Source organism: Perognathus longimembris, chromosome 28, assembly GCF_023159225.1.
Source record: "Perognathus longimembris pacificus isolate PPM17 chromosome 28, ASM2315922v1, whole genome shotgun sequence".
NCBI lineage: Eukaryota > Metazoa > Chordata > Mammalia > Rodentia > Heteromyidae > Perognathus > Perognathus longimembris.
Window position 1 is genome coordinate 4,851,943 of NC_063188.1, and position 144,179 is coordinate 4,996,121.

Here is a 144,179-nt window from a genome sequence, read left to right on the forward strand (position 1 = left end):
TCTTCTTGAAGTATGTAATTATAAATGTAGGATGAGTTTCAACCTAGAGTAGCCAAGACAGTGAAAACTGAGGAGACTCAGGCATATCGATGAGATATCAGTGTGCAAATTCTAGTATGCATCATGCAAAGTCATTTAATCTCCTGATTCTAAAAGGAATATGTTCTCTTATTCTCCTCATTTCACCCACATGAAAAGGTGTGGGATCTAAGACCCGTATCTTTGTCACTGTGATTCACTTTACCCCCACTTTGTACACTTGCTTAAGATCCATTGCCTTTGCCATATGTTCTTTTTTTTTTTGCCAGTTCTTTTTTTTTTTTAAGCTCGTCCTGGGCCTTGGACTCAGGGCCTGAGCACTGTCCCTGGCTTCTTTTTGCTCAAAGCTAGCACTCTGCCACTTGAGCCACAGCGCCCCTTCTGCTTTTTTTTCTACATATGTGGTGCTGAGGAATCAAACCCAGGGCTTTATGTATGCAAGGCAAGCACTCTACCACTAGGCCATATTCCCAGCCCTTGCCATGTTTTTTATGTGGAAGTTGTGAAGTGCAAAATATCATACAGAGACCAGAAATATGTTACAACTGTAGGCAAACAACAAGATGAGCAATATGAGGAAGAAGCTAGATTTCAGCTGGTACTGGACAAGAAACAAAGAATTAAAACAGAAAGAAGCTAGGCAGGAACTGCGAGGGTCAGGCAAAAGAACACGAGGTAGAGAATGTGTGAGTGACCATTTCTCCATTCAGAAGAAATGTTTGAGAGCCCACAGAAGACATCAGGGTGGATATCTTATTCCATTTTCTGTTACGTATAACACAAAGCCTAAAAAGAGGGAGATTATAAAGAAAAGAAGTTTATTTGAATTTATAGTTCTAGTCTAATCTATGTCTCACAGTTGGTGATACTATCTCTGCTGACATTGTCCCAAGAAGACAGGGCTTCACATGGTGAGAGAGTGTACACATATGGGTCTATATCCTTTGGTCTTTTTCTTTCTATCTAGTCATGATCCCATCATGAATCTCTCCTAATGATTGTGTCTAATCCTAATCATTTTGGAAAGACCCTGCATTTGAAATCTATAGTGGGATTAATTTTTCACCTGCTTAATACCTCACTGTGGGAAATAGTTTCAATACATAGAGCCTTAGGGGAGGGGGGGCAGCTCAAACCAAATCCAGACTGTAGAATGGAAATAAGACAAGTAGTAAATGGGAACCTGTTAAGAGATCACTGGAGAAGAAGACAAGAAAGAAAGGCAGAGCAAAGCCAAGGGACATGGGCTCAATTCCAAAGATAACTGATCAGAAATATGCAGAAGTAGGAGCTGGTATGGGCAGGAGTAGGGATCAATGAGGGAGGCCAAAGGAAACCTGGTAGAAATCACTAAAATCACAGCAATAGGTGAAAGTCTATCACAGAATAGATAATACAAATAATACAAGAATCCAAGTAGTTATACTTCCAGCCCCTAAGACTCAGAGAAAAGAACAGAATGCGATTTTAATATAAGACATGGCTGAATTCAAAGAAGTAAATGCATTATGTCTGAAGTGACATGGCTTGCAAGGTCTTCGCAGAGGTCAGCATATGAGAAGTCCTATAGGAGAACACATTTGCTAGTATTCTGTCATGTACAATGTGAGGCTTGAGCTCAGAAATATATGTACATACAGAGGCTGAAAAAGTACCCTTGAATGTATATCCTATGCATGGACTTCTTTATTGGTACAGTGCAGTGAGCCTTAACTAGGAACAATTTGGCTTCCTTACGAGAGAGGTAGCTAGAACTGAGGAGTGTGTGTGTGTGTGTGTGTGTGTGTGTGTGTGTGTGTGTTTGTGTGTGTGTGTAGAACATTTACTTGTCCATTTACTATTTATAGGCATTTGAACTGCCTCCAGTTGTGTTTATTGTGAATCGATTTCTATGAACATTCATGTACAGCATTTTGTATGCACGTGTCATAGTTATCGTATGGGTTACATTGCTAGGTCATATGGGATTGTTACATTTGACATTTTTAGGAACTTTCGAACTTCTCCAACATGGTGGGATCATCTTATATTCCCATCAGCATTGTAACTGTACTTACACTTGACTGGTCAGTATGTAGTTACTATTATTATTGCTGCTACTGTTGTTGTTATAGCCATCTTAGTATGACTTGTCCCTGAACATTAAAAAGGAATCAGGGAGTAGTGAAGATGGAGCTCAGTAATAGAGCACTTGCCTAGCATACCCAGACTCCTGTGTTCCATCCCCATCACTACAAGGAAATGTATAAACACAATTGAAAGAAATTTGGTAACTAAGGTTCTATAGCTTCAAAGTCAATTGTCACCCTGAGTACTTAAAAATCTAACTGTATTATTAAAGCCCAATAAGAATTATTAAAAATAAAACAATATCTACTTTGTCTTGAAGCACTTAAAACTCACTGGTTTTTATGGTTGGGGGTACTAGAAGGACTATGAAGAAGAAAAGAAAATGTTTTAACACACACACACACACACACACACACACACCCTTAGAATGAGAAGGATCAACTTTAGTAATGTACATGGCCATATGAACATGAAAATACATACAAGGAGAATGTATATCATGGGGTATCTTATTAGAGGTGATTGTAGGAAATAATAATAGCTGTATCAAAAGACAACATGATATCAATGTCAAAGACAGAAAAACATTCCAGATATCTAGAATTTAAATGAGCCTATTTTCTCTTCTGAGGAAAAATAAGTCATCAAAAAGAAATAGATTGACAGAATTGCTAGAAAGTAAATGTTAGAAGAATGGGCTGTGTAATCAAATGGGAAAGATATTGACTTTTCTGATTATGTTCTGGTAATAACTAAAATTAATTTCTCAAAAGACAGAACATTTGATGGGTATGCAGGAAGGATATATAAATTGTTATTAGTGGAGAACAAAATTCAATTTCTAGCCATGAGAGGATGGAGGAAGTGAGGCTCCTGGGCAGTCTCCGATGTCAGGTTCTTGTAGGAGCTGCCATAAGAAGAGAAGCTGTAAAATCTCGAGGGATTTGTCTTAATGAGCTAGTCTCGAGGTTGAAATCTCTGAACCTGCATTGTGGGATACTGATGGAAGGATCTCAGCAGTCTTGTGTGAGGAAAGTAGGAGCTTTTGATGCAGATGAGGTTTGAAGTTGATAGTATTTGCATTCAGTACCCTTCAGAGGTAATTAGTGTTAGGTGAGGTGCTAAGGCTACGGCCCTTGGGATGACATTGGTGTCCTTAAAAAAGTTACTAGAGAGTATGACATGTTACTGTCTCTCTCTTCATAGGTGCTCTCAGAGGCAAGTCATTTGAGTAGAAAAGAAAGTAGCCATGGGAAAGCCAAGAAGAAAAATCCCAAGAACCTGATCATGCTGGCAGTCTGATTTCTGACTTCTGGACTCCAGAACAGTAAGAAATAAATCTTGCTTAAGCTACCAGTGTTTGGTATTCTCTCATGACAGTCAGAATAGAGTAAAACAATTTGTACTTCGTAGCCAGGCACAATTTAAACTCTACATAGTATAATATTTAAGAAGTTACATTATCTGAGTCAAGTGCCTATGCTCCTTAAAAACCTCAAAGTTTTGTTTTGCTGAACTTAATGAGTCAATCTCCAATTTTCTACAGCTGTACTAAAAGGCATAGGTGTGTTCCACTTCAGCCCATGTTGTGGCTTCTTCTGATCAGATCTAATTTAGCCCACCACTCCAATCACAGCTCATATAGCTGATGGTTCATATCACATGCACAGAATAGTGGATAGAAGGCAGTCTGGATTAAAACTAAAAATTAACAAGAGCTAAAATTGATGAAACAAACGATAGAGCCATAAACAGATGAAAATATCATATTCTTAATGAGGCACAGTTATGTCCCTGAATCAATGAACCAGTGTCAGTAAAGAGCACTTTACCCAACTGCTAGCCCTTACACTGAATGACTCAATATTACAGTAATATTCTCAGCATGCTTCTTGGTCTAGTGGAAGGGATGGCAATGTAAATACAGAAAGATAAGGGTTTCATCCCTGCTTCTATCTACTATAGTGCAGCTTTGAATAGATCATTTAACTTTTTGGAACTTGTAGACTGAAGATAACCAAATCATCCCAGTCTAACACCCAAGATCATATGAAATGCCCAAACGTATTTTAGATTTATGAAGCATTTTTGTTACAGGTTCTACTCATGGTCATGGAAGTCAGTACTGTATCTAGGGTACCTCAAAGTGTGCGTTGGGGATCATTTTCGCCTCAATGAGCCTTTCTAAAAATTCAGATTCTGTGGCCCTGCACTAGAGCCTTTGATTCTAGTGATGAGTTACAGATCTGTTTTTAACAAGTACTCAGTCCATGCAGAGGGGTCACAAAGGTTTGGAAGTGCTGACCGACTGCCTTTTGAGTTTGTGAGGTGCCACTTCTATTCTGTATTGCTGTAGCTCTGCTATTTTTGCCACCTTCTCTTTGTTCTTTGTTTTATTCATGTTTCTTAATCATTCATGTTTGCTCCTGTGGTGTTTCTGTAGTTACCACTCCTAGCAAATGAAAAAGCTCTTCTCTATTACAATCATATTCTAAATGATCAGGTAGCAGGAGGCAAAGAAGCCCTAGAGCATTGTCACCTGGTATGCTAAGGATTTGTAGTCAGTAATTTGATACTTCAGCCTTGTCATCTAAATGTCAAACTATGAAACATGAACTGAGGCTGTACTTCCAACTTACATCAGATTTCTTAAATCTTTGCTTCACTGAGTTGCCATTTTCTGTTACAAAATAAAAATCCCTATCAAAATTAAAGGGCTTTTGGTATCTTTCTTTTAGCATTTTCAAGTTGTTTTAAAATCGAAAAAGTGGAGTCTAAGATTTAATATTTTCCCTTTGCTAAACTGCAATGATTGTGCATACCTAGTCTCTTGCCAGTTATGGCTCAATAAGAAAGAGACTTCAAAAACTCATGTAGTCATACAGTGAGTAATCTGTGATCCAATGCCAGTCAAACCATATGAGATCCCCTTGCAAAGTTGCCAAATTTATACTACTTTAGAATCAGAATATCTATTTAAGCAGAGTAAATGTTGACTGCTTAAATGTGGAGTAATAGCATCCCACACACAGTATTTGAAAGCTGGAAAGTTCCCCTGCCTAGCCACCTTGAAACCATATTAACAATAGTGTTAAGATAGTCTATTGTCTAAAAACAATAGATGGAGGCTTAGTAATAAAATTTTGATAAGCGAGCAATTACAATCTGTTTCAAATCAAGTCTTTGACATTTCTGTGACAGTCCAGATGACTCCTATATTCTTTGATCCCATCTCCCGCAACTACAAACCTTTTCCAATGTACCTAACTTGCTTACTGCTCCCACCCTTCTCTAAGCTCCATCACTGGTTACTTCCAAGATTCACAGTACAAATTCTAAAACCTTCAAAGATCCACTTTATAGCTCAGACCCATTAAATCCAAAACTTTAGGATTGAGAACCAGGCATCAATATATTTTCTAACATTTTTCTGCAAATACTATCATTATACCATTCAATAATGTCATTTAATATATACAGTTGATATTCCAGTATAGACAAGGTTACAGAACTATCATAACTATCAAATTCTATTTTTGTTAACCCCCAAAGAAACCTCACACCTATTAAGTCATTCTCCATTATTTATCATTTCCCATACCTTAGCCTCTGAGAATTATTCTGCTTTCAGCATCTATGTATTGGCTGATATTGAATATTTCAACCAAGTAAAATTATATAATATGTGGCCTTTTGTGTCTGCTTTCTTTGCAACACTTTCTTTCCAGTACTTAAAAATATTCCTGGATGGCTTCAATGAAGCCAGGGATAGGAAAAGAAATGATTTATATAGACTTCTAATATAGTACTTTTACTCCATGTCTCCATTTTTGTTTACTTGACATGAAGATGGGAGCCCCGTATTATGTACTTTAAACTCCAAGCCCAATGCACAGCCCATCCTAGTATTGCCATTCAAATTTGTGCTAAAAATGAATAAATAAACATATAACCACTCTATTACAAAGATTCTATTTGATGAGTTTATTATTTATGTATTACAAATTCTCACCTTTGGGAATGCCCAGGTATTAAATTTTTACAGATTGTGTGGACTTATTCAAGGACTACTATGCTTGAGGGTGTTCAGAACTTAGAATATAGTTCAAGTATCAGAACAAAGCAATTTCATATTCTCTTGGGGCTTAAATCTAGCAGGGTATTCAGTTAGGTCATAAACAAGTAAGAAGTCAAATTGGATAATTTAAAATGACACTGGAAGTATCCTGAGATGGTAAACCTGAATAACAAAAGTAATGTGGATGCAGAAATGGGAGAAGAACACTATTTTAGACATCTGGGAAATGACAACCTATTCCTTCACATTAATTTCCCATACAGAAACCAGGTCCAAATCCACCTGGCAGACAGAATGTCCTAGGTACTGAGAGATTGTTAATCAGCAATTTAAAATAATGAGAATAATTTTTAAATACATTATATTCTGATCCTCGGTTAGGACAATCCTAGACATATATAATTATTACCATTGAGGGAAACTATGGAATCCATGTTTCTTTGGGTCTGACTCACTTAACTTAATATGATTTTTTTCCAAGTCTTTCCATTCCCTTACAAGTGAGGTAATGCCATTCTAGCTCAATAGCTATGTATTATATATGATCACATAAGATCAAGCTAAGCAAAAAGAACTGCAAGATATGGAAACAAGAGATTTTTCATTGCTGTTAATTTTAATGTACTACATGAAACTATTTCTTTTTTGTTTCATTTTTCTTTCCTATGGCTTAGCCCCTGTTGTCACTATATTTCATTTTAGTACCCTGGATATTATATAAATGTTTATCTGAATTAGGACAGGGAAGGGGAACATCAAAATGGTAAGACAGAGGATAAAGGGTGAAGCAATGCAAAAGCAATACACACAAAACAATCTGTTGGAAATTAACTGTACAACTCGGGGGGAGAAGACTGGGTGGGAAAAGGTAGGAGAAAAATGAGGGAGGGGTAACAATTAACAAGTATGACAAGAAATGCACTCACTGCCTTACATGTGTAACTGTAACCCCTCTATACATCACCTTGACAATAAAATAAAATTAAAAATAAATACACTATATTCAACAACAACAATATAATGTGGATAAATATTAGGCAGGGAATCCAGGCCTATTGATTCTTACATGTGTCACTGCCAAGCAGTAGAGATATGATATCCTATCATAAACCTAAATAGTTAAGAGATCAATATAGGGCTCAACTTACCAACAGAATCCAGGCTAGGGAACATTCAAATGGCAAAATTTTCACAGAAATGTTGCACAATAATCATACTTTTTGGCTAGTAATATTATGTATGAATTATTCTTATTGTCACTGTGTTATGAATTTAACACTATTGATCTTTCTTTCCTTTATTTCAATACAATCTAATTTGCGGATTCTATCTCACCAGCAGTGTTTTCCATTCTTCTAAATTCTGTTAGGATCTCAAATGCTTCTTTCATATTGCTAGAATTTTCAGCACAAGAGATATACATGTAATAGTAATGAAAATTTGCAAAAAAAAAAGTCTTGTAGTGATAAATTCAAATGTGAGAATACGAAGTTCTGTTCTCTGCACTTAAAAAAAATGGAAAAGACTGCATGTTCCCTGGTCATCCTTCAGGCAGTGAACAGGAAGCACCAGTAATGATTTAAAACTACTTAGCTCAGTGAGAACACTTTCAAATTTGGGAGGCATTGCTACTTTTGCATTGTCCTGAGCTTCCTCTGTAATTTCCCATGAGTCAGAGTTGCTGAAAGAGAAGCCTTGTTAAGTGGGTGTCCAAGTTCCTTCATGCAAAGGAGATCTTGATATAAAGTTCGACTCCCGCATGGCACATGGAAGCAAATAACTTAGTAATTATCACAGGGCTCCTTATACTCAATAAGGCTGAGCAAACCTCCACAAACAAATGCCTTATGATGTGGAGTATTGAATAGTATCTTATATTTTAGAGAATACATGTACCACCATTTGTATTTTCTTTATATTTCAACATATTTAAGTCCATTGTTTTCTGTTAATTTTTGTTGCCTTACTTCTTGATATTTATAATAACAATGCTTAATAGACTTATTTAGAATATTTTTATCTAGGGTACCAATTTGGAAAGGTGAGACATGTACTGAAAGACAGGACATTTCAAATGGTCACTAGACTAAGTGCTCAGAGCAGGAAAGATTGACAAGACAGACAGACAGATAGATTGATTGATTGTGATCAGATGGGATGGAGAAACAAATGCATAGTTAGATGGATGCATGGATGGTTAGACAAAAAGACAGGCACACGGATCTTTGATGGATGGATGAATAGATGCATTAACCGGCCAGAGGACAATAGATCAGCACTTCTTGGTAATAAATTAACATTAGAGCTCTCAGTAGAAGAAAGGATTAAAATCTGGAACTTTAACATGTGTAGAATGAAAGCAACAGAGCCAGAGATGGAGAATCAGCCCCTGATTAGGTACCAGTGCCTCAGACCTGTAATTCCTAGCTACTGTGGAGACTGAAACCTGGAGGATGGTGGTTTAATGCCAGCCTTTGCAGAAAAGCCCATGAGAACCCATTTCCAATTTCCGGGCAAAATAGAGGACTCTTGTGCTGTGGTTCCAATTGTAGAGTGCCAATTGTAAACAAGAAACCTGACTGAAAGAATAAGGCCTTGAGTTTAAGTCCTGGTACTGGGGCACGCGTGCACACACACACACACACACACACACACACACACACACACACACACACAGAATCAGCCCCTAAAAAAAGAGAAATACTAAAAATAAAGCTAAGTGTTCAATTGTTATCATTTTACTCAAACAGAAGGCTTATCATCTTATTGGTAACTAATTTTCCCAATAGCCTTCCAATTAAACAACAATCTCGTAAAATGTAAAATCCTCTTTCTTTGTTTCTCTTTAATAAATGCAAATAATTCCAATGTTTGCAGAAATAAAATCCTCTTATAAAGCATATAATCTACCATAATCTATGTATACATTTTTCCTTTGTGGGCTCCAAACCTTAATTTATTAACATATCAAGTCATTAAAAACATGGTTGATTGGCTTAAACAATTAAGAAAATGCAGGAGGGAACAATTTTACATTGATGGAGACTGTACAAGGAATCCAATATGTCATTTCCATTTTCAACTCAATGATATATTTACAGTGACATTCCTAACATTTGTAGTAATATGTAAACTACACTAAATTAACTATGAGTAGTTAGGTCTTTATTTCTAGCTATTGCCAATTCCACATTCCTTAGGAAAATCTTTAATCATCCACATTGAAAATTGTCAACTCATTTTTGCACACAAAGCTACTGGTTGGTCTCTAGTGAAATATACATGGATATCTGCACACCGTGATGATGTCTTTCTTCTGAAAGCAAACAATCTTTACAATCCTCAGCCACTAATCAGCTTTCCCCTGAACTTGAAAGCTTTGCACACTATTTTAAAGGCCTTAAACTGAGCCAAGATTATTTTGTCTTCATCTCTATCACCAAGGCCTACCCAGAGCAAGCAATTGTGAATGGCTTCACTATAGTCACTTTTATAGTGACTATTGTCACTTTTCTACCATCGTCATTCCTATGAGAACTACTTTCTGAATCATATATATCGTCTACCAAATAAGAAGAATGTTGTTGCAAATCTAGTGAATTCAATTAGAGATAAAACATAGAATTCTGAGAATTATTATCTGAAGATTCTGTTCAACTTTTATTGTTTTTGTCTTTTGAATTGATGCACAAATGACTACAAGTCTGAACACAACTGCCTGGTTCGATTACTTAATTATATTTAAACATTGATTATCATAAAGGTAGAGGGGATCACAAAACTTAGGTTGCAACACACAAAATTTAGAGTTCACTGTTGTATATATTTTAGAGAAAGTACTAACATGTCTACAAATATGTTAATACCACAGACTCATGAAGAAATATTTGCATGAAATTACAAGATGGATTTGCATACAGCCACAACAAACCATCTCTTTGTTTTATTTTTGTCAGTAGAAATGTGTGCTTGAATATATATATATATATATATATAATGTGATCTTGTTGATTCAATTTTTACTAGATTTTTATGTTTTTATAACCTGGAAGGAACTATATAGAAATATAGTTCTTAAAATATCATTTGTTCAAAATCATGTAACCTATAGATAACTTGGAAGTCTATGTCTCTGTCATTGAAATAGGAAGGTTATGATTTTCAAAGGTGTTTTTTTAGTCTCTGTCCTCAAGAAATGAAAGCAACAACCAAAGTGTGATTGGCATGAGTATGAACTCATCATGATAGAGTTCTTTACTATGTAACAATCCCATAACATTTTAGTCTCTGGGTCTTAAAGAAATTAAAAAGGTGACAAAATTTCTGTTCCTGCTCTTCAATAGATAACATGTCAAACTAAGGAAAAGTCATCTTACGTCGTTCCCTAGAAGTGATATTTTTGGTAGTGCACATGAACAAATATTTTTTTCTATTTACTCTTATTATTACTACTACTACAATTAATTATTATGATTTTGCTAGTCCTGGGCCTTGAACTCTGGACCTGTGTGTGGTCCTGGGCTCCTTTTGCCACTTGAGCCACAGCACCACTTGCAGTTTTTAAGTGGTTATTTGGAGATAAGAGTCTGATGGGGACTTTTCTGCCCATCTGGCTTTGAAGTGATCCTCAGATCTCAGCCTCCTGAGTAGCTACAATTACAGGCGTGAGTCACTGACACCCAGCAAATATTTCATTTTTATATCCTTTCTTGAATGATGATCTCCTTTGAGCTGGAAACTAGTATCAAAGATGAAGCATATGAAGTTGCTGCTATTATGGGATGGCCCCTAATTCGCCTTGACTCAGGCATGCAAATCTATAAATTACAATGAGTTTATAAACTAGCAAATTGATTAAGACATTGAAGTTATTTCTTAAATATCAATCAAGAGGATATTATAACTGTTTAGTTTTAATACAGGGATCAAAGAAGTGGAAAACTATAAATACTATTTCCCTCTTCTTTATATTGTACCCAAGGTATACATTATGAACATAATCCTGAATGTGTAACAATTAAATTATAGGTTTGGCATACTGTGAAAGTTAAGACTATTCTGAGGTAGACTACCTGAAGCAAATCCCATGTCTAAAATAGTCAAGCCACTCCTCTTCACAATGCTTCCATTTCCTCATTGGAAAAATGAAGTAGTATATACCACAGAGTGTTTCATGAGAATCTTGTCAGTGTAGAAGGGCAAAACACAATCTGTTGATTCAGTTTTCACTACAATTTTAATGTTTTTATTAACTGGAAGGAATAATGTGATAGTATTTCAAAAAGCATTCAGAACCATTATGTCAGATACGGGCTAAATACTTCACGCGGTTTGTTCCTATCACCATCAACTATGTGTACCTAGTCTATCAGTATTCTCACCTGTAGCTCATACTTTCTCTTTCTGTTCACAAATCACCTATCATATCTTCATAAATATTTTCTTCAGCACTTTCTCTAGTCTGTCTGTACCATAACTCTGCTATATGTGAGAACTTAAAAAATATAAGACATATGACATTAAAAGGAATCCCCAACCCTTTCTCTTATCATTGACTGAACCTCAGATATTGGAGCCCATAAATTACAAAGAAATGTATGGGACCAAGTGCTAAAATATCAGCAGGAATCATCTGCCTTGGTGCTCTTAGTTTCTCCACTGTGACATTCACTGGTATCCTTTTGAACTCTAACCTTCCATAGTCTGTAAACACAATGTCTTAAACCACAGGCAATGTTTGTGACAGACAATATTTTAAGGCATGATGCCATACCACCAAGAAAAACAGATTATGCCAGGCTATTAGAAAAAGTTGGGGGAAAGTTTAGACATGGAAATGTAGGTTGAAAAACTGCTGAACAGGTGGTGTCTGAGAAGCTAAAATGGCCCATTGGAGCAAGAGGTAGGGAAGATGAGAATTTCAGTTTAGAACTTGGTACATTAACAATGTCTCTTTTTAATCCCAGGGTAGACACCAGGTAGCCACTGCGTAGATGAGTATGGAGTTCTGAGGAGTCTGTCTTGGATATGCCAGTGGTTCAGTACATAATTAAAGTCAAGGAAAATCAAAGAACAAGTGTAGACCGAGAAGACTTAGTTCCAATCATTTCTCCCACAGCCATCATGAAAGAAAAAGAACATTATTTCAAACCTGTTGACTTATCTAGCAATGAGGTATGTATGGGGTATGATGGAAAACAATACTTATGATAAGAAAGGTTGGTACTAGGTCCTTGATTATTGCATGCAAAAACAAATCTCTTCAACTTTTTGGGTCTCAGTTTGTCTACCCATAAAAATTAATACAGGTCTGGGAATGTGGCTTAGTGGTAGAGTGCTTGCCTAGCATGCATAAAGCCCTGGGTTCGATTCCTCAGCACCACATATATAGGAAAAGCCGACAGTGGTGTCGGGTGGCTGGAATGGCAGAGTGCTAGCCTTGAGCAAAAAGAAGCCAGGGACAGTGCTCAGGCCCTGAGTTCAAGCCCCAGGACTGGAAAAAAAATTGTACAGTAACATCTTCCAATGTACCTCACACAATGGTTTGCTTACAAGAGATCATATGTGGGAAATGCCTTATTAATTCAAAAGTACCATATTCAAATAAAAAATACCATGCTCCCTACAAAGTCTGTGTTCACTTGTGTTCTAGCCAATAGATATGGAGAATGTTCAAGAGTTCCAAAGAGCTTAATTAGAAAGAAATTACCAGGCTCTTGTCCTTGCCTATTGATTCTACCTTTCTTATTACCTGGAGACAGCATCCAGATAATACTGCGTAATGAGTGGACTGTCCATCTCACCAGAAGATGAATAAGGATCAACACTAGCAGAAATAAAAAAGTACCATTCCCCTCATTTACAAGTGTGAAGTCTGTGGTTCAGAGAGCTCAAGTGACTTGCTGGTGATCCCAAGGCAGTTAACTGGCAAAGCCTTAGGGTTGGCTTTCATTTTATAGATAAAGTCATTGCAGGGTTTGCCCACAGGAAATATTCCATTCCCTTTAATGTGGTAAACATCTGGTGATACATCTCTGAGCATTCATCAGCAAAAAATGTATGAATCTGCAGGGTGTTTATTTGCTAGCAGTAAGTAATAAGAATTGATTCTTAGGAAAAACACTGTTCTTGTACTTGAATTTGGATACTGAGTGAGGGGCAGATTGGGAGATGGAAGGGAAGCATGACTACTCCACACACAGAATGAAGCTTCAAAAGTGGGCCCATCTCCCAGCCAGAGAACAACAGACATAACTGTCTTTGGGCTGAGCTATTATAACAAGATTTCAGATGGCAGCACAGGAAGTGGCTTCTGAAGCAATAGAAAGCCTATAAATATAGTTGCAGCCTTTCCTGTGTGTAAATATATGTGTGGTTGTGGGTGCACCAGCATGAACATACATTCAGGTGAGCAAGATGGCAAAGAAGGGAAATAGCAAGGAATGGAATGGACTTAATCCAATTTGTTTTGAAGAAATGATTTCTGCTTTCTGTGTTACCTCAGTTTTCCAAAGTGATGCACTTTTTAATCCTGCAAAAGCTGCTTTTCTTTTTAGCTATTCACTTGTGTTACCAAGACATAGAGGGCACTGTATACTATTGGGAAAGTTGCAGCAAGCTCCATAAGCAGATGGGAATACTCTTCTAACAGGTGGCAAGCCAGAGGTTTCACTTTGTCATTTCAGCCAAGGCCCTAAGACAGCCTCAGGCACAGAAAACTCAGAGATGTGTATGGGGAAGCTTGACCTGTTCTTTCTCAGCTGATGGAATTTCTTGAATTGCTGACAAAGAAACGTAAACAGGAGTTTGTTTCCAAAAGCTAGGAAAAGCTGGCCAGGAGTTGAGACAGACTTCTTTTATCATTGGCCAGAGAAACGTCTGGTGAAACCAGACCAAGTTTCCCATCTTAGGACCTTATACTTCTGATGTTACTTTCTAGCTTTTCAAAGTAAATGATGCTTCTGATGCACTAATACGCTACTTGGTCCTTTCTCTTTTGTTCTTTCCTTTTCTTTCCATTTCTCTTTTAGTGTTTGGGGTAGAACCTAGGCCTTATGCGTACTAGGCAAATGCTGTAGCACTTAGTTACATCCCATGCTATTTCAGTGTTTTCTTGATAGAGGGTTTCACAATGAGGCCCAGGCTGACCATGAACTCTTTGTGTCAAGTAATGTTCTTTCTTTAATTTCACATGATACAATGATATGTTACATAGTTTAAAGTCATTTGAATATTTTTATTGTGCTACTGTGGTTAGGAGAAGAGTAGCATCATGAATTTATAGACTTAAGCTTGAATCCTGATTCTGCCATTATTTCGTGCATGACACTAACTCAGTGGTGTAACCTCTGTGAGCCTCTTTCCTTCTGTGAGCATGGTAAAGCTTTTCTTGCTAGGAATTTGATGAGGATCTGATGAGACTAGACCATGGGAAGCCATTATGTAAGTTCCTGGAGAAGCATAGGTCTTCAATTGGCACTGTTGCTCATTCTTTCTTTTATATTACTTATATAATTTTTATTATCTTTAAGTAGTTATATAAGTTGTTTCAATTCAATATGTCTGCTTATCAGTATAATGTATCTTGATCATTCTTATTGCTGATTCTTTGAAGAGCATTCAAGCCAGTATTGCTGTCAGTAGTTAAATGTTCATTTGGGTTACAAAGCAGTGTGAAACAAATCAGTCTATCCCCCTGAATCTCTGTCTCATGCCTAAGAACTCCTGCTGTCTCCAGAATACTCGTGTAAACGTGCACAGCTCACCTTCCTGTCCTAGTAATCCTGTCATGAAACTAAATGAAATCTCCCACCAAACCAGCCAGCTAACTCCCACTCCCCTGCTGTTCGATTCTCTTTACCTCATAGTCTCCTCCTGGCTAGTGTCCAAAGTAGCTAGGCAGACATCTGCCCCCCCCCCCCAGGACCTTTGCACCTTCTGTTCCCTCAGCTGGGATTCTCTTTCCTCAGTCAGGCACATAGTGTCCTATCCTGTTTCCCTGAGGGCACTGGATATGAACCACATTACCTGAGTCCCCTTCTGTAAGCACTCTACAGGAAATAGCAAATTCCACCCACAGCACTCTCTGGCCTTCTGCCTGGATTTACTTGTTCCACTGTAAATTATCCAAAGCCATTTCTCAGTGCTCTCACTCATTTGTTACTTTCTGTTCCCTCAGCAGGACATATACTCCCTGCCTGAGGTGATGTTGCATATATTGTAGGATGAATGGTTAAGAAAAGAAATGAAGATATTTTATATGACTTTTCAGGAAAATAAAAATGTAATAATTAACAATATGAAACTACCATCTTAGAAACAAATCTGTTATGCTCTAAAAGTAATGAACTGAAATAGCCTGAAGAATTCGGTTGAGTTTCAGGTTTTTGCAAAATCAAGTGGCATGTCTGAAAATGATGACAAGTTACAAGATAAACTAAATTGCATTCAGTGAGGCTCATTCATATCCAGGCATGAACACTCTGATTGCCAATGTTTTAAACTTGATGAATAAATAGTTGCGAAATTCAGCCAGAATTTCTGATACTCCCTACAGATGTCTGATAAACAGGTTCCTCAAAAGGGGGCCCCAGCCTCACATGGAAGCTCCTTCAAGTTGTAAACCTTCAAGCCCATTCCAGATCTGAAGATTTCAGATTTTAACTCTACTTTATAAAAAAAAAATGCAAGCTCCCTGTCTGTCTGTGTGTAGAAGGTGGAAAGGCCCTTGAGTATAAACTTTTAGAGCTATAGGACTGTGGTTCCAGGCTTTTCTAAAAAACATAACACCAGATTTTTTACAAGTCATACCAGCTTTCTGAGCCTGTTACATCACTTCTAAAATGAATAGCATAATAGGCAAAGAAGTTTCAACCAGTGTTGCCAAACGAAGTAGGGATGCTGAATCTAACCAGCGCCATCTTGGCTACATGGTGGATGAAGGGGAGTTCCACTTCCCAGGTGATGGGCATGCGTGAGTTCCTAGAGACAGAGACAGGTACTTGGACAATAGGATACTGGACTTGCCAGACCCGGCCCCTACCCCTGAGTCTATTTAGGTCAGGACCAGTTCAGGCATGGGTACATCATGACACATGGTTCCTGTCTGCTTGTGTCCTGACTCCAGGCTCTCTTTTGATCAACATGGTGTCCCACTTCAGCTTTCCATTGGAGTTTATCTCTTTTGTTGGTATTGTTTTTCTGCTCTTTCTTTCCTCTCTGGCTCCCATGTTTTATGGCAGTGGAGTATATTCACTAGGCTGTAGCTCTTTGTGAAAAGAGTCCATCTACAGACCATCAGCAACGCAATAAAAGCTCCAAATTTGACCCCTCAAAGTGTGACTTCCCTTTTTTCTCGCCATACAACACAATGGATGTGCCAAGGAATGATGTAAGCCATTTGTAAGCTTTACTTTATTTAAACTCTTACCATAAACCTGTAAGACATATTAGTATGCTCATTGTGTAGATGATGAAAAGTAGACTTGTGTGTAGAGACTCAACCAAGGCCACAAGCTGAGAAAAGAGAAGGGCAAAGATTGCAAGAACTAAGGTTAACAGGAAAGCATTTAATCTAGTGCTGGCTCATAGGAAGTGTCCAACCACTTGAAAGTGTCTTTGCTGGGGCTGGGGATATGGCCTAGTGGCAAGAGTACGTGCCTTGTATACATGAGGTCCTGGGTTCAATTCCCCAGCACCACATATACAGAAAATGGCCAGAAGTGGTGCTGTGGCTCAAGTGGTAGAGTGCTAGCCTTGAGCAAAAAGAAGCTAGGGACAGTGCTCAGGCCCTGAGTCCAAGCCCCAGCATTGGCCAAAAAAAAAAGTGTCTTTGCTCTTGGTGAGATTATTGACACAATTTTTGCTAGGCTTGTTCTTCCCACCCTGCCTTGCCTATAGCCACTTAGCCCCCTTCTCTCCCCAAACAAGCTACAGATTCAAGGGATCTGGTTATATCTCTACCTGGAGAGCCTCTTGCCTCCTGCTCCTCTGAGTCTGATCATTCCATTTCCAACATGATTTCCTTTCCAGTTGTTTTCTCAACTAGATGCTTTCTGTATTCAAGCTTATGAATCCATCAAAGGTCAGCATACCCCACCTTCCCCCTGACACTTTTCTTCTCCCAGTGGATAAACATTTGAGCCTACCACAATCTCAGTAAGAGAGTCCACATTAATGCAGCTCTTCCAAGCACGTTGGCATGATCTCCTCACGTCATCTGAGTTGGTACATGAGTATGTGAGCATGGCTACATTTCTGTGCATCCATGGATATGTGTCTGGGTTTTTGATATATCAGTACATGGTTTTAAAATACAAGGGCTCATGACAGTAAATGAACATGCCATAAAAATAGATTTCGTTTATGTGTACAAATCACTGGGTAGAATAGTTCTTCAGTTAGCAAACTGAGGTTATCAACTATGTGACTTGACTGACCCACGCTGCTTGAGAAATTAGACTAACATATAAACGTGATCTTTGTAGGGCATATCCATTATGAGCACGCAGAATCACTGGCATGCCTCCCACTCTCTGACACAATTACCTAAACAAGGCAATCTCCCCTTGCATAATTTGAGTGGTGGTTGTAAGTCAGAGTTAGGGTTATTAAACTTTTTCTGTGAAGACATAGGGACTAAATATGCTCTCAATTACATAGGCCATATGGTCTTGGTGTAAAACATCATTTCTGCAGTAGTAGCCCTAGATACCATGTACACAAATAAGAATGGCTGTGTTCCTATAAAATTGTATCTAAGAAAGCAAGTAGCTTTTATAAATGGAAGTTTATAGATTTTTTTCTGCTGATGATTTCAAAGTTATTAACTCCTGCTTTAAGGATTAATTAGTATATGTTCAATATTAAATAAATATCATTTAAATGGAAAGTTCTTACTTGGAGAGGGAAAATCTTCAAAGTCACACAAAGAGAAGTAAACAACACACACACACACAATCAATTGTATAACTTTCTTTACTAAGTGTCCCTTCTTTTTAAAATATAAACAGAGTTTATATGTGCATTATGTATGCACATATGGGGGGAGATTCACAGGATACAGACACTAAAGAGTTAACTAAGATAGCTACCTCCAGTCATATGGGATTATGAAGGATATAAGCCATTTTATCCTCTATTGATGCTAAGCTCTATGAAAACAAGGGCTGTATATTTTTGTATGCTTGTATTCCCAACACACTATGCACAATTACAAAGATACACACAAACAAAAAGAGTGCACAGTAGATGAACCAGAAAGGTATGTATAGTGTACAGTTACCTCTAGATTGGCATTAAAAGGTGTAATTTGTTTTCAAAAAGCAAAGGCCAAATAATCAGCCCTATACTACTGCACACCACTAGAAAACTCAGATTGCATTACAAATATATATGGCATTGCCAAAGTTACATTTCTATCATATCTTCTTTTTAAACAATCTTTCAGCAAGTAAACATTAAAATATGTGATAAATATCTAGATTGTTAGGGGTAGAAACAGAAATGTGTTTATTTCTAAACCAAGGTTGATATATACGTATTCATTTTCACCAACACACTTGGCATGATAGATTCTCTCTTATCTCAGTGACTCATCTTGAAAGCTGATGCACAATGTGAAGCCATGCAGCCTCAGGGAGAACTTTTCATTTCCACACTCTGTATTTCCTCCCTGGGTGAGAAAATGGATTCAAAGCAGTAATACATTTCTCAAGCATGCTTCCACAGGAGATACGCTGGATGATTTTTCCAGCACATGACACACTGAGCTCAGAAGAAAGAGCATTAAATTTAGAGTCAAGAGACCTAGACTTCAGTTCTGGGTGTCTTTGAGTTATATGTTTCTGGAAAAACAGTCGAACCTCCTTGACTTCACTTTTCCCACTACAGAATGGACAGTCCCATTTTCCTTTCTTCATAGACCACTTTACAGATAGATAATTATTCATGGCACACAGTGATGTAATAGATTTAGCTGTGATTTTCAAATACTGTGGTCCCTCCATGTTTGTAAAGAATTTAGATGTGCTTCCTCTCATTCATTCTCAAAGTGAGGTGAAGAAGTCTCTATGGTTATTAGCCCATTGTAAATGAAGAGACAGAGACTGTGAGAACTGAAAAGTTCATTAACTTACTGGGGACCTGAACCTAAAACCTGAGCTTTGTGAAGATATCCTTTCTGCTCCATGGATTCAGCTTCTGCCTATCACTATGAATGAGAAATCAAAGCCAGCCATGGACCCTGAGGGGATCAAAGTTAACTTGGAAAGAGATAACACTTTAGTGCTGTAGATTCGGAGCTAATAAGCACACAGTGAGATATCAATATATTGAAAGAACCAAGAAAGAGTCCTGAAGTAGAGGACAGTTAGCATGGCCTATCTAAGAACATTTCCTGCATAATCTAGTTATTGACACTATGACATTGATTTCTGTAAAACTTAAAAAATATTTTCAGAAATCTCTCTACAGGGAGAAACGAAGATAAAATGGCAACTTAGCTTCGGGAAAGTATTTCATCCTTCTCTATATGTGACCTGTACTATGTTCTCATCACTAAGTTTCAAAAAAAGCTATTTACCTTGATGGGTTTATAACCCATGGCCTCTATCAGTAGATCCCAGGGCATTGGACAAATATGAAGTGCGTATGACATAGGACATTTTCACAGTATATCCCTACATTAAGGTAGAGAGAAACAATGCTATGAATCAGGAGACTTCTTTCAAGTTGTGGCTCTGCCAATCAGCTTACTTCAACTGTATACATGAAGGATTTAGCTCTTCTGGGCCTCCATGGCTATACGTGTGCAAGGAAGCACATCAATTAGTTAGTCTCAGATGATCATTTTTAGTATCAATGCTCTAGAAAACCATGTTATTCAAGAATACCTCAAATATCTGTTGCTTAATATTGGGCATTTTATCTGAAGCATCATTGTTGAACTGCAGCTTGAGTATATTCTTAGGAATTTAGAGGAAGTAGAATATGATCTCGGCTCCTTACCCTTCAGTTTCTTCTTTGCATTTCAGGATACATAAAATATATTAGTTGGATTTGACTCCAAAGCTACACATAATGAAGTTTCACTTTTACAGTTGTCCATGTATAACACCTACATATTACAACTCAAAATCTGATGGGCATATTGCCCAATTAAATATATATATATATATAATTTTTCATATGTCTGTTCTGATCTCTGTCTTCTCTGTCTCTTCTTTTCCTTCTATCCTTCCATTCCCCACTGCTCTTTCTCTCCATCTCCATCCGTATGAGCAAAGCAATATGAACTTCTAGTTAAAATGCTACTAATGTTCTCAGCCATATAGATGATGACTAACAAAATAATAATGAGAAAAAACCTGTGACCTGCTCCAGCTCACACGATGCAACTGTCTGGCATTTTTTGCCCTGTGGACGTCCTCAGTGAATCATTCAGTACCATTCTGACAGACATCATCCTTAACACACATCATGTTTTACAAGGATAATGTCTAATTCTCAGGATGCCCATGGCCACCAGATCAGGCTGCTTATGTAGTAGCTCTCAGGCTGGGTAGTTAGGGCCATGGCTACATGAACATACCCTGTCTATATATGTAATTTGCTATTCCTATCATATACTTAATCTCTGGAGATTTCCTCTCCATGTACCTTGAGATTTATACCATACTCTGTTCCAGAAGAGAAAAATCTAAAAAGTTCTGCCAGCAGGGACCTTTGTTGATGCTGCTTTCTTCTCTCAATTCAACTTCTTTTTTTCTTTGAATTGTCACATTAATTTCCATAGACTGTAGCAATCTAAACATTTTAAGGGTTATTGGGGATAGAAGCCTGAATTTTGTGTATGCTTACACACATCTTATCATTGAGCTATTTCCCCAACCCTCTGGCAATTAAAACTTTCCAAAATAGGGCTGGGGATATAGCCTAGTGGCAAGAGTGCCTGCCTCGGATACACGAGGCCCTAGGTTCGATTCCCCAGCACCACATATACAGAAAATGGCCAGAAGCGGCGCTGTGGCTCAAGTGGCAGAGTGCTAGCCTTGAGCGGGAAGAAGCCAGGGACAGTGCTCAGGCCCTGAGTCCAAGGCCCAGGACTGGCCAAAAAAAAAAAAAAAAAAACTTTCCAAAATAGTCTTATTTTTAATTTTGTTCTGTATGTCCAACTACTAGTACCATCATCAGCACTGACATAATATTTCACATTTTCTGAGCACTTATTATGTTCCAAGTGTAGTGCTAAGTCTTTGCTTTCACAGCCCTGTGCATTTCTAACAAAACGTCTATGAGAATAGGAGTATGCCTGTTCTACAGCTGAAGAAGGGGATATATATTTAATTCAGAGTTCAAGTAATAAGTAACAAGACCAGAAGTCATAATCATATCTGTCTAGACATCAAATCTGTACACTTTACTCTCCTATATGGCTTCAATTGGCACCAAAGTATATGGCTTGAATGATATCCTGGTTTACATTTATCAGTAAGCTCAATGGGTACTTTCAGTCACAGAAAAGTTTTCTGAATGGAATCCAACATGCCTAGGCGTAATCTAAATTAGAACCATGTGAGGCCTATATAAATAGAACTATAACTATAACAGAGAAATATATAAAAAAATCCTTAAGTATGGAAACATAGCATCTTCCTGATTTGGAAGACTGGATGTGGGGAGGCAAAACCAACTTTTTGTAAATTATTTATAAGTTCACTTGAATTCCAATGAAAATACTAACAGTACTCCTTGGGTACATGACAAAATGATCCTAAAATTTAGTTGGCATAAAGGGAAAATGCATATAAAATTCTGAAAAAGAATTAGACATACAGATATTAAAATTTTTATTTGTACTAACTGTATGTGTTTTCAGTATGTCAATATTAAAGTATTAGGGTAGTGAAAGAAATATAATCCCTCAAATCAATGCAATCATATTTAGTACCCATGCGGATCCTTGTGTGTATATATGTATACACATATATGGATATATGTGTATGCATGTGTATATTATATATATATATATATATATGATGCAAGTATGTGGTAAGGGAAATATCTCAAGCCAGAAAGAAGGAAAAAGTAATTAATAAGTGAATTCAGAAATGCAGTTTACCCTCTAGGGAAAATAAATGAAAACTTTATCATACACCATGAAGTAAATTCTAAACAGATTATTGCAAGAAGTATTTCAAAAATGCAAACCATAAAATTAGAATAAAATAGAAATATGTATTTATCAAATCTAATGGAACTAGGAATTTCTAGACTGAATAAATAGTAATAAATATCTTAGACATTAATAAATTTGACCCCATGCAAATTAAGAACTCATATAATACGGTCAAATAATTCAACTATTTCACAATTAAACTGGAAAGGCAATTTGTGAACTGATAAAAATATTCACAACAAATAAAGGATTACATCCTTAACATACAAATCATTCATATAAATATCTATTAATACATAATGCAAATACTTCACACACACACAAAATGGGCATAGACTGAAGTTAAGGAAATGTGTTAGTAAATATAGAAGGTCATGTATAAACAATGGTTCACCTCTTGAAGACACAAAAGGAGAAAAACACAATGCTATAGTTGCTATGATCCAAGGCAGAATGAAGTAACAATTGACTCTGAGGAAGGTAGGGGGTCAACCATACCGAAATTAAGATATTTAGTTGGCATGAATTCAACAGCCAAATTTCTTAATACCTATCAGTCATAAAGTTTGTCTTTTAATGGAGTCCTAGTCCTTGAACCCATCCTTTTTGCTTTTTTTGTGCATTTTTGTGTGATCATCTTTTATCTTTCTATTATATTTACCCTATCTGCAGGACCAGATTGATTTCTTCACTGATTTATTTATGTGTGCCTTCTTTTATTTAGTGTTTTGTGTTCTCCATGAGTTCTCTTATTATTCTTTGATTATCTTCATCTTGTTCACATAACACCTTACAAAGGTTTGGTAACATTTTTAAAAGTTATTGTCCACACATACTGTTATATGCATTTTTCTACTTAGTAATATATCTTAGATAGTTTTTATTTTAGTGCATAACTGCTTTTCTATTTTTAGATTTAAATCATATTCTACCCTACAGTTGTAGCATAATTCACTTAACAAAACAATGACTAGTTATTTAATGATTTTTATTATATAAGATGTCTTTTAAAATATTTTATTATCTTTAAGTGTTTGTACAAAATAGTTGCAATTTAACAAAATATCCTATGAATATAATGCATCTTGATCAATGTGACCCATTTAAAATTTTTCACCCCTCCCTCCCAACCCACCCTTTCCCTCATTTTCCTTAAATTTGTAGGATGTACATTGAGTTCTTAGCAGCATTCTCTTCTTTCTCTTCATTCATATGCCCTCTCCTCTTTACCGTAGCCTCAAGCACTCATTTCCTTATGCTTATTTTGTTGAATTTTGACCTTCCCTGTATAAGGAATCATAATATTTGAGTTCTTCCTTGACTCTACCATATTTCAGTCAATACATTTCTATATGCTACCTAATGTATTAATTCTTGGTTTATAAAGTAATTCTAGTTTCCACATATAAGGGGAAACATGCAACTTTTGCCTCTCTGGGCCTAATTTATTTCACTTAGTGTAACTTTTTTCTAGGTATTTCCATTACTTTACAAATGCAGATAACAAATTTCCTCAACATCATTTGTTGAAGAGACTTTCTTCCAGCATATAAATTGTGTTTTTAAAAGATGAGAAGGAGGCTGGGGATGTGGATTAGTGGTAGAGTGCTTGCCTAGTATGCATGACGCCCTGGGTTTGACTCCTCACTATCACATACACGGAAAAAGCTGGAAGTGGAGCTGTGGCTCAAGTGATAAAGTGCTAGTCTTGAACAAAAAGAAGCCAGGGACAGTGCTCAGGCCCTGAGTTCAAGCCCTTAGGACTGTCAAAACACACACACACACACACACACACACACACACACTCACAAATAGATGTTGTATAGAAACTGGCTTGGAAGAGACAAGCATTATGTAGTTAAACTTAGGTAATTTAGAGTATTAGTTTGGTGCAAAGAATAGGAATTAAGACAGAAAGAAGTGAGTCAATTTAAGATGACCTAAATGGGGAGTAGAATAAGTGAGAGTTAGTTATGGATTAGATGTGAGAGGCAAGAGGAAGGTGCTCAGGAGGTGACTCCTTCACTTTTGGATTCAGCCACTCAGGGAATATGGTACTATTTGCTGAGACTGGAAAAATTTCAGGATACAGGCATGGATAGAGGAATTTAAAATCTCTGTGTATGCCTGTTCGATTTTAGAGCCTCATCAAACATTCAAGTCAACATTTTAAGTAGGAATCTGGGTTTGTGTACCTAGATCTTACATAAGAGATTAACTCTAAACAGAAATGCAGGACTCACGTACATCTTAATACTACTTAAAACTCATGATACTGAGGACCCCATCTAGAAAAAGAATGCTAAATCACAAGAGAATAGGAAATAAACATCAACTCTGAAGAATTTAAAAATTCAGAGGTCAGACTAAAGAAGCCATATTAACAGACAAAAAACATTAAGAAGAAGAAATGAGTCAGAGGTAACTAGAGACTTTGATGACTAAGAAGGCAAAGAAATAAGTGTTTCAAGGAAAGCAATACTTATAAAATCATTTGGTGTAAACTAACTGTACAACTCATGGGGGGGAGGAGAGAGGGAAAGGGGAGGCGGCGGGAGGCAGGTGGGAAAATGAGAGAGAGTAACAAGTAGGATAAGAAATGTACTCATTGCCTTACATATGAAACTGTAGCCCCTCTGTACTTCACTTTGACAATAAAGGGAAAAAAATTAAAAAATAAAAGGTAAAAGCAATTCCTGTCATGGGATGTTGCCGAGTAGTCAAAATATAACAAGAATCACATGTAAAAATCAAAGTGTAAAACAATAAATGCCTCTAGTTTTATAAATAGACATATTTGTGTCATGTGTATACATATATAAATATATGCATATTTACTTATATATGTATACAGGCACATGTGTATATATAATTATGCATAAAAATCACTATATTTATCTTGCTCAACATGCTTTCTAATTCTACCCACTTTCCTGCAAATAACATAATTTCAATTTTCTTTATGACTTAGTAGTATTCTATTGCTCAAAAAGCCAACTACCAAATGTTTTCATTCATTTTTGGAATATATACTGAGAATTAAACACAGATGTAAAAGTAGGGCCTACTAGGTGTGGTGATCAGGATAAAGGGAAAAGGAAAGGATATTAGAATGTCAATAGACAAGATAGATAGGTAGATAGATAGATAGATAGACAGATAGATAGATAGATAGATGGATGGATGATAGATGGATGGATGGGGAGGAGAAAGTGAAGCATGGGAATTATAATGGAGGGAGCGAACTTGTTCAAACTACATTCCACACATCTATGGAATTATTATAATGAAAATTCTTCATATTATTAGTATATAGTACAAAAATAAAATAATAAAGTTGTAAGGTCCTCACCCAGGAGGGCTCCATGCAGGTGTCCCACCTGTTTAAGTCTCCACCCAGTTACCTGGGTAACCTGCATACCTAGAGGCAGTTACCTCCCCCCTCCCTGAGGTCCCATCCTAATCTACCTGGCCACAACCTCCTGCCCCTGCCCTAGATAAGGCATTTCTCCCTTTCTTTCCCCCACCCCCATGCCTTGGACTTCACTGGTGGCCAGTAGTTCAGCAAAATAAAGTTCTCTCTTCTTCCTCAATGGTGGTCTTCTTGATCACAGGCTGCCTATCTAATAACTCATATATATATATATATGGTGCTGTGACTCGTTATGCATAGAAAAATAACTGAAAACAAATATGGAAGACATTATAGTTAATTCATTTTTCAGAGGTTAGATTGTGTGATTTCTCCCTTTATCTTGATTTTCAATACCTTCTTAGTTTTCCATAATCAATATTTATTTTATAATGGAAAAGTTCATTAAACATAAGAGATTTCTTAGCTGAGTATGATATAGCTTGAACTTGGGAATGGAAATGGATTGTGAATAAGGACCTGCTGGAGGACTTGAAAAAGGAGTCAGTAACAGGTGTTTGCTCTGTGAATAGGTTGTGAGGACAGGGGAGGAGACGCAGAGGTAATGTGGCCCAGAATTCCTGGCTCTTCTACAAACTTCACTTAGATTCTAAGCTTTCTATTTCTTTTCTCTGCTCCAACTTAATATTCACACTGCTCTGTTTCTTGTTGAAGAATGTTAGGACAATTTTTTTCAGTGTCAGCAAGATACACCTAGGGATCTCAACTTGCTATTATGCCTATTAGGAGATGCCTCCACAATTTGCATTATAGCACTTTGTCCATGGTAGTCCTAGGTACCTTGGTGAACCAGTCAAATTATGTCTTCCTGATGGTAAAAGCCTTGATCAACTCACAAATTTTCATCTCATTAATTTCACAGACACCACTGTGATCACTGTCTTAACCAATCAAAGAAACTATTTCCCCTGAGTACATATAGAAACTGCAATGCTAGTCATCTCTCCAGATGGACTTAGTGCTGCATTCAGCTAGCACCCTGTCAAGGTGTAGTGCGTCTATTCAAGGTCATGCTTTGATTTCCTACAGTAAAAATTGTCAAACTGTTGGGGACAGCTGTGCCTTTAAGAGTCCACAGCTGGCTTTAGCCCATCCCCTCTCCTTTCCCCTTTAACAGGAAGAGAAGAGCCCGCCCCTGGGCGTGAGCACGTGTCTAGAGGAAGTCCCATGACATCACTTGAGGGGCAGCCCTTGTGGCCAACCAGTGGCCCCTCTCCTGTGCCCGCCTTTGGGGGTATATCTGTTGGCTCCTCCTTTGAATAAACCAGAATGCCCCAGAGGCTTTCTCCGGGATTCCCACACGCCCGTGTCTTCCTTGGGCTGGCAGGCATGGGGGTCTTGCAACCACACGCAAACTGAGGCTACCTTGGGTCCCTGCTTCCGCGACTAATCCCTACTGGCCAGGGTGACGTGAGAGAGCAAGAAAGGATCCCACATGGAAGAGGCAGACAAGCCCATGACCCCCCTCCCACGTAGATGGGGGGCGGTAGAGTGAAGCCCGGCAAATCGCGCCCAATGTGGGGCTCGAACCCATGACCCTGAGATTAAGAGTCCCATGCTCTACCTGAAATGCTAGTCATCTCTCCAGATGGACTTAGTGCTGCATTCAGCTAGTACCCTGTCAAGGTGCAGTGCTTCTATTCAAGGTCATGCTTTAATTTCCTACAGTAAAAATTGTCAAACTTTATCAGTACCTAAACTATTTTGGCAAGACAAAAATATCTTACAGATCTCCATCCCAGAGTCCGTCACTGCCCACACCCCTAAACTCTATAACCATCAATTGGAGGAAAAGAACTATAATTAATTGAACATGGTGGTCTAACTTTTATCATCATCTTTCTACCTTACCCTTTCACAGGTACTGTGCCAAAAGAATGCTCATTGGTCATGTGATAGTACTTGTGTTAGGCTGAATAATTTCCTGTCCCTCAAATCTGCTGCTATGTCCCATTACATGGCAAAAGAAAGCATTTTGTCAGCATGTATTTTTATTTTTTAAATATTGCATTAAATTATTTCCTTGGCTAATGAGTTTTTGGAATGTCCTTACATTTTTACTCTGGTCAAGTACTTTAATCACAGTACTTTAGTCTGTCTTACATAAGCTATGAACATTAATCACTCATTTCTAGATCTGTTTTCTCCCTAAACTATGATCAGCTTGTGAGTACACACCACAGAAGATTCACTGTAGCACCTGGCATAGGTCCTGCCATGGGTGAAATGCTCAATAAATTTTACACAATAACATGAAAACCACTGATAAGTATTGAATTGTTATTGCACAATATACAATGAAACGTTTTGATGAAAAGTAAAGGATGCATATACATACATATGTGTACATCCATGCAAGTGTGTATGCATATAAGTATATGTATGTGTTGAGCATTCTTAATTACCCTAATTTAAAATCTGTAATTAATCACCTCTCATAAAACTTGGCATTTGGGTAGATTTTAGGTTTGGGATTTTTGATGAAGGATACTCAAACTATAAAGTCCATGCAAATATTACAACATCGAAAGCACTATTGGTCCCAGAATAAGTTACATTTAACCTGTATATGCCTTTGTACACATATATAAATATAGTATTAGTGTGTCACTTGAAGACGTTATCAAGCATTATAGATCCTTAAGTCCTGGTTTACATTTCAACCAGCCAAAGTGAATCAGAGTGTTCCACTAATATCCCCATGACTAATTGTGGAATGTGGATAACCCCTCATTGAGTGAGGCTTGAATTACCCTGACCTTGTGGGATATCCTCTGGGCCATACATATGTTATGTGTGACACACAAGCATAGAAAGCCAGCAAGGGCCAGACCCATGTAGAAAGGCATTTGTAGACCATAAAGATGAAGCTTGAGTCAGACTTTAATGGTTAGGCCCTTCCAATTGCAGATTGGTACCAGGGTTTTATATACCCAAGGCAGCAGAAAAGTTCAGGCAAGGTTTACATTAGAATAAACTGTCATGGAGAGAAATTATACTAGATTCAGGTTGCTTATACTAAAATTTTCCCATGCTAGCTTTGCTAAGCTAAATAATGACCCTTCAAAGGTAACTATGATGCAATCCCTGTAACCTACAACTATTTCATAAAAGGGGGGAAAAGTACATTGCTGATGTGGCTGAACTGAAAGATCTTCACACGGGAAGAGATTGCACTGGATCATCCAGGTGGGTTCTTCATGCACAGAGCCTTACCAAGAGGAAATTTGACACAGAGGGATGACGTCAACCCAAGAGAGACAAAGGCAGTGAGGATTCTGCTGTAAGGAATGCCAGCAGTCACCAGTATGTAGAAGAATCAAGGATCCCTCCAGAGCCACTGGAGGGACTATGGTTCTGCCAACACTTTTATTTTCTTACATTGAAACTAATGTTGGAATTGTGGCCTCTAGAACTGTCAGGTGATTGCAACTGGTGTTGTAATTGATTAGGGTAATTTGCTAGAGCAGCCATAGGAAACAAATACACTATCTTTCCAGATGTGATATGGGAACTGGGGTAGGATCTAAATTTAAATCAGAAAACCCAAGTTCAAATCCTTATTCTGTGAATTGAGCTAATCACGTCACATCCCAAGTGTCGGTTTATTAATTTGTAAATTAGAAACAATTATGCCTAATTTACAAGAGTCTTGGGTGTATTAATAACAATGACAGCATACGTTTATGTGGACTTGCTGGGTGCCAAGTGTAACACCAGGCATTAATCAGGAATTTCCTCCTACTTCTCGTAACTACTTTCAAATGTAGGTGTGATGCCCTTTGAAAATGAAAGAGATGGGGCTCAGCCAGATACTGTGATTTTTCTAAGGGTAGCCAGCTGCTAGGCAGATGCCCTATAGCCTATATCCTTTATTGTGCTGCCATTCTGTTTCTTAGGCACTATACGTAACAAAGGCAGGTCAGAGGGATTCCTGAGCCACAAATTAGTGTGAAAAATAGTGCTGATTGCAAGGACATTTGGAGTATTTCTTCTTACATTTGGATATAACAACACAGGAATGAGCAATTTGAAGAACTGATCTTAAAACTGGAATTAATAGGGGCTGGGGATATGGCCTAGTGGCAAGAGTGCTTGCCTCGTATACATGAGGCTCTGGGTTCGATTCCCCAGCACCACATATACAGAAAATGGCCAGAAGTGGCGCTGTGGCTCAAGTGGCAGAATGCTAGCCTTGAGCAAGAAGAAGCCAGGGTCAGTGCTCAGGCCCTGAGTCCAAGCCCCAGGACTGGCCAAAACAAACAAACAAACAAAAAAAACTGGAATTGATAAGAAGGCAATACTAAACAAAACGCAAGACAAAACTTAAGATTTAGCAAACACCAAACAGAATTTAACAGACTCTCCATGCTTAAATAAACATTGATAACAAGAACAAAAAAACCTTTCAAACAATGCTGATGCTAGGGCACATTAGTATATGAACTGAGAAGAAAAGGCTTGGTGGAAGAGTGAGGGCTGGCAGAACCCTTCATGTGTCCTTTATGTCTTCCTTGGTGTCAGTCTCCAAGGCCAGTAGAGAGAATCAGGAGAAGGGGAGGCTGGACAGGTTTCTAAGGAGAGGAGGCAATTGGATAGAGCTATGGGATAGGATGGAGGTGAGAGGGAGGGACAGCATCCTTGGTCTCCAAAGGACAATAGCCCTTCACCCCAGGTGGAGCATTCCACTGTGGGGCAGGTCAAGGACATCACCCTGGGACCATAACCCATTTTCTGTTTTTCTATTTCCTGTGAAGCCCTATATAATTCCACCCCCAAATTCAGTTAGCAGCACAACTCCCAAACCCGCGGGAAGGTCTGTGCCCCTCGATGTTCCTCAATAAACAGTCTTCGCCTGTTGATGATCAAGTCCAGCCTATTCCTTTTCCATTCTCCTCCATTGTCCTAACACCATCCCCCTTCATCATGTCTCACTATGCTGGCTTCCTTCCATTCCGTCAAATGTGGCATAAATGCAAACATTTAGGATGATAAAGAAATAATATACCTCTAAAAAATAACATTTCTTACTATCCAAAAATATCTTCTCATCTCTCTCCCTTCCTGCCTCCTTCTAGCCTTCTTTCCTCCCTCCTTCTTGGTTTTAAACTCTCAAGTATGTAATCGTTTGTTAGACAACATAATACTTCCTCTTCCTTCTCATCTTCCCACATTTTGCTTATTTTTTCCCACTCCATTATTACCATCTATTCTATCTAGAAGAAAACTCCACTAAAAATTTCAGCACTGTGCCTGGCAAATAATAGATTTTTTTTCACTTCTTATTTATTGTCAAACTGAAGTACAGAGGGGTTACAGTTTTCTATGTAAAGCAAGTACATTTCTTATCTAACTTGTTACTTCCTCCCTCATTTTTCCCCGTTTCCTCCCTCCCCACTTCCTTCCTCTGCCCATGAGTTCACAGTTGGTTTATACCAGTTGGTTTTGTAAGTATCCCTATTGTAATGGTTTGTCTTTTTATTCCTTGTCTCTCGATTTTGGATGTTTAATAAAAAATATTTACTAAGAAAAAACTGGAGTTGAGGTAATAAAATGTTGACTCTTCTTATCCCCTCCAGTTCTAACCAAAATAACATATTAAAAAAATGTCATGCTTCTACACACAAACTTGAGCTACTCCACTTATAGTGCAAATTTATTGTGTATCTTTAGATGACTCCCCTGAATACATTCACCAATTGTTGGGGATTCATCTTGGCCTTAAGGGGGGGAAGGGCGAGGAGAGTGCTCCCGAGATGCCGCCCTTCCCCCAGCCCTGGGGCAGTGTGGAAGTGAGCCACACCTATCTCCTTCTGGGTCTGGAACCAGAAGGGGTAGCTTTGAGACCAGCCCCCACCTTGCGCCAGCGAGCACGTGTGCTCCCCTTTCTCGAGCTTTGCCCAGAGGGCCGTACTATGGGAAGTGACGTTAGCCCATGAGGGAGGTCCTTGGGAGCTGCTCTTGGATGGACAAGCTCGCCAGCTCATGCCCAATCCTCGTCATCACTACTGTATTACTGTGAGCCCTCCTGTTAAACCGGATTGCTCTCCGAAGCTTCTCCGAGATCCGTCTGTGCCTGGCTTCCTTGGTGGGTAAGGAGGGAGGAAAAGGGGATCTCGTTCAGCCACGTGCATCTTAGGCTAGCCCGTGTCCCTTTGCTCCACCTTGGCCGCCTGCTGGTCGGGTGCCCAGGGGAGAGGGTGAAAAGGGGAGCACTGATAAGGGAGTAAGCTTAGCATCCCCGCACCAGGGGAGGTAAATCTAGCCCGGCAACCAATATAACACTGATTTCAGTTTTCTCACATTGACTTTAGATCCTTTTGCTATTTTAGTATTGTCTAGTCTATAATTTCCTAAGTTTATCTTAATTCTTTGCTATAATTTGTTCATTCACAAGAATCCAATATCTCCAGGAGCCAGGAACACCTGTATGACACTGTATTTATACAAACTTAATTCTTTCCTTTCTCTTCCTAGACTACCTGCAATGCTCTAGACCAAAAAAGTGTAGGTTATTGAATCCACTTTCACCTCTAATAAAATTAGAAGAGAATTTCAAAGCAGTTCAAGGGAGGGAGGTGCATTAAAACGTCCTAACTTGTAAATTCTAAATATTTGCCATTTTCACATAATTTTCCAATAACTACAAAAATAGGCTAGAACTGAACAGCATCTACAGTGAGCCTAATGAAGTTAAGGAAATAGGTTTATTAATGCAGCTACATTTTCTACCTCACAAGACATGATTTTTACCATCTTTCAACACTTAAATTAAAATCCATTAGGCTCTATTCGGGGGCCAAGTCTCAGAGTGTGGGGAAATCCAGAAATTCTTCCAAGTGCTTGTAAAATACAATTGTAATCTTCGTTCTCAATATGTGATTGCAAAATATTTCTCCCTAGCTGTGTCTGGGAGCTATGCACTGTGTTATCTGCTTTGTTTTAAGTAAATGGTAATTAAGAAAAGAAAGGAAGGGCTGAACGTTGTATCAAATGGTCTGTAATAGCAGACCACATTCAATTTACAATGGCATTTTGAGTATGTGTGTTGCCACCTTTCTATTTTCTGCATAGCTTCTGGGGGAATAAGTGATTCAAAGAATTTAGCAGACTTGTTTAAAATGTCAATCTAGCCAGGCAATCATTATGAGGACAAATGATAATAGTTACACAATCATATTTTCCATTTATAGCACATGTAAGATCTTTGGCAAGCCACACTTCCTTCTCATTTGAAGTAATACAAAGCAAAACAGTCCTATGTTTTTTCTTGCTTTTCTTTTAAATTTCACAAAAAAAAAAAACATTTATAAAGATTCAGCTTTGTACTTAGTTGGCTCATCTCTCCTACCTTCCTGGTCCCTACCAGCTCAGAGATACTGTCTTTAACATTGAACATTTGGTTCACACAGGTTTTACTTATTCATTTATTTTTGTCTTGCAGTCATATAAAATGAATAAACATTTGCTGGGAAAAGTACTAGTGGTTCTATAAAAGTTAAAGCTGTGTATTTGTAGCTCCCGAATGGTTATCAGATCATCATCAAGCAATTGGATACTTTCATTATAGGATAATCATGAACATACACAAAGCATCATACTTGAACTCTGCAGTAACCAATAACACAGGCCAAAATCATTGAGGAAAGGAAAGCCAGAATGGAAAACCTACTACGGTATGTTAATGGGGCTAGATACACCATCAAAGGGGAAAACACAGAAGAGAGCATTTTGTCATAAGTGTAATGTACTTTCTTCTGTTTGGTATTCCTACTGGTAGTAGTCAATGGTACTGGAACTAGCCAAGGAGGAAAGTGAGAATGTTCAACATATAGCGTCATATTTTATTCTTCCAATGTACTTCTTTTATTTAGTTCGGATGCTTGTTCATATAGTGCAGCCACAGGTCCACACTGCACAAGTGACTGTGGGACTCAGCTGGCTATAAGTTGATAGCAATATTCAACCACTTTCCAGAGAGCTGCTCCTCTATGCTATAAATCTGTCTGAGAGGAAGATATAAGCAACTACGTGAAATGCAACCTTGGGCCAGGCAAAAGAAAAAATATCAATAACACTATCACCTCCCACAATATTTTGTTAGATATTAATTCATTTTGATAAGTGACACTGAGTATCAGCATTCTCTGTTGTGAAAAACATCATTACAGTTGAAAACCAGTGTTTTTCTGATAAAGGGAATGAGAAAATAAAATACTAAGAGACCCAGATTAGCTCCAATTAAAGCCTGAAACAATATTCCTTCTCATATGTATTATGCAAAAAGTCTACGGTGATTATAGTTGAGTTGGGAAGAATGCTTTGTTACAGTTAGAGGCAATGACCAAGGGTTAAGAGGGGGTTTTCATGCAATTCAGGTTTGAAATAAAGAACACATGACTTTCATCACCAGGTCTTGTATTGATAAAACATAGAGGCAAGCTCCTATATCAGCTTCTTAACTTATAAAATAGTAATACTATTCGCCTCATAAGTCTGTTAAGAATATTAAATGAAATGTCCTATATTATACGCTGCCCATTAGTGATCTTCTCTAGCTAGTATCCATTTACCAACTAAGAGAAGCAATGGTATATATGTAGCAGGATCCACAGTGGGAGGTTGACAGTATGTTGAAAAGAATGTATCATCAACAGCTGTTTAACACAGTAAACATTTTATTAAATAAACTAGAAATCACTGTAGTTAATGTTGGAAAATAGCCTCAGGATTTCTGGTTCCAAATGACTGATGGAGCATTTCTGTTCACTTCCTCATTCTTCAAGAACCTAGTCAAATAAAAGTAAAGGTATACTGAGAAGAAGCATTGTACTGATGAGGACAAAACTACTTGGGGTCACCCAAAATACATATAATGGCAAGAGGCTCAAAGGAGGGTGAAGACACTATCATTGGCAGATCCCTGAAAATTTCCACACTCCTATTAAGCAAGTACTAAAAGTAGCAATGTGCTGTGGTATAGTAGTCAGCATGGTCATAGTTATTGGATAACAGGGAAAATTGTCCCCTAGCTATTCACTATTTGCTACAAAGTAACTACTTGCAGTATTGATTTATATGCCAAGTCTGATAACCGCTTCCTAAACAGATTATAATATTTACCTGGGAGCCAGTAGTATCAGTGTTATAAATAGGTAAAAAAGTGCGAAATACGGAGTAGACAGAAAATAGGCCTCATCTGGTAGCACAAAATCAAACCAAAGATAACTCTGTGGGTGAAAGAGATACATTAGCTAAATTCTTCCATTTGAAGAACAGAATCTAAATTATTCTTCTTGATGGAACCAAGCCCAAACACAGAGCATCATGCTTTCTTGACTTGTATGCTAAGTTGGTGCTCTACCATTTAAGCCACACTTCCAGCCTTGCTGGTTACTTTGCATAGAGTCTCAAGGATTTTCCTACCTGGGCTGACCCCAAATGATGTTACTGTGGATCCTCACCTCCTGAGCAGGCTTAAGCCACTGGTGCTGCCTTGAGTTTCTCTTTGATCAAAGTAAAGACATTCTTTAGTATCTGGACTCAGTTTGTCTAATTTCCACCAAGACATCTCAAAGAGGATTCTGCCAATTGACAGGGCTTCCCCAATTCCTGAAAGTCTACATTCAGCATTTCGAATTCCAGTATCGTGGAGGAAACATGTACATGTTAAACTATGAAAGGCCATGCCCCCAGGACACTGTAAAGACACCTACACATCCATGTTCATTGCTGCACTCTTCACAATAGCCAAGATATGCAAACAGTCCAGATGCCTCACAATAGATGAGTGAAGTAAAAAATGTAGCACCTAGACACAATGGACTTTTACACAGCCATTAGAAAGAATAATATATCATTTGCAGGGAAATGGATGGACCTAGAACAAGTCATGTTAAGTGAGGTAAACCAACCTCAGATAGGCAAATGGCTGGTGTTTTCTTTCCTATGTGGAGGCTAGATCTAAAATACAGTGGGACATGATAAAATATACAGGCCTCCAGGCATTCACACACAGTGAGATCAAGGGAAGAATACCCATTTTTTATTCTTCCTGCATTGTTTGTTCATTTATCTGTCTTTTGAATAAGAGGAATATCAAAAATGGAGGGACAAAGGGTAAACAAATGCAGCAAGTAGTACTCACTGGACAGTGTTGTAAATGAACTCTACAACTTGCAAGTGGGGATGGGAAGGAAAAACTGGGAAAGAGGGAAGGGGTAACATTGTCCCAAAAGAAATGTACTTGTTACCTGACTTATATAACTATAACCCCTCTGTATATGACCTTTATAATTACAATAAAAATTAAAAACTCATGCCAGATATTGTTCTCATCACTGTTGCTCCTCACTCAAAAACATAAATGGGTAATCAGACATTCCCAGATATTTGAGGAAATCTAAACACATGAAACTGAAGGACCAATGCAAATTAATAAATGACTCTACAGGGAAATTTGTATCTCAAAAAAATTAAGCTAAGAACTACAGAGTATAGCTCCAAAAAATTGGGTATTCACCTAATAGGAATTACAGAATAAAAGAAACAATAGAAAGGTTTTTTTGTTGTTTTGCTTTTTTTCCTCCTTTGTTGCTTTTTTTTCTATACGTTTTGTCTTATATGTATGATTTGAGGAGGGTAATGGGGGCATAGAAATGGCGGGTGAATAAATACAGCAGTGATATTCACTAGACACTATGAAGAAAATGAATTCTACAACTAGTGGGGGAGGGGTCGAAAGGGAATAACTGGGAGAAAATGAGAGAGGAAACAGGAGACGCTGATCAAAAAGAAATGCACTTAGTATCTGACTTACGTAACTGTAACCCTTCTTCACAACACTTTTTCAATAATAAATAAATAAAAAGTAAGCAAAGAAAGTAAACTATAATAGAGTAGCTTCTTCATAAAGAAAAGTGAGAATTTTAAGTTGCAAAACCAAAAAAATGTTCTACATCTATTCATGTTGAAATTTCAGCTTTCGAAGGATGAAGAGGCAAATCAGGTGATTTCCAGGATATGTCACTCAAAGTGGATTTCTCTCCTCGATCATTTGCCATTATTTTCTAGTACCATTGGCAGATTTCTCATCTCTCCACACTGTAAATATTAAAGCATCTCAGGACAGGGCTCTTGTCTTCTGTTCCCTTTCTATTCTAAGTGGAATAATTCATCATCATGAATTTAAATACAACTTTTGGGCTGATGAGTTTTCTCTTTATAGCTTCATCATGAATTTCCCTCTTGCATACAGATCAGCATATTCTACAATTTGACATTTCAAAATGAGCATACAAACCTGGGCTTCTCATACCTCATCAGTCTAACAGAATACACATTCCTACATATTTTCCTCACATATATTAACCTACACATTACCAGTTAAGCAGTACGAAACTGTCCACTGCTTTCTTTCTCCTCTACCTCATATCCCCCAAATCCTATTGGATTCATCCCAAAATGTGCCAAAATAAGACTCTATTCATGACCAATAGTTCACATCTAACTCAAAGTAAGAACGAATGTCTTTATCCTAAACTACCAGATTTTTCTTTGCTTGACCATGAACTCCTTTCAATCAGTCCATTGATCAAAGCAGCCTCTCCATTGTTAAACCAGGGCTTTTTGTGTGTGTTCATTTTCCTTGAAAAATCTTTCCTATCAGATATCTGAATGATTTATCCTCACACTCTCTTCAGATCCGTATTCAAAAGTCACCTTCCTAATGTAGCCTTCCTAATCCATCTTATCTAATAACTTAATCCTCACCCCTAGTATTTTCTATCTCTCCAGGATTTTATCTTCTCAGGATTTATCACCATGCTATAGAGCACAATTTACATACTTATCCTTCTTATTCCCTTCACCCAGCAGAAATAGGCTTCATGATGCAGAAATTTTTGCCGACACAACAATGAATAAACTTTATTCATTTCTATAAATCCTGGGCCTCAAATTATACCTGGTATATAACACATGCACCATAAATATTTGTGGAACAAATGAAGAAATAAAAATCTTGATATGAGAAACAATTAGTTAAATTAGTTATCAATAAAGGATTAAGGATCAGACTGATGCCATTCCTCTTATTAGAACTATAATGTACCATGCTTCAAGGTTTTCATGGAAAATGGTTTTGAGCCTAGAATTTAAAATGTTTTAAAAAATCATCTGAGACCCTAAGGCCATTTTCCAGCATAAAAAGACTCAGAGAATTTAATTTTAAGTTGTCTTTTTTTTAAAGAATTCAAGTGTATAGTTTTAAAGTGAGGAAGAAAAATGGATCCCAGAAGAATAAATAAAAATTTGTTCAACAGGGAGAGGAAGCGAGAGGGATACTTCCCTTTTTACAGAATTATTTGGTGCCAATCCTGGGGCTTGAACTCAGGGCCCAGGCATTGCCCCTGAGGCTTTTTTGCTAAAGATCAGTGCTATACCACTTAAGCCACAGCTCCACTTCCACCTTTTTGGTGATTAATTGGATATAAGACTCTAAAAGACTGTCTTGCCCAGGCTAACTTTGCACCATTCAGATCTCAACCTCTTGAATAGCTAGGATTACAGGCTGAGCCACCTGCATCCAGTAAAGACTTTTAATAGCACATATTAGTTGTACAAAGGGAATTCATTGTAACATTCGCATACATGCACACAATGTATCATATCAGCTCCAACTCTATCACTCTCTCTTACCCCTTATCCCTAATGAGGGGAGACTATGTACTGTTAAGTTAGAGTAATCAAGTAAGGAAATGATCTGAACTGAAATTTAAATGACAGCAACGAATCACACATGGGAAGATCTGAAAGCAAAATATTGGTAGCTGGGGAAATGGCACATTTTGAGGCCTTAAGCTAGAAAACACCATGGTACTTGACAGGAGCAAGTTTCTTCTTAATGAAAGCCATGAGTGATAGAAAACATGATTCATGTGGTTTATTGGGAGCTAGGTTATCTGAAGTCTTGAAGGCCATGTGAAGAGTTTTTTTTTTTTTTTCATTTCTCTCTGCCATTCTCAATATAATGGAAACTTAGAAGGGTTTTAGGCAAAATATGGACATGTTCTCATTTCTGTATTAAGATCACTCTGGAGAATGGGCTGTAGGTAAGAAATCAAGGGTAGAAATGATCTATGTATGTCACTGTCACTCGTGCATGATGAAAGAAACAACAATAACTTGACTTAGGGTGGTGTTAGAGTAGATGAGATTTGACTGATTGAGGGTATATTTTTCATGAAGGTGGAGTGAAAGGCAGGAATATGAGATGATCCCAGGTTCAAAGCTTGAGCAAACAAACAGTAATGCTGTTGTTCACTGGAAAGAGGCAGAGAAGTGATTTTGCAGTTTGGAAATTATGTTTTGGACAGTTTACATTTCAGATATCACACTGAACTGTTATGTCATGAGAAAGACACATACACCAAATATTGTTAATTTCTATTGTTTCTCAAGTTTTAGAATCTACCTCTAGAGAAACATAGAAAATAGAAAATTATTATACTGACGTATTTAAAATTGCTGACGTGAACGTATTGTTGACCTATAAATATAACAATTTAATTCAGTTCAAATTATGAGTTAAAGAATAAATTGTAACTGTTATGAAGTTTGACAGTATAAGATTAATGACATGAGGACAATGTAGATGCAGAAGGAGAGAAGTAAGGATATATGTGTATGTGTGAGATTCCTTCATTTACAAGGTAGGTATCAAATGAACACTGTCAAAAACTTGGTGAAACAAGAAATTGAGCTGACAATATATTATTCAAATTTGCAAATAAAATCACTGGAGATTTTAAAATAATATAGTTCTGCTATTTCACTACACAGTAGAGTGACAGCAGTTGACAAAATGTTTATTTACAAATAACTAGAAGAGAGGATTTTTTAATGGTATTGCCACAAACAATTGACAAATACATGAGCTGAACATTATTTTAATTGACCTGGGTTGATCATTATAAACTGTATGTATGTATTGAAATATCACACTGTACCTCATAGATATGTACAATTTAGCTCTAATAATTACAAGTAGATTTTATATGTTAAACACAATAAAAGTCCTGTGTACATCACCTTTATAACAGTAAGATTATAAAAATAAAATAAAATTTAAATAAAATTTAAAAAATAATAAAACTAACAAAATCAAGAAGTTAAGAAATATACATGGCAATGTATTTTGCCAAGTTTTTCATTATTTTGGTAACAAAAGAGTCAGTCAATATGTTCTGTCTAATGCTGACCAATTCAGAAAGAACATTAAATTGTTTATTATTCTGCTGCTATCTTCCAGAATCATTAGGACAGTCAAAAGTAATTTTCCTGGAAAGAATGTGTAGAGAGATCAAGGAAAAGATAACTTAGTCTTATTTTATGCCATTTAGTAGAATTTTTCTTACAGGCATTATTTTTGTAACTGTAAAAAGACAACAACAGATCTCACTCCCTATTTTTATTCTTTTTAAAATGAAATGAGGGTTGTTGACTGTCATTTCTTCGGCTAGCTGTACTATCAATCAATTAATCCCACATGGCCTGTTATTCTGTCCAATGAGCTGCACAACATCATCAGATGTGAATTGTAGTATTGATGCTATTATTTAAAAACCGTAGCTCCAAAATGCCTAGTAATCTGAGAGTGTCTTGTACTAGAGAGAACAGATAAAATATAAAGTTCTCTATGGATTTTTCAGTCCCTACCTCACAACAGATGACCAATGTTGGGAGAGCTGTGCTAAAAGAAATTGATTAAAAACAGAAAGGAAATTTATTTTCATGATTTCTAAAACCATTTCTTACAAATTTGAAAATAACTAATATTCACATTAATCTAATTAATAACAGATATATACATATCAGTAATTTTATTCTGAGGAATGGGGTTAAGATGAGTATTGAATTAAATAATAGGGTATCTCAAATATAGGATACTTGGGAATCTCTGTTTATATTGAAAATTTAATTTACATGAACTAATCAGTACCCAGAGCTACCAGTTGATTTTTCCTATGAAAATTCTCAGGAGCAGGCTAGGAATATGGCTTAGAGGTAGAGTGCTTGCCTAGCTTGCATGAAGTCCTGGGTTCGATTCCTTAGCATGACATAAACAGAAAAATCCAGGAGTGGTGCTATGGCTCAAGTGGTAGAGTGATAGCCTTGAGCAAAAAGAAGCCAGGGACAGTGCTTAGGCCATGAGTCCAAGCCCCAGGATTGGCAAAAAAATTCTCAGGAGCTGCTTTAATATATTATGTATGATTGTAAAGAGGTATTGTTTAGTCTTCCCATTGAACTTTCCATGGATATAGACTAAAAAGAAGTCAACATCAATTTTGATGGTATTGAGATTAGTTATAATATTCGATAACTCTTCCATGTTTCTCTTCAAAATAAATAGAGATGGCCCTTTCCTCTTGAGAATAACACTGTCTGCCTTGATGTTTCTTCCTGGCCCTTTATAAAGGAAAAGAAAACTTGTTGTAATGTGGAAAGTCTGGTTGTAGTCAATCTGTCATCTTAGAGCAATACTTTCCAAGTAGACTTGTCCTAGGAAGAAAAACAGATTAAACAGCAAAGCCCAACTCTTCCATGTAGATTTCAAAACCATGTTTTCTAAACTGACAAGTTGAATGGTAACCAATTTGTATAGCTGCTTAAATAAAATAAAACAGATTTTTGTCATTTCTTTATTGTCAAAGTGAAGTACAGAGGTGTTACAGTGTCATACGTAAGGCATTGAGTACACTTCTTATCGAACTTGTTACCTCCTCCCTCATTTTCCCCCACCTTCCCATTTCCCTCTCCCCCTTGAGTTGTACAGGTGTTTTACATTATATAGTTTTGTAAGTATTGCTATTGCATTGGTTTATCTTTTTATCCTTTGTCTCTTGACTTTGGTATTCCCTTCACCTTCTCTAGTTCCAGTACATGTATATACAGTATCCAGGATACTAAAATCAGTTACAGTGATATGAGGGGTAAAACCATGGGAAAGAAATACAAAATAAAAAGGGTATAATTACATATGTCATGTTGAAAATAACAGCATCAATGATATACCACTTGTTTCCATAACTTGGAGTTCATTTCAACGTACCATCATCTTATGTGTTCAGGGCTCTTGTGATCTTCTGCTAGGACTACCTAGACGTGTACTAATTATTGCCAATGAGGGAAACCATAGAGTTTATGATTCTTTGGGTATGGGTCACTTCATTTAGTATGATAGTTTTCCAAGTCCTTCCATTTCCTTACGAGTAGGGCAGTGTCATTCTTTCTGATAGAGGCATAAAATTCCAGTGTGTATATGGACCATATTTTCTTGATCCACTCATCTACTGAGGGGCCTCTGGGTTGGTTCTGTATTTTAGCAATGACAAATTGTGCTGCAATGAACACAGTTGTGCTGATAGCCTTTGTGTGGTCTTGCTTGTAATCTTTTGAGTAGATGCCAAAAAAAGTGGGGCTCCTGCGTAATAGGGGAGCTCTATGTTTAGCCTTCTGAGAAACCTCCATACTGATTTCCAGAGTGGCTGAACAAGTTAACATTCCCACCAACAATGTAGTAGGGTTCCCTTTTGGCCACATCCCCTCCAGCATTTGTTATTGTTAGTTTTCCTGATAATGGACAGTCTTACTGGGGTGAGGTGGAATCTCAGTGTTGTTTTGATTTGCATTTCTTTTATGGCCAGTGATGTTGAGCACTCCTTCATGTGTCTCTTGGCCATTTTTCACTTCTTCAGAAGAGTCTCTTTTTAGGTCTTCAGCCCATTTGTTGAGGGGCCATTGGTTCTTTGAGGATTTGTTTTGGAAGAATTTAATTTTTTTGAGTTCTACATATATTTTAGATATGAGGTCTTTGTCCATTGTATGGCCTGTAAAGATCTTCTCCCAATCTGTGGGCTTTCTGTTTATCTTGCAAGCTAAGTCCTTTGATCTACAGAAGCTCTGCAGTTTGATGCAGCCCCATTTGTCCAACCTTTCTTTGATTTGTTGTGTTTCTTGGCCTTTATTGAGAAAGTTTCATCCTGTGCCAAAGAGCTCGTGTTTCTCCAATTCCTGCTTGTATCATTTTCAGGGTATCTGATTTTACCTCGAGGTCTTTGATCCATTTGGAATTGATTTTGGTGCAGAGTGATATATAAGGATCTAGTTTTAGTTTGTTACAGGTGTTGAACCCGGTTTGCTAGCACCATTTGTTGAAGAGGCTGTCTTTCTTCTATCCTATTTTTTAGCTCTTTTATCAAAGATTAAATAGCCATAGGTCTGAGGGTTCATATCTGGGTCTTCAGTTCTATTCCCTGGGTCCTATGGGCTGTTCTGGTGCCGATACCAAGCTGTTTTTATTACTATAGCTTTGTAATACAGCTTGAAGTTTAGTATTGAAATTCCTCCAGCAATGTTCTTTCTGCTAAGGATTGATTATTGTATTCGGGGTGTTTTATTGTTCCATATGAATTTCTAGATTGCTTCCTCTATTTCATTAAAGAATGGTGTTGGGATATTGATGGGTCATTGACTTTGTAGATAGCCTTTGGCAATATTTCCGTTTTCACAATGTAATCCTTCCAATTCAGGAGCACGGGATGTTTTTTCATTTCCTTAGTTCTGCTTTAATTTCCTTTTTCAAGTTTTTAAAGTTCTCATCATAGAGGTCTTTCACTTCTTTTGTTAAAGTTATTCATATTTATTTTATGTTTTTGAGGCTTTACAAAAGGAGTTGCTTTCCTGATTTCAGCATTGCTGTTCACATTGTTGGCATTTAGAAAAACCATTGTTTTTTTGAGGATTTATTTTATATCCTGATACTTCGCCAAAGTTTTGGCTCAAGTAAGTTGGGAGTAGAGTCTATGTGATTCTTTAAATACAGGATCATATCATCTGCAAAGAGAGGGAGTTTAACTTTATCTTTTTCTATTTGGATCCCCTTTATAACTGCCTCTTGCCTTATTGCTCTGGCTAGGAATTCTAGTATGTTAAAGAGGAGTGGAGTGGACATCCTTGTCTTGCTCCTGATTTTCAAGGAAATGACTTTAACTTTTTGCCATTAAGTATAATGCTTGCTGCAGGTTTGTCATAGACAGCCTTTATTATATTCAGGAATGATTCCTGGAATCCTAGTTTCTTCAAAGCTTTCATCATAAATGGGTGCTGCAATTTATCAACTGCTTTTTCCTTGTCTAAAGAAATAACCATGTGATTCTTGACCTTGCTCCAGTTGATGTGGTAGATTACATTGATTGACTTGCATATATTGAACCAGCTTTGCATCCCTGGAATGAATCCAGTTTGATCATAGTGTATGATTTTTTTTGATGACTTGTTAAAGTCGACTGGCCAGGATTTTGTTGAGAATTTTTGCATCGATGTTCATCAAAGAAATGGACCTAAAATTCTCTTTCCTTGATAAGTCCCTGTCTGGTTTTGGGATAATTGTTGTACTAGCATCATAAAATATGTGGTTTTGGGATAACGGTTATACTAGCATCATAAAATATGTTTGGTAGCAATCTTTCACGTTCAATTTCGTTGAAGACCTTATAGAATTCTGCTGTGAATCCATCTGGATCTTGGCTTTTCTTGGATGGGAGATCTCTTATTGCAGTTTCTATTTCATTTCTGGCTATGGGTCTGTTTAGTAGGTTTAAGTCTTCTTGGTTAAGTTTGGGCATATCAATTTTTGCTAGGAATTCGTCCATTTCTTCTAGAATCTCAAATATATTCATATATAGGTTTGAAAAATATTCCCTTATTATATTCTGAATCTTTGTTGTTTTTGTGGTGATGTTTCCAGTTTCATCTCTGATTTTGTATATTTGGGTGTGCTGTCTTCGTTTGTTGGGTTTTTTTTGTCAGATTTGCTAGGGGTCTGTCAACTTTGTTAATTTTTTTCAAAGAACCAACTCTTTTAAAAAAGAATTTTAGGGCTGGGGATATGGCCTAGTGGCAAGAGTGCCTGCCTCGGATACACGAGGCCCTAGGTTCGATTCCCCAGCACCACATATACAGAAAACGGCCAGAAGCGGTGCTGTGGCTCAAGCGGCAGAGTGCTAGCCTTGAGCGAGAAGAAGCCAGGGACAGTGCTCAGGCCCTGAGTCCAAGGCCCAGGACTGGCAAAAAAAAAAAAAGAATTTTAAAAAGCATGCTCTCAATTGGAATATTAACATCTCTCTTATACTGATAAGACAATGTTTTTAATTACACTTATGCCCAGATGTTTGCCAGGAGAGGAAACTCAGTAAGTGACATGGTGGTAAACATGACAGGATCTAAACAAATTTTTCCCAATTTCTCATTTTCCAATCTTACAATACTGAAAGTCTTGTTTTTATAGATTCCCAATGCTGTTAAGTCTAGCTCCCAGAATGCTACAATAGGTTGGAAAGAACCAAAGGGGCAAGGGGGGACATTATACCCATTAGGTTTAGAGCCACATTTGCTTCTCCTACTCTCTCTTAGAGGCATCTGTTTAGCTGGTCCATGATTCTTCCAGTTTTATAGGAAGTAGATGTAATAACTCATCTCTGTAGTTTTCAATAGCAAGCTTTAAATCTGCACACTGTGATAACCAAACCCATCCACAACTTCTGAGTGGAGGGTAATGCATTTGAAGTCTTAATCACTAAAATAAGGCTTCTTGGAGCCAGTCAGGTTTTAGACTCAAGGAGCCTGAGGTAGGAGCAAGCTTTTAACTGATACCTCCTGTTATACAGGGAACCAGGCCAATGCATTAGTGAGCCGTGAGTGCCAGGCCCCTGGTGAGAAACTGAGCTCTGAAGAAACAGTGTCACTTCACAAATGCCTTTAAAAATACATGTTGGGAAAAGTCCCAAAATGCTTTACCCACTAGCTTATGGCAAAACTCAGTCATTTTTATAGCCTTAAAAGTGGAAGGAAGCAGTGCGTCAAGCAAAGATCCATTCTGGACATAGAAACAAGCAGAAAGCAAGCAGCACTGTTAGGTATCAGGAATGGGCTCTTCCAACAACACCATTAGTTATACCCAAAGAGAAGCATTGAGCCACAGACTATCATCTCCAAAACTATTCCCTGTATTAAATGCTTATGATGTTTCCACTTTGCCTATTAAATAGGGATGGCTAAGCAAGCCTCAGGAGCTCCACATTAGTGTATATGTAGATACAAAAAATAGATTAATTCAAAAGTTGCAGTGTATCCTCAGGGTTGTGGGTAGAGGAAGAGGTAGAAGAAAATAGTGTAGCTCTATTTTGTTTCTTCCCAAGACAGAATTTTAGTACAATATGTGTTCTTTACACCTTTCAACAAGGACAAACTATCTTCGGACTAAAATAAAATTCTGGGTACTTTGCTAGCCAAAGGTTTAGTCACATACAATTGTAGCAATCAATTCCAAGAAAAATCAATTTCCTGAAATTTGAACACAATGTACACACGCATGATTGTGCATATCTTCACACCCACACACATGCGTGCACACAGACACATGCACACGTGCAATGGAGCCTTATCCATTTTATGAGCTAAAACACTTCAATCTAAATTAAATCCAATTAGAGGTAATCATAGTGGATCATATTAAACTAATTCTCAGACAGGAAAGATTATAATTTTAAATGGCTCCATAAAGCACTAATGAAAAAAACCATTTATTTCAATTAAGTAGGCCAATAACTAATACCTAAAGGTCAGCAAAAATCTGCCAGGGTGGCTATTTCTCTCTTCTGCCTGAACCCCAGCTGAGCTTTAAGAGTCCAGTATTCTGAAGCAAGATCAGTGTGTGATGGGATTAAGTGCAATGTCATGTATCATGCTAGACTGAGTGATTGCAGTGCTTAGTAATGACAAGAGTGATTACCTCTCAGGATAGATATAATACTACATACATTTCAGGACTTACGTGCATAACTACTTTTCTCTTATGACATCTCCTTTTTATACTTGATATATTCTGGACAATGGTTTGGTAATTTCCCAAGCAGCGTCAGCTTCCATAAGAAGTCTTCCTAATGATTTGCCTAACTTCTTTTCCTCTATGGAATTGAAAGGTACCAAAAACTATACAAATGCTACTTTGCCTTTTACTTCTCAACTGCCTAAATATTGAGGTAAATTAACACAGCTTTCCCAGTGGTGGTAATTATACCTGAAAGTTTACACAGAATCAGAGCTGAGCCACCCTTGCCACCCAGATGGCTTTTAACATCTCCACTCTTAGCCCGAGAGTACCTGGGCTCTAGTGTTAAGTACTACCTCTGCCTTGCTGACTACATGATTCTTGCCAAGCCATTGCACTACTCTGAGCCTTGCTTTAACCATATGATACATAGATGTGTTTTCTCATCATACCTGCAATTCAGGGGCTGTTGTCAACTGCCATAACAGTAACTGCAGCAGAGATGGATGTGTACATCCAACTCTTTTCTCTGCTATTACCAGAAGATATTTGCCTTCATTTACAGACAGAATGGCATCTTACAGAACATTCTCTTTTAAAAGGAGTTCTGTGGCAAAACATTTTAAACCACTGGACTCTGAGGTCTAAATATCTATGATGTAACAAATCTGTATATTTGATTCCAGTATAGAGTTAAACTAGCCAAACCTCTTGAAAAAATACCAACTTGCACATTAAGAGAAATCCCCAACCACTGGCTCATGCCTGTAATCCTAGCTACTCAGGAGGTTGAGATCTGAAGATCATAGGTCAAAACCACCCATGGCAGGAAAGTCACTGAGACTCTTATCTCCAATGAATCACAGAAAAAGCTGCAAGTGGCAATGTGACTCAAGTGGTGGATTGCTAACTTTAAGCAAAAGGAGTCCAGGGACACTGCCCATGCCCAGAGTTCAAGCTCCAAGACCAGTAAAAATAAAAAATAAAGATATCCCATATTGTAATGGGAAATTTAATATTTGGACAATGACAATCTGTTATGTATATGTGCATGATTATATATATATATATATGTAAACACAGGTACTTCTGTTAGGTGGTTATTTTAGAGTATAGAATAAGAATATTTCTTATTATCTTTAAGTAGTTGTACAAAAGGAGTTCAAGATGTCAATTTATGAATAAAATGCATCTTAATCAATGTCATCAACTCCATCATTCTCCCCCATCTCTCCCCACCCCACCATCTTATCAAGTTATTTGGTTCCATTTTCACATTGAGGATATTTTCACTAAAAAATTGAAGCCACTGCTATAATTCCTCAAATAAATCTTCAGCTCTCCATTAATTGTTCAAATATCATCTTTATTATAGTATGATCTGATCTTGAATGCATTCCAAATGCTTGGTCTCTTGTTGATGGCAAAATTGGGAAGCAAGTAGAAAGTTTAGGCGGTAGGGTTTAGTTGGAAAGGGTTGGTCATTGGAAGCATGTATTGGAATGTATATTTTGGCCCTGGACGCCCCCTCCTCCTCCTCCTCCTCCTCCTCCTCCTCCTCCTCCTCCTCTTCCTCCTCCTCCTCCTGCTCCTCCTGCTCCTCCTGCTCCTCCTGCTCCTCCTCCTCCTCCTCCTCCTCCTCCTCCTCCTCCTCCTCCTCCTCCTCCTCCTCCTCCTCCTCCTCCTCCTTCTTCTCTGGCTCCCTTTCTCTCTCTCTCTTCTCCCTCCTCTTCCCCTCCCCTCTCTCTTTCTCTCTGCTTTCCAGCCACAATGATGTGAGCAGCTTTGCTCCATCACATCCTTCTGCCAGGATGTATGACTTCACCATAAGCACAGAAACAATAGAACCAAGTAGTTAAGTTGTGAGACTCCTGGAATCATGAGCCTAAGTGAACCTTTCCTCCTTTGAATAGTTTTCTATGAATTTTAATAACATGAAGCTAACTATCATACTATTATGAAGAAACTAAGGGTACATGCTATTTTTAGAGCACATGTCTCTTATCTCTGTCCACTTTTGGAGCCAAAGTGGTTAATCCTTGAGGATTAACAATCACAATTACCATTGGTTAGTGTTACCCCTACTGGTACTGAGGAATAACTTGAAGGAGGAAGTTTCCTCTTGATTAAAAGAATAGTTTATACCAGATGAACCATTTAATTGCTTAGAGATCCTCCATTAATTTGGAGGGAAAACTAAACTACATTCACCTTTAATAGAGCCTACCTTCTAACTGAAATAGGAATATTCACAAAGACATTCTAATTTATTCATCTCTCATAATTCATAGACAAATATTCAGAAATGTCCCTGTGCTTCTTATGTTGGCATATTATTCATTTAAATTGCTGAACACATAATAGCTCTTACATAAGCAGGATTGATTAAAGAGTTTCCTTTTCAGTGTAACTTAAATCAGCAGCTCATCCAATGATGTGATATAGAATGAAACATGTTTGTTGTGTTCCCTTTGAGAACAAGTGTTCTTTTTTCATCACCCTCTTAGTCACCTAATTTGACTGAAATCTAAGATCTTAATGCATCAGTCTTGTAAATTCTCTTGCCAGTATGTAGGAAATTGAAGCAATAAACCACAACTTGTTTGTAGTGGTGTTAACATTATTAAGCACTCAGTTAGCTGACAAGAGCCCCATTTTTTCCATTAAACTTCAATAGCAGCTTCATGCATATTTAGCTCTTTGGCACTTTTCTTATTTTCCCCCTGATGACTTGTTTGAAAAGTTGACCTCAAATTCACTACACTCCACTTCACTTTTTTGCATAATCAAAGTTATGACATATTGCCTTAGCAAATTGCTATTGTCTTTTTATTACTATTTTTTAAACACGATTCAACTGCTTGTTCTCTAGAAGGACATACATAGTCATTTTTTTCTCAGTATGCTAGTTAATGGAACTGGACCTTGAAATTGCACTGCTGAATTTCAAAGGATAGTATTTCAATGGTTAGATTTTTTTAATTCTGTAGTTTTTAAAAATATTATTATTAAGTGACTGTGGGAGTCACTTGTATTTTCCTTTGACTCAATAGTTTATTTTATGCTTTGGTTTGAAGGTGTCAGCCAAAATTCGGGTATTGGAAACAATCTCACTGCAACAGTGTACTGAATTGGGCTTTAATGCGAGATGTGTGAGAAATAAAGGTGGTGACCTTATGAATTAATGCTGCTATAAAAAGAGTTCATGGGAATAGGTTTGTTCTGTGACCTCTGACCTTCTGTCATGTGATGACTGCAGGACTCTGTGTCTTATTTTGGATGTTCTAGCATTCAGAAATGCAAGTTAATAAATCCCTGACCATTATAAATTACATATTCTTAAATATTCTATTATAGAAACACTAAACAGACTGAGAAAATTCACAGCCAAAATATTTCTCCCATGAAGGGCATAGTAGCCTTTGTGACTAGCACCATTTTATGTAGAAAATGCTATGGTCACTCCTGTAACTTATGGCTTAGACATAACTACATCATTACAGATGAACACACAAAATCAACTGCCTATATCTCGGTGTAGTCCATTAGAAGTAAGTTGAAAACCTCTAGACTGATATATTTTCATTTTACAAACCTGTGTTCATAACTTTTAGGTGAAAAACGGACTCCTTTCTAGCCTACTCCATTTTGCCAACAATTCTCTTGTGTTACATTCTCAAATTTTTGAGTAATTGTTATTTCCTCCATTTTTTTTACCCATAGCCTATCTAATTACTCAAAACTATCCACTGCCCCTTTGTTATCATTTCTTCGGTCTATGCCCAGTAATTACACCATAGCCAAAATCCTCATTACTTTACTCACAGTCATATTCCTTTTCTTGGCTCAGGCTTATCACATGTTGTTACAGAGTTATCTTTGTAAGACACTATTTTTATATGAGCTGTTGGTAAATAAATATTCATTGAGCATATACTATGGGCTGAGAATTATATTAGGCTCTAACCTGACAGTGAAACACAAGGGATTCTAAGTTCCTTCATTCCTTGAGCTTATAATTACAGCAAGAAAACTGATCATTTATGTTTATCGCCTCTTTCAAAAAAAAAACTTGACCCAGGCACCAGTGGTTCTAGCCTGTGAATCCTAGCTACTCCAGGGGCTGAGATTTGAGGATCATCATTTGAAATCACCATAGGTAGGAGAGCCCATGAGACTCTTATCTTCCATTAACTACCAAAACAGCCAGAAGTAAAGCTGTGCTCAAATGCTAGATTTGAGCATAAAAAGCTCAGGTACAGTGCACAGGTCCTGAGTTCAAAGCCTCTGTACCAGCACATACAGACAGACACATAATCTTTAATTGTCCCCCCATGAGACAAAAAAATTGAATTTAGTATGAGAATTTTGCATGTAGAACTTTTCATAATTCTTCATAATGTGGCTTTAAATTGCCTCTTCAATTTAGTTCCTACAAGAATTCTGTATACAGGAATAGATGTAGGAAAGGTGAGCAAATATAGGTATTGTATTCAATGTATGCCACGTTAACAAATGAATTATGTAATTTGTGGGTAGGTATGAGCAGGGAAATAGGATAAAGCAAAGGAAGAGGTAAAATGGCCAAGAAGTATTATACTCATAACCTAACTGATGAAATTGAAATCCCTTTATACAACTCCTTATAAATAACAACAAAAAACTAAAGCAAAAAATGCAAAAAAAAACTGTATACTAGCTCTGATCATTTACTCTCTAAACATATAAACATCCATTTCCCAATGAGTACATGTAATTTCTGGATATATAATCACATTTTGCATGAAAATCTCCTTGTGATATAAACTAAGCTCAGGTTGTTATTGATAGAACTGTATTTTACAGTCTGGCCCATCATCCTGAGGAGGTATCCTTATGTGTGCACTGGTCTCATGGATCCACTTCTATCCTTGTATTTTACATAATAAGTTGTGGTTATAAGATCAGCTAGAAGGTTATTAATGCCACATAAAGCAAAATATCTCCTCTTTTTGTATATCTAGATGCTAATAGAATAACAGTTCCTCAATAACATATGTAATTTGCATATAATGTTATATATAAACAATATGTATAGCTGAAAAAACATATGATCATGCTAACTGAGTTTTTATTGGATTGATGGCAGGGAAGAGAGGGATAAGTTTAAGAGCTCTATTGTACAGTCACTATGCCTGTAACTATTCACCATTCCTGAAAAATATTAAGAGAATGGATGTAAAGTATTATCATGACAAAGTGATAACTATGTGGAAAATTAGCTAGATTTAGGTACATTACCTTGTACACATATTTTAAAATATTATGTTGTACTTGGTATAATTTCAAGTGTTCATTTTAAATAAAGTGAAAAGACAAATTTCAAATTTTTGTAAATATGTATTATTTATAAATGCATTTATATTTATATCCATATCAGTGTGCCCATATATGTATATGTCCAAAAAAGATTTATTAATTGCCCCAAAATACTTCTTTACAGAAGTATATGGAGGCTATTGTTTCACAAAGAAATGAATATGAACCAAACCAGAAGCTTTACAAAGTGTCAAAGGGAGCTTCAAGGTGGGAGCCAGATGCTGTTACCACCACTAGATCATTCAATACAGCTTTTAAGGAGGAAACCACAACCCATAGGGATCAAGTGAAGGAATTTGCAATTCATCATCTGTTTTCTGGAGTGTGGAACTCTTGTCTGTCCAACTCCATTAAATGCTGCCTCTATCATAAACATGAAGGCATCCCAGCTAGTTAGAAACATGCACAGCATCACATGTTTAAATCTATTGTTGTACTAAATACATTTTTATGGTTACAGACCAGTATTTTCTAAATATTAAGCAGTTCCTGAGCATTAACAGACAAAAAAATTGCCTTCATTATTCTAGGACCGACATTATAGTTTGAATTTAATAATGCAAATAAAACAGTGTTTTCTGCCTATTTCTTTCCTAGACAGCAACATGGTTCCATCTATTTATGCTGATAACTGAAAACATCATGACCTTAATCATGTTATATTCCCTTTTTATCAACTTCTCTTAAAATATTTTTATCTCTAAGTAGTTGTATAAATGAGTTACCATTCAACAAGCTAATTTATAAGTATAATATATCTTGATTGATATCACCCCTTTTACTGTTCTCCCCATTTCTTCCAACCTTTCCCCTCAATTTTCCTAGTTTCATAGGATATGCACTGAATATTATGAATGCATTTTCCCTTTCTTCCTCTGTTATTTGTCTACCCTTCTTCCTACACTTTCCTCCACACGTTTCAAGTGCATATTTCCTGATATTCATTTTGTCTACCAACTTCTTTTTAAAATGAGTAACATGTTTCTATATTATCTCAGTTCTATATACTATTACTTTTGTGACCAGAAAAACAATAACATTCTTAATTAATGACCACATCTAATATAGAGTCCTACTGTACTATTAATATAACTAATATACACTATGAATACATTAATAGGTACCAAATTCGCTAAGATATATGCTAAAGGAAATGGAGAGGAAAAGAAAACATTATATCCATTAAGAAGATAAATTAGTTTTAGCTATGTAGTTTTATGTAAAGGCAAAAATCAATACACAATATTATAACTTACAGGAAATGTCTAGCAAAAGTTAGAGAAGATGGGAGACCTATCTAGGTTATGACTAATGCAGTAAACATACATATAAGTATTTTTAACTCTGCTAACAAAAATCCCAGATTTAACTATTTAAATTGTGTTCAGATGCATACATCAGTTTTCCAGAGAGAAATGAGTAAGTTCAATAGAAATATCTCTTCTAAATTACTTTTGTTATTCCTATGAAAGTGAAAAAAATGAGCATTTTGCAACCAAAATGAAAATAATTGACAAAGTAATTTATACAGTTTCAAAACCCAATAAGAAAACGTGAATCAGATATAAGCAGAAGTAAACAGACTGGAATTGTTGAAAAAGAAATACATAAACACATCTCTAAATGCTTAGTCGTTTAGAAGTAATGATAACTATATTGGAGAGTAGGTCACATTGCATATTTGTAGTAGGTGTTTGTAAGAATATAAATGGATCAAATGGACTGGAAATAGCAATCAAATTGTAATTGAAGAAAAGTTTCTAGTTAAGACAATTATCAGATATTAGAAAGTCTCACCATTTTCCATGCTACAGGCAAAACTACCAAAGATCAATGTACTTTCAAATATGAAAAAAATAAATTATTTAAAATATTCCCACTAGTACAGCAATAAACTCAAATCAAGTTGTCTGCAACTTGCCTTTTAATGAAAACCATTGCTAAAATTTGAATATGATTTATCCTTACCAAAACTTAGGTGGAATCTTGGTCCTGTTGAGAGACAGTAGGGTCTTTAAGGGGTGCTTAGGGTTATGAGAAATTATTCCTCATGAAATGATTAATAGTTTTCTTGTAAAATAGATTCTCTACCTTGGATATTGGGTCTTCTTTTCTGTTCTTCACACATCCACTTCCCTTTCTTTACCATGTATAGAGGAGAAGGAAACACACGAAGCTACAAAGATGTTGACAGCATGTTCTTGAACTTTCAAAATGGTTACTCAAAATAAAACTCTTTTCTTTATGAGTTATATAGTATTGAGTATTCTGTTCCAGAAACACAAAAATCAACTAGTACAATCACCAAAATATCAGCAAAATAACAATTGCTATAGGGTTTTAAGAGAGAATGCTAGCGAGCTAAGTTTGTGGATTCAGTAAAGCTATATTTGAGATATAAAAACAACAGAAGGGTATTCTAATATCTGCCAGGTTTTAAACAATGCCCATCTAAGAGGCAGCCAACATTCCTACACAGGGAAATAAAGAGATGAGCTAAGAGATAAACCAAAAGGGCAAATTGATTGATAGAAAGTATTTGACAAGAAAAATCAAGCATTAAATGAAATGTCTTTTTATAAGGACTACAAATGTGCACGAAAAACAGGAAAGTCACAGGGTAGGCTGTTTTCTGCTCTGCCTCCAAGACCTAGCATAGTCACTATCAGAAAGCAGACATCTAGAGAACATTGATAGAATTAATTGATAAAAAAGAATAACAAATTCATTTGATCAATGGCAAACTCATTGAAATGAGTATATTTTTAGTCTGAAAGACAATGCTCATTTACAGAGAGAAAAATTCTGGTGCATTTGTCAGAAAAATAAAACACAAAAACCACAACTCTCATTTTAGTAACAATTTCAAGTTAATAATTTTATAACAAACACAGCAAATGTCACATATTAGCCACAGCAGGGAAAATGATCAAATTAATTTGTTGTGTTTAATTAGTGTAATGTGTTTGTGAATATATTCTTAGTCCAAAGCCAATCACTATTTAATTAGGTTCTCTTGCCTTATAAAGTGTCTCAAACCAAAGAAAAATGGGATGAGCTTAACTTTATTATTTATGCCTGACTGATTATCAAACCTACTTAGAAAACAAATCTAGTATTGACTAAGAGGCTGTCCTTAGCAAGGTACTTCACACATCATGACAGAAATTTATTATATTACTAGTTATTCTTCCTTTGGTCCATTACTTACCAGGATAAAAATTCTCCTAAAGCTCTTTAAATATTCACATTTACATAACTTTTATAATAAACACAAAATCCCATTCTATGATAGCTTCCTTTTTCATACAAAGGTTTATTGAATACCCCAAATGTACTACATGTTGAAAACGTAAGACACTCTCTCTGCCAAGAAATGCATTGTGAGTTATTGCGAAAATGAAAAGCCATCATGAATCTCAGAAATCATCCACTAAGCCTGGTATTTGGGCTTTTCCTGGTAATTTTTTTAAGTGTATGGTATTTCACTAAAAAAAAATACACCAAGTTAAGCATTCGACTTCAGCTATGGAATGCATCAAAAACATTCTTTCAAAAATTATATGCAGGACTGACAAGTCTAAACTATGAAGGCCAACCAAAGAAAATCTAGAGAACCATTGTGAATATTTTATGTTAATAAAGACGAGCATTTGTTACATAGAAATAAGGAAATGGGGATTCATTTTGTTCCTAGACAGTTTAAAGCACTTAAGAACTAAGAATAGAAGCATGTTTTCCACAGACTAATCACTGTTATACAAGAAGAGACTGTATACATATATACACACATTTACATATATATATATATATATATATATATATATATACTTGACACATACTGGATTCAAAGATCATAGAAACATTGAATTCAGGGTCATTTTCCTTGGTCTTAAAGCCAAAACTTGTTGGGCCTTCTTTAGGCTTTATCCTTGAAAATTGAAACTAAAGACCGAAAGGGGGAAAGCACTAGGGAAAAAATGTCTTGGGAGTACTGAGAAAACACACTGGGAGCTGATATTTCCCACAGATAATTAGCAAGTTGGAAAATTAAATGTGAGATACATGTAAGACTGCAGAAGCAAGTAAGTGGGGAAGGAAAATGCAAGTGTGCATCTGCATCATTTATCTACGAAGAGGAATTGCTACTGGCATTGAAAAAGGAAAAGATTCTGGAAAAATTAAGGAAATGAAAACCAAATTAGTTAATGAAGTAAGCTTGATAAAAATTAATGAAGCAGGGAGCATGAGATCTCATTTGCAAAGAATAACTGCAGACAATTTTGGAACCTGTCCACCATATATTTTGAAAACCTAGCTAGTATTACTGTAAACAGAAACATAATATATTGTCAATAATATTGATAAGGAACCTGTCTTCAGACCTTTAAGCCTTGTTTTTTTTTCTGCTCGAAAGTTTGGTCAAAGATTGAATCAGACCAACCATAAGATCAAATAATAATTATAAGGGAGCAGGTAAGAGAAATATGCACTAGGACGCTGTCAATTCTACACATTGTTTGTGTATTGCTCATATCACCCGTGGCCCTTGAAATACATGTGACAAACATTATGGGAGACAGCTAAAACTGAAATTTTCACAAGAACTCTTTACTGTGTTGAGTAACTCTGACTAGGACTCCCTTTTTTCTTTTCTTTTCTTTTTTTTTTTATAGGACTTCCCTTTTTCATCTCAACTAGATTCTCATTTTCTGTCAATCCTGGGAGGAGCACCTGACTTGCATTGTTTCCTACTTCAATTCATTCAGTTCAGTTCAAGTTTTACTGTTTCCTTCTACATTATCTCAGGACCTCACTATCTCCTGCTTCCACAGCAGCAAAGAAGAAGCACATTTAATCTTCCCTTCATTGAACGATTTCAACATAGTGCTATTCATTTGCCTCATGATGTTTTTCACAAACCTGTTGGGTAAGCTTTTATTTCATTTTATGAATGCAGAAATGGAGACTCAGTGAGATACGCTGCCTTGCCCAAGTTTATAGGTAATGAGTGACAAAGTCAAAATTTAAACTTAGGTAATTGTGACTTCAGGAGCCTATGTGAGTTTGTTCTTTTATGTTGTAAATAAACTGTTTATTTCAGAAAATGTGTAGATTTACAGAAATGTTGCAGAGATAGTGTGCAGAGTCCTAATGTACCTTCAGTTTCCCAAATATATTACTAAGATGCATTTGTCACAATAGATGGACAACTATTGATAGTCATTATTATTAATTAGCGTCAGATTCCCTTGGATTTTCTCTAATACTGTTTTTATTCCAGGATCCTATCAATACATGATACATCATTATATTTAGTGACATGTCTCTCAAGGCTCAGTATTTTGTATGATTTAGCTCAACTGGTATTTGTCTTACATTATTCTCATAATTTGAATGGTGTTAACAGTTTGGGAAAGGAACATTACCAAGACCAAACTATCATTCTCATCACATCACAGAAACATACTATGAACACAAACCATCATGGTTCATGTTGATCTTGATTGCCTGGTTGAGGTAGAGTCTGTCTGGTTTCTTTACTATAAAGCTACTCTTTTATTTATGCTTTCCACACTGTACTCTTGAGAACAAAAATCACTATTCCCTTAAAGGGTGGAAAATTATGTTCCACCTCCTTAAGATCAGAAAACTGAGATAACACTCTCTATGGGAAATTTGTCTTCCCTCTCTAATTTATTCAATACTTTATTTTTATCAACATGAATTAATGGATGTTTACCTTACTCTTTGGCTTATAATACAATACTCTTCTTATTTATTGGTCAACTTATTCTAGCTCTAGCTAGAACTCATTCATGTGTCTTCCATGCTAATTTGAAACATATCTATGAATATATTTTATTTTTTAATTTTTTATTTAATTTTATTGTCAAGATAATGTACAGAGGTGTTATAGTTACATACATAAGGTAATGAGTATATTTCTTGTCGAACATTGTTACCCCCTCCCTCATTTTTCTCCCACTATCTCTCCTCCTCAACCTTTCCACCCACGTTGTAAAGTCCATTTCCAACATATTGTCTTGTGAGTATCACTGTTGCATTGGTTCAAACATTTTTTTAAATTTTATGGCAATACAAGGTACCCTAGGCTCATCTTATCCATCACATGGCCCGGTCCTTGACTCCACCATTTTTCTCCAGAGCCCTCTATTTCTTTGATCAGAGAATTGTACTGAAAACTGATATACAAGCACAAGGGAAGCTCATTACTATTGGGATGTCATTATTGTCGGATCCTCTCAGCTGACAGAAAAAAAGGTTAATGTGTATACTTACCATGCATATATACACATCTATAAAGCGTTTACTATCTCAGTATGAAGCTAAACATTAATTCACATTGATCACTTTAAATTGCAATTCATTACCACATGGATCTGCCTAGCGTCCTTCCTTTAAAAGTCCCACTCCTACACTGTCAATTCTGGTTGCTACCGTCTGCCATAAACTTACATAGCTATTCCATTCCAGTGTATATATGCAGCAGTGTTAGAGCTGCTAATCCCTAGCACATGGGGAATAACTTTGTTAACTATTATTGAGTGTATACTTGCAGTTTATTTTGACTTTAATCTTAAAGATTTCCTTCATTTCCTTAAGTTAGTACCTTTCCTTCAGCAGCTTTCAGTGAGAATACTTTATGTATAATACAGTTAGGTTCTGCTGTAATCTGGATTCCATACAGTAATTTTCTCAGCTTCAAAATTGTTTTCCCTAAATTTGCATATATTAATGCTTACTCTGTGCCATGAAGTTCTATGGATGTTGACAACTAAGTAGTGTGCTTCACCTGTTTAACCTCCCTACTCCAACAAACTCTGGAAATCGCTTGTTTGGACTTTTTTGTTGTTGTTTCTAGGGTTTTGTGGTGTTTTTTATTTAATTTTATTGTCAAGGTAATGTACAGTGTGGTTACGTGAGTACATTTCTTGGCAAACTTCTTACCTCAACCCTCATTTTATCCCACCCCAGCCTCCCCCAAATTCTACAGTTAATTTCCAACATATTGTGTTGTATCACTGTTGCTTTGATTAGCCCTCTATCCTTTGTCTCACCATTGTGATGTTCCCTTCCCTAATTTAGATAAACATATATACAACACACAGGCTACTAAAATCAATACAGTGACAACAGGGGATACACCATAGGGAAGATAAACAAAAGAAAATAGAAATCATTTCACATAGTACATTAAAAGTAACAACAACAATAAAAGACTACTTGTTTCCATATCATGGAATTCAGGATTTTATGTCTTTTTAGACTATTGCCTAAGTGAAAACATTCCTTTTCACAATAGTTTCTTTCACCTAGGGAAAGACATTCAGGATGGATCCAGGTTGCTGGCTGTGTCAATATCCATTTGTTTTTATTGCTGAATATTTTATCATCATATGGATAGATCACATTTTTTAATCCTTATACCAACTGAAGGACATCTTTATGGCTTCAGTTCTGGGTGATTGTTAATGAAATTACAATAAACACTCATGGCATTCTCTGTAGATATAAATTCCTAATCCACTTGGCTTAATACCTAGGAGCACAATTGCTGAAGTAACATACTTCTGCACGGCAAAGGACATAGCTCGCAAGATAAACAGAAAGCCCACAGACTGGGAGAAGATCTTTACAGGCCATACAACGGACAAAGATCTCATATCTAAAATATACACAGAACTCAAAAAGTTAAATTCCTCCAGAACAAATTTTCAAAGAACCAATGGCCCCCTCAACAAATGGGCTAAAGACCTAAAAAGAGACTTCTCTGAAGAGGAAATGAGAATGGCCAAGAGACAAATGAACAAGTGCTCTACATTTCTGGCTATAAAAGAAATGCAAATCAAAACACCACTGAGGGCTGGGGATATGGCTTAGTGGCAAGAGTGCCTGCCTCATATACATGAGGCCCTGGGTTCGATTCCCCAGCACCGCATATACAGAAAATGGCCAGAAGTGGCGCTGTGTCTCAAGTGGCAGAGTGCTAGCCTTGAGCAAAAAAGAAGCCAGGGACAATGCTCAGGCCCTGAGTCCAAGCCCCAGGACTGGCCAAAAAAAAAAAAAAAATCACTGAGATTCCACTTCACCCCAGTAAAAATGTCCATTATCAGGAACACTAATAATAACAAATGCTGGAGGGGATGTGGCCCAAATGGAACCCTACTACATTGTGTGGAAATACAAACTTGTTCAACCACTCTGGAAAGCAGTGTGGAAGTTCCTCAGAAGGCTACACATAGAGCTCCCCTACGACCCAGCACCCCCACTTTTGGGCATCTACCCAAAAGACCACAAACAAGAAGACACTAAAGCCACCAGCACAACTATGTTCATCGCAGCACAGTTTGTCATTGCTAAAATATGGAACCAACCCAGATGCCCCTAAGCTGATGAGTGGATCAAGAAAACATGGTACATATACACAATGGAATTTTATGCCTCTGTCAGAAAGAATTATACTGTCCCATTCATAAGGAAATAGAAGGACTTGGAAAAATATCATACTAAGTGAAGTAACCCAGACTCAAAGAAACATAAACTCTATGGTTTCCCTCACAGGGAATAATTAGTACATATCTAGGATAGACATTGCAGAAGAACACAACAGCTCAATAGCTATGCCCATATTAATGCATAAGATAATGCCAAGTGACATGAACTCCATGTTATGGAAATGAGTGGTATATCATTTCTGTAGTTAATTTCAGCATATCATGTGAAACTGTACCTTCTGTTTTCTCATATTCCCTTCCTGTGGTTTTACTCCTGCTATTACTGTAACTGATCTTAGTAGCCCAGTTAATTTATAGATGTGTATTGGAACTAGGGAAGGGAAAGGGAATACCAAAAATGAGAGACAAAGGATGAAAAGACAAACCATTGCAATAGCAATACTTACAAAACCAATCGGTGTAAACCAACTGTACAACTCATGGGGGGAGAGAACCAGGGAGGAGGGAGAGGGGGAAAATGAGGGAGGAGGTAACAAGTTGGATAAGTAGTATACTTGCCTTACATATGAAACTATAACCCCTCTGTACTTTGACAATAAAGAAGAAAAAACATATTTAAGCATTATAGTAAACTGCCAAACTGCTTTCTAAAATGACTCTTCCATCTTGCATTCTCATCAGCAAAGCATATAAGTTGTTGCTTTACATCCTTACCAGCATTTGGTGTTTTTACCATTTTGGATTTTAGACATTCTGAAAGTGTATTAGTGACAGTTAATAGTGGTTGTTATTTACATTTCTGCACTGAAAATGATGTTCAGCATATTTTCACATGTTTATCTGCCATCTGTATATCTTCTTGGGTGAGGTATTTATTCAATATTTTTTCCTCTTAAAAATGTTTTGTTTTCTGACTGTCAAGTTTACATTTTGGTATAAGCTCTTTATCACTTTATCAGATGTGTGAATTGCAAATATTTTCACCTGATCATGGTTTGTGGTTTTATGTTTAATATCTCTTTACACATAACTTTAAAGCCTTTGGTATTTATTTAGTGGATATTAATTGTACAAATCAAAGGGATTCATTGTGACATTTCATACCTGCATATAATGAATATTTATCTTGTTCATTCCGTTAATTCTACTTCCCTGAAAACCCACCTCCTACTTTCATGCCTTTTTTTTCTAGATTCCAATTAGTAGAAAACATGAGATATGTATCGGAGTGTGGTTTATTTTGGTTACTATGACAGATGATTCCCAGCTCCATCCATTTCTCTGCAAACAAAATAATTTCATTCTTCTTTATGCTTAAATAGGCCATTGTATATACATATTTTATTTTCTTTATTCATTTATCCATCAATGGTCACAAGGGCTGAGTAAATAATTTGGCTTTTGTGAATAATGCTCTTATAAATATGAGTGTGTAGGTATCTCTATTTTTTTTTCCAATTTAGATTCCTTCATATATTGACCCAAAAGTAATATAGGAAAATTATATGGTAGTTCTATTTTCAGGGCTTTTTAAAAAGAACCTCCATACTCGTTGCCGTAGAAGTTGTATTAGTTTTCATTACCACCAACAGTAAGTTCTTTTCTTCCCACATTTTGCCAGTATTTTTTGTGGCTTTTCTTAAACAGTAAGTTCTTTTCTTCCCACGTTTTGCCAGTATTTTTGTGGCTTTTCTTTTTCTTTGCCTGTTTTGTTCTTTTCTCTTATGTCCTTTCTTTCTTCCATCCTTCATTCCTTCTTTCTTTTTTCTTGGTATCAGTGAGGACTGAACTCAAATCTCATTTAAAACTCAAAGTCTCACTCTACCATTTAAGCCACTTCATAACCCTTTTTGCATTGGTGATACTCAAAGCAGGGTCTTACTTTTTTCCCAGGCTAGCATGGGCTCTGATTCTCCTACTCGTACTTCCCCACAACCTGAGGATGGCAGGTACATTCCACTACCTCCAGCTACTCTTTGAAATGAAATCTTGTGAACTTTTATGCCGGGCTGTCTTCAATCTGTGATTCGCTAACGTCTGCCTCCCAAGTAGCTATGATTACAGGCTTGAGCTACCACCTCCAGCTTGTTGCTCATTTCCTTGATTATAGTCATTCTGGCAGCAGTGCAAGACAATTTTAATGTAATTTTCTCCCTATTTCTCGAACAGGGCATGAAAATCAAGAAATAAAAAATTAAATACCAAAAGAACAAATAATCTAATCTATAAATGAAATGAACTAAAAACATTTTTCAAGGGAGAAGTATCAGTAACATGAAAAATTATTCAACACCTTTAGCTAGCTTTTCTCCCTTTTTCTGTCTTCCTTGATCTCAAAGTTCCCTATATTTCAATTACTCAGGGCCTCAAACTATGCTGTTTATAAAATGGAAAATGCTTTGGCCAAAGCTTTTATCCTCATGGTAGAACATCTATCTTCCTGTACAGTGCCTGGGGACCACAGCACACTGGCTGCTTCACTTTTCCTCAAACATGCCAGGCAAACTTCTGCCATAGTACCTTTATATTTATTGTTCTGTGTTCCTGGGATACTCCTGCGCACATACCATCTTGGTTCATTTCTTTACATCTCATGAATCTTTTCTCAGGTCTCATCTCCTCTATGTGGCCTATTTCCAGAACTCTGGACGTTACTGTCCTAATATCCAGTCTGGAACAATTTTATACTGCATCACCCAAGAGTGATGAGCAACTCAGAACCTGTAGGCAAATAATTGGCCTGAGAGCATACTGCAACATACTCTCTTCTCATGATGAAATATCAGGTTTCTCCCCAATGTATTGTTCTCAAAATATCCAGGTATGATCCTGTGATTAAAACACTTCCAATGTTTTCAATGATAAATAAATAGATAAGAACAACTTGCTTAGGTAAACTAAATTGTAAGATTTTGTATTCTGACATGAGATTCTATAGAAAAACTTTCATTTTGTATGGGAAAACATGAAACTGATGAATACATTTCCACTTCCAAATTATTTCCATATGCACAAACATGTGTTCATTATTGATGAAGTATTATGACATAGCTGATCAGGGTCAATAATCACATTTGCAAATGGAATTGGATTTCCTAAGAAAGAAAAATCTAGTCTACAATTATACCATGATCAATTATCCCTGGCCTACCCATTCACTTAGTTCCCAATCTGTGATCTCTGATTCTCATCTTCCATCTCTTCTTCTGTCCCCAAAATAGCATCTCAATTTTTCTCTTCTGATAAAGTCTTTATTCCCTTCTTTAGTATACCTCATTTCCTTGATTTCCTTAGCCCTAGAAGCTCTGACTTACTAAACAGTACCATCAACTTTGTCCCAACAAAGGCACCTGTAGATAGACCTATGCCAGGCTTTTTGCTTTTCAGTAAGGAGACAAACATACTATAAAAGAGAAGTCCTTAAATTCTACTAATCCATCAGAAAGAATGATATTGACCCATTAGTAAAGAAATGGAAAGACAGAAAAAATTATATCAAGCCAAGTAAGCCAGACCCAAAGAAACATGGTTGCATGGTTTCTCTCAATTTTTGGAGCAAGAATGTGCCCATAAATCTATAGGTAAACACACTGGATGATAAAAGATTTTTAAAATACACTTAGATATGATAAATTATACAGGACTCTAAACCTATGAGACCAAAGGAAGACATTCTTAGGAGAGGATTGCATAGGCTCAATATCTATGTGCATATGATCATATAACATGATGCGTCTCAAAATGAACTCCAAGAAATAAAAACAAGACAGTTTTTTTTAATTTATTTATTTTTATTGTAAATGTGATGTGCAGAGAAGTTGCAGTTACACAAGTCAGGTAATGAGTACATTTCTTTTTGAACAGTGTCACATCTTCCCTCATTTTCTCCCATTTTTCCATCCCAATCCCCTCCCTCACAAATTGTATGTATAGTTAATTTCCAACATAGTGTCTAGTGAATATTACTGCTAAATTGGTTCACCCTTTGTCTCACCTTTTCTGTACTCCCCCTTACCCTTCCCTGAACAGATAAATTTACATACAAGACAAAAGGTACAGAAATCAAAACCAGCAACAAAGAAAAAATAAAACCCCTTTTCCATTTCTTGGAATTCATTTTGATAAGCATCATTTTTATAAGATCTCATGCACATAGCTATTGAGCCTTTGTGATCCTCTCCTAACAATACCCTCCTTTGGTTTAGAATGCTGTTTAATTTATCATGGCCAAGTGTAATTTTTTGTCTTTTACTATCCATTGTGTTTACTTGTAGAGTTATAGGCACATTTTAATTACTACAAATGAGAGAAAACATGGAGCCTGTTTCTTTGGGTCTGGCTTACTTAGCTTAATATAATATTTTCCAAATCTTTCCATTTCTTTACAGAGGAGGCAATGTCATTCTTTCTGATGAAAGCATAGAATTCCATTGTGTATATATACCACATTTTCTTGATTCATTCATCCACTGAGAGGCAACTGGGTTGATGCCATGTCTTGGCTATGGTAAACAATTCTGGAATGAACATGGTTGTGCTGGTAGCTTTAATGTGGCTTTGTTTGTAGTCTATTGTATAAATGCCCAGGAGTGAAATTTCTGGGTCATAGGGAAGCTCTGTATTTAGTATTTTGAGGAACTTCCACATTGCTTTCCAGTGTGGCTGACCAGTTTACATTTCTACCAACAGTGTAGTAGCACTCTCATTTGGCCATATCCCCATCAGCACTGATTATTGTTAGTTTTCTTAATAATGGCCAATCCAACTGAGTGGACTCTAAATGTTATTTTTATTTGCATTTCTTTTATGGTCACAGGTGTTGGAACTTTTCTTTGTGCATTTTTGCTTTTTAGTTTATTTTCTCTCCTTTGTCTCTGTTTTTGATTTCTGTACCTTTTCCCTTTTATGTAAGGTTATCTGCTTTGAGGAGGGTAAAGGAGAGCACAGAAAGAGTAAGACAAAGAGTGAGAAATATAGCAGTAATACTCACTAGACACTATGTTGAAAGTGAATTATACAACTTGCGGTGATGGGAGTCAGAAGGGAATACCTGGGAGAAAATGAGGGAAGAGGTGAAACTGTTCATAAAGAAATGTTCTCATTACCTGACTTATGTAGCTGTAACCCCTCAGTACATCCCTTTTAAAATAACAAGTTTAATAAAGAGAATTCTTTAATCATAGCAGCAATTCGTTTGGCTTTGGGATATACAAGATTAGGACTAAGAGAAAATGATAACGGGTGATCAAATCATAGTGCTTTGGAAGAGATTTGGATTTTTGTTTTCTTGACTCTCTAGTTACTGCTGTCTACTAGTTCCCAGTTTAATACAAATTTTCTTATTTCATGAACGACATTTATTTCTCTAGTAAAGATTGTCAGGATGCTACCTATGGAAATATCTAAAATTACCAGTGAACTGGCAAGAGACGCTTGCAAATCTGTTGAGTAGGACGCCAAATTGCAAGTCATTCTCAGAATGATCTCATCAGTCTCTTCATATCAAGGTTGAGATAGTGAAATGGTTAAAGTTTCCTTGAATATTCAATAAGCAGATTTAATTGCTTTGACAATGTCATTTGAACAGTGATATAAGTTGAAAATGTGGGGGATCATAATTAATAATGTAAGAAATTTGCAGCTGTAAGCTCAAACTAGGAGCTGCATGAGCTTGATGATATGTTTCTTTCATTCCATTGAAACAGATATCACATCTTTCTGAATGGTTTACTATGGTCAGTAACTACCACTACTGAAAGAATAAGACAAAAGAAAATCCAATTCCTGGCAGATGCATATAAGTTCCAACAAATAAGATAACTATCTTTACAGAACTGTAAACAGAAATTCAAATCCAACAACAAACGTAAACTTGTTTGCTAGGCCTCAAGTATGTGAATGCTAAAAATAAGAATTTTTGGAGTTTTCTAATAGTTAACACTTATTGACTGTAGACAATATGAAATTCATTTCTCTTGTTGGCAAACAATGCAGGCAGAAAACAGCTTAGCTATTCCTTCTGGAGGCAGCATCAACAAGCAGTGCTTAAGGTTATGCTCAGTCCATGAGGAAAGAGTCCAGCAAAGCATATAATGCTCTTGGTGATGCTGATGCGTACCATGGAATTGTCACTGCTGCCACCATGTTGGTGCTAAGCATACCAGCCATGTGATTCAATCCCCGCTTATTACCTCTCAGAATAGTAGTTTCCATCATTTCCACCGACACTTCTAGGTAAAGGAAGACTGACTTGGTTGAAATAGTAAGGACAAAATATATGTTTAGAAAAGCCCATGGAAGGTGACTTAGCAACCAAATGGAAGTTATAAATCAATGATTGGTATAAGTAAAATCTGATAGCATATAGGGTTGTATTGTTCCAGGTGCTGGGAAGAGTATGGAATAAGACAGATAAGGTCCTTGCTTTCATACATCTTACAGCTTGTGCAAAAAAGTAGCAATGAGCATGAATAACACACAAATAAAAATATGTACAAATGTCAAGTTGTGGATGAACCTGAAATAGGTTGATGCCTTCAAGAGTGTCAAGATGTTGGCACCCCTTTTAACAGAGTAGCCCGAGATGAGAGTTACATCCGAGAAGAGGCTGCAAAGATGGGAAGTCAGTCACTCAGAGATATGAAGTGGGTATGTATATACAAAATAATATTCCGGGTAGAAGGAGCAGGCAGGAAAATGAACTGATGCAGCAAAGAGTTGTCCCATGTTCTTGCAACTGGAAGAATATTATCAAAGTGGTTAGAACATAGGAAGCCCAGTGGAAGAGTGTATGCCATGAAGTCAAAGATACCAGAAGGGTTGTACCAATGCAAAGGAGTATAACTTCCACTCCTAGTGCAATGAAAAGCACTTGTGGAGACCATAGAGTCCATGTTTCTTTGGGTCTGGCTCACTTCACTTAGTATAATTTTTTCCAAGTCCCTCCATTTCCTTACGAATGGGGTAATGTCATTTTTTCTGATAGAGGCATAAAATTGCATTGTGTATATGTAACACATTTATACTAAGTGAAGTAAGCCAGACCCAAAGAAACATGGACTCTATGGTCTCCCTCATAGGGAATAATTAGCACAGGTTTAGGCAAGTCACAGCAGAGGATCACAAGAGCCCAATAGCTATACCCTTATGAACACAAAAGATGATGCTAAGTGAAATGAACTTCATGTTATGGAAACGACTGTTATATCACTGTTGTAATTACTTTCAACATGTGATGTGAAACCATACCTTCTATTATTGATGATCTTCTTGTATCCCCTTCCTGTGCTTGTACCTGCACTCTGTATCTTATCTGAGTACATTGGAAACCGTGTATACTGATATTGGAACTAGGAAAGTGAAAGGGAATACCAAAATCGAGAGACACAGAGTTTACAAACGACTACAAAAGCAATACTTGTAAAACTGTTTGGTGTAAATCAACTGAACAACTGATGGGGAGAAAGGGAAGGGGGGAGGGGGGAATGAGGGAGGAGGTAACAAACAGTACAAGAAATGTACCCAAGGCCTAACGTATGAAACTGTAACCGCTCTGTACATCAGTTTGACAATAAAAAATTTAAAAAAAGAAAAGCACTTGTGGGAGGGAAATTTATATTTTTATTGCGATTTTGAATGTTATCCAGCCAAAGGTATGAAAAAGGACAAAAGTGGGTGCAAGGTTAGGGTAAGTACTGGAAAGAGATGAACACAAAAACTGGCTAGTAGTTTTCTAGAGGAGGTGGAGACAGTGAATAAGCTGGATTTCTGGTTTGGATACAGAAGTTAAACACCTGGATAGATTAGATGTGGATGGAGAGAAAAGGACTAAAATGTTTGGGGAGTAACTGACTGCGTAGCAGTACCGTTGTTCTAAGATGGAGAACAGCAAGGGAAAATTAGATTTTGGGTGTGGTAATAGAATCTAAGAAACATATGATATAATATTATACCCTTACTTTAAAGATCAGAAAACTGAGTGTCAGGGTCATAGAAACAGAATTTCATTACTGACCTGCCTGGCTCCCTACCCCGTAGAATGTCCAGGGCCAAGAGGCAAACATCCGTTTGCAATGAGGCTCCAACTTTACCTAAATTCTTCTGTTAATGAGAAAATTTCCACTAATATCACCTTTTTATTAACTCACTTTTCTGTTATTATAGAGGTGATGCACAGAGGGATTACAATTACATGATTCAGGTAATTAGTATATTTACTTTGGTACAGTGTCTTCTGTTGCTTCTTTTTGTCCCAGTCCAAGCTCCTTTTTTCTCTATTATCATGGCTCCATTACTTCCTTTTCTTAAAAATTGATTTATTTATTGTCAAAGTGGTATATAGAGGGGTTACAGTTTCATACATAAGGCAGTGAGTACATTTCTTGTCAAACTTGTTACCTCCTCCCTCATTTTTCTCCCACCTTCCCCCTTCCCCAATCCCCCGAGTTGTAAATTGGTTTACAGCATATTGTCTTGTAAGTATTGCTGTTGTATTGGTTCACCTTTTACCCTTTGTCTCTCATTCTGATGTTGCCCTTCCTTTCCCTACTTCCAATAAATGTACACATAATACCCAGGTCATTTACTTCTTAACCTTGGGTTAGTACAATCCAATCTGAAGCCTGGATTCAGGATATACTACATGTTACTAACAAAACATTGGCAAAGGTAAATTTTTTATGCAGGATCTATTGGTCCCAGTGCAGAGTTTGAGATGAGTCCTTTTCATCCCTGGATATGACCCAGGCCCTAATAATGTACAACATGAGAAAGTTGGCTCAGCCCTAACTTTTTTTACCCTAAATATTGGTAGAAACTGTCTACATGTTTTTGTTGTCTTAGGAGTAAATGTGTGGACTCTTACTTCCTGTCATGAAGAGATTTCCAATGGCAAGATGATTATATTCTGAGATTTGGAGTTGTAAAGCTTGCACCCTGAATTACAATGACAAAAGACACAAATATTCCTTCAGGGAAAGAGAAAAAGTCACGTTGTTACTTTTGAAAACAGAAGACAAGGGATTTTCTTGAACTGTCTTAGAAATGGAGCAGATACTTCCCCCGCAAGCCACTTGAACACAGAAGAGAAGACATTTTATACTACTTCTCCTGTAACGGAGCAAGACCTTCCGCCCCAGTTGCTGATTTCTGGGACTCTCCACAGGGAGCCCCAGTGAGGTCAGGTCAAGATGTGAGAAAAGGATAGAGAGAGAGGACCTAAGGTCAGCTTTAGAAAACAAAAACAAAAACACAAAAAGGGAAAGGTTGTTGACCACTACAGAAGGACTGACATTTGGAGACATATCTGTTCCCAGGGAGTTCAAGGGCAATGGGGTTCAGAGATCATGTTTTCCATGAGCTCTGTTGGTCACAGAACACAACTAACAAACAGTAATCATTCCATCACTCCATTGAGGTGTCATTGTTCCCAGCTTTTTTTTCTGGAGCCAACCCTTTGTGACATCAAAATAAGAATATCAGTTACCTTTTATTCTGAATTTTAATTCTCAAGTTGCCTTTTCTTTCATGTGCCCAAGTACATTCTTAGTGATTCTCCAAGTATATTAGATGCTTTCATTCTCCCACTCATGATTTTACTCATTATTTCCTCTACCTGTCAATCTCTGGCTAATAAAATCTGTGCATCCTTCAAGGCATTTCTTAAATGGCATTATCTCCCTAAAACATTTTCCCAATTTCAATAGAGACCTTGCTCTGAACTTCTATTATGGTGCATATTTATTATTGAAACATTTTTCTGACATCTTCTCTACACAAACCTGCAGTGGATTTACATATGTTTAACAGCCAACTCACTCAAAAAGAAAACCCACCTGATATATGATGTTTGCCAATTTCCACAGTGTAAGTATATCCAGCCTTGTTCTGTGGTAAATTTCAAGCTACCAACATGATGTCATTGAACATAGAGTTGTGAGGGTTGTGCAATAGCAAACAATTATCTGCTATTTTCACCAAGCAGACATAATAGATATAAATAATCTCAATTGCAAAACTAAATACAGTAAAACAATTAGAAATTAATGAGTTACATTTAGTTTTTCTAAAATTTATTTCAATTGTTCTAGAATTTATTTGATTACAGACTTACATTTAGCTTTAATAATGATAGTATTTAAAAGCCAGACCATAACACTCCTAAACCTACAAAACGGCATGCTTTTGTGAGCAGGTTTACACCATTTCAGGAAAACTACTATCTGTCCCTTCCACATAAGTATGTAAGCTCCTTGATGGAAGTTCATTAATCTCTGCACAGCTAACTTAGCCGTGTGCATCGTTAGTTCTGGATAAATGTTAAAATACTCAGAACCACACTGCAGTGTTCACACCTGGATCCATGTTGGAGTGAAGCTCTAAGAAGAGATGTTCACAGATATCTGCAATGCTGAACTTCTGCTGTTGGCAGAGTAGAGGGAAGGGTAACATTGCTTGGTAGTGTTGCAGAGTAAATTCAGTGCCAAGATACCCACTGGAAGTTTGTCTTCAAGGCCTAGTGTTATGGCCTCAAAGATTCCTTGTGCTATTTGTGTCCCATTTGTTGGAATATCCCCAGGTCTGATTTAAAAACAAAAGGGGACACAGGGATGTTAGCACATTAAGCAAGAAAATGCTACATGTTATTCCATGGCACCAACTGTAGATGTAGGAACAAGACCAATAGAAATAAGATAGCAATGCAAACAAAATTAAAGGAAGAGATGAGGGTAATAGATACAGTGTTGTCCAGGAATTGGGCCACTTCTGGAGAGGAAATTCAGTGAAACACATAGCAGTCTAAATGGTTCTAGGATGACAACGCAAAATGGACTGATAGTTGTAGCAAAAGGGTGAGACATTGGATGTTTTCAATTTCAGGCGTTGTGATAATTTGAGATTAGTAACTCTTTAAAAATTAAACACTTTCAATTTTATCTTAGGAGAAAGCTTGACTTAGGTAATACTACTTACATTCACACTTTTGATCAGATGGAACCTTGTCCTTATATTATCAGCTTGTTTGCTATAGTATAAACAGAATAAGTTATGCATGTGTTCAGTGCTTTCCTTGTTACAGGCACTAGCTGTATAATATGTATGAGTTCATTATTTTCATTGTGTCATTTTGTCAATCAATGTTTATTGAGCTCCTACTATGTGCTAGACAAATGAATGCACTGGGGCTAGGGATATGACAATTCACAAAGCAGACAAAATGCCATTATGATGCTAATGGCACAAACTAGGCCCTAATCAAGAAGTCACCTAGATCCTTAAATAAATGAAGTCTACAAAGGACTGGAAAGGAATGTAGAATATGAGCTTTCTGGAAGGAAATAAAAGGAAGACTTTACTCCATCTGGGAATCCAGGAGAGAAGTATTTGGAACAGGTCATTTAAACTGGAGGATTTCTGCAACGTCCGACAAGCCTTCCACGCAGAGGGAATGAGAGGTTTGCAGGTAAGAAATTAAAGAACAGAAGGCATTGAAGAAGAATGAATCCTGGAGCCAGGACTGAATGAATCAGGGAGCCAGGTCAGAATGAATAATGGGAATCAGGGAATCAGTGACGGAAGTAAGGCTTCTCAGTGCCACATATGACAGTAGATTTTTTTTCTTTTTTTTTGGTCATGAGGCTTGAACTCTGGGCCTGTGTGCTGGCCCTGAGCTCTTTAGTTCAAGGCTAGCCCTCGACTACTTGAGCTATAGCACCACTTCTGGTTTTCTGGTGGTTAATTGGAAATACACGGACTTTCCTGCCTTGGCTGGCCTTGAACCCCAATCCTCAGATCTCAGCCTCTTGAGTAGCTAGGATTATAGGTCTGAGCCACTGGGGCCCGGCTCAGATTTTTTCTTTTCATCATTTTCTTTTTCTTTTTTTTTGCTGAGTGGGGCTTTACTGGGGCTTCAACTCAGGGCCTTGCCTTCCTGCTTAGCTTTTTTGTTTAAGGCTGGCATTCTACTACTTGAGCCACAGCTCCACTTCCAGTTTTTACTGGTTCATTGGACATAGTATTTCATGGATTTTCCTGCCGAGGATGAGTTGAATCTGCAATCCTCACTCAGATTTAAGCCTCCTGTGTAACTAGGATTTAAGAGTTTTTACAAAGGGCACTCTGTGTCTCAGTTGCCTGTTGTATAAAACTAAAGCTAAAAATACTGACCATGAAACAATTTTTTGGATGATTAATTGAGTGAAGCCGAGGCAAACTTGGCTAACATGGTGCCAGAGTCAGAAAAAAGGTAATAAATAAAATTTATGTGAATATGAGTCAACTGAGAGTTTCCATTGAACCATCATGGAAGAAAATATAATAGCCTTAAATCCTCAACCCTCATCTGAAGAGCTTGCTGAAGTTCATAGTCATAATCAAAAGCACTAAGGACCAGAGCAGATGATTTGAACTGCGTTTTCAAAAAAATGTTATCTGACAAGGTCATCTGGATGAAACAAAGAAAGCTACATGCACCTGAATTCCAATCATTCCTGGCCTTGTTTTATTCACAAGCATAATGTTTCCTAACGACTGCACTATTTATACATCATTCACATTAAAAACATTGATCCTTTAAACAATGATTGCATAATCACTGTATTTATTAAGGATAAACTCAATCTGAAGGTAGAGAATGTGGGCCTCTTGCACAGTTGAATTTTGGGGTAGCATCCTTAAATTTAAATTATGCCAGAGACTCTTTTAGCATAATATGTATATTTTTGCATTTCAATGAATCTATCTTCCTCCCACACATAACACTTGGTAATTCAGAAAAATGTATCTTAGTGGTTCCCAACTGTTGATTCTTCAAGGTGGGCTCATGGTTAGTATTTTTCCCTTTCCTTTTTGGGTTAAGTGTAAAGCATGAGTTCTCTTGGGGCAAGAATGAATCTGATTGTCTTTGAAAAAATAATTCCTTTGGTTTCCTTTCCCTCTTCTCAAAGTCATATCACAGGCAATGGAAGGGTCCATGACAATTTTGTGAAAATTGTCATATGTACTTAGCTTTATACTCTAACAATATGTCATCTTTCTACAGATCCCACTGTGTCCCAGAACAAAGGGAAATGCTTACCTCAGCTACAAATTCTGTTGTCTGGCAAACATGGGTTCAATTCCTGAACCCAGATCAATTACCACCTCAGGCTCTGTGCCAGAAGTCATTCAAGGAGTGTTTCAAGGTATCAGAAAAGAACATTCAGCTTATGTCTCTTAACCAGAGCATTCTTACTTGGAACTCTGAGCTTCCATAGAAGAGCTCTGACTACTCTGTGTCTGCCACGGTGTATAGAAGCCCGAGTCCCAGGGGAGGGCAGGTAAGAATGCTTTGATGTCATTGTTGACCTTTGAAACATCTCCACATCACCACCAAATATGGGAATACAGAAATATTGGATTCTCTAGAACAGCTCATATGCCAGCTAAATGTCACTAAAGGACATCAGTTGATGCCACTAGGAACAAAGTAATTGCCTGAGTTCTTAGCTTACAAAAACTGTGAATCTACTATTATATTATTTAACTGACTAGGTTTTAGAGTGATTTCTTATGTCATAACAGTAATAGAAATGAGAAAGATCATTTTTCTGGGCCAACAAGGCCTTGGACAGACCTTCAGCTACAAGTCAAAGACAAGTGGCAATAACAGAAACAGTACAATAAAGCCACACATTGAAAAACTCAGGCTTAGTCTGTGTTGGACTGTGTTCCTAGTGATTAATGAACCTATTTACTCCTTTACAGGTGAGAAAATTGGGGCACAGGGAGGTTAAGTGATGTGTCCAACCTCTCTCAAAAAATAATCATAGAGCAGGATTGAGTGTAGGTGGTCTTGTGCCAGGATTCCTGCCTTATGTCATCAAACTATACAACCTCATTCATGTATCAAACAATGAAGAAAATGTTACAGAAAGTCTACATCTCCTAAAACCATCATTTAGATAGCAGTAAAGTCTTTATCCTGGGGACAGAGTCAGCCTGCTCCTGATCATACCCACCAAATCCATCTGGAGTGATGTTTCCAGAGAGTTCCGTCGTGGGATGTTCTGGCTGTAGGTCAGTCTGACACTGAGTCAGGCAGTTTGAATTCCAAATGTCAGTCTCCAAACTCAGAAGGTTCTTACTAGAGTTCTTGTAATTCTTTCTGATGACTCTAACCCTCTTCTGGGACTCAGACCTAACTCATCCATCACAGAGCACATTGGTAATGTGACTTACAATGTGGCTTTATCAGAAGTGTCTTAAGTACTATAGGAAAGGTTATGAATAATAACAGCTAAAACATACTGAACACTGGGTGGCTGTCAGGGAAGTCTTCTACTCAGCATTTCCTATGTAATACTTCTTTTCATTTTCAAAGTAACAGTGATCTATGAGGTACCTGCTACATGTTTTCCCTGCCATTTGACACAAAAGGAAACTGAAGCTCATGGAGGTAGACTAACTCAAAGTCAGACAGTACCTAAGTGGGACAGACAGAATATAAATTGTGTCAGTGTCACTGTAAAGGCATCTTGTTAAACTGGACAGTGTGACTGCAATGCTTTCCCAATGAAAGAGAAATGTAGCCCAGTGGCTAAACCATGAGCTTGGACACCTTCACTACAACCTCCATTCCTAAGCCTAAAACTTAGGGAAATGGGGGGAACACTTATAAACATCCTTGTATACATATTTTTGTGTTATTATTTATAATAATTCCTAAGCCTGAAACAAACCAAATGCCACCAATGGATGACTTCATGGCTAACAAATTGAGACCTATGCATACAGTGGAATATTATTGGGGCATAACAGAGAATTTTGAAGTGCTGATTTATGGCACGATGTGGGTAAAGCTTGAAAAAAATGACCCTATGTGCAAAAAGCCAGACAAATAAGGCCATACATTGTGTGACTTCAATTATTACTATGAAATAGCTATATTATGGAAATCATTAGAGGGATAAAATGAATTAACAATTTCAAAGGTCTAAGGAGAGGGAGACTAGGGAATAACTAGTAATGGGCTTGGAACTTGTTTGGGGAATGTAATGTGGACTGTGGTGATTTCTGTCCACTTACAACTGCACTAAAATCCATGGAATTATGTATCTTAAATGGTGATTCTTATGGTAAATAAATTATACCTGAATAAATTCATTTAATATATAGTGTTTCACCACAAATGGTTGTTGTTTGGCATAAATTAAGTACCAGGAACCATGCCTGGCACCTGGGTAACAATAAACAGAAGTTATCTATTTTTATATTTTACAAAGTTAGAATGTACCAGAACAGACTAAGAATATTGCTTATTGTTTGGGCAGCACAAGAAATCACATTCAATTTTCACTCTGATTTCATTGTGTCTTCCTGAAACTCGTTAAGTCTCCTCTATCTTGTTACCTGAAATACAAAATGAGGAGTGCCAAATTGTAGTGGAGAAATAAGAGAAAAACAGAAGCAAAGTAAAAGCATTATTTGGGTGGAAAATACCAAGTATAGGGGGAGAATACCTCCTCCTGATTCTGTTTCTGGAAGTGATTAATCACCAGTGAGATGCTCTCTTCCTGTATCTTCCTCATACTGCCCTCCCCTATATCTTGCCCTCCCCCACCCTCAAAAGATTTGGATGCCTGTTTAAACATTCACCTTTAGAACTGCAAAGCAGAAGCAAACATATAGGACAGCAGCATTTAGGTTGGGACATGCTGTAGCAGCAATTTTTCCTAGTGCTTGGACAAAATGGAGTATTGAAAGATCTCCAAGATCCAAGTGTTAATCGGCTGAGGAAGAGATGCAGCCTGTAAATAAAGGATAACTTTGGTGCTTTCTCTATCTGCACATCACTGAGCTTTTCCTCCATCCATAGTTGTAAAACGGATTAGGGAAATGTAAAAGTGCTTCCAGGAGCTGGGAAATGAAACAATGCTTCCCAACTCTCCCAAATGTCTCCTTTAACTTTAATTATGGAAATTAGATTGTATAGTTTGCTGCTGTTGTCTAACTAGGTTTCCTTGCCCTTCTTAGCCTTGTATCCTACTTGGAATGTCCCTGAAATAGCACTGGCAAATCACAATCTTTCTTCTTTGAGTTTGATAAGTAGAGGCTATATTACAGAAGGCTATGTTCTGAATATCCATTACTGGAGCAGTCCTTCCTGACGTAAGCTTTCCAGTTTAAGTAAATTGAATGTAAATGTTTGCAACCGCAAATTACCCAAAACACATAGAGCCTAATGTTTAAGAAAAGGAATTGTTTGAATGTCAGAACTGTTACCCAATGTAAGTAATGTAACATCCCCACTGCAGTCAGAAGACCGTGACTTCTAAGGTGAAGCCGATGAATACAGAGATGACAAATGGTAATTGGCCACACAGTTGGTCCATGTCATGTTGACCAAAGAAGTTTGGGAGAACATTTCTAAAAGAAATTCAGCTTCCAGTTCATACTATATTTCAGAATTGGAGATAAGGAATGGATTGTTAAGCTATACTTTCATGTATATATAGTCAGTTACATAGTCCTGGCCTGCTTTTCAATGTGCCTCATCATTTTTCTCATCTGTAAAATGGCATCCACTTTACTTGCCTTATATTTAATAAACCCATAGATATAGAGCTTTGAGCTTTGCCTAAACACCTTGTGAGAACTCAAGAATTATCCCAATGCCTACCACTATTAAAACCATTGCTAGCTTCATTTACCTCCTCTACAACCATAGCAACTGGAAGGGACAGTGAGTGGTAGAGAATTCTAGACATAAGTGTCTGCTAATTATCTTCATCTGTACAGTAACAGCATTTCTTTTAGGTTAATCACACTTCAGATGATCTCAACAGCAAAGAAACAGCTTCTATGTTAAAGGGCCGGGCTCAACTACTCATTCTGTAACCCCCACTTCTCAGTTTTTATATGAGGTACCTGGCAAGCAAGTGCTTCTCAGTCATATTCTAGTCTCTCCATAACACCTGCCCAGCAGTGCATTAGGTATCATCTCAGGCATTATGGGTGCAGCCCTCACTGGAAAGTTGACTTGATAGCTTACAGCAATTGCTAAAGAGTTGGGAAAACTGAGGAATGGCAGCTCTAGGATCCCCACACTTGTCCTTTACTCTCAAGTCCATTCTCTTTTCTCTATACTACATCCTTTGAGAGGTTTAGGATTATGCCACTTTGCAGAAACAAAAGGAAGATGAATCTAGGAGTGATGAATAGAATAACCCAAAGAATTCTCTCCAACACCACACACACACACACACACACACACACACACACACACACACACACACATACACACATAAACACACACATACACAAACACCATACTTCACTAGTAATGGCATGTGGAAGAGCAAACAACCTAAACCAATCCTCCTGGTTTTGAGAAATATTAAACATAATGGTGTGTGTGGTCTTTGGGAGTAGAGGTAAGAAGGCTGATTATTCTTATGAAATTTCATTATGGTTTAATTATTTTTTTCATGAGATAAGCCCAGAAGGCCTTTGTTTCAAATATTATTTCTAATTATTCATGGCTTATGAGTGCAATCACAAATAAGGGTAAGAAGGTAGGTTTATTATTTAATCAACTGCATAAAAATGATGTACTATTCAAATTTAAAAGGAAGGAAAGTCATCTTATAATTAAAGCCCTAGTCAGATAATGAGTTCTCTTTGGCTATATGTATTCTCTAGTTAACTATAACTTTTGAAGCATACAGTAACTACTAGAGTCACAATGTGACTTAGTGAGGGCAGAGACACTGAAGTTCAATCAGGAGTCTTAGAGAGCCCTGGCCCCCAGGAAAGAACTCAGAGGTCAGATACACAAACATACTTTCCTTTTGCAGTGAGCCCTTCTGAAATTCACCCAGCAAGCATCACTTGACCTCTGTGGCTCACTTTAAATGATGGAGATCTCACTGTGCCATGGATAAGGTTGTTCCTCTGCTGGTAAGCCGAATGGGTCAGAAACTATCACATAGTACAACACTGAAGACCTTGAATTAAGTTCAGTATAGCTTTTCCTTCATGCCTAGCTTTATGCTCTGCAACAGCTACACTTAGTCTACCTATCTCTGTTATCAAATATGTCAGAATAAGGGCCATAAGCTCACACATGTGAGTGCATGCATGCACACATGCACATGTGTGCGCACGCATACAAACACACAATATGAGCTAAATAACCTTGGTTCTCATGTGTTTCTCATGTGGTATCACTTCTAGAACTCTTGCTACTCCTCTCCTTTTCAGATGTCTACATAGTCTAATACAACAGTCTCTAAGCCATTTATAGTCATGATGTCCAGGTCAGACTCTACATGAGTTGATTCAGAATCTCAGGTAGGGGGCCTGTACATAAGTATTTTTTTTTAATATTTCAAAGGGATTCAAGTGTGTAGCCAAATTTGAAAAATAGGGCTGGTAAGAAGTTACTATTTTAAGATAATCAGTCACTATTTTAAGAGTAATCTTTGGATCAGCAGTATGGCCTGGCAGTTAGAAACATGGGATGCTAACTCAATTTCAGTTTCATAGAACAATCATATGCATTTTACAAAGTGGACTGGGGCTCCCACAAACATTGAACATTAATGATCTTTTGACTATAGTTCTATTACATTCCTGCTTACATTGTTTCCTTAGGACTTATAATCGGTTACCTCATTCTCAAATAAGGCAAGATCTCACCTGACCCATGTATTACCACAAAAATGTTGAAGCTTCCTCTGACTCCTCTTCATTCATTTGGGTCTCACCAAATCTTATCCTGGCTACTTAGCTGTCTCTAGTGTACTATTTCCTAAATTTAGACATACCATCCTATCCTCATAGTTTTATAGGTCCAAAAGAGTGCTTTAATGTAAGAATTTTTGTATGTGCAGCCTTGGAGCTTGAACTCAGGTCCTGGGCACTGTACATGAGTTCTGTAGGTCAAGGTCAGCACTCTACCACTTGAGCCACAGGTCTAGTTTCATCTTTTGGGGGTGGTTAATTGGAGATAAGACTCCAGAAACCCTCAGGTGTCATCCTTCTGAGTAGTTAGGATTATAGGTATGACCCAGTGGGAGCTGGAAAAAGTAACAATGTTAACATTAGTCACAACATCTGAAAACTAAATATAAATATTTGAATTTTAGAAACTATTGGATTGACCACCTATAGTTGGGCACTGTTTTGTGATTGTGGTGCCCACGTTGGCTATTGTGCTTACAGCCACACTAATGCCAATGAGAAATATTTTAAGTATCTGGGACTAATGAGAAAATAAGAGACCAGTCTAGGTCTCAGAGCCAGGATTTCAGTCCAGATCTGTTACTCTGCAGCCTGTGCCTTTTTTCTCTTGGCAGCCTGTGCTCCTAAGCATCATAAATTATGTTGTTTCCTTTGAAGAAATAGTAGTGTCTTTCATTAGAAACATATGAATTGTGTAACTCAATATTTCTCAGACTTGGATCAAATAATAAACTTTTAGAGATCCTGAAGTTTTATAAAAAAACTATTTCATCTTAATTTACAATTATAATATAAAAAGAGGGCTGGGCTGTAGCTCAATGGCAACACATTTGTCTAGCAAGTGCATTGTCCTGGGTTCAATCCCCAAGACCAAAAAAGGAAACACAGAAAAATGCAGTTAAAACGAACCACTTTCACATTGTGGCCAATTTATAACTAAGCACTGACTTATCCTTTTGTAATTCACACTTGCATTTTTTGTCCCACTCCTGGAACTTGAACTAAGGGCCTGACGACTGTCTCTGGAGATTTGCACTGAAGCCTAGTTCTCTGACACTTGAAACACACTCACTTCTAGCTTCTTTGGTGGTTAATTGAATATAAAAGTCACACAGGCTTTTCCTGCCTGGGCTGGGTTTGAACAATGATCCTCAGATTTCAGCCTCCTTAATAAATAGGCATGCTCATCTTTTGCACTTGCATTTTTATGCAATAGCTGTTGTTACCAAGTGAATACCAATGTCCTCATAGAAGGCATTCACCCTAGTGGTAATGAACTTCTATTTTAGTATCTTTCTGCTTTATATTTCAATGTTATTTTAGGGAATTTTAATTCACTGTCTCATCAAGTGGATTAATACTAAACTCTAGCTCCCCATCAATAAATGTAAAGTAAAAATAAATTCTGGGACCCAAATGATGGTCTATTATGCTAAAACAGGAAGGAGGGAGGGAAAGAGGAAGAAAAGAAGGAAAATAAGTCATAAATTATATCTTTCTTCTTACTCAACAGTAAACTGATTTTTAGCGAGAATATTCTCTATCTCTATAAGATTATTAGTTCCTTATGAAGTTTTTCTCTCAAAACACCAAAAAAGATATTCATGAAAAGAAAAACTTAAAATATTAGATTAATTGAAAAATCTGTTATGAAAATCACAGAGGAATTTTGACTAACTATAACTGAAAAGTCATTGACAATGGACTGCATAATACATTGCATTCCTCAGTCAGTGCTGCATAACTGGATACAGAACTTGCCTTCCTGCTTTCTCTCTACTTAGAAATGTGAGTTTTCCCTCATGTCAGAAATGGGTCTTTATCCTTCTGTTTTGTGGGACCAATCTCCAGGATAGCCACAGGCCACTTCTACCCTCAATCCATTCATGTAAATCTTCTTTACTCACTGGAAAAAAATGTAATTGCCAGGAAATACCTGGACAGGAGATGTGCATGTGTATGTTGGTGGCAGATGATGAATATAAGTGATGTTTTGTGTCCTGGAAGGACTAGGTTTCACTAACACATTGCTCTATGTCAGTATTTTTGAAACTGCAGGCTGAGTTCCATTATAGGGAAGTGAAATTCATCTGATGGTCATGACCTACTTTTTGAAAAACTAAATTGCAACATAAAATAGAGTACATTTGACATCACAAAAGACCACTGTAATATCAAACTTCTGTTTGAGTGGTGTGCATGTATATTTTTGATCACAATAGAAACATGTCTTCCAAGGGAATCTTGCTTCTTTTTCTCCAGCTTTGCTTAATCTGAAATTGTGATAAGTATGACTAGGAGCATGGATCAAGTGGTAGAACACATACCAGACATTGGGAACTGGGGTTCAAACCCCAGTGCCACGAAATAAAATTGGTAAATGTGCATGCATTGTCTGTTGTGACGTGGTTTCATTACTATGCTCCTGGAGTCTGGATCCAAGTCATCATTGTGCTGGTTGGTAACTCAGGGTACTTTATTTTACTCCTTAGTATTTCTAAAACTGTGTTTATGAAGCCATTATTATTAACAGTTTTTATACTAAAGCCAATGTAATAATTAAATAAGTGAATATATGAAAAGTGAATGGAATTGTGATAGGCTTACAGTTAGTTCTGAACTATTAACTACTGTTAATATAATCATTATTATAAACTCAAATCAAAAGAATTGCATATAATGGTGCAGCCCAGTGCAGGGCATCAGGATAGGCCACTCAGATCTCCCTGCATCCATGCTTTTGATTGGGTATACTCATTGTCATTCTGGACATAGTCATCCCACCAACCAGAAATTCAATTAACCACAGTTCCATCCAGTTTTCCTTTCTTGATCTTTAAGATACCCTAAGACCCCCTGGAATCCTATTCTGCTCACAGTAAACTCCAAGGTCTTCACTATGACTGCATATTATACGCCCTCTCCCACACCCTGTCATCACTCTGTCCTCCTCTCTTTCCTCTCTAGATGACACAATCAGATCAAGTCATGCTGGCGCGATTGCTGTGTTTAAACAATAACTTTACAGTTTCAAGCCTTTTTTACTTGTTCTTTTCTCAACCTGGGATACTTTTAGCCAGACACCGATGGGGCTTACCCCTGCTCTGAATTGGGTCTCTGCTGACAACCACTCCGTTAAGTGAGACCTGAAGTAATCATCTTTTGTCAAGTCATAGTGCCACCCAATTTCAGACACTACTGGCCAAGTGCTCTCTAGCCCCAGCACTAATATGAGCTGAGAAATCATATTAACTATTTATTTGGTGTTATCTGTCTCCCACTAGAATGTAAGCTCTAAGAAGCATTCATTTTTATTGTTTTACCCTCTATAGTACCCTGTTACCTAGAAGAGTAATTGGCACAGAAGTAGTAGATAGCAGCTATTAGAAAAATTTTTGTTGAATGAATAAATAAAACCATGCAGAAATCCATATATATCATATCTATACCAAATTCCTGACCAGAGTGTCTAGTAGCAAATTTTAAATTTCTTTTTGGCAATAAGTTTGGCTTAGGATGACTAGCTCTCTGCAAGTGGAATTTTATGCATAACAAAACAGCATTGTCATTTTGTAGCACGCAGTTCATAAAGCCCTATTAAACACCAGTCTACATGATGTGGATAAGTTGCTGCTAACTTTAGCTCTGTCTCGAGAAATCAGCTCTGGCCAAATGGCTTTGCACCATTATTGATAGGCACCTTGGTTCTACTTCAACAGGTTCTCACTGGCCCCTTTGATAAAATAAAAGGAGGAATTTTCCATTTCTTTGACCACAAGGTGAAGCAAGGGCATATGTTAGTCCTGCTTCTATTCAACCTTCACCTTAATGACATATTTAATCTTGAAATCAGATTATAGGATTTTTTTACCCATATACAAATTCTAAATTGCTGTTGTGTATAAGCAATAAACTTAAAACTTTTTGGCTTGCTCTTATTATTCAACTTATTTCCTTTGTTGGCTGTTCCTATGAATTTTTCTCCTTGAATAAATTTGTGCTATCCTCCCATTGTCCTTCATTTCAAAAAGTGAGGTAGTCCTGGGCCCTGCTCTGTCCTACTATGGTAGTAGTAGACAGTATTGCAACTTGTTCCTTAATTATTAGATTCTAGGAAAACTCAAAGGGATAATGTCAATGAAACTCATTTCTATTTTTTATAGAACAAGTACAATAAAATACAGAATAGGCTGTCATGAGACCTTTTCTTCTTAGCAAGTACTTTAATATATCTTTTATTCAGTAATATCCAAGGCAACAACCTAATAACAAAAATTTTAACATTATCTTGATATTTTTCCTCCCTCAGATGACACTAGAAAGTTCTACCCCTATATTTTCCAATATATGATAATAGCTTAAACCTCTACAATCTTATATTTCTCCTTAATTTTATATTATACTTTCCATTTTTGGGTTGCCTCAGTCCTTGGTAGAATGAAGTATGTTATAAATACATATAACAAATATTCACTTAGCAACACAAATATATATATATATATATATATATATGCCTAGTATGATTCACTTAGTCATGATAAAATATTAATTTTCCAAAAAGGAAATTGATGAGGGGAAAACTGGCATTTGATGGACTGTATATTACCAGTCAATTAACTGGTACTAGGTATTTAAATAGCTGGGTATTTACTCTAACTAAGGACTTTCCTGGAAATGACATGCTAAGACAGTAAAGGCCACAGTCACTAGAGCCATGGGAGGCAGACTGAAAGTCCCCTGCACCAAAGGGGGCCACTTAATCGATCCTACCCTTAAACTCTTCCATAGTGTATATAGCTCAGTGGCCCAAATTCTGTATTAATGAAGAAATGGGGCTACTGTAATAAAGAGAGTACAAACTTGGAAATAGAAACATTATAAAAGAATTTCCAAGAAGCATTCTTTATATTCACTACCACTATGATTCCAGTACATAGAAAGCACAAATTCATTCATTTCAGACTCACATAAGATAGAATCTGTATTCGTTGGACCATAACAAAATACCTAAAGGAAATAGCATTTTCCCATGAGGACTAGGTATCAAATTTATGTTGGGCTCAGCCTCATAGTGGCAAGAACAAATTTTGAAAATAATTTGTGTTATGTCCACTCTGTTCTATTATTGTTGATTTACAGGTCAAAAGTAACCACTGGTCTATTGGTTCAATCAATTTATTGAATCTCTACAATGCACAAACAGCAACCTAGGGACAGGCATACAAGAGCAATATGACATGGTCCCTGTCCTCGAAGAGAACACAATCCAGTTTGAGTAGAGAGAGGGAGAGAATGATCACTCAAGCACTTTTAACCAGCCTGAAATCTGATCAGTGCTAGGACAAAGGTTTTTCAATGTGCTCTGGGGATCCCAGAAGACATGGCAGGATCTACAATGATTAATGCTGGGTAGGGAAGAAGGAAAAGGCATTTAGGGGAAGAAGCACTAAAACCAAACTCAGAGTCATGCAAACCTATAAAATACAGTGCTAAAGGAAAATGAGGAGGGATGAGAGATAGAGCACCAAATTTGACAAGGCCAAATATCTGGGTGTCATCAGTACCTTGCAGAGTTTAGATCATACCATGGAACTTATGGGGAGTGACTGAAAGGTTTAAAGGGGAATTTCATAACATTATGTTAGTAGGTCACAGAGTACATACGGTTGGATTTTATCAGGGTTTTTTTTTTAAGAGATGGGCAGGAGATATGGAGAAAGCCTCAACTCTGGCCACATATTAAAAGCAGGAGGGGGGCTGGATATGGCCTAGTGCCAAGAGTGCTTGACTCCTATACATGAGGCTCTGGGTTCAATTCCCCAGCACCACATATACAGAAAACGGCCAGAAGTGGCACTGTGGCTCAAGTGGGAGAGTGCTAGCCTTGAGCAAAAAGAAGCCAGGGACAGTGCTCAGGCCCTGAGTCCAAGCCCCAGAACTGGCCAAAAAAAAAAAGCAGGAGGGGGTTTTGTTAGCATGTCTATGTGCTGCCCAACTGCCAGAGCACTTGAATCCACTATTCAAAGGTTATCTTGCCCATTAGGCTATTTTCAAAGACCCCACAGATTTTTCTAAACAACTAGTATTGAGACCCCCTAGGATTCTAGCAGCAAATGAATGATAAAAGGTAACTGTCAAAACAGTAGTAATAGTGATGGAGAGAAAATGAGGAAAGGGGACAGAACACAGATGATAGAGACTGAATGTAGAGCATGCATAGGAAAGGAGAGAAAAGAACATGAATGAGGTGTCTGGATAACAGTAGCTTTCACTGCTGAAAATAAAACAGGCTTTTGGATCACAAACTTGAGACTGGGTTCAGGTTTATGAGACTTGAAGTCTTCATAGAAAATATAAGAGAAACCCATTAGGAAACTCAATGTAAAAACTGGACTTGTAGTGAGAACTGGAAACAAAATGAAATCTCTGTGAATTGACTTTTGATCACCTATACCAGTGCATAGACTGGCTCTTTTAGAGGCCCAGTTCTTCTAGATACAGAATCAGATTATATGTACATTGATGGTGCAGTTGTTACATAGTCACAGCCATTACCATTACCATTCTACATATTATTTTCCAAGTGGTTGTGGAATAATGGAAAAAAGAATCACTGTGAAAACTTTATCTTTGAGAAAGGGCTCCAGAAAATACTTCTTAGCTTTGGCTGCTTGGTGGCATTAAATGCAGTGGCCATACTACATGACAGGCCAATTGAGCTGGAATCTTATGTGATGCAATCCTTACAACAGCATTTTGTAAAGCTACTCCAGGTGGTTCCAATGCACAGGCAACATGGGAAGCCACTGCTTTCCAGCACTTTTTCAAAGGCATGCTCACAGTAATGATTGAAAGGAGAGGAAGCCAGAATCTCCTAGCCAGGGAAGCTTCCTGGTATGGACCAAGTCCATAGTACAAAAAGTCATCAGTTTCTGGAAATTACACAAAAATTTAGGGGCTAATTCTATCCATATATTGCATTGTGTAGTGGTTATTTCAAGTATCTATTTGCATTTGATTCTCCAAATACAGAAGCATAGGGTAATATAGACTCCAGTTATAACACTGAAGGAGGATTTATTTTAGAAAACAATGCTAAAATCTTACCAATTCTTGCACTCAGAGATTTACTTCATTCTGTTTTGATCTTTCTAATTTTCTGTAGAAAATATATCACATTCATCTACCATTTTTTTTATAAATCTTGCAATGGCCTTTGGCCAAAAGCAATAAAATCCTGACCTGAAGATATATAATAAGGGATGTTTTGCTGTTTTTCCCCCAGAAAACTAATAAAAGCCTTACCATTGTGAGCAAAAGTCTTTATACTCTTTTATGATGCCAGATCAGTAGCATTTCCCCCAGATTGACAGTAGTGGTTTTTAGTACCTAGGAAAATAAGCAGAAGGAGTTTTCCTCTTTGCATAATTTCTCTTAGAACTAGGCCATGCCTATGTCCTCTTCTGTCTGCAGAAGGAGGGAATTTTCGAGATGCTCTCTGAAAGTCTTTCCTAAAGGATTTATGAAATTCATGCGAATTGAGCCAGTAATGCTGAGCCCCATGGACACCTAATATACATTAAAGTTAATATTGGCTAAGCTTTTCTGCAAGATCTTATATCTGAAATTGAATTTTGAGATACTGAAGTGCATTCCTTTCTTTGTACACATGTGCATATGTGATCCAGAGAAGGACATTAACTTTCCCAAAGTCATACAAGATTGGAACATAGTCCTCTTACGCCTCATTCTTGTATTGATTTTGGTCTAAGAGAATCCCAAACATCCAGAAACAGAATGGAGACACAACTCTAGAAATAAAGTCATCTTTGAAAAGCTCATGATGTTACTTGCTCAGGCTTCTAGCCATAATTCTAGTGCAACTTTATTTAAAAAAAAATTATTAGAAAAAGTGTCAAACATTGTCAGAATTAATCCATACTCCAGATGAACCAAAGCTGACCTCATTACTTATCAATCTAGAGACACCAGCAGAATGGAAGAAGCTCAGGATAATAACCCATGTTAGTTCATTACCCTTCAGAACCTCAGCCTTTCCATCTTTTAAATGGGAAGGAGTGTGGAATCAGCAATACAGGATTAGAAAGCCACAGTAGAGCAATGGCTTTCACATGGGGATCAATTTGTCTCCCATCCAGGAAATATTTAGCAATTCCTATAGTTACTATTGTTTATTATGACTACAATGGATACTACTTGTATCTATTTGGTCCAGGCCACTGTCCTATAAGACACAGTACAGCTCTTCACAACAGACATTTTGTTCTGAATATCAACAATTCTGAGGCTACAGAAAACAAACTCCTATTTTGCTCTGCAGGCAATCTACTTCTCAGTTGGCACAGGTGAATGAATGTTCAAGTGGCTTTCCAAAACAAGGCTTGAGCATGTGTCCAAAAAAGCCAGTTATTCACCAGACAGAACCCAATTTCTAGTTAAACATCTATACTGGTTGGCATTCAGAAAATTCCCCTGAGTTATCACCAATTTGTACACAGATATAACTTTTACTCCAGAATTAGGTACAAGTCTCTGAAAATCTGGCAGCCAAAGAAAGAAAACTTAGAGAATAGTGGAAATGGCCAGAGGAAATCATTTTCTAGATAAACTACAATGGAAAATAGATGCCAGTTTCTCCCTGTGAAGTCTTTCCACATTAAATACTGCAGATAAAGTCATTGGCCGCTTTTTAAATTGTTTTTCAGGGTGGGGGAGGGGAGTGCGCATGTGCATGCATGCACACATGTGTTCCACAAGTAATAGATCTGGACAATTCTAATGTGAAGTCTCTTGTGTGGAACTGTCAAGCAGAACCCATCTTCACTTTTTCTAACACTAAGGACTTTTTCCAGGTATATAGGAGGCAGAACTAATCTTCACTTTTTCCAGTTATAGAGGAGGCAGGCTGCTTGGAGCCATGATAATGTTTGGTCCCAGCATGATTTCCTTCATTAAATAATCTTTTAATGCAACAATAATAACAATTACAAGATTACAGTTCAAAATATTTGATAATAGCCCACTATGGAGTTGAAATGTTACCATTCTGTGCTCTAAAGAAGTTAGTGGGAAGTAGGCATCCTGCGCAGTGCCACCAATATAATAGCCAGAAAGGCAACCCATTTGTTACTCCACACGAAAAGGAATAAATCTAGATTGCTTAACCTGTAATAGATGGGATAACAATCAGACTTCCATATCTGATTCACACATGGAAGTATCATGTAGTAATTTTGTCTTCCCCTTTCTCTCTTTCCTTGCCCACCCTTCCCAATTAAACTGTTTCATTTTAAAATGGATCGATCCATACTAGCTTTCAATTTATTCCAAGAAAGCTATTCCATATGACCACAGTGTCTCATGGTGTCTGAAGTTTTCCGTCATTCGATGCTCTACTATTTGAAGACATTAACACATCCGAAGGCACAGTTATGACTGCTCCATACTTTCTTTCTTAGTGGCTTGTGAATATGTGAATAAATGTGAATTTTCTGGTGAATATTTAATTTTGCTGAAAATGAAGTGGAAGAATTTCATAACCTTTCCAGTTCCCTGGTTTCTTCTCATCCCTTGCTCTGTTGCTGTCATTGTACTTAAGTTCTTAGGCTATATCTGTGGCTAGTCCTCTGTGATTATCAACTGTTTGTGCAACCATTGCCAAGTTCTCAGTCTCCAAGATGAATTGCTTCTAGCCCAACCTCATATCTACCTCTGAAATCACAACACAGAGATAGACATTCTCCAGCATTCACAGAGGTCTACCATTCTCACTTTACAACTCTGGAGACAACTTTTTCTTCACATTATCACAAAGGTGTTATATTTAGCAGGTCCTACCCACCCTGAGCCATGGGTCAAGTAAGGCACTAAATCTGGTGCCCAGCAAGGGTTCCATTGTGCTGCAAAGTGATGAGAGAGCTGACACTCAGATTGATTGACTTTGATAAAGCTAAGTAAGAAAAATGGACATTGTACCAGCCTTTATTTTGCCAGAATATAACAAACCCCATCAATGCCTCCTTTTAGGACACACAGGGAAGCTTCGGTCAACAGTCTTCTGGACTTTGCAATTGATTGGTCCCACTTTCCCTGTCAGAGGGGAAATCCTGCATTTCACATTCAATACAAGCTACATGGCTGAAGGATGGCTAAACTCTGCCACTGGCTACTGTTTCCCAGATGCACTGCCATGAAAAATCTGGAGCACAACCAGTTAATCAACTGGACCATTTTAATGTTCCCTCAGTATCTTAAGGGTTTTATAAGTGAAAATACAATTTCCCAAATGAGAGCTCATTAAACTGAGAAGTGCAAATCCTTCAAACAAAAGCCATAGTACTGAGCTTTTTTCATTTTATTGAAATGTGTTCAAAGAAACAGGATATTTAGTGAGCTTTTTAACTTACCTTTTCCTCCCTGATAGTCACAGGTTGATCTCAATTTGACATCAGGCCTAAGGTAAAGAAGTATTATAGTAAGAACACATTGGAACTAAGGAAGATTGTAACCCCTTAAATGACTTCAATCATAAATTTCATTTGTTAAAACTAATGCTATAACCATAATGCTGTGGCTGAAGTGTGTGTGTGTGTGTGTGTGTGTGTGTGTGTGTGTGTGTATTGTGTGTCACTAATATACTCCAACGACATTCTAGACTTAGACTTACAAAATAGTACCTCTATTCACTTTATTTCCATCCTTTCCTCCTTCCCTACCTCTATCTGTTCTTCTCTCTCTCCTGCTCTCCATCTTTTCCTTCCTCCCTGCCTTTCTCTCTTTCTTTCTCCTTTTTGATATTTTTCAGTGTTGAGATAGAATCTGTGGTTTTGTATACATTAGGCAAGTGCTCTAATATGAGCTATACCCCTATCCCCTACCTTATTTCTCTATAGCTCTATAGTATATCAAAGTGTCCTCCCTGAACCTGACTACTCCCACACTCTTGGAGATTAGGGGTAAATTATTGCAACTGAGTAAACTCAGGCACTCTGGTCACTTCTAATACTATTGGTCTTTTTAAAATCTAGGCTCTTGTGTAAATGATGTCTGTTCCATATTGTTTGTCTCTTCTTCAAGACAGAATATAATTGTAAAAAGGTAAGGTTTATGTGATCTCCTATGTGTTTTTTTTCTCTACTGAACAACAAGTTATCACATACTGTGGCTGAGAACAGCAAACTTTCATAGTTTCCCTGTTGTGGGAGCTCTAAAGCCCTATGAGGACTGTAACTTGCTGCAGAGATTTGACTTGAGTTTGTAGATACCAGTGGAAAACCGTGGTTGTGTAAATGTCTGACTTGCAGCAATCCTGACAAAAGTTAGAAGGTGCCCCATATTTACTTAACTCAGTGATTCCTGGTATCCTGGATATGTTACCAAAAATATTTACCTTAGTACTTTCTAATTTATTGTTATCTATCACTTAGAATGTGCTCTTTTTTTGTTTTCTTGTAATTTCCTTAAGACAGTCCTGGGCCAATCTGAACTTCTAAAAGTAATGGTTTGGGTAGATAACTTGGATTTGACTGTATCTATCAATTAACACATTTTCTCTCTATGGCATTATCAAAAGGTTTCAAGTTACCAGAGCATGGACATATTCTGCAATGGCCCCAGAACCTTCTGGACAGAATCAGCACTCTGAGTCCCAAGTCTGGAACTCTGCTGGATCTCATAAGGCTGCAAGTAAGGTTGTTGGTCAAGACTGGATTCTCAAACAGAGGCTTGATTAGAGAAGGATCTACCTTCAAGGTCATTCAAGTTGCTGACATAATTGTATCTTTGTAAGACAGTAGTTTGCATCTTCAAAGCCAACAGAAACGTGACTCTAGAAGTAGTCTGCTGGAAAGATGCTTTCTTATGAAATATAGCATTATTATGAGAGTTGCAACACTTCACCAATGATAGTTACATAGTACAACCATAAGAATCGTGTCCTATAATGCAGTTTGACATATTTTATTGGTTAGGAGTATGTCACAGGTCCTGCCCATACCCAACTGCATGAATGAAACAAGATGGTAATCATCAGCAGATGTGCACCATGGAAAATCAGTTTGGAGTCTTTCTGTTATCCTCATACTACTAGGAGCAGAAAAGAAAATCCCCATGTGCCCACATGGAGTCTTCTAGATCTGAACTGGTAAGAGTAGCATGACAATTGTTCTATTTTGGTTTCTGAAACAGTGGCATTGAAGGTACAATGGTTTGCATCTTTAGAGCAATCAGCTGACACCTAGAACTAGAGTCCATAGTCCAATTATTTTTCTTCAAATTTGAAGTCTTCATTCCCAGTCAATTTTAGTCCAACTACAGGACATTGGACCCTCTTCATTGGCTCCTTAACTGGGTATAAATCATTCAGCTCACGGAGTCCATGGTATTCTTAAGTAGTACCTGCACTATTACTTTCAAAGCATGCTGGATATGTCTTTGTGTGTCTTCACCAAATATCCCGAGGACCCCCCCCCCCCAAATGATGACAAGTGTAGGAAAACAAAGGTCCCCCTCATGAACTTTTCCCTCTTCAATTCCCTCATGTCTTCTTTCTCATGCCCTTAGGGAAAGAAGGAACAGTTTGTTCTTTTTTACTTATTTCCTGAGCTCTTTATTTTAATAATATTGTAAACTTCTGTGATCTAGTAAGCTGTGCTATATTAGCTAAAATTACTAGGAAGCATTTTCTCTGAAAATAGTGTTGAACTTTCAAGAAAATTGTCTCAAAATACTCAAATTTGACTGATCAACAGTCTCTACATTTTGGCAAGCTTTTTTTCTTCCTTGGGTCAATAAGTCTTGTAACTCACTCTTGAAAGTAGAAGGTTGAAGGAGAAATGACTTAAAAGTTGAAAATGGTGCACACAAACCCAAGAGGTTAACTAGATAAATGTGTTTGGTACAGTAATTCCTTAAAAGTCAATTTCAAAATAAAATGGTAGAATCTTATTTTGCTGAAACACTCTGGAAAAGAATCCATACCACTAGATGGATAGAAGGGTGATACGCTATTGATCCTCTCAGTTCCTCTGGTGTCTGGGTAGAATCTGGTCCAATCAGAGCCTCTGAATGTGTTGATTTCAATCAGAAACAGCCTCCTATGGTTGCCCAAGGAGGCTGGATAGTTATACTTACATGTTAGCTATTTCATGGCAAGCCGAATTTGAGAAACACTACTATAAAATGCTCTTGCTAAGACCTCTAAATTAGCAGTCTATTAAAGTTGGTAAAATGCACCTGTGCTTTTATACATTTGTATAAGAATAGGCTTTAATGAGATATAAAGTGCTAGTGCTTTTGATTTGCAATTTTCTGAAGTAGCCTGAACTCTGCAATTTATACTCTACCTTGGTTTTCATCACTGGTGATTAGTGACAATACAAGGGTGGAAACTATTTTTCCTTTATACAAGCCAAATAGACCATATGATCATATCACACAAGACACAGGCTTCCTAAATAATGGATTGTTACCAAGCACACTAATTTGTCCAAACAAGCAGATTTGTAGGTCCACACTGTCTATAGCATGCCACGATTGGAGCCACTAGGGATCATGTCCTGGTACTACAGGTGTCTTGTTGCATTCTACATGAACCTCATAAAAGAGGCATCACAAAAGAGTACAAGTGGAACTTAATTCAGTTCACACATCTGTAGCCCAACATCCACGTCTACAATGGCCCAGCACTTGTTCTGAGAATCTCTTCAGAATCTCATACTCCCTAATATAATGAAAAATAAGAGAGGGCTTTGATAAAAATTCAAAATTTAAAAATCCAGCTGACTAGATTCTGCGGAGCTCATAATCAGTATATCCTACAGGAAACCATAGTCTGAAATTCCAAAACAGGGGAAAAGTACACACACACACACACACACACACACACACACACACACACACACACACACAGTGATATATGTGTACCACTAAGGATGAAGTTTTTTTCTGCATGAAAACTCATTAAAAATGACCTATACTTAATCTAACTTAGAATGGATTAGAGAGAAAAAAGATTCATATGAAGTTCTCTAGCCTGGGGGCTTAATCTCAGAGCTTCAAAGTATAATGAATGAATTAAGTAGGCCAACTGATTAACAGCAAAGAAACCATCACTTAAGGTTTTTTAACTGAAAATTATTGAATTTAGTATAACATGTTCATCACTTATGGATAGAGTCACAGGCTATGATTTTTCTGAGAAAGAGAATAATGAAATAATGGTGTTTGAATGAAGGAAGGAAATGAGGGAGGGAAGGAGAATAATGAACAGAATCAAGCTATTAAAAGATAACAAGTAATTTCCAATATTTTTGGAGTACAAATTTAGTTTTGTAGCCTGGATATGGCAAAAACCAACACAATGGTCCAGAATTTAATTGGAGATACTTGAGGATATCAGGTACAAAATGCTTCAAATGTCTATTAATATTGAGATAAAGAGCCAGGCCATAGGGGAAATACTTTAAATGGAACACATAAAACCAGAAACCCAATGTAAGCTACTTAGTGAGTTATGAAGTCAATCTCAAGTCATCTCAAAAAGAGAAAAAAAAATCAGAAAATGTATATATTATATTGTAACTGTCCATACATGGTAGACACTGCCTTGTGTACTAAGGATTCATAAGTGAAAAAATGAATATAATTACTGTCTTCATGAAGTTAACATGCTAGAGGCAAATGAGACAACATAGATTCATTCAACTCAATATGAAATAACAACTGTGATAAGAACTATGCAGAGGAGGATCATAGTCCCCTGAGACCTCAAACAGAGAGATTTCAGGTAGTCAGAAAAACGAGGGACAGCATTATCAGCAAATAGAGCTCTAGGGTGAGAAAGGGACTAAAGTGGGTAGCCAAAGAACATCCTGAGCAAAGAAAATAGCATGCATTAAGACCCTGTGAGACAGGCAAGACCTCTTTGAGAACATGGCAAAATACAACAATCAGATTGACATTAAGTGACAGAGAAGAAGCAGAACATCAAAGAACTGATAGAAAGACTTCTGAATAAGCAGTATTTGGGACTCTTCAAAAGGTTAGAGGGAGCAGGACGTTCAGGAAAAGTCAGAACAGAAAATGGCCAGGTGTGTATACTCCTCATATATGAATTAAGTTTACCTAATTTCTGAGTCTTTGTCCTTTTGTTCAAATTTCTGGAACATTCTATTGGCTTTGTTTTCCATGTATGCTTGACCCATCATGCCAAGGGAAAGGCAGGGGATATGACCTATAAGAGTGATTTCTTAAATGTAAATTGAGATGCAAATAGAAAAGAAGAACAGATTGTGTGTGGCTGAAAACTAACAAGTTGGCAGCGACCAGATCATGAGGAGATATAAAGCTTCATCAAGTATATTGGCTTTCATCCTAAGTACAGAGGAAACTGTATTCTTGTTAAGATGATATGATCAGGTTTGTATTCCTGGAGGATCTTCTAGTTGCTTTAAAAACACTATGTTATATGCAGAAAACGGCCAGAAGCGGCACTGTGGCTCAAGTGGCAGAGTGCTAGCCTTGAGCGGGAAGAAGCCAGGGACAGTGCTCAGGCCCTGAGTCCAAGGCCCAGGACTGGCAAAATAAATAAATAAATAAAATAAATAAATAAAAATAAATAAAAACACTATGTTAGAACTGTACAATAGTGGACGTGAAAGAAGAGAGGATATGGGCCACAGTGGAGCTGAGAAATGGTTGGATTCAGAACATATTAGAGTTAAAGTGTATAAGATTGAGGCATAGATTTGAAATGGGGGCTTAACAAAGGAAGTTTCAGGTTTAGTATAGATGATCAATTTGTTTTATTAGCAAACTTGCCCTCGTTTGTGAACCACGTATCATAAGATAGAACTTTTAAGATTTAATTCTATGGCTTATTCACTTGATTGTAGGAGATCCCAGACTTCTTCTGAAGGAAAGTTCTGACTGCTTGTAGATATTTGGCAAGGTGATAAATTGTCTACAACTTGATAAGTAGATTACAGAAGGTTTTCACACAGGAGAACACACTATAAGGTATATAATGTATATGGATTTGCATCAACTACCAACATTAAACTCCAGGTTTTCTGGCCTCTTCTGTGCAAACATCCTCAAGTCACATACTATCCTGCATATGTTGGCAGTTTAACTGTAAGAATGATTACTAGAGAACAGAAATATGAATATTTGGGACTAACCTTCACTGTGCATTTACTATGTGCCAAGTACCATAATAAAATATACTAGTTTATGGCTTTATTCAATCCTCTCAGAAGTATTAATAGGTACGGCATCTTTCCCATAGTTATAGAGGAAAGGATAAATGACCAGAGCGGCTAAGGATAAATGGGGGAAGTGGCATTTCTACCACTGACAAATGATCATCAATGCCAACCATTTTACTGAATGTCATGGAGCATTTACCTCATAGGAAACAGTAAGGAATGTCATTATGCATCCATTAACTGATGAAGAAATGGAGACTTTTAGAAGGAAAATTATGTGCCTGAACTTGTAAAGTTAGGACATTACTATAGTTGAATTTAAGTTCAAATCTTTTGGACTCCAACGCATATTCTATTGTAGGCTGCTTTCCAGAATACATCTATCATTTGTTCTTGGTCATACAACACTCAATCATCACTGTATAACAGCTTACTGAGTGGTCCATAGGAGCTAGTCTCCACATATATTCATTTAGGTTCTCTGGAGAGACAGAAGCAATAGAACATAGATCTACAATAGACAGATGGTAGGTAGGCAGGTAGGTAGGTAGATAGATAGATAGATAGATAGATAGATAGATAGATAGATAGATAGATATAGATGAAAAAGAGAAAGAGATGGATAAATGATAGATAGGTAAATAGCCAGACAGACCGAGAGACAGACAGATATACAGTGATAAAATGATTTGCTAAGGAATTCACCTACATGATTATGGTGGCTGAGAAATACTATGAGAAGTTATCTGCAGACTGCAGACCTTGGGGTGTCAGCAGTATGACTTGGTCCAAGTCTGCTGGTTTCAGAACTAGGAAAAACAAGGCTTAAATTCTGTGGACCAGATGACAGGGTGCTGATTTAAGTCCTGAAGTCTAAAGGCCTACAGCCTGACCTCTTGATGCCCAAGGCAGGAGACAAGGGTTTCCTGGCTCTTGTTTTCTCCATGCCCTATAATTGAGGGAGAATTTTCCCCACCTAGCCCTCTCAGACTTACATGCTAGTATCCTTTGGAACAGCCTCACAAATATACCCAAAGTGATGCTTGTCCAAGTTTCTAGGTATGTATTTTAAGTGGTTTTGTTGTTTGAACTTATGACATTATGCTTGCTAGGCAAATGCTCTACCATTTGAGCCTTGCTAAAGCCAACTGTCACAAATATATCAGGTGGTTTTGTGTAGCGAATCTCCTGCTTATCTGATTAAACGCTGACATGCATGCTACCTGTGTTACCTCAGTCATTCTTTCCTTCGACATAATGGCAGATAGTATTGCTTCCTCCATGTTACAGATGATGAAATAGAAGGCCAGAGAAGTCAGGTAAAATTCTCAAAGTTAGACAATTCTTAAATTCTAGAGGAAAGATTCAAGTCTGCTCCTGACACATTAAATCCTTGCTTTTCAGCTCCAGCCCATGTACACAACACAGCATATTTGAAATAGATGTCACTTACCCTCATTTCTAAGTTCATTCACAATAAAAATGGTAGAAAACATGCAGTGAGATTTTTTCTATTTCTATTTGATTGTTACTGTAGAGGCTATATTCAGAGGGGTTACAGTTACACGAATCAGGTAATTAGTACATTTCTGTTTGAACTATGTCTCCCCTTCCCTCGCTTTCTCCCGCTTTTCCCCTCCTATCCCCACCCACAACATGTACAGCTCACTTGTCACAGTATCCAGTGAGTAGCCCTGCTGCATTTGTTCATCTTTGTCCTACCTTGTCTGTGCCCCCTGTTACCCTCTCAAAGACAAACAACTAACAAGAAAAAGGGTAAAACAACAAAAACAACAAAATCTCTTCCTTCCTTTTCTTGGAGTCCATTTCATAAGATATTATTTTTATGATCATTTGCACATAACTAGCAAGCCTTTGTGATTTGCTCCTATGCATATTCTCCTTTGGCCTCACTGCATGAATATCTAGAGACCTGTATAATTTATCAAGTCCCAGTGTATTTTTTAAATAATTCAGCATGTATATACTTGTAGATTTATAGGAGCATTTTAGTTGCCACAAATGCAGAAAACCATTCAATCTGTTTTTTTGGGTCTTGTGTACTTCGCATAATATAATTATTTCCAAGTCTTTCCATTTCTTTACAAATGGTACGATATCATTCTTTCTGATAGATGAGTAGAATTTTTAATGTAACTGATATTCTAATCAAAGTGGAATTTAATGTAAGTGCAATAAGAATTTAATGTATTGGTATTGATAAATCATCCATGTGTTTGGGGCATACTGTTAAATTAATTGACCTATTTTAAAATAGAGCTGTCTATTCAAGAAAAAAAATGACTTCCTCATTAAAGAGAAAAACTAATGGCAGTGATAATACTGCTGACCCAAATGATGTGGAAGATAAGTAATAGTAATACCTCTTTCATCTACTAGGTTCAACATTCAAGATTCAGTTTCATCAAAACATCCTTATTTGCCCATTCAATTAATATAATTATTTTGTATATCATTGGTTTTGTAGGCTTGGTTCTTTTTGTGTATATGTTATTAATTTATATTTGTGTAAGACCATACACATGGAATTCTGTCCCTCTGTTTATGTTTTGTATAATGTGATAACAATTTAATAAAAGTAAGTGATCAGTCTTCACTTGATGAACTCCATTAGTTATTGCAAACAGAAGCTGAGCATCGTGGTGCCCCACATTGCTGAGAGAGTTGGGAAATACCTGTCTATTTTGCTGTATATCTAGTAACTAAAGTCAGCAAATATTTTTTCACATATTTCCTATGTGCAAAACCACTGTTCTGGATAAAGACAGACTACATCCCAAGTCATCTGTCAACCTTTACACAAAGATTCCAATTCAATAGTTCTAAGACCGAACCTAAAATTTTGCACGTTATTGAATAGCAGGTAATGTCCAAGCTACTGAGCTTTAGCTCATTCTTGGAATATTAAGGATAGAATGTGTAATATGGTAAATGAAGTTAATTCCTTGCCCTCAGGAAATTAATAGTTTAATTTAATAAATTAGAAAGGTAGTTAATTATGAGGTCTTAAATGTATGAGACAGATTATGTTGGGAAGACTTTCATACTACAAAGATTTTTTTTTAGGAAATCTAGTTGAGAAATTGGAAAATTGTGATTGTGAGTGATAGAATTAATAAGTGAGCATATAATAATAAAAGGGAACTGGTTGTTAAAGAAAATTTTATATGGCTATAAAATTAGTACTGTGGTTCCTTGTCCAACATCAGCATGTTCACCTAAGAGCTTGTTAGACATACGGGCCTAATGCAGACTTACAGAATTAGAAAATCTGGGAGCAGTGTCCAAGCAGTTTGTTTGCGTAAGCTTGAATCACTTGAAGAGTGTCAAAGTAAGAAAAACTTTGTGGACAAAGCCCCCTATAGTATCCACTAAATTAGAAAGTCTGAGATAGGATAGAAGTATTCATAAACTTCTTTGTTGAATGGTAACTCTTTTGTACAACTACTTAAAGACACCAAAATATATTAAAAGAAATTCAGAGTACAGGGTGCCCCTGTAGGTATAGAGAGCACATAATTAAACGCATTGTATATTGTTCTCCTGTTTAGCTTCACAGCCAATATCTACGTTTATCACGGTTTTATTTACATGTGGAATCATACACGTATGTCTATATGGATATATGTACATACATTTATTATTATGTGTTAAGAATGTCATAGCACTAAAACAAGAGAAATGCTAATTATTTAGAGAAGGAAGTTGACCCACTAAGCATGGCATAGTGTACTATGGTGGGATTAGAGGCTGGGAGAGGATCATGCACACTTTGGGCAACTAAAGTATGGAATATGACAGGAAATCAGCAAGAGCCATCCCAAGTAATTCACTAAGTAGTGTCCACGGGGCCCTTGTAGGTTCCATACTGCCAAAATAAAATCCCCTTCTTTCCTTCACTCTATATCATAACAGTAATCCTAATGTTAGTATGAAACTAGTGTATTACCTTATGGCCTGCCTCACACATAGGCACATAAGTGCCATTTTTAGTGTCCCCATGTGCCAATTTTCTTTAAAATATGTCTTGTCTTATGTTTTACAGTAAGACCATACATGTTCAGTGCTTTTTCCAAGATTCCATAGCTTGTGCTAGTATCTAGAGTAAAGTCGGGATTCAAAGTCAGACTTCTGTGTCCCTCTCCTGTTACCCACATGTCTGTATGTTGTTTTCACGATATACTTTCTATGTTTATGAGATATGCCTTCGATGATTAATATGAATGGATTGAATTCCATGAGGATAGAATAAAGAGGCTCACTATGCTTTCTGTTTATGGCAATGTCACTAAAGTGAGAGAAGAAGTTAGTACCCACACAGTCTTCCTGACTTTGTATAAATGTATCTCTTATACGTCCAAATCCTCTATGTTCTTTTACATGACAAACTACTCTATTAGCTTTTCATGAATTTATTTGTAAACTGGATACATAAATATACAGAGTAGAGGAAAGTGGCTGTGAACTTTTAAATGCTACCTCATAATTAAGAAGACCAATTCTTATCTACTGCCACATCTTTATTATAGAGCAAAAAAGACACTTCAACCATGACACTGATCCTAAATTGCTAAAATCTGTTTCTTTTTGTCTTTCTATATAGCATAGACAGTTGTATTTCCCACATGCCTCATGTACCTAACCTAGAATGCAGTTTGCTACACACCTAGGTGCAATAACAAAATTCTGGAAGCAAGCCACGCACTGCAGTTCAGATCTGAAAGAGAATACTGGATAACGAATGTGTCACTGGTCGGTCTCATCTTTGGTTGAAAGTAATCCTTCAATAAAGAAATAATAGACAGTATGTGAAATACTTGTTTAACTAGGATTGCAATCTCTCTCTTCAGCAGGTATTTCCTTAAATTGTTCACCAGAGTTCGAGCTTTTTGTTCCCTAAATATGAGCTCTAATAAGAGCCACACAAGCTAGTATCAAGTATTTTAGTTTTGTCAGAAGATGAATATCAACAAATGACATGGAAACAGTGATTCTTTTTCTGGCCAAAGATTAGTTTTGATTCTGATTTTCTGTATTTCTAGTCCAGACTCAGAATGAATAAAGGCACATGAAAAAAAAGCCTTAATTGACAATATAATGCCCACAAGCATCAACAGATGTGATCCCTTGTAATGAAGCATGTGGGTCTAATTTGGCATCACTGCCCACTTGGAGGATCTCCTTGCTGAGTTCTTACAGGCTATCCTTCTAAACCTATGTTTGGCTGGCACCTGTACCCTGTTGAAACTGGCATAGCACCCTTAGAGTGGGCACAGTGCCACCCTAACAGATGGCCATGAGAGTCATCATGCCAGAGAACTACTATTTTTTCTAGCAAGTTTAACTTAACAGCAATTGGCATCTATTAGAGAATGGTAAAATGGTGGTCTACATTTCTGTAGAGATAAACTATGACCTAAAATTAACAGGTGTAAAACTGGTAATTTCTTCAGTCTTTTCACAGACTACACAAAGATCTATAGCACACCAACAGTGGTATATCTCTACTGAGGTGCTACAATGAGTTCAATGACCTAGTCTTTTCGAGCCAATAAACAATTTAAATCCAATATTATTTTAAAAATATTTTCAAACATCATCCTCAGGATGCATTTTCTGCTTTGCCATCTACTTAAGTCGGTTCCCATTCATAAAACACAGCTATTCCATTAGCTATACCTTTATGATCTTGGGGGAAAATGAGTGAGAACATTTACTTTGAAAATTCGCATTTATCTACAATGATTAGAAATATGAAATATGACTGAGAAAAATGGAAGGGGTGACAATGATCAATATGTGCCATACTCATAAATTGATAGGTTGACTTGAAACCTCTTTGTAAAACTACTTAAAGATAAATTTAAAAATAAAAAATAGCATATATTAATATGGAGTCAGAAAAAAATATACTGAAGTTAATTTAAAACCATTTGAAGTGAAAACAAATGGGAAAGTTACTTTCATTACTACCTACTATCTGCCAAACACTAAGGGATACAGCTCCCAGGAAGTCCTCACTTCTCACAATTCCAATATACACCAGCTTTGGTGGCCATCGTGTGAAAGAACACCAGGAACAGTTTACATTTCCGTTATAATGGTATATTCGCTGTAGATAAATACATGAAGGGCAAATATCAGTGCTGGCTCTTTTGACCACCAATTTCTGATGTACTAAATAAGGAATGATCATGTCCATCCATTACCTCTCTGTAAACCTATCAGTAATTTGTCACTCAGCATCTGTTATCAGTTCATTCACAGTCACTTTTGTTTTCTTATAGCTGTAGTGCCTCCTTATCTCCCAATGAGAACCCCATGTGATGTTTTTTATAAGAATAGCTAATTAAAACAGAAATGGTCAACAATGAAAAAGTGCTGTACAGAAACAGACAGAAATTGAATTATAGAAGAAATATCTGTCCCTGAAAATGCTGACACCACTACCATTCAGGAGCCCTAGATATGAGGCTAGTGGAAGCTACTGAAACCAAGCTACTTACGAAAAATAAGCAAAGTATTTGAATAAATAGAAGACATACTGGCAGAAATGTTCAATTTAAAGGGACAGTACAGAAGACAAATCACTGGAAACTGATTCAAATTGGAAAGGATTATGACAAGTGATTGCTAAAAAGAAAAGATGCTCCACCCACAGCATTTATGACACAAGAAGGCAAGCACTTCAAGTAACCCTATATGATCTGGACTAAGAAATAAAACACATTCATTTACAGCATTTATTATTTTAAAGTTTATTAAATAAATATTAGTTCTACACATTTATTTCATTCATCTATACATTTATAGCCAACACTTTTGAGAGTTTCTGACATGGAAGGTGGAAGGTAAGATTTTGGAGGATGATGGTCTTACAAGAAGTGTAAGATCTTATATAAAAAAAATAGCTAAAATACAAAGGACTGGGAATGTGGTAGAGTGCTGGCCTGACATGCTTTAGATCCTGAGTTAAATTCCTAGTGTCACAAATAAATAAGAGGAATTAGCGTAGAGAATAGGTAAAAAGAAAAATCTATACTAGTGCAAGGAAAATATTCAATACCTAGTTGGCAGTATAGAAATGACTCATGGGAATATTTATCTACAATGTTGATCTAAGAAATGAAACTCTTCTGCTGTCCATAAATCATTATCAAGGAACCAGTAAGTATCCACAAATAACTATTTTTTTGTAGTACTGGTGTTTGAACTCAGGACCTTGCACTGCTTAGGTAGATGTTCTTTCACTTTACATAAGCTCCAGCACTGTTTGCTTCAACATCATTTTTCTTATAGTATCTCATGTTGTACCCAAGGCTGTCCTAGATCACTATTCTATTATTTATAGTGCCCACATAGCTGGAATGATAAGTGTGTAGTAGTATAGCCAACTTTTATCTATTGAGATGGGAATCTCACAAACTTTTTGCCCAGGCTTTCCTGTAACCACAATCCACATGAATTCTACCTCCCAAGGAGCTAAGATTACTGGTATGCTTCACTACAGGTGGTCTCATAAATCATTATTATATCCCTTTTAAGGGATGAGAAGGAATGGTGACCAGAAGCAAGGTGACCTGGGCCTCCTCACTGATAGTATCATCTTTCTACCTTGTTCCAAGTCAACTCAATCACCCTCCAAATCAGACACTCATTGTCACATAGTATCGAACTCTGGGATCTGCCACCCATTTTGATATTGAACCCTTTTGTGTTCCCAGTCGTATTACAAGCTCTTCTTTCTCAAGTTACATTATTTTGAAGGAAGAATGGGAAAAGTCTGCCAACACGTTAACCCACACATTTGTTGTGGTTTAATATTTGTGTGTAAAAATCCCTAATTTGACCAGACAGGGATTTAACTAATTTTATTCAATCTTGAAATTGCTTTGTCTGTAGGGCAAGGCAGCCCTAATCTTTCAGCAACAGCACTGCAGGTTGTGACTGTAGCATTCTGCACAGTATTAAGTAATGAAAAGATGAAATGAGACCACACTTGTTTTCCGGGTCATGTTTTGATCTAAGTCACGTGTTTATGTAATAAGAAGCAGGGCCTGAGCATTGACTCTGAAACAATATAGACTCAGTAAATCTGCCCTATTCCCATCCTGAATGCAACTTCACTCACAAATTGTCCTCTGGATTCTTATTTTAAATTAATACATTGCACTCAATAAGTGACAGTGGTCTTTTAAAAAAAGCCATTATAAAGGTGAGTTGCTGGGCATTGCAATTGACTACACAGACACAAATGAATAGGGATAATAGAAAAATGATTTTTTTCTATATTGGACTGATAATCAATTAAAGTAGGAAAAAGAAAAGTGTTGTTTATTTGATCTTAACATGAAAAAAATTGAGAAAAAGAACTTTAGTGTAAAAGTGGTCTAGATGCTTTCTTTCCTTACCCTGCTCTGCACTGGGCTCAGTGCGCAGAGCTCAATGTTGAGCACCTGGCCATATGGTGTGTCCCTTCCAGACAGTTCAAAATAAGGTGATTGTGGATTTGAAACATATCTCATAGCTTCTGTAAGCCTGAACTCATTCCAGATATACAAAAATCAGCTACTTTTTGTCAGTTGTGGGGCTTGAACTTGGGGCCTGGGTGCTATCCCTAAGCTTTTTCACTCAAAGAAAATGCCCTATCACTTTGAAGCACTGAGCAGTGATACTCACTAGACACTATATTGGAAATGAACAATAAAACTTGGGGAGAGAGAATGGAAGGGAAAAACTGGGTGACAACGAGTGAGTAGGTGACACTGTTCAAAAAGAAATATACTCATTTCCTGACTTGTGTAACTGTAACTCCTCTGTATATCACCTTTGCAATATTTTTAAAAATAAATAAAAAGCAGCTGCTCTGTTGCTTTACTGACATCATGTAAGTATATTTTGAAAACATTATACAAATTTGAGGCCTTGTTCATTATGAATGGTACAAGTATTTGATCATTTGAACTTTTTTCTTGGAGTCCATAGGCTTGTCCACAGTGGGGAAAATGTACATTTTCTTTCCTTTTCAACCTAGTGCCTAGTGAGTTCCACTGCTGCACTTGCTCACTGTCCCTTCATTTCTGGGCCCCCCCATTATCCTTCCAAAACCAGATAAATGAAAAAAAAAACAAGAGAAAAAGAAAACAAAAACACTGACAAATAAAAAACCTCTTGCTTTGGCAATTTCAAGAATGGCAGTGCGAGAATATGAGTGTTGTGTTTGATGAGACAATTAAGTGAGGAGTTAAAGAGTAGAAAACAGCAGGAAGGCAGCATAAGGAAGCATTGGTGTGAAGGAGGACGTTTGAAGCTTGCTATGAAGGCGGTCAGTGGAAGATAGTGCCACTAGTAAGAAGGCACAGGGCAGATGTGACTGATCTTGAATGCCACACAAAGGCAGAAAACTTGTGGAGCTTTGTATCTGTGCACCGATCATTTGATAAATGATTTGATATGGTGGAGGCGCAATGAAAGTCTTCACATCATGCCAAGTAAAATTTCTCCAAATATTTTTCTCAATGTTCTTTACATATGTTTTGGAACTCAAAAGCCTACTGTGGATGGCATTTATAACATTCGATTTATCTGATAATTTATAATTCAGTAAATGGGCTAAGAAACAGGAAATTCAGTCCCTCCCCTTCCCATTTTTTACGTACAATAAAATTGTCAGGCCCTACTGGCTCAATTCTGAAATCCTAGCTACCCAGAAGGCTGCGATCTAAGGATAATGGTTAGAAGACAAGCCAGGCAAAAATGTCCATGAGACTCTTATCTCTAGTTAATCAGCAAATTGTTGGAAGTGGGGGTGTAGCTCAAGTAATAGAGCACCGTCCTTCAGAGAAAAAAAAACAGTTGAGAATATGAGGGCTAATTCAAGCCCTAGTTCCATCTCTTCTGTCTCCCTCTCCTCCCTTTCTCTGTCCCAATTCCCCCTCCATCCCCCCAACAGAGCCACACACAAGTGCAGTAAGATAGCAGGCAGTATAAAGACAACACACAAGCCAGATTGTCTTTAAGCAGATGAGAGTAAAATTGACTGAGTTCTTTTTCTTCATTTAGCTTAGAAATGTTTATGTAATTACATGCATATCTATTTTAACACACTATATCACAACATTTTCAATTCAAACGAAGACCTGCTGGGCTTGTGGCTTCTACTCTACAAAACAACTGCACATCAACCCATGTAGGCAAACCCAGAGTCGTGCACTGGTTTCAATGCAATTCAAAGACTCCAACACCACAAACTGCCAGGAAAGCAAACAATCCAAGTTAAGATCTCTTAGGCATTCCAGGAATGAAATCATATGCTTCCCTCAAGCCGCCAACTTGTAGAGAGACAGGAACACTTGTCCTAGAAGGTAATTTTTTAAGATGTGGCACAGAAATGGTATTGACTGCCCCTGTAATAGGAAATATCCTTGACATAATTGGACTCTATTCCTTTGTATAAACTCAATGCTATAAAATTTTGACTACTATTGTGTAACCTTTATAAGAGTCCATTGTAAAACAACAAGATTGTTTACCTATTTCATTAAAAACCAGAGGAATTGTCATCCATAGAATGCATGTGTTGTGGGAGCTGGGTCCTTTCTTACACACAGATTTTTTGCCTTAGTAGTGCTGAGGCCAAAAAGGCATCTTGCACACCTAAGTCACACATTCTTTAAAATGTGTGAAGACCTTCAAACATATATATCAAAATGAGGAAATAACCACCAATGAAACGACAGAAGAAAGATGCTAGTAGAATACATGGGCCCAGCTCTTTCTTTTCTTGCTTTGTAAATTGTCTAATTATTAAATTGACAAAAGTGTACATATGTACTGTATATATGACAGTTTGAAATATCTGTATTTCCTGTTGCCTGTCTAATCAGATCATCATGAAGAATTTAAAAAATTACCCTCACAAAACAACACTACAGAAAACCTCACATTGCTCACCGATTAAGGTACATTGCCCCATAGTCCACACTGAAAACGCAATATTCGCTAATAAACATTAACTCAAGTTTTTATTCTGTACTTCAAATAACACAATGTTCTTTCATTAGACTAGAAGTGCCAACAAAATCAAACAAGAATAGAATCTTTTCCCAAATAAGAAACATGATAGAGTAAAAAGGACCAAATTAGCTACAAATATTCCATCTCATTGTTTTCTGTAAAATAAAATTTTATAATGAACATGTTCCATACAAGCTGTGCTGGTAGGTCTTGCTTCCAAAAACACTCACAGAGCAGTAATAAAAACCAAGCATGAACTCTGGGACATCTGCTATGGCATTGTTATCAAATGCAATCATTTTGGTCACAAATCTCTACTCGCTTCAACTTTTTGTTGAAATATTAGTTGTCTGCAGCATCTCCAATCTGGCACACAAGGACTGACAGATGCTCCAGTTTTACCTCATCTTCAACTTACACGGCTTCTCATTATACTAGCTATAGCTCGGCAAACTATTCCTCTGTTCTGGAAGGGGGACAAAATGCCATCTGTCTCTGCATGGTTATCAAAACGAATACTGCAATGTGAAGAAACTCAGCTCCAAAATGAGAATGTGAGGAGTTGCACCCCATCCACATTCTATTACAAATTATATACTTCTATTTGTGTATACATACATTGTGTGTGTGCATGCGTGAGTGTGCATCTGTGTGTGGTATTCTGGGGCTACTACTCACATTTTGCAGTGATTCCATGATGTAAACATTTTCAACCAAGAGGCATATTTCATCTTTCCTAACTCTGTTTGTAACCATGCCGTTCACATCATCTGACACTAATTACTAGCTAGAAGTCAAGAGAGCTGTAATCCCCCAGCAAAAGACTCCAAGGTCATCCTCAATAGAAAGCAGGTGGGAGAGCCTTACTGTAACCAACCAGGCTAGATTCAGAAACAATGGAGAGAAGGAAGGAAAGACAGCCTTAATAGAAATGAAAGGACAAGACAATTCCAGCTTCAGCCTACACCTCAAGAAATGAACAAAAGGGGTATTGTGGCAGGAGGTGGGACAGAGAGGAGGAAGAGGGAGAGGAAAGGAAAAGGAAGGAAGAGGAGAAACACGATGAAGGGGATAAAGAAGGATAGAAGTTGACTCCACAAAGAAGCTAAGGGCGCTGCAAGCTTTGGTAGTCCACCTGCTGAGCGTGGCGGAAAGTGGCCACGATAAGCGCTAGGCTCCTCCTATCTGCAGCGAAGTGGGGAATGCGAACGTTATGTGTGACAGCATGTTTAACTTTGATTCCTTTGCTTCCTTACATTTAAAGCAGAGAAATAGAAAAGGACTTTCAAACCTGGAGAGGAATTTTATACTTCAAGAAATTCAAGGAGCTCTTTTAAAGCCAGTATTTTCTTCCACAGAGGCGCTAGAGATGGAGATCAGTCATATTGAGGATCTTGAGATTTGGAGACTCTGACTTCGGGGATATTCAGACATTTACTCATAAACCCCTTGACATTTGATAGAAATCAAAGTCCTCTCAGCAGCCACTTGACAGTCTTGTCATTTTCAAACTCAATCTTCATAGGAACCCCTAACCTCACAAAGCTGTGTGGAAAAAAAAAATGGGGATTAAAAATCTGAATGAATGTAATTGTCTTACTCCAAAGTCAGTTTGAATCTGTGTAATTAACCTTTTGTCTAATTCTATAGTTTATATGAAATAAAACTGTGAACACCTTCTGTGAAAGCTCTCGCTTCAGTTCCCATATGGGTCAGTTTACTTCATTCTCTTAGATTTTTAGAAGTAAACTTTCCCTTCATCCCAGGCAGCTATATGGTGAATGGTGCTATTGGACAGAAAAACAGCCAGGAAAACAATGTGTCAAACCAGTTGAAAGCAATCCTCATGGCTGAGGAGGAAGAATCTGGAGGCAGGACAGGGATGTCAGTATGCATAGACAAGAAGGCAACTCAAGTCAGGCAAACCACCTCTACAAGAGCCAGTTGCAGTTTTGTATGCTTCTCTTAGGGCTCCTGACCCCTGTCTATCACAGGTATTGGGATTCTGACTCTTCCCTGGCTCTTGGTGGCTCTTAGGCTTCCCACTACAATCAGGACCTCTTAGCACCAACAGTGTCCCTTTAGAAAGCATATTTGATATACCTTCAGATTGCTTCTAGTAAAGCATATCATCCTAGACATAAAAGTAGGATAAATCTGCAAGAACTTTCCGTAGAAAGTCACAACAGCTGAGCTTCAGCCCTGCCAGACTTACTAAGGAAGAGCATGACATGAAGCAAATTCACTCTTCTCCCCTTGCATGAGACTTTTCCTTTTGAAGATGTATGTATATGCTATTACTGACCCTGCCTCTTCAGAAGGAGAAAACAATGTCCACTGTAGAACAACCACATAACCAATGTTTGTTAACATGTTGAAACACTAAGAACTGAAATAAAAATATAAGATGATATTAAAGGACGGACACCATAGTGAATTATTTTAAATGTCTTAGGCTTTCAGTATTCTCATTATAGCTAAAATGGTAGCAAGTGCTGTTTGGTCAAGTTTTAAGCAGATTTATGAATGTAATAATAATAAGGAATGTTTACTGACTGCAATGTAAGCATCAGGCAATATTCTGAGAATCTTACACAAATTAAGACCATTATTCCTTTACATATCTTGTCTCACATCATCTATATGAGTGGTGAGAGATCTGGGATGTGAATCTAAATCTGTTACTGACTCTATAATCTGAATACAACTCCATTTAAGAATAACATATGCAGGTAAAGTTCATGTGAGCTAATTCATAACCGCATGTCTTTTTGATGTCATAAAGCTCAAAAACTACAGAGAAAACAAAAACCCTCCCCAACAGAAAAACTAGGAAACTAGAGCTGTCATTCACAATAATTTAATAACAACAAACAATATACTCTGTGTTATACATTTTGTTGTATATGTGCCCCATTGCTCCTTCATAGGAGAAAGTCCAAGGCCTGAACCACACTCTACCAGGAGCTTTTTGCTATGGTATTAGTTGTAGTATTGATACTAACAAATAGAATTCACGGAGACATACGACAGTAGATTATTCTGCCATCTTATACTTTGGTTGATGTGCATGCATGAAAATGATGCCATAAGCAAGGAAACCCGGTACCACTCACACACTGTAAAATTTCTTCTCAGATGTAGTTTGCATCTGATATGAAAAGTACTGTATCACTCATTCACCTTGTCCCCATACATTGTGGTCTCCCCATCTCCTTTCTGAATCCTTCACACGGTCCAAATGCCATGCCATATAAGGCCTTCACTGCTTTCTTCATGTTATACTACCTTCTTAAAATTTTCTTTCTGTTCGCACCTTTTCGTCTTCTGGAAAAGTTTCCTCAGCATGACCCCAAGAAGTGTTCACTCTCCATTTCCATTCTGATGCCTGAGGTCACATACTCAACATCTATGTCTGTTTCACTGAGCTGTGATTTCACTAAGATACAAACCATCTTATGTGCATCTCTGGGCCTCTGAGCCTAGGCTGGAGATTCTGGCACTTTTTAATGCTTTGTAGAAGTTCAGTGAATGAACACATGTGAGCTCTTTTGACATGGCCCATCCTTTGCTCCTAGTTTTTAAACAGAGAATTCAAAAAGGCATTTCAAAGTCATGTCTTTAATGCATCTGCCTTGTTAAATCTGTTCAATTCCCACAGAAGGCCATCTTTTGCTTCAGTGAGGCACATATCTGACAACATGAGTTTACCTTTAAAGTGGAATGTCTCCATTCAAAATGACAAAACAAGATGACCAAGAGGAACTGAGCATTGCATGGTTCAACATGAGAGGTGAGAGTCAACCTCTTCAATTCAATCATATGTAATACTCAATTTAATTCCCATCACTTGCATTGTATTTTCAACCACAAATTTGGGTAATCTGTCCTCAGGCCTTCCATTCGCTCATTTCTTCTCTTTATGTTTATGTAAGTAATTAAACATTTTAAAATTTTATAGTGCCTTGCTCTTTTTTTTATAACAACTCAGCAAAATAAAATTCCGGTTTATTGTTGGACAACATCATTTTACCCATACATCAAACAGGCCAAAAAAAATAAACAGCAACTTCCTAGACAAAAAAAGGAAAAAAAGAAACCTTTTTATTCTTGGCCTTTTTAACCATTTCATACAAACCAACTACTTTATAGTACAGCTAAGGACATACACAAAAAACGTTACTGGAATGCTCGGAATAAAATTTTGTTGTCGTTGTTTTTGCTTTTTTTACAAGGTTTTTTTCTCCTTTGAGATAAAGTGCTTTGCTCTTAATCTTTCTCCCAAAGTAGATTACAGTATGAATAACATAACCTTTTACTAACTGTACTATGTCTTAGACAGTTGGTTAAATGACTCCCAAGGGCCCATGATCCTATATAGTTTCTTACTCTTGAGTGTCCCTAGTATATGGCCAATAGACTAATTAAGGTCACTAATTAGTTAAGTTTTATAGTCAGAAGGGACACTCTCTTTGGTGTGTTGGATCTATAAAGTCAACCCTAAAAAAGGGCTAGACCTTCTGACAGAGACTCAAGAGAAGTAGATAGTGTCTCTTTCCATTGTGGGTTTTGAAATAGCATGCAGCCTTGAATCTTACAACCACAAGAACGTCTGTAAAGAGCTTCATAGTCATACCTCCAGACACAAAATGCTAGGTGTTGTAGGATACATCTATAATCCCAGCATTCAGGTGGCTAAGGCAGGAGGATTGTGAGTTTGAAGCTAGCTTAGATTTTATAGTAAGATAACTTGGAAGCTTCAAAGAACTCAAAAAATTAACAAGCAAAAGAACAAATAACCCAAATAATAATAGGGCAATAGTTTTATTGCCCTATTATTTAGTATAAACTGTATAGAAAGTTTCCAGAGGAAGAACTATAAATGACTAATAGACATAAGAAAAAATACTCCACATCCTTAGCTATAAAGCTACACTAAGATTGTACTCCCCTTAGAATCTCAATTATGAGGAAAATAGAGAATAACTTATGCTTGCGATCACATGGCAAACAGGAACTCTCATACACTACTAGTGATGTAAACTAATGCAAGGACTATGGAAATCAATATGGAAGTTCCTCAGAAAACTAAAAATACATCTATGTTTTGGCCATTCCATGCTGCTCTCAAACATATAACCGAAGGAGTACAAACCAATACATAAAAGGGATACATGCATACCCATGTTTGTTGCATTTGCTAACCCATTTGACTATTTAAAATACCCAGTCCATATATGGTAAAGAAATGGTAGTTCGGGTAAAGCATTTAATATTACTCAGCCATAAGAAAACATACAATTGTATCATTTGTAGGGAAGTAGGTGCTACAGGAGATTACCTTGTTGAACAAGATAAGCCTAGCACAAACGGCAAAGATCACATCATTCATGTATGGAATTGAGACCTATCTCTCTCTCGCTCTCGCTCTCGCTCTCTCTCTGTATGTGTATATGTGTGTGAATATAGATACAGATAATTTCCCAATGGAAGCAGATGAATGACATGATCTGATTTACATTGTTACAAGATCATCTCATTTTTGCCTGTTGCATGGATTTCAGGAAACAGCAGTTAAGAAAGGACAGTGTTGTTAAAGTAGCTCCGGAAAAAGCCAATTGACTTGGACTGGAAAGAAGGTGAAATCACTGCAGATGGTCACTGAGACCACTAAATATTTTCCCAACAATCAAAAATAAATTTCACACAAAGTGAAATACCATGTTTTTTTTCTTATTTCAATCTTTCATCCACCTTAGATTTTCATGCAAGGAAGCCAGTTTATGTTTATACCCAGGATCTGGTTCAATATGGAAGACTGAAGTGGAGAGATTTTTTTTATAACAAGGCAAGAGAAACACCAAAGCCAAAAGAGCCAGGACATTGCATTTGCTATGATATCCAGTGGTGACAGAAGACACTACTAAAAATAATATCAACACCAAAGATGGCCAGAGATAGATGTAAAATGATGATGAGAAGAGCTAATTAAGATCAAATAGGCAGGAAGATGACCTAGGTGATCACTGGAAGATCTAGAATTTTCAGACTTTTCTACAATTTCAAGAGATGAGACATGAAGATGACTAAGCTGAATTTGAAGGTTTGGGGTCAGAACAAAAAATAGCATGTTGTGCACATATATTTTCATACAAATACCTGTGTATATTTCTGGGTATGTTAATAAAAACATAAAAATGTTTATCCATTATTCTACTTGAACTTCATAAATTAACACAGAAATACTAAGGAATAGATACAAACCAAAAAAAAAAGAGGCCAGTAATGTACTCACTGCCTAACGTATGTAACTGTAACCCCTCTGTACATTACTTTGACAATAAAAAAATTTTTTTAAGAAATTAATTCTCTGTGGAAAATCCTAAGAAGTTTTATAACCTGAAAAAATTGATAAAGCTTTCTTCATGACTAAGATGTTTGTCTAGTAAGGTGCTCCATAAATTAAAGATATTTTGGTAATCTTATAGTTAACCAGTTTTTGGTTATTCTGCCTCTAACACAAATTACAAGCCAAAAATGGATTAAAAAAAACAATGGATTGTGACTTAAAAAAATGTCAGTAATACATCTGACACATCCAACAGGGAACAAAGGAAGCCCTCTGACAGCATAGATTGCTAAACAAATGCACAGGAATGGAGAAAACCATGTCCTCCAGAGGCCTCCAGCCCACTGCAGCTTTTTCTCTTTCTAAAGAAAAATCGGGACAGCACCCAAAATAGTACCTATTGTCTTTTCCAATAAAAGGGGCTTCCAAAAACTCCATGATTCATGTTATTTTGGGTTTGTGATAAACTTTCCGTCACTTAGAATACGCTGCTAATCCTCAAATGGTAGAATTTGTATCTTAACGTATATGGCCTATAGGGACTATTTTCATGTGCTTAAGAAAGGCTGTGTTAAGATTTGCTGTAAATGTTATAGAATATCGAGTGACTGCAGGAGTGATTTCAATTTTGCTCTAAAACTTTACCAGCCTGAATTTTCTCCTTGTATATATTTATTATGAAATAACTACATTTGTGTATGTTCTTATTTCCCTAGTCTACTCACTCCCATCCAAAACTAACTCAATAGCATATTAATTTTTCACAGTTAAAAAAATGATGAAAATCTTAGGTTACAACCAAAACTCCCACTAAATAAGTCAATACACATCCACAAACATCTATTGGCATATAAGGAAAAATCATTCAATCACTCTCCTATAATTATTCTTCAGTGGAAAAACTTTATTGACTATTGAAAAGAAACTAGTTGGCCCCATCCAAGTATAGAAACATGAATTGAATTATCCAAGGTCAGTTACGTAGGCTCCATTTATATCTAATTTTAGCTCAGAAGCCTTGTAATCAGTGGCTGATAATGTTTTATCCAGTGGTAATATATAATTGATTAGCATAGAAATTATATTGTAATCACTCTGTAAATGTATATCAAGGAGCATTTCTAAGGATGAACTCAGGAAGGATATTCTTACTAGAGACTTAAATTTCCTTTTCTATTCTGTCTGATCTTTCATATTGTGCGCACTGTGATGACGGGAACTTAATGCCCTGTAGGTTAGGTGAGAACCACGTTCAAATGTAATATTGCTAAACTAAAGACTTCAAGATCAGGGTCTAATTCGTTTCATCTAATAGGGAAAGTCAGATGCACACAATAATTGCAAGAATATAAGGCAGTTCATAAACTATATTATATTCATAGAACAAATGTGATGCAACAAATATACATGGGATGATGTGTCACTTTAGGATGGGCTCATAAGTAAAGAAAGTCATTCAGAAAATAGAACTGAGCCAAACTTCTAAAGATGAGTAAATATCATTAAAAGATGCATTCTAAACACTGAGAATATAAGAAGCAAAAGCAGGAAGGTAGGAAAGCCCAATATATAATCCTAAAAATGATAAATGCTCCAGATCCAATTGTATATAAGGTCATGCACTTGAAGGGGAAAAGGGTAGAAAGGTCTCTAGGAAGGTTACTGAGTTCTCATATACAAACCACAGGAAGTTGGAGACTACTCAATAGGAAATTTAGTCTAATTTTACTCGACTCAAGATTTGTGAAACTAAAATAAAAACAATTGGTTCAACAATCCACTTGTGACAAGTATTAATAAAATTCAATGTCCTAACACAAAACGAGAGAAGAGATGCAGAAAATCTCAGATGAATTTACATAGGAAAACACAAGGGTAACTAAAATTAGAGATTATCAGTCCAAATAGAAGAAAGTCCTGGTTAGGTACAACTAAGTCACAGCTGGGAATCAGAGTTGATAAGTAGAGATATCAGAGTAGACAAACCAATGATACTAAGCCAAAGTATTCTCTAGAAATGATCATGGGTATAACCACAAAAAGATCAGATTTCACTGGTATGAAGTATCTAACATTTGCTCATCTGTGTTTGGGCACACAGAATCTAACTTTGACATCCAGTGGTAAGAAGTTGAGAAAACGTGGGGAAAAAGTGGTTAGGATACCAAGTAGACCCCATTTTGAACTCTGGATCTACTATATACTGACTCTGACCTGAACCAACTTGCTTAGCTTCTGTGAGCCTTCAGTTTCCTTATTATCAAAACAGTGTTTATAATCAAATATATCACATGTAGATGTTCTATTTTCACAATGAAAACCATTGTTTAGTATAATTAGCAAGCAATAATAAAAAAATAAGGAATATAGCCAAATACTAGTGACTCGAACATGTAATTCTAGATTCTTGGGAGGCTGACCATGGAAGGATCATGGTTTAAGGACAAATTGTGCAGACAAGTTTATCACGCCAATTGTAAATGTGTAGCTGGGTTCAGTGGCATGTGTCTGTCATCGCATGTTACACAGAAAACAAATTGGGAAAACGCTGGTTCCAAGTCAGTCCAGGCAGAAAGCTGACAAGCCTCCATTTCAAAGCTAAGAAGTTGGATACGGAGGCCCTCACTTGTTATCTCAGCAAGGATGGAAAGTTACAGTAGGTGCTTTGTAATCCACGTGCAAAACAACCAGGAAGAAGCAGAGCTGTAGGTGTGGCTCAGTGGTAGAGCGCCTGCCTAGCAAGTAAGTACAAAGACTGTAACCCCTCTGCACATCACTTTGACAATAAATAATTATTATTTTTAAAATGCTAAATTATTTAGAAAAAAATAAAAAAAGACCTGTCCAAACTCTAGTATGTTAAAAAAAAAACCAATTACAATAATACCCACAGACAGAGTTGGTGAGTTCTATGTGAAAGTGTGTGTGTTTGTAAATAGCTTTGTGAATTATAAAAATCAGGCTCAATTAGTGTCAGACAACACTGTGATCCTAAAAATCCCGAGGCAGATTGGAAAAATGTACATTCTCAGTCCCTTAGCTACAGAGATGTGATTGAACATACTTGCAATAGGGTTCCAGGATACGCCTTTCAAAACTAAATTTTAATCATTGTTTTAAAAAACCCAAAATTTGCCATGATACCTATCTTTAACTATACAGCTTAGTATTGTTTAGTATATTAACATCATATATTAACCACTTTGAACTGCACATCTTCAGAATTCTATATGTGTATTGAACAACTGCTTATCTTTACCCTTCCTCTGTTCATTTCCATGTTGTTTTGTTTGTATGTATCTGATGGCTTTGGAAACATACATAAGTATAATCAATCAGAACAATCATGCAGTGTGTCTTTTTTAACTTTAAAAAAAATTTATTGTCAAAGTGATGTACAGAGAGGTTACAGTTTCATACTTTAGGCTTTGGATACATTTCTTGTACTGTTTGTTACCTCCTCCCTCATTCCCCCCTCCCCCTCCCCTTTCCTTTTCCCCTTCCCCCCATGAGTTGTTCAGTTGGTTTACACTAATCAGTTTTGCAACTATTGCTTTTGTAGTCGTTTGTCTTTTTATCCTGTGTCTCTCGACTTTGGTATTCCCTTTCAGTTTCCTAGTTCTAATACCAGTATACGCGGTTTCCAATGTACTCAGATAAGATAGAGTGATAGTGCAGGTACAACCACAGGAAGGGGATACAAGAGGATCATCAACAATAGAAGCTACGGTTTCACATGGCATGTTGAAAGTAATTACAACAGTGATAGAACACTCGTTCACTTGACATAATGTCCTCAAGATCCACTCATGTTGTCAAATATATCATACATTAAAATGTCTGTCCTTTTTAACACTATATAATATTGTATTATATACATAAACCACATTTTGTTTCCCTGTTCATTCCCAGATGGACACTGGGTTACTTCCACCTCTTAGCTCTTATGAATAAGCTTTCTATGCATATGAGAACACATCTATCTCTGATTTCACTACTGCTGATTATTTATAAAGGTACTTTTTTTTCCTTTTTGCCAGTCCTGGGCCTTAGACTCAAGGCCTGGGCACTGTCCCTGGCTTCTTTTTGCTCAAGGCTAGCACTCTGCCACTTGAACCACAGTGCCACTTCTGGCCATTTTCTGTATATGTGGTGCTGGGGAATTGAACCCAGGGCTTCATGTATACGAGGCAAGCACTCTTGCCACTAGGCCATATCCCCAGCCACACTACTGCTGATTATAAACCCAGAAGTAGGATCATTTGGAAGTTATATTCTTAGTTTTATTGTTTTAGGATTCACCATATTGTTCCCCATACCAACTGTACCACTTTATAATCCCATCAACAGTGCCTACAAATTCTAATTTCTCCACATCCTTACCAACACTTAATATTTTGTGTTTTGTAATATTTACATAATCATCTTAATGTGGAAAAATTTTACCACATTGTGGTTTTCACTTGCAGTTTGAACCTTATCTACATTTTTAACCTGTTATAGGTGATTCCAAAGCAGAATCCCATTCTGAGAAAATGGGCTCTAACTCAACAATAGTTGCTATTTTTCAATAAAGAAACATGATAAGAGTGAAAATGGTCATTGAATTGAGAACATTTACTATTTCCTGCACATTTTCTGAAAATGAACAAATATTTTCTAATTATCTTCTAGTTTTGAAGCCGCTGGCATAATGTGAATGCAAGTTTAAATCTCCCATGAGGGACAGTGGCCATTATCCACCTATCAGTGCTGGTTACACAGGTAAAGAACATAAAAAATTTATGCAAAGAACATCTTGAAAGACAAGATTTTTTTATTTGTAAGGGGTTATTTATGACACCAATATTTTCTGACAAAAATATTCTATTTACACCTTTCCTCTTTGACTACCATCATTACTTTGAATACTTTTAATACTCTCACCGGAATTGAATTCTGCATAACTTGGATACACACTGTAGTATTATAATAGGAATTGGAGTGTCAATCTAGTTCAATGCATCTAGAGAAATTCTCCTTTGAGTTTCAGATTGCTTGATCCTTCCATAAACACTCCTGAGAATACATGATGAAATGGCAGGATGTAGGAATCTTGAAAGTCTAAGGTCAGCATTAAGACTCTTTATTAAGAACATGGTGGTTAGTTGATCAAGGTCTGAGACCAGTCCTCACCAAAAGCAAAAAGACCTGAGGGAGTCATACAAGTGGTAGAGTGCTTACCTCAACCACTAATTGTTTTCACTGTGTAGGATTGAAGTCTATTCTGCTAAAAGGATTTCACAGGCCAGGTACACCGGCTATCATCTGTAATACCACTGCCTCAGGAGGTAGAAATTAGGAAATTGCAATTCTACGCCAGCTCAGGTAAGAAATTAGTGACACTTCATCCCAACAAATAAGTTGAATGTGTTGCTACTTATCTGTAATCTCAGCTACTGGAAATTAGATAGGATTTTTTTTTAATCAGAGGCCAGCCTCAGGCAAAAATGAAAGACCTTATCTGAAAAATAATTAAAGCAAAAAATGGGCTGGGCATGTGACTCAAGTAGTAGAGCATGTGCTTAGCAAGTGTGAGTACTTGAGTCCAAAACGCCAGTAATGACAAAAAAATAATAAAATAAATAAGAACAGTTTATGGTATACTAAAAGAAAAATTCACTTAATATATCAGAGTTATGTTAGTCTGAGGAATTTTTGGCATTAGAGATAGAAATATAAAAATCAGTAAAAACTGCACCATGATATCAACTAGATTGGCATGAACACATAAGGAAATTAACAGAGAGAAAGAAAGACCATTGATTTAGGGTCCCAGACATAGCCTCTTCACTCCCTTCCTGCTCCCCAATAAAGACAATTCCAAATTTCAAAGCACTAAGAAAGATTCTAAATGAAAGATTTGGCTGTTACTCAACTATGTGTTGAGCTGGTCAAGCCATCTTAAATTACACTATTTAGCTTTAAAATGCTTTGGCATCATGGAATGAAATATGTGAGTCTTTTTGGATAATCCTGAAGATGGCCCTCTGGGGTCAAAGTTCCTAGCAGTAGAGTAGGGGAAACGTTCAGGCTACTGGTAACCATACTGTGAAGAGAATTTTAGACCTCTGTGTTGTCAGATGCTATCCCATAAATCAGTAACTTACCTAATGTGAAAAAGGCAAAAACAATCTGAAAAGGGAAAAGCTGTTTTTTTCCAATTGAGAAGCTTATCAGGACCCTTCATTAATTTATTCCCTGGCATGCTAGTTCTCCAAAGAAGCCACCATGGAGGAGAATGAAGGTTTTGTGTTTAGTTTTCCGTGTGACATTTTTGGTAATAAACATAGAGCATGCCAGTTATTGCAATTTCTCTTTAGATAATACTCAGCACCCTGTAGTTTCAATGACAAACCAAGACACATTATCATTTTGCAGCAGAAATTTTAAAATCTAAAAGCTAAGAAATGTGTTCAAATTTCATATTAATTTACTGCTAAGGCTGGGAAAGCATTTGACTAATGATTCTGTGTTTTCAGCTAAAGTTATCTGACATAATTTCATCCATGATTTAAAAAGAGCAGATATCTGCAACTAGATTGTTGTCTTTGTACGTCTAGTCTCAGAGGGCAGCTGTAGCATCAGAACAGAAAGGCAGGAAGCACCAGGGTTTATATCTGGCAGGGAGAAGGTATTTGTGCTTTGTAGACTTTGTAGACACAGATAGAGAATGCAACCCATAACAGTTTTAAACAAGTTATGGCTAAGTGCACCCTAGTCGTTTGTGTATTGGCACACGCCTGCCTTTGCCCTATTTCCTGTGATTATTACCCTTGCATGAAATACTTGACATCCATTGAACTCACTATCCAAAGCCTACGCTTCTTTGAAGTACACTCCCCTCCACAAAGTCCTCTTTCATGATTTAGACTTAGTGGCCACTCCATCCCCTAATGTCTTGTAGAGTTGACTTATGGTACAGATATCATTTGACATTTAGTATAGTGTATCATTAATATTTATGTTCCGCCTGTATATGTTCTATTTCCTGGAAAGTAAGCCATTTGTATGAAGAGATAGCCTTTACAGCATCCTTAAGAACTTGTTGCTCCAGGTTTAGGCTAGTCACAGCAGAGGATCACAAGAGCCCAGTAGCTATACCCTTATGATCACATAAGATGATGCTAAGTGAAATGAACTCCATGTTATGGAAACGATTGTTATATCACAGTTGTAACTACTTTCAACATCCCATGTGTATCTGAAGCTTCTATTATTGATGATGTTCTTGTATCACCTTCCTGTGGTTGTATCTACACTATCTCTGTAATCTTATGTGAGTATATTGGAAACCGTGTATACTGGTATTGGAACTAGGAAATTGAAAGAGAATACCAAAATTGAGAGACACAGGGTAAAAAAAGACAAACAACTACAAAAGCAATACTTGCAAAACTGTTTGGTGTAAGTGAACTGAACACCTCAGGGCGGGAAAGGGTAAGGGGGAGGAGGGAGGAGGAGGGTATGAGGGACAAGGTAACAAACAGTACAAGAAATGTATCCAATGCCTAACGTATGAAACTGTAACCTCTCTGTACATCAGTTTGATAATAAAAATTTGAAGAAAAAAAAGGACTTGATGCTCTTCTGTGATTAAGCACCATAAGCAACATGGAACTTACTGCTGCTTATAATAGAGTAAAAAGTAGCTATAATGGTTATGTGTATGGCTACTACAAACTCATCTTCTGATAATACTTTAACAACTGAGTTTAACTAGGCCCTGGGGTTACCTAGAGTACTATAGGCATATATTCATTTCAATGGGACATGGCTTTATTTGTCTTAGCACCAATCATGAATTCCTGTTTGAAGTCTTTACTTCTTCAATCAAACATCCTCTAAACTCTTCCCCCTATGCAATGGTTTCCATCACTTCTCACTCTCATTCTTCTGACTTTCTACTGTAGCTTCCCGAATTTGCTCATGTGTCTTTTCATGTGATTCCCATATTTCAAATTATTTGTTCACTTACTTATAACTCTAATTTCATTTAACAAATTTGTACTTAGTAGCAATTCTTTGTCTAGCATTGTAATACACACAAATAATACAGCAACACAGGAGTAAGATGTAGTTCCTGATAAGGGAAATAAGCATTTGACTGTGATTGTACAAAGAATTATTCTATTATCTGCAATAAATTACTACAAATTTAGTGGCTTAAAACAACACATACTTGTTATCTCACAGTTTCTAGGCAACTTACTGGGGTTTCCACTCACAGTTTCTCATAGATTTTTAATAATGGTGCATACCAAGGCTAGACTCTCATTTGAAAGCTCAATGGGGGACAGATCTATTTCCAAGATTTCTTTCATCTGTCCAGAGAATTATGGCTATTCAAAAATCAGCAGTAGAAAGAAAGACTTCAATGAGTCAGGCTAGATTGTGCAACCATGTATACGCAAACATAAGTAACCTGTCACCTTTGTCAATTCTGTTCAAAGGAAGCAACTCACAGCACGTTCACATTCAAGGACAAAGGACAACATGATGATATGATCACTAGATGATAGACATCATGAGAATTATTAAATACTAAGTATAGAAAATTGTGATAGCATTTATGGGTGAAAATCTAGTGTGAAAAAAGTAAATTACTTATAGTAATGGGGAGAAGTCACTACTTTTCTGATCATATAATTTATGTCATATCAACCAGATCACAGGATTATAGAAACATATTATCCTAGATTTCAGGGACCCAGTAATCTTTCAGAAATACTTGCAGGTAGAACAAACTGCAAGACAGCAGGTCCCATAACCAACCAAATATCTAGCTCTTAGAGTAACTTTGTGGTGGTGTGTTCCTCACCATGTAAAACAATGCAAGCAAAGGCAGAGTTGTCATCTCTGATCAATGCTACCATGGACAGAGATGGTCCAAAAAGATGGTCCTAACATCATTTCTGGGATTCAGAAAGACAGCCCTGAGAAGGTGAAACAAGTGGAGGCTATGGATCTAGCTGGAAAACAAAGAAGATTGCTCATTAATAAGAGACAAACAGGATCAAAAACAGAAACAGAAAATACACATTATAAAAGCCTGCTACAGAAAGCTCACTGGTGGCCATAATGCCAGAAGTAAACAGAAAAAGAAGAGAAGAGACTTGAGAGGCATGCTGTGATCCTACAATCCAGGGCCTCATTTTGGAGGGCCATATCTTTATATCTTCCATATCCTCAGCAATGCGCATGAGTGTAGAAGAAATAAAATAATGGGCAAAGTTCACTTAAGTTTTCTTTTTGTGGTGACACAGAGAAAAATGAAAGCCAGAAGTTACCAAATAACCAGAATAAAAACCTTCCGGGGGGGCTGGGGATATAGCCTAGTGGCAAGAATGCCTGCCTCGGATACACGAGGCCCTAGGTTCGATTCCCCAGCACCACATATACAGAAAACGGCCAGAAGCGGCGCTGTGGCTCAAGTGGCAGAATGCTAGCCTTGAGTGGGAAGAAGCCAGGGACAGTGCTCAGGCCCTGAATCCAAGGCCCAGGACTGGCCAAAAAAAAAAAAAAACTTCCAGGACACTAAATTGCCCACTAAGCAACCTAGCACATGAAAAGTAATTTTAACCCCTCTTTGTGGGGGGTACTGAGGCATACATCAGTAAATGTATTAGAAGGTGCAAAAGGACTAATAGAGTATAAAGTCTCTGGAGCATCATTAGAAAACTCTGCACAAAATGCATTCCACAAGACTCAACACTGGCAGGGAAACATGACTATGCATCCTTTTTAGCACTCACAAACACTCAACCTGTTATATATTCTAATATAATAGGATAAAACGCTTCCGAACTCAAGATCACAGGCTGATGTTTATTTGATCTTGCTATCAATTGCTATGATACTGTAAGAAGATTGTCCACTTTAAATAAATCCAGAGCATTGAGTGATCTGGCCTTCTAACTAGCTAGAGCAGCTGAAGCAACTCTGATAATAGATGTCATAGCCCTTACATCTGAGAAATGGTGAGACGAATATTGGTTGTGTTGAGTTAAATCAAATTATGGAATTGAGATGTGTGTGTGTGTGTGTGTGTGTGTGTGTGCATGTGTATACAAGTTACAAGTCTTGGGGCTTGAACTCAAGGCCTAAACACTATCCCTGATCTGTTTTGCTCAAGGCTAGCAATCTACCCTGTGAGCCACAGCTCCACTTCCAGCTTTCTAGCGGTTACCTGGAGATGAGAGTCTTACAGACATTCCTGCCCAGGTTGGCTTTGAACCACAATCCTCAGATCTCAGGCTCTTGAGTAGCTAGGATTACAAGTGTGAGCCACTGGTGCCCAGGTGAAATCAAGATTTTTATATGATTTCCAGTATGACAAAGCAAGATCTAAGACATCTCCAGTGAACAATGGTCTAGATTCTGGAAAATACACAATCAAATATTATACGAATTTTCACCCTAGCAAGCAGACATTAACTTTTGTGGGAAAATCAGGAGAGACATTAAAAGTAGAAGCTCCACAAATGGCAATACTGCTCAAAGGTATCTACAGATTCAATGCAATACCAATCAAAATCCCAACAACATTCTTTAATGATATAGAAGACGCAATCTAAAAATTCATGTGAAATAATAGAAGACCCTGAATAGCAAAAACAGCAAAGGAGCACTATAAATACCAAACTTCAAACTCTATTACAAAGCCATAGTAATAAAAACATCTTGGTACTGGCACAAGAACAGACCTGAGCACCAATGGAAGAGAATAGAAGACCCAAAAAGAACCTATAGCCATACAATATTTGATAAGGGAGTCAAATACACAACATGGAAGAAAGATAGCCTCTTCAACAAACGGCGCTGGGCAAATTGGCAATATACATGCATAAAACTGAAGTTATATCCTTATATAATTACCCTACACCAGAATCAATTCCAAAAGGATCAAAGATCTCAATGTAAGATCAGATAGCCTGAAATACTATAGAAAGGGGTAGGGGAAACATTAGGGCTCCTTGGTTCAGGTGGAAACTTCGTAAGTAAAGATCCAGAATCACAACAAATCAAAGAAAGACAGGATAAATGGGATTGCATCAAACTGAAGAGTTTCAGCATGGCAAAGGACACAGCTATCAAGATAAATAGAAAACCCAAAAAATGGGAGACAATCTTCACTAGCTATGCATCAGACAAGGGGCCTCATATCTAAAATACACTTAGAGATTAAAAAAAATGAAACCCCAAGAAACAACAGCCCAATTAATAAGTGGGATAAAGACTTAAAGAGAGACTTCTCAGAAGAAGTAAAAATGGACACCAGACCCACGAAGAGATGTTCAACATCTCTGGCCATAAAAGAAATGCAAATCAAAACATTTGAGATTACACCTCACCCCAGTTAGAGAGATCATTATATATATAACTGACAATGACAAATGCTGTCAGGGATGTGGCAAAAAAAGAGAAGGCTACTCCACTGTAGGTGGGAGTGTAAACTTGTTCAACCACTCTGGAAAGCAGTATGGAGGTTCCTCAAAGGACTAAACATAAAGCTCCCCTATGGGGGCTGGAGATATGGCCTAGTGGCAAGAGTGCTTGCCTCGTATACATGAGGCCCTGGGTTCGATTCCCCAGCACCACATATACAGAAAATGGCCAGAAGTGGCGCTGTGGCTCAAGTGGCAGAGTGCTAGCCTTGAGCAAAAAGAAAGCCAGGGACAGTGCTCAGGCCCTGAGTCCAAGCCCCAGGACTGGCCAAAAAAAAAGCTCCCCTATGACCCAGCAATCCCACTCCTGGGCACTTATCCAACTGACCACACACCAGGACAGGACACACTAAATCCACCAACCAGCACAATCATGTTCATTGCAGCATTGTTTACCATAACTAAGATATGGAATCAACCCAGATGCCCTTCAGTGGATGAATTGATCAAGATAATGTGGTATTTCGTTTCCTGGTCAGGGAACCAAAAAAAGAAAAAAGATAATGTGGTATATATGGAATTCCATCAGAGAGAATGGCATTTTCCCATTGCTAAGGAAATGGAAAGACTTATAAAAAATTATATTAAGCAAAGTAAGCCAACCCAAATAAACATCAGCTCCATAGTTTCCCTCATTTGTAATAATTAGAATGTACCTACAAATCTACAGGCAAATCCAGTGGGTAGTAAAAGACAAATAATTATATGTGGACATGATGAATTAAACAGCACTCTAAACATTCCGGCAGTGAGAACAAAGGAGGATATGCTTAGGATCACAAGGTCTCAATAGCTATGAGCATATGACCATGTAAAATGATTCTTATGGAAATGAACTCCTAGAAATGGAAATGAGGTGTTTTGTTATTTTTCTTTTTTTGTTTTTTCCACTGTCACTGTTTTTTTTTAAATTTCTGTACCCTTTGTCTTGTATATAAGTTCATCTGATTTGGGGAAGGGAAGAAGAATCACAGAAATGGTGGGACAAAGGGTAAACCAATGCAACAGTGATATTCACTAGATACCACATAGGAAATGAACTTTACAATTTGGTGGTGGGGGGGGTTGGCTGGGAGGGGGGAAGTGGAAAAACATGAAGGAGGGGGGGTGACACTGTTTAAAAGAAATGTACTTATTAGCTGAGTTACATAACTGTAATCCTTCTGTACAGAATCTTTTCAATAAAAAAGTAGAACCTCTTAATAAGAAGAACATAAAACAAGCTCTATTGTTGGAGGTGGGTATTGGTGAAAGGGAGAAGTGAACCAGGTGAATGAGATGGTATGTTCAAAGTACTGTGTATGCACTTATGGGAAAAAACAATAAAACCTGTTGGAACTCTTTCCTCAAAAGAGGGAAAGGAGGATAAGGGAGAGTGATAACAGTGAATTTTACCAGGGTATGTTGTATGGATGTATGTAAAAATCATAAAAAAAATCCTGTACAACACATTAGTTAATGTGTTGCATGTTAAGCATTAGCTTACACTAATGCTTTTGTAAGAAGGAAAGAAAAGAGAAGCTGGGTTCACTGACTTCATAGAATTCCTCTAACTCTGAGATCATACAAAAATCAGTGTATTTCAATACGGAACAATATTCAATGAGATTTTAATGCCATTCTTTCAGGATTTTAAAATTTTGTCAAGGTGATGTACAGAGGGGTTACAGTTACATACATAAGGTAGTAAGTACATTTCTTGTCAATCTTGTTACCTTCTCCCTCATTTTTCTCCTCCCTTCCCTCCTTCCCAGTCTCTCTTTCCTGAGTTGTACAGTTAGTATATAACGTATTTTCTGTTACATATCGCTGTTGCATTGGTTCACCTTTCACTCTTTGTCTTATCATTTTGATGTTCTCCTTCCCTTCCTAATTCAGATAAATGTATATACAATACTCATAGTACCAAAATCAAATACAGTGACAACAGGGGCTAAACTATAAGGAAGAAAAATGCAAGAAAAAGGAAATAACAACAATGAAAAAAAAACAATTGTTTCCATATCTTGGAGTTCATTTTACTTAGCATCATCTGATATGATCATATGTACATAATCATTGAGTTATTGTGATCCTCTGCTAGGATTATCCTATGTGATACATATACACAATGGAATTTTAAGCTTCTATCAGAAAGTATGACATTGCCCCATTTGTAAAGAAATGGAAAGATTTGGAAAAATCATACTAAGTGAAGTGGGCCAGATCCAAAGAAATATAGTATGCATTCCCTCATTAGTAATAATTAGTATAAGTCAGAATTTTTAATTAATTAATTAGTTGTCAAAGTGATGTACATTGAGGTTACAGTTTCATATGTAAGGTACTGAGTACATTTCTTATCAACTTGTTACCTCCTCCCTCATTTTTCTCTCACCTTTCCCCCTCCTCAGTTCCCTCCCCCCACCCCCGCGAGTTGTACATTTGGTTTACAGCATATAGTTTCATAAGTATTGCTGTTGCATTGTTTGCCTTTTACCCTTTGTCTCTACATTTTGACATTCCCCTTCCCTTCCCTAGTGCCAATAAATGTACATACAATACCCAGGGTACCAAATACCAGGATGACATCAGGGGTAAAACCATGGGAAAGACAGACAAAAGAAAATGGCATAATTTCACATGGTACATTGAATATAGCAACAAAAATGATAGATCACTTATTTCTATAGCTTGTAGTTCATTTTGCTTAGCATCATCTGATGAGTTCATATGTGCATAGCTATTGAGCTATTTTGATCTTTGGTAGGACTACCCTAGATATATACTAATTATTACCAATGAGGGAAAACATAGAGTCTGTGTTTCTTTGGGTCTGGCTCACTTCACTTAACGTGGTTTTTTCCAAGTCTTTCCCTTTCCTTCCGAATGGGGTAATGCCATTCTTTCTGATAGATGCATAGAATTGCATTGTGTATATGTATGACATGTTCTTGATCCATTCATCTAGTGAGGGGAATCTGGTTTGGTTCCATATTTTAGCAATGTCAGGATTTTTTTAAGAGTTTGAAAAACTAGTTGAAGCTATGACCAAAGAAAATGATGTTTAAAACAAATTGATTCATTCAAATCATTGAATCAGACAATTATACCTTAGATGATTAATCCCAAACACATCTTTGGACTCAAAAGTGAGAGATTTTGGATCTAAATGGAAAGGACAGATATTGGCTAGTGGCCAAATTAAGTATTCAAGGGCAATGGTATTCACTTAATGAGAGGTCACTTAATCAAATCTCCAAACCAGAGTTCGTGTGAACACAAAAGAGCCCAAGGAGATCATAAAACATGTTAACACTGGAATAAATAATTGAAAATTTCCTAAGACCCTCTAGGGTGTAACTTCAAGATTATATCCAAGGACAATCAGCCATCTTCATCTGCATGCAACGCTTCCTCAAACAGAGCTAACCAGACAGTAAAGGGCAAGTAAATCCCAAGTTAGGACAGAAGAGAGTAGAAACAAAGCCTATTATTTGATGTAAATAGAATTGTTGGAATATGTTAAGGGGGCATGGGAGGAAGACTTCCTTACTAGCAAAATGAGAATATTTAAGTTTATAACTCAACATTTTCATTCTGATTATATCCACTAGACTAATTTAGGAAAATATACTGGAATTAATCATAAAGGATTGTCTTCTTTTTCTAGTAATAACAAAGTAGTTTTAAAAATATCCTGGATGAATCTGAGTATGGTCAGAAGCAAATGACTGTCATTTCCATCCATTTCTTGCATTAAAATGGAGATGCTGTAGTTTTTCTATAGTACTGAAAGCAAAGCTGATTAATTTATCTTAGATTTTCCAGAATGGAACAAGGTCACATGCATCTAGTTGCTCAGTCCACCTAGCACATTCCCTTTGAGGCATAAGGATAGATCACGGGGAGGCTCTTGCTTCCAGGGAGCAATGATGCAACAGAGAATTCTTTTTGGTTATGTTTTTCAATACAACTTCCTTCCTCAGTAGTTTCTTCGTAGCAATGTCACTGTCCCAGGTGCCTATGCAGAACAGATGTAGTGACCAGCCTAATCTTACACACTTCAAGTTGAATAACAAAAACACCTATGATTGTAGAGTCCATGTTTCTTCCATGAAGTGCAATCTCCTCAAATAAGTAGAAGAGCATAAGTACATGTGTATGCATGAACAGAAACACACACACACACACAAACACACACACACACACACACCTTGCACTGGGCTACCTCAGGACATATGCTGAAACTTTCTGGTTATATAGGAAGAAAAATGCATGCCAGGTCATTTGAAGTCATTCACGAATAAATGTATGGAAAATGGCATTCAGAAATAAAAGTGGTACTGCAGAGAGAAAGCCAAAAATAAATGGTAGCTGACATAGCTGATGGAATATCAGGAACTGTAGATGAGTTGTTCTTTTTCTCTGAATATTCAAGTACTTTACGACAGTGTCCCCTCTATATGCAATCTGAGCATCCGCCAGGTGACTGAAGTTAGTGCAAATGTACCTGACACAAAGGAAGAAAGTCATTTGCAACAGGTTATCCACTACACCCAGAGCCATAATGAGAGGTAGAACTCCGTGTTTCAGAAGCCAGTGCTTTTCCCACCATTCTATCCTGTAAGAAAATGCATGAAGAGTAAAGCAACAAGCACACGAGCGGTAGGAAAGTCTTTGGGGAAAACACATAGCCTTCTTGAAAAGGAAGCAGTATGAATAAATTTCCTTGAATATGGAAAAGACAAGCACATGCGGAGAATGAGCAGAAGAGGAGGTGGAACCCTGGGGAAAGAGAGCAATGAGTGCCATCTCTGACATGATCTGACTCTCTGGAGTCTAAGGGTGGGAGGGTGAAGGGAAGAGACCATCTGCTCCACCCTCCACACATCTGTTATAAAGTAAGACTGATGGCATGTGTCATGTCAAGAGGATCTTGTGAAAGAAACTGCTGAGCCGTACATGATCTGAACTAATGGAGGAGTCCCCAAGGTTTGAAGACCTAGATTCTAATCCCAATTCAGCTGCCAATTTACTGTGGAACACGGAGAAAAGCTTAACCCTATTCTGTCTCAAGTTCTCCGTTGGCAATAGGGTGGTAAAATAAAGCCTCATAGATATTCCAAAATGGCACTTTTGTACTATTTATAGTTACAATATATCTACAAAGTCCTAAGAAAGCTCTGCCATTTGCAATCAAAATGCTCCCTCTGTTTCAGCCCAAACAAAAAAAACACTTAATTTTTTTGTTTTATATAGAGTTCCAGCGGAAAAAAATATCAATCAAATGTCAAAAGATACAATTTCAGGGAACTAAAGGAAATTCACAAGTATAATATTTATCCTTATATTGGGGAAAACTATCTATTTTATTATATTTATGATCACTTATTGACTATTCCCTAATAAAAATGCAGAGAAAGTATAATGTACAATATTAAAAAGACTTCCAATTCTTTCTGCTATAAAATCCCTCAAAAAGACTAAATGGACCATTACACTCCCCTGGTTTCTTCATGCTATTAAATTATTCTGTATTACAAGTAGAGGCGTTTTCTAAATGAAGTCATAGTACAATAAAGTCAAATGAATGGACTAAACATTTATTTAGTATTGTTGGTTCCAGACAGCCAATCATGTGAAAGATGGCAATTTTATGAAAGATAAACCACTCCTCCTCCACATTTGCAGAACAAAGAAAAAATTAAACATAATTGTTTCAAATCTTACCTCTGGAAATTCGTAAATATCTCATTGTAACTATGAAATAAATGGATAAATGGAAAATAAAGGGATAATTTTTCTCTCAATAGCTACTAACTCATAGGAGGAAACCCTGTGAAGTCCTGGGATATGTACGTTTGGTTTGGGTTGTAACTAGCAAAAGCTTATCAAGTGGATCAACTCAAGAGGTTCACAGTAACACTCTTTAAGTATATCTATTTGAGTTAACTGTTATTCTCTCTAGGCAACACAAATTTGAATGCAAACATCACTGAGTAGACCAACCCATAACATTATTTTACAATGAAATATTCTATTGGGTGGCTGTAGAACTCTAGTAAAGCCTGGAACATGACTCAAATCCACTGGACTTCGAATGCTCTGGATGAAAGTGTAGAGAGTATGTGGAGAAAGCAGACTATAGGAAAGGAAGCTCAAAATGTTGCTTCACTTCTTTGCTATGTGCTTGTTGTTAGCCTTGAGGAGCTTAGTGACATCATGGTGGTAACCTCATGAGTTATGATGGAAGATGTTTGGATGCTAGTGGCGAAGTTTTATTCCAAATGCACTCCCACACTCTCACAGCATTATTCATCATAGCTCAGATAAAGAAATAAACTAAATTGAATCCAATCCGGTCCTTACATGAATAGGGAATAAAAATGTGAGGCATGCACATATACTTTGCTTTTGTGGGGTTTTGTCTGGGTTGTGTTTAGCAGTACTGAGGTTTAAAGTCAGAGCCACAAACTTGCTAGTCAACTGCTCTACTACGTGACCTACTCATCCAGCCCATTTAGGCTTTTATAAAATAGTTTCCTTATTTTTAAGTAGTTGTACCAAGGAGTTTCCATACAGTCATATGTCTGGCCATCCTTTGCATAAATACTGTCTACTGGTCACAAGGAAGACCATTTAAAGGAGAATGTAAATCCTCATAATCCCATTCCTATTACTTATAAAAACAACTATCACAAGCTCACTGATACTAGGATCCAGCACAGTGCCTCACCCATGCCTGACACAAAATCAACATTCTACCAATTTTTATTAAATAAATAAAGGAGTTCTCTCTTGAGAATTGGCCAGTAGATTCTTTTACATGTGCTTTATGATGTGAGCATTGTCCACACACTGAGCTCAACACCATTCTCCATGATAAATGCTCATAGCAGGCTCTCTATCTAGCTCTGTCTCTTAATAAACATGCCTACTAAGAATGCTGGAAATTTCAGGAGTTTATTTAGCCTGGTAAAGTGTGCATTCATGAGGAATAAAATAGCATACACATCTCTTAAAATGAATGCATTAAAAATTAACTAAAGCACTCTGAACAAAAGAAAGGAAGAGGTATCACTGAAGGTAGAGAATGAAGCTGTAGAGGTAGAGAAGTCAAATATGAAATTCCTATATGATTCAGTATATTACTCAGGCCATTATCTGGGTACCCTAAAACCCATCCATACTGATATTTAAAATGCATCATCACTCCTAACAACTCCACTCTTGTGTATATAACCAAAAGAACTGAAATCAGTAGTTCAAACTAAAATTTGTACACAAATGTTCACAGCAAGAGCATCCACAATATCCAAAAGGCCAGAACAACCCAAATGTCTAAGATCAACAAATGGATAACTAAATGTGGTATGTCCATGCAAGGAATATTATTCATCTACAAAATATTATGAATTTCTGAGTATGCATATATACAACAACATGAGTGAACTTCAAAAAGTTTATGATGAAATGAGTATGCACTGACTATTATATGGGCCTTGCTCTGGTGGCAGAATGATATAACGAATTTTCCTGAAGTTGATCTTCAGTTGACATTAAAACACATATAATCGAGGAAGCAACCAAAACAGTAGCCAACAAATGCAATTAAACTATATGTTTGTACCAACTCATAATTTAAGAGAAGATAGATAAGACCATCTCATATATTTCTACTTATATTTTTCCATCTACATTTTTTGCTATATAATCCACTGCTCTGCTCTTCTTGGGATTGTGCCATGAAACTGCTGTGTAATAGTGAGTCCATGATTCATTCACCAGTATGTTTCTACCACTGCCAGTGATTGAATACACTGGACCTAGGCCAAAGTGTGCTGTGCCAAATCCATGCTCTGCACGGTAGAGAAAGGGTTGTGTGACGTTTGGAAGTCCATATGTCATATCCTGGTTCCAAGCCTTCTACTTTTCTACTCTTTTGTAATACAAGATCTTTCAGACAAGGGAAAAAACTGAGTTGACTCAATTTTCATGTACTGTTTCTGAAGCCCAAAACTTTAAGCTATAAGTTAAGAGGATGAGATATAAGGACTTTTTTTTTTTTTTGCCAGTCCTGGGGCTTGGACTCAGGGCCTGAGCACTGTCCCTGGCTGCTTCTTGCTCAAGGCTAGCACTCTGCCACTTGAGCCACAGCGCCACTTCTGGCCATTTTCTGTATATGTGGTGCTGGGGAATCGAACGCAGGGCCTCATGTATACGAGGCAAGCACTCTTGCCACTAGGCCATATCCCCAGCCCCAAGACATAAGGACTTTTTAAACTCCACACATGTGTATCACTGTAACATGAAACCACAAAATATAGGTGTGGGGGGAAATCAACTACCAGTTCTTAGGAGAAATTGGCTGATGTGTAAAAAGAGCCAAAATTACATGAAACAACTGAATCATACCCTAAGTTAGAGTTTCTGCTTAGTGATGGAAATGGCTGATTTGGTTTTCTGTTTATCATTCACAAACTATCAAAAGGAGATAATAAATCAGATAGGAAGCAGAAAGTATAAGCAATTGTTTAACCATTGAACAAGAGGAAAGATGAAGTACCAATTTGCAGAAGGCTTTGTTTTACTTTCTGGGTTTTCTTATCCTCTTCACACAGGCTGGGGATCAAAGCATTGTACCTCTCACTTCAGATTAGCAGTTAGCCTCTGGTACACTCTCCAATTCAGAGACTCTTATGTATGTGTACACTATCAACCCCAAATAATATGTTCAAATATGTACAATTGAAAGAGCATTATAAAAACACTAGCTTAACGTGATGTGACTGAAGAGTGTGACAAGGATCTTCATATCTATCATTTCACTGGATATGTAAGACAAATAATTTGAAACTTTTTCATCCTACTTTCTCTGATTCTTTTTTTTTGACAAGTCTGGGGCTTGAATTCAAGGCCTGGGTACTGTCCCTGAGCCTCTTTGTGCTCAAGGCTAGCACTCTACCACTTGAGCAACAGAGCCATTTCTCGCGTTTTCTGAGTAGTTTATTAGAGATAAGAGTCTCACAGACTTTAGTGCCCAGGCTGGCTTTGAACCTCAATCCTCAGATGTCACCTCCTGAGTATCTAGGATTACAAGCATGAGCCACCAATGCCCAGCTCATCATATTTTCTCTTGATCTATGTACCTACTAGTATTTTTAGGCAAATATAATCTGTATTGTATCCATATATTAATTATCTATACATTAATTAATGTTGGCAATAGTTTTAACGTAAAGATTTACATGAAAGGTAATAAAAACACTAGAAATAACTAATTAAAGTCCTGTTGGAGATCATTAAAACCTCTGTTAGTGGTATATATAATGGACTTGGGATTCCAAGGCAACAATAGACATAAGGGCTCGGGATAGAAAATTAGAGTCCCTCTGGGAAACTAAAATGATAGCTTGGGGGATGGCATTTACATTCTAACAATTAGGATCTTTTGCACTATGTATTTCTCTCTCTCTCTCTCAATTTGTGTGTGTGTGTGTGTGTGTGTGTGTGTGTGTGTGTGTGTGTGTGTGTGTGCCAGTACCTGGGTTTCAACTCTGTACCTTGTGTTCTTGTTTGGCTTTTTCACTGTATGACTTAACCCATGTCTCCAACCTTGCACTTTTAAATTTCAAAATCTTATGTGCAGTACACTTAGCTAGCTAACTTCTGATGGTGACAGTAAGCTTACCTAATAGCACCTGTATAAAAAAAAATCTTGATACAATTGTTTGCAGGATGGGGCTCATCCTACATGCAAGTATGACTATAGAGACACTATTCAACATTGAAGGAAGCAAACAAACAGCAAGGATTCGGAGGAAGGAGATCTTTTTGCGAGGAGGAAATGGAGAGTTCATTATCTGCTGACAGAGGAGGAAGTATAGGGAGAGGGCTTTTCAATAAATATATCATTTTTAAGAAACCTTCCATAGTGAAAGAAAATTTGAGAAGGAAGCATATTTATCAGTGGGAAGAGGAAGATTTGTTCAACCATTAAAGCTCTCATGTTACCTCTATTTTTGTCTGAGATATTTATATTTTAATACCTCTCCATTCCAGCTGCTCTTACTGGATGTGAAGCGAAGTTTTTACCCAGAGCTCATGATTATGCTGTCAGCTAAATGATCAATCATACTATCGCCAATTTCACATTGAGGCTTCACAGCAGGGTGAAATCAGAGAACAAAATGGCTGTAGGGGAAGAATTTGTTTAAATACAACTAGTTTGGAGAACTGGCAAAATGGTAAGAAAAATGATGGAAAACATATGAAGTGGAAATGCATCTATCTTTAAAGCAGATCCATTTCAAAGCTTTCCATGGCATGAAAGTCATTGTGTGATACATGTGAGTGTTTAGACTAGTAAAATACTATAAAATACTATAATCGAGTTGTAACCAAATGCCAATATTTCAGTCCATCAGCTGTGGGCACTGATTTGTATTTACTGTGTGTCTCTAAACAATCTAAACACAATGACTTTCATGCAATGGAAACTTGATTTTGTATTTACAACCAGAAATATTTTAAGAAAACCCCCCAGCCACAAATCCCAAAGAAGAGAAATAAGGAGGATCAGAGGAAAAGCTTGGTAGTGTCTTTGCAAAATGATATTAAAGCCTATTCTTCATGTGTGCAAACCTAAGGAACAAAAGAACCAGAATAAAAAGGGAGCTCTCCAGTAGTGCCTTGGAACCAGGTATTCGAAGACAGGCAAGCTTGGGCTCTGAATTTCAGAATTGAACCTCTTCCATTTAACTTCTGCAGACAGTCCCTTCCCTACTTTTTGGAGTGTAGATATTTCATTTAAATGCAAGTTTTGAATGACTGCACTGTAAAGATTCAAGTGATGGGAATGATGTACTATTACAAGGACTGATCATTCTTGCTTAAAATCAATCATTTTAAATCTGCCTTTGTAATACATTCATGATACAAACAATTCTTTCTTCATGCAAAGCCACCTATTAATTCTAATCTTATAGTGCTCTCTACTGGTGAAAAATGATGTGAACTCTCATTAGCTATCAAAAGGCCGAATTAACTTCTCGTCCTAAGCTCACAATCAAGTTCATTATGCCACCTCTCTGATTCCCTACATGGTAATCGAAAGCCAAGGAACATCAAAAAGTCATTGCACATTGCTATGAATCATTCTATAAGGAACACCTAGGAAAAAGGGGCACAGTGACAGAACAGAAACAATTAGGTGGGTTGGCTGCAAGGCAAACATTTAAAAAGCTGAATAAAGAATCAAAAATTGGATTGAAATCCTGACTTTGGGTCGGAATAAGCCTTGTGGACTCTGAATAGGTCATATTAGCTTTTTGAGCTCTTATTTTCTCATGAGTAAAACAAGAACAATAACCTGTACTTTGCCTATGTTAGTGGGCTATTCTAATATTAATGAGATCACAGCTGAATTAGTACTTCAAAAAATATATTATTAAAGGTGCATACCATACCGAGTGTACCAAAGTCAGCTAGAGTGATATCAGGGGTAAAACCATGGGGAAGAAAGACAAAAGAAAAAGGTATCATTTCATAGGGTACATTGGATCTAATTTATTTCTAGACTTTTTAAATTATTTTATTGTTACTGTCAAGGTGATGTTCAGAGGTGTTACAGTTACATAAGTCAGGTAATGAGTACATTTCCTGTTAAACAGTGTCACCTCTTCCCCTGTTTCCTACCCATTTTTCCTTCCCAACGACCTTTCTGCACAGGTTGTAAAGTTCATTTTCAACAGTGTCTAGTGAGTTTCACTGCTGTGTTTGTTCACCTTTGTCCCACCATGTCTATGCTCCCCCTTGCCCTCTCTCAAACACATAAACTTACATATAAGAAAAAAATTACAGAAATTTAAAAAAGCAACAAAGGAGAAAACAAAAACAAAACAAAATAAAACTAAAAGCAAAATTAAAACAAACGTTTCCATTTCTTGGAGTTCATTTCGATAAGCACTTTTTTCTGAATAATTATTTATTTATTGTCAAAGTGATGTACAGAGAGGTTACAGTTTCATACGTAAGGCAGTGGGTACATTTCTTGTACAATTTGTTACCTCCTGCCTCATTCCCCTCTCCTTCTCCCCCTCCCCCCCCGACGAGTTGTTCAGTTGGTTTACAACAAATGATTTTATATGTATTGCTTTTGGAGCCGTTTATCTTTTTATCCTTTGTCTCCTGATTTTGATATTGCCTTTCCCTTTCCTAGTTCTAATACCAGTATATACAGTATGCAGGGTACTCAGATGAGACACAGTGATAGAGTGGGACAACCACAGGAAAGAGATGCAAGAGGATTAACAAGAACAACAGTGAAAAAAAGCTATGGTTTCACATGGCATGTTGAAAGTAATTACAACAGTGATATAACACTCATTTCCATAACATGGAATTCACTTCACTTAGCATCATCTTATGCATTCATAAGGGCATAGCTATTGGGCTCTTGTGATCCTCTGCTGTGACTAGCCTAAACCTGTGCTAATTATTCCCTATGAGGAAAACCATAGAGTCTATGTTTCTTTGGGTCTGGCTCATTTCATAGTATAATTTTTTCCAAGTTCTTCCATTTCCTTATGAATAGGGCAATGTCATTCTTTCTAATAGATGCATAAAATTCCATTGTGTATATGTACCACATTTTCCTGATCCACTCATCTACTGAGGGGCATCAGAGTTGGTTCCATATTTTAGCAATGACAAATTATGCTGCAATGAACATTGTTGTGCTGGTGGCTTTAGTGTGGTCTTGCTTGTAATCTTTTGGGTAGATGCCCAAGAGCGGGGCTGCTGGGTCATAGGGGCCTTCTGAGGAATCTCCATACCGCTTTCCAGAGTGGCTGAACAAGTTTACATTCCCACCAACAATGTAGTAGGGTTCCCTTTAGCCACATCCCTTCCAGCATTTGTTATTGTTAGTTTTCCTGATAATGGACATTCTTACAGGGGTGAGATGGAATCTCAATGTTGTCTTGATTTGCATTTCTTTTGTGGCCAGTGATGGAGAGCACTTCTTCATGTGTCTCTTGGCCATTCTCATTTCCTCTTCAGAGAAGTCTCTTTTTAGGTCTTTAGCCCATTTGTTGAGGGGGCTGTTGATTCTTTGAGGATTTGTTTTGGAGGAATTTAATTTTTTTTAGTTCTGCATATATATGGGATTTGACCATTGTATGGCTGGTAAAGATCTTCTCCCAATCTGTGAGCTTTCTGTTTTTGATAAACATTATTTTATATGATCATATGCACATAGCTATTGAGTGTTTGTGATCCTGTCCTAAGAATATCCTTCTTTGTCTCACTGTGTAGATATTCTAGACTTCTTTGTATGCCTGGTATCTGAAAAATTAAGATTCAAATAGACTATAATCTGTGACTCATAATTGAATTTGTTTCAACATATCAGCATAGGAAGTGACGCTGTGGCCTAAATGGTAGAATGCTACCCTTGAGCTGAAGAGCTCAGGGACAGCTCTCAAGCTCTCAGGCCCAGACCTCAAGACCCACTATATATATATATATATCAGCATATTGTCTAACTAAACTGATCCGCAAACTTTCATAATAAATAGTAGTAATAATAGTTACACTCATAATTATTTCCTATGTATTAGATAGTTTTCCAAGGGCTTTTCATGTATTAACTCATTTAATTCTCCTAAAAACTCAATGAGGTAATTATGTATAATATGTTACTATAATTTTTCACATAAGAAACCATAAACAAAGAAGAAAAAATTTATTCACAGTGCCAGAGTCTGCCTTTGTCTTGTAGAGGGGAAATTCTAACCTAGCACATTTGAAGACACACAATGGATGAGAGATTCAACCAGTTTAAATCTGCACTATTTGGTGGAACTGCTTTCTTCGCTACGTCAGCACCTATCTGTCAATAATCCCAGCCAATTTCTAAGCAGCCAATTTTTTGTAATGACTATAACTTTAGGTTTTCAATTCATTGTGTGAAAACTACAGCCATAAGCCTAGTAGCATTAGAAGTATATACATTGTCACATTACGTTTTTTGTGCTTATTACAATTCAAACTAAAGAGGCCCAAACTTGCCTCAGCAGTAGACAGGAAAATTGAATTTCATGCCCCATCTTCTGCACCTAGAGGAGAATGCACACTTGAATATCATTAGGTATTTAATTATGTAGTCCAGCACAGGGGTGTTAGAGTAATGACCTCAAGTTAATAACACTATGTTCCAGAGCATGCATTATCCAGAAATTTTGGAAAACCTAATTTTATTTCCTTTTAATCAAATCTAGACAAAAAGATTGTGTATGTATATGTGTGTATACACACATTTAGAGCAAAGTCTGCACAAAAAATATTCTGCAGACAGCACAAGTGAGTGGTATTTGGCTCCATTTCTGTTTGACAACCTTCCATTCCTAAAGAGATCCAAAGGGATCAAATATGACAGCTTATGAAGGCAAGATTAGCCTTTCTTCCTTAGAAAATTTGCTTAAATCCCACTGCAAAAAAATTTTGGCAATTATAGGCAAGAGTTATTAATCTAGGGAAATATAATATAATAATTTAGTGTTGGTTAAGGACTTAAAAGAACTTTGTTGGTCTAGTAGCAGTTCATAATTTTGAATGCTCAAAAAGCTATATTTGGCTCACTAAGAGATATGGAAATCTAGAAAGATGAAGCTTTAGGTAAACATGTTATCATAATAAGGTACTTCATCATAATTAATCTCTTTTTCCTTTATTCTTCCATCCTTTCTCTCTGGTCTGTACATTTCCCAAGAAAAACAGTCACAAACACCTTAAATTACAAATTTTAATTTACTTGAAACTAGCATGTGTCTTACCTGTTCTATTTGACTAATTATAAATAGATTATAGACTTAACTATAATATATAACTCATTTTGCATATTTGTGATAAGTACTACTTAAGTATATTTTGATAAAATTTGTGACATATCTACAATAAGGAATTGATACTATGTGACATTCCTAATCCCCAGACTAGAATCAGAGGTAGAACTATTAATCATTAAATTAGTGATTAACTGTTTTTAAAACTATTGATGATGGATGCCATTGGCTCATGCTTGTAATCCTACCTACTAAGGAGACTGAGATCTGAAGATTGAGGTTCAAAGCCATCCTAGACAGGAAAGTCCATGAGACTCTTAACTCCACTTAATCACCAGAAAACTGGAAATGGCACTGTGGCTCAAAGTGGTAGAGCACTTGCACTTATACCTAGGAAATATATTATTAAAACACACTAATCAATATTTTCATTCATTTTTTACACTTTCAAGAGTTCCACTAAAAAAATCCTCATTATGTGTTTTATCATCAGACACAAACTCAACAAAATAATAAATTAATTTTGTCAAATTATAAACTTGATTGTCATCATATAGAAGGCACAGATGAATGCCATTCTGACACTTCTTCAACATGTTCAAATGAAGAGGAAAAGCAAACGCACAGTGAGGAAGACTTGATTCAACTGGAGGCTATTTGTTTAGAGCAGCAGGAAGTCCAAAGTTCTAATTTAAAAAGTGTGGGGCGCACCAACTGGCCCCGCCTGTTCGTCCCCCGGAGGTGTGTGGCTGTTGCGCCGCCTCCGAGGCCCTGGAAAGCCCTGCCTGCCTCAGTCCCTGGGGGTTTGCACCACCTCCTGGAAGAGGGATCCCAGTTAGCCCCGCCTGCCTTCTGGGTCCGGAACTGGAAAGGTTGCTCTAGATGGCCACACATCCCAGCCTTACGACCACGTGCAGCAAGATGGCAGCCGGCAGTAACCTGGGGGTGGTCCTGCTAGTAATAATGTAGACTTAGGCCATCCCTTTAGGAGGTCCCATGGCCTTCTGCCCTTGACTGACAGCTCGGACCGCCAATCATAGCCCCTGGCTAGGTATGGTACACCCTCCTCTTCCTTTTGCCATTGCCCATACTTAAGATCGGGTCCGCACCACTAAACTGAGAGCAGTCTTGAACTTCTCCCGAGTCAACTGACTGTCTAACCGCGGCAGAAAGGTTGGGTTGGACTGCCTGCGAGCGACTCACGGCTCATTACCTATTCTGGGTTCACCCTCGGCGGGGGGTGCTTCCTCGCCTCTCCCGCTGGTTGGGAGAGCACCCAGGGTGCAGGGACCCCTGCAGCTGGCACCCAATGCGGGGCCTTTTGTATAACAAACACAGAGCTGTTCCATGGACTTAACAAAGGTCTGATATGTCCTAAGGTCAACTGCTCTAATACTATTTCTCTTAATTTTTCTAGTTTGTCTAGGGAGAGTGGCCACTGTTCTACCCACACCGGTGGGCCCAGGAGCCATCGGATGACAGGGATGGCTGGAACAGTGGCCTTTAGGATTGGGGGTGCGGCCTCGTGAGGGGAACAGAAGCCTCCTGCCCCGAGGCCTCAAAAGGAGGCCCTCCCCGATAGCAATCAAGATAACCTGACAGGCCATGACCTGTAGTAATAGATGCCTCAGCTAGTATTAGAGCAGTTGACCTTAGGACATATCAGACCTTCGTTAAGTCCATGGAACAGCCCTGTGTTGGTTATACAAAAGGCCCCACTTGGGTGCCAGCTGCAGAGGTCCCTGCACCCTGGGTGGTCTCCCAACCAGCGGGAGAGGCGAGGAAGCGCACCCCACCAAGGGTGAACCCAGAATAGGTAATGAGCCGCGAGTCACTCGCAGGCAGCCCAAACCAACCTTTCTGCCTCGGTTAGACAGTTTCCACTTTTAAAAACTTTAAGAAGGAACTTTTCAAAGTACAACTTGATGATGGAAAGAGTCATTACCTAGCTAAAAAGAACCTAGCCAAGCTGGTAAGTATTCAGGACAGCCTAACTGGCCAATCTAGCTCCCCCAGGGAATTCCAAACCTAAACAGGAACTAAAACATAGTGATTAGATCAATAGATAGAAGTGGAAAGGCTGTAATTTGGCAAACACATAGGGAATACAGAAAACTGCTGAGCACACAATATGTTAAAAGTCCATGCAAATGAGTCAAATTCCAAAATTCAACAGCCACCAAGAATCTGTTGGCTTTACCCAAGTTGGAAAGGCTCAGAAACTTGGCTGGACTTAGTCTCAAAATTCTCATACGTGGCTGAAAGAATATTTCTCTCCAAAAGATGATGTTATCAAGATGTCTTGTGATACAACCATCCATGAGCAGAAATCACAACGTGTACATGTGCACACATTTATGCCTATGTGATCTAGAAACTTCCCAAATCATCTGTTTTTATTCCCACTATCCAACTGACACTACCCATGTGCCAGACATTTAGACAGATTTGTCTCCAGCATTGTTCTCATTTATCTCAATCACTGGTCTCAACCACTCTGTTGACATCATTGTACTTGATTTTTCAACCCTCGAATGGCCCTGAATGACTTGAAACTTCTCTTTTCATTAGCAACCAGAAAATATGTGTCCCAAATTTACTAGGACAATATTGAGAGAAAGAATGTTCATATTTCCTTTGTCATCTTTGGCTTTTGGACTACTAGACTGAAAGAGCCTAAATTTCTTCCAGTAGATTTGGTGCAACTCAGATTCACAAATGGAAAGCAAGCACTTAGCAAAATGTTCATTTCACTGTATTCTGTAATCACATATTCAACTAGCCTCCAGTTAGCCTCAAAAAGCACACCTTAAAAATGATCTAAAGACTTAAATTTATATTCATAAGTTCTATAGGCCAATGAGGGGACTCAATCCATACTGGGAGACACCATGGCTTCCAATTTAGCCATATTAGTTATTTGTCGCCAAAATATGATGCAGCCATGAGGGTTTAGATTTTGATAAATCAAAAGGTGCTGGAAAGCTGACAACATACCAATGTGAAAATGTTTCCCTTTAAGGGGGTAAGATTGATTGGGAAACATAATAAACAGGTAAAAGTGTCATAGAGCATGCCCACCCACCCCTACACAACTGATGTATGCTAATAAAGAGAGACAGTGCTTTAAAAAAAAGTTTCCCTTGCCTTGTATCTAAGCCTTATTGTCATATATTGGTCCCCATGTAGATAGAAAACACATGAAGAAGTCAATGCAAAATCCCATGCATTAATACATCTCAACATCATTTGCAAGATCTTGGAGACAATCTAACTAACTTCACCATGAGGTATGATCCTCCCTTAGGATCTGCCAGCATATATCCTGTCAAATAGTTCCAGCCAATGTAAAAATGAGTCACTATAATCTATGCACCAGATAAAGGAGAGACAGAAGTGAATGGATTTATAATTAGAAGTCTCTCCAGGGCCTCCCTTCCACAAGTGAGTGAATCTCCCATGGATTTAACAGGAAATGGGCCTACTGAGGGGTCACAGGGGCACATCCCTAAATGAGGCTTGTAAGCTAAGTTCCAAGTCCAAGGTTGCCTTTCTTTTGTTAGAGGTTATGAGGCAATAAAATACTTCTTTTAATTTTGCCTTTATTGCTTTTCTTCAAAATGAAAGATTATTTAAGTTTCTTAAGGATAGTTTTTCCTCATTACTTATTCATATGTATATTAACTTCAGAAACTCAGATTGCCAAATTCTAACCTGCTAGTATGACGAATCCCCATGTTGTCCATCTGTTTAACCCAGTCAACAAGATGCTTAGGCCTTGGCTATTGTCTCCACAAGTAAAAGCCTGTTGGGTAGCACATATCAAAATACTTTTTGCCCTATGGTACTTGCTTCTCTTCACACACAGTAGGGAAACAGAAAGAAATTAAAGCTTCAAGCAGTAATCAGTACAAAAAAAAATCTTCTCTCTGAAACTGTCCTTGCTATAAATCAGAATTAAGCCTTTTCATGTGAACAGGAAACTAATTGATTGTTTTCAATTTCCAAAAGTCTTAATGTGGTTTCACATTGATTCATGTTGGAAATATAAGTTGGTAGAGGCAAAGCATTTTTTTCTCAAACAAAATTTTCCCGAGACTGAAGCTCCTTATCCAGGGAAGATTAATTGATTTATAGACAGCATGACTCTGGTAATCTAACAGGAAATATAAAGAGAGGAACTAATGTTATATCTGGTACTCCGGCAATTCGTATTAGGTAAAGAAAAATCATTTCCAGAATTGTTTGTAACTCAAAGTGTATTTGTTAAATCATAAAATGAAGCCACACATGCAAAGGTCATGCAACATAAACTTATGAGCCTAACTAGAGGGAAAAGCTATTTATGTGTCAAGAATAGGAAACAATTTTGTCTTTCTCTAGTAAAATTTATAGTCAGCAGCTGAAGAAAGAAAAAGTAATAAATTATAACAATTAAATACCAAAGTCCAAAGAAACTTGTTATTTCCATATTGGATCACAGAGCTTGATACAAGTCATGGCAAAATATAGACAGCAAGTAATGTGCAGAGTAAACCAAACAGATTTTAATTTTTTTCATTTATTTCTTACATAGATCTCTTGTTAATGTCACTTATGAGACAAAAGGGGAGTGATAAAAGATGCTTCTCTTCATCTGTGCTAACATAACAGTTATGAACTGGTCTACAACTAAACTTACACCATTTGTGAGTATTAAAGAATGGACTCACTTCATACATCCTCTATTCTCCTGATGCTTGGTCAGACCCAGGATCTCACTGATGATTTTCTCAGACCTGTTTCTGTAAGAGGTCTGGAGAAGTTGTCACTGTCATCACTTGAGAGAAGCAATTTGGTTCACAGTGATGATTATTCCTGCACTGTAGTGCTGTCTCACTGTCATGTATAAATGGGCTTCCTTTGGGTGTGATCTCATCATGGAATGATTTGTCCTGTGAGACTTGCTGTTGTTTAGGACCAGTTTCAGTCCCTTAAGCTGAAAATGGTCATTAATCAGTCC